Genomic DNA, 144,179 nt, shown 5'->3' with positions numbered 1-144,179 from the left:
TTAACATTACCTTACATGAACTACATGTCTCAGTCAAACATGACCAATCAGATCTCTTATAAAAACATTTACAGAATGCCTGGATCTTCTTGAGCGTCTTCATGATGTAAAGTCACGGATGACGTTACAGGCTATGTGGGCTCATGACTGGTTTAAAAGAAAAACTGAAGCATAAGAAAAGTAAGCATAAGAAAAAGAGATTTTTTTTTTTTACAGATTAAGGCCGTCTTGGCACCTCTTGACCATAATTAATATCATGCTCTCATTATTTGGCAGGTTCCCCTGCATTGGCAGCTCAGGGCCTATAGTTCAGCTGTATGGGTCATCAGCCGGGGACGGTTCACGCTTTAACCCTGGGGCGTGGATAAGACCACGTGTGTCCAATGGTGAGACCAACAATAGGTACAAAATGGAAATGACATTGCTTGAAAAACACATAAAGCTTTGACATGAGTGACAGTAAAATTGTTTGTGTCAAACCTTGATGAGTGTAAAGAGATGGAAAAGAGATGTTTGTTTTGACAGATTTAGGCCTTCTTGCCACCTCTTGACCTTAATATCATGCTCTCATTATTTGGCAGGTTCCCTTGCATTGGCAGCTCAGGGCCTATAGTTCAGCTGTATGGGTCATCAGACTGGGACCCCGGGGACGGTTCACGCTTTAACCCTGGAGCGTCTCCCTTCCACCCCTGCATGATGACACTGATGGCAGCTGTCCTCTACTTGTGAACTGTTTGTGTGCCACCAACCCTCTCAGAACATTATCGCGTCCCACTGATAGCGGTGCGAGCCCCACCTTGCAGCCTGACAGGAAGTTCTGGAGGCTTACATTGGGACTCCGTTCTTCCAGGCCAGACCACCATGTTTCAGACAAGCGTCGTGTCAAGCCCAGCCATTTTCCTGAATTACTGTGGACAGTGGATTTCACACAGTTTCAGTGTCACACAGTTTAACGCCACACCTTGTACTTGCCTGGAAGCTGGCTTTAATCAATCCTTCCTTAGTGAAAAAATAGTACACTTAAGCACAATTTATTCAAATGTAATTTAGTGTAACTAAATGTATTTGTGGCACACTGTAAATCTGTTCAAGTGGATCAACTCATTTTGTACTAAATGCATTTTAGTTGTCCAAAAGCAGTGCTGAAGTTCAGGTTGTATTAATTGTAATGGCTTCATTATTGTGTGCTTCTAATACAATAAAGTGATCTTTAAAAATAATGGCACAGCTTAGGAATTTGCCTTTTACTGGTATTTTATAGACACCCCCTAGTATACCAGTAAAGCTCACTTATCTGGAGACAAGAGAGACATTGGTAACAGATATATGTAAACCCATGGATTCAAACCCGGGTCGCTGCCACACAAGCGCGCTCGGTTTACCAGTTGCACCACCGAGCAGATACACACAATGCAAAACTCAAAATGTTTTGAAACAAAAGCCAAAATATGATTTCATTATTATTATTATGGTAACACTTTACAATAAGGTTCATTAGTAACATTAGTTAACATGAACTAATGATGAACTGCACTTATACAGCATTTATTAATCTTTGTTCATGTTAATTTCAGCATTTGCTAATACATTATTAAAGTGAAGACAATTAAAAAAATAATTAAATAAAACTCACCGAATGATGCTTTCTTTCTGCTCATGATTAATCTGACTAGTGTACCCACAACTAACAATTTCATCAGCAAACATCATTAGAGATTCTGTATCTGCAGCATCTTCAACCTGAAAAATTCAACAGTGGAAGAGATGGTTAATAATCATCTTAAATATGATATAAACCTGACACATTGAGTACAAATGATTGCTTACCCTACAGATGAGAAGAGAAGATTCCAGATCCATTACATCCTCCTTGCTCAGACAACCGAAGTTAACTTCTCCTGCACAGAGAAAGTTGTAGCACCACTCCCTCAGGAATGCAGGAGGAGGACCCCCTTGTGCAAGACTGACTGCAAATATTTCTCCAACTATTCTGTTTGTAAAAGGACAACCAAAAAGGACCAACTGTAAAACTCCATAAGCTTGTCCATCTTTTTCAATGCATTAACATAAATTAACTTTAATAGAGGACTGCATTACCCACCTGAAATTCTCTTCATCAAGGTCAGTTAGAGAGGATTTTTTTCCCTGGCTCCCAGTCCCCTCAAAGAACCGGTTTTCAATCCCTGAAATCATGTCTTAAGCAAAGAGCATTTCTTTCGTTAATGGCTTATTATATCAGATTAAAAATCTAGAAAATAAGTAAAAATAACTCACCAGTCAGAAATTCCTTTCTGAGAGCCCCAGTATCAATGCCCGACTCTCCTATAAAGACCACCTTGAGCAGACTGACAGGAGATACAGATTTTTTTCTCTTCCATTGAATAATGCCTCTCTCTGGAAGGTCTTCTATGTCAACACACAACTTAAACTCTGTTGTTGTGTCAACTTGCTCTTTAAGGAATGTCAAAACATCTTCAAGGCTGTGAAGGACATTATATTACATCAATCACAAATTTCTAGATGTTAATCAGACGTGTATCTGGATTTGTTAAATATGGTTGTTTATTTAATATTAGGGTATGATGCGTTTTCATTAGCAGACTAACTTTTTTTTTTCAATGAAAAGAAGAGGGGGAATGTAATGTGGTCAGTGGACGTGGGAAGAAGGAGGCGGGAACCGGCGAACATTCAACAAAACTTTAATCTCAAAATAAACAAACAAAACGAAAGTAATGCCGGCAGACCCTCGCGGACGTCTGCCGGCCACACAAACATAATAAAACATAAAATAAAGTCCAGGCCTGGTCCTCTCTCTCCTCCACGGTCGTCGCTCCTCCTTTTATGCTCCCGGAGCTCCTACGTGAGAGACTCAAGGCCGGTGCGCCTCCCAGGTGATGCTTGTTATCACTTGCATCACCGGCCTCGCGCCATTCCCTCACGGCTCTCGCCCGCCCTGGTCGCCACAGGGAAATTTACAAAACCTCTTACCTTTTTGGCGTACATGCAGGTGTGTGCGCTGGAAAACCTTCATCAGAGCAAGATGCTGCAGAAGCCACTGTACAAGAACTATAATAAACCAAATGAAAGAATGCATTGGTAAATACAGTTAGACACAAAGACAGACAGGTTATATAAAACACTGCAATGCACATCACCTCTCTCTACAGAGACTTGCATGGATTGTAATATCATCTTTCAGGAATTCTCTGTAGCAAATTGGACAAGCCACCTGAGTGGTTTCCCAAAAAAGGTAGTGTATTACATGACTTGACAGACTTTGAAAAACTTAATTTTTGGTCTTGTGTATTTATGTGTATATATATATATATATATATATATATATATATATATATATATATATATATAAAATTAAAAATATAAAAATACAAATAAAAGAACAGTGCAATAAAGCCATAAACAAAAGTGTGGAAGGCGTCACCTACCTTGGTGGAGAGAGTCAGGGTGTAGGGTGAATTGTGATGAGGGTGAAGTGTGTTGCAGGTGGGAAAAAGTGTAAATGAATGACAAAGATTGTCGGGGCAGAAGCCTTTTATACTCTTTTAGGGCCAACCAATCAGGGAGTTGGAAATTAAGGGGTGTGAAATTGGAACCAGTATTGCATCATATATTTAAAGACACAGTGTTTGTAAATTATATTTCACATTTAATGAATAAAAGTTTTTATGGATTAAAACACTCTAACTGTACTAAGCACACTCAACCAAACAGATTCATCTAGTTTCCAAGTCATTTGAATGCTTAACTGGCATAGAAAAGGCAGTTTCCGCGGAACCCGAAGGCTCATGACCTCAGGGTCAGGCTCGTTCGAGAGGGGACCCCAAACCCTTTCCAACGAGTCCCTCCACGAGCCCCGGGGCCACTCGGTTCGCGAGATATGAATTTTCAAATTTCAACAGGAAAAAAGACCATAACTCTGGAACCCAAAAAGCTACCCTAGCAGCACCAGATTCGTTCGTCTCGTATAATTGAGTTCTATACACAGTTCAAATTTCAGAAAGATCCGACGTGTCTCCGCGGAGATATTTGACCAAAACCATCCGGCGCTTTTCAAAATGGCGGCGCCCATAGAAAAGCGCCATTCTCGGCCAACTTTTGCTCATAACTCGGGAACGCAAAGCCCCAGAATGCTCAAACTTTGGTCAAAAACTCTCCTCTGCCCCACGACCTGAACATATCCGTCGCGGGCCCCGGGGACGCCCCCTGGAAGATCACGGATCCGCCGGGGTCCTGAACTTTCGCGGGCTTTAGCTCCCGAACCCAGGGGCCCCCGACCCCCTTGGTCTTGTTCGACGGGGCACATCGAGCCCTTTCCAGCAACACCGTCCCAGAGCCAAGGGGTCGTTGCGTCCCTGAGATATAAGGCAAAAACACCCAGACTTTGACCGCCAGTAACTCCAGGACCCTGGGGCTCAGGACCTCAGGGGAGGGCGCGTTCGATAGAGGCCCGCAAGACCTTCCTTTGACCTTATTTTCATAATCTTCCTCCACAGTGTTCCCGAGATATAAGCAGAAAACCCAAGCACCTCAGTTCCCATGTATTCAATGGCCCCACACAACAACTCCCAGACAGTGTTTTTAGATGCAATTTAAGATTTGATGTCAATTTTTATGAATTAAAACACCTCTACTGTACTCACCGCACGCAGCCGGGCGCGTTCCGATGATTTTCAAGTCACCCCGAGTGCTTAACTTGCATAGAACGGGCAGTGTCCAGGAACCCAGTATTTGGCGGCCATTACGTAATGGGCAAATGGGATGTTTTTTGTTTCGGTCAATAAAAGCCTTAAATTTGGGGTCAGGACCTAGGGGCGTCGAACACTAGTACGTGGGGCCCTCTGTAATCACGTGTCAAATAGCCGTATTCCTCGGATTTTGGGAAGCGCCTTAAAAAAAATCTGCAAAAATATTCACTGAAAATTAAAGACATGTGCTCGTCACCTTTCTCGGCCTTTCGACCCCCGACGAGGTCGTAGGGCCGCCAAACTTTTCAATTTGTCTGATTTGGGGGCTTGTGGCGAGAAGAAAAATGGCACCCCTTGGCCGATCGGCCCTTTCTGAGCGGCGCCCACTAACCCACTATGGCAAACTCATTCGAATAATGGGCGAGTGGGTTGTGGCTACAAAGGTCCCAGGGGCCCCAAATTTTTGCCCCTCGGGGCCCCCCAAGTGACGTACTGAAATTTGCACGTTGGCCCCTGGGGGCCCCCCGACTGACATACAGAGAGCGCCTGGCTGTAACTCCAAGGGAAAAAAAATTGCATCGTCGTAGAGTTTCGTGCTTCGGGCCCCTGAGTCGGGGGCCCCCGGGGGGTCAGAATCTCAAATCTCTAGGGCCCACGACCTTTCGTCTCCACGCGGGGGCCTCCTGGAAATTTAGTGGGTAATCGGGCAGATAATGTGTTCGTGGGATGGGGGGCGTGGCCTGGAGGTGGTCAGTGGGTCACCTGGTCGTTTGACCACTATAGTGGGTAATTGGGCAAATAATGGGTTCGTAGGACGGGGGCGTGGCCTCCCGGCCCCACCCACGGTCAGACCAATGGAGAGAGGGGCAGATAATTAGCTTTGGGGAAAAATAGTGGGTAATTGGGCAAATAATAGGTCCACAGGATCCATTAAACCCCACTATAAGGATTGCTAATGTGTTGTCATCATGACGTATTCCCAGTGGTGAACACAAAGCATTTTGGGAATCCGCGGCACAAACAGACTTCTTTGCATGGAGGGAAGAACGCAGTGTTCAAGAAGCCGTCTACATGCTGTGTTATAAACTGCAATAGTCGTTCTCACGATAGAAGTGGCATAAAGCTTAAGAATGGAATATCCTTTTATCGTTTTCCAGCGTAGAAAAATAATAGTACAAGCAACAAGACGTTCTTTAGAACTTCCGCAATAATATAAGCCAGCTCGAAAATGTCATTTGCTGGTGTGTTGAGCATCAGTAGTGTAATACTTAGATTATAATCAGAATATAGTCTTTTAAATAGTCAGGCATAGCATTAGTTATTCAAACGTAAGAAATGATAAAAAAATAAAGACATACCTTGTTCCTCCTCGTCTAAATTCAATTCGACCATCAGTTTTCACACTTTCGTGTGAAAAAAGCGTCAAAATTAAATATTTATTGTGCACTTTATTCAGATTCATTGAATAAAATGTGTGTTTTAACAAGTGTGCTGAAATCATTGATCTTGTGCTGCACTGACAGACAGCTGTTAGATCGCGCCCGCGCCTCTCTCTCTCTCACACATACACGCTGGTTTGTTGAATTCTGACTGCATGCAGAAAGGTGTAATCGACCACTGGTCATCGGGGTCGAGGTAATCACAAAACGCCCAACGCCCCTCCTAGCTAATGGAAAAGTGTCAGCCAAATTCGCCCTACGAACCCTTCGAGTCATTGTTTTTTCCACGAACCCATTATATTGACTTCCTCTCTCAACTTCCCAGGGGCTGGCGAGAACGAGTGGATGATGTTTGACATCATAGCGTCCAGCGGCGAGCACTCCTCTGGCTTGTGGATGCGAGCTGCTGTGTGTTTGGGACACACTTCTCAGTGGGCTGCAGCTGCCGGGAGAGCGTGTTAAGAAAGGGGCCACGTGCGGACGGCTCGATGACAATTCCTTTCTGTCCATTAATGCGGCAGCTTCCATGACTTTCCATTCCTTTCTGATCTCTGCGCTTGACATCGGGAGGGCATGGAAAAACCCCTAGCTGTTCAGATTTGTATCTGAACTCAGACAGACGGAAGGAGGAAGAAGCGAAAGTGAGATGGGTGATCGATTGTAAACACCATTGCAGTTGTAATCGATTCCCCAGCTACATAGGGTGATTTATATCTACCCTCTCCTCTTGTTCTTCCACCTCCTGTGTATATATATATATATATATATATATATATATATATATATATATATATATATATATATAATATATCAACATGTTCAGATGCTTCTTATGGTCAGACTGATGGCTGGGCCCATAGTGATTATTTTTGTCAGCCCGCCATTTCTGTTTGATAGTAAGAGGATCTTTTAGGCTTAAAAGAACCTTAGATTCCATCCTTTCATGTAAAAAAATGAGCATTAGGAGTCTTTGGTCTTTGAGGCACAGGAGGGTCTATATTTTATGTGTTTAAAATAAGACCTTATTTTCCTGAATAGTTTTCCGAGCATGTAGTCAGAAAAATTTGTTTTTGTTTTGGGCAAACTGAAGTTGATGGGCTGGCTAGAATATATGTTGTGCAGGCCACAAAATGTCCGCCTCTTAGCCACCTGTTTAGAGTGGCTTCTCATCTGCTGTTTTCTAGAGTAGTTTGAGATGGCACTCGTCACTTCAGTTAATATGTATGTTTAGGTCAGCCCTAATTGGCCGCCTGACATTGTTTGCTTGTGAGCATTACTTTCTTTCTCTTACCCATGAGATTTGGAGGTGAAACCCAGGCTTTACTAGGCTTGTGGCCCTGTAAGAAGGCCCATAGCTTAGTGGCCAGGCTAGAGCTAAGTTAGGTGTGTTATTTACATATAACCCTATGTAACCTATCCCTTGTTAGGTTGTATAGTTCCTAGTTCTGGCCTCCTCCGAAGGGAGTTGTTAGGCCGTATGCCCATTATCCCCTTGTTATGTTGGTGCAATTGTTGAGTTTAACAGCTAGATTGTAGACTGTTTTTAGACTCCCTGATGCCGTTATCTCAGGTGGTAGGCCCTTATCTTCTCGTAGATAAGTCGTGCTGTGTGTGCTAGGCCTCACTTTTGTATGCTATGGAAAATGTGTTTTTTCTTCTGAACTACTTGTTTTTATCAAGTTTGAGTTGACGTTGCTAATGTTTAGCATTCGTCCTCTTTGGCTCAGTACAGATTTGAGAATCTGTAGGGAGAAAATGATTTTTTCCTCTTTGAAAATAGCATATACATCAAAGTGTTGTGTAAAAAAATCTTTAAAGTTCTAGACTTTATGTGAGCTTACCTATGCTGCCACAGATTAGCACCTGTTCTCATAATAGCAGGCTTTTTCATGTAGCTGCTTTTGGAGACATTGGTGACCTAATATTCTCCATTTGTAGGTTTATTGGTGTTACTGAGTGCATCACCTGTTGGATTGCATACTCAGGGTAGTGTAGTATAGAACAACTTTTTGAGAAAAGCTGACCATCATGGCCTGATGGTTGATATGGTCTTGGACTGGCTATTGCCACGTGTTTACTAGGGTAGGCCCTAATAAGGCCACCTTTTAGTTTACATGTTGGCACAGTGTGTGATATGGACAAACGGGCTGAATGCCACTTGTTGCTGAGATTGTAGGCCCCATAGGCCTCTTTTTTAGCTGACATTCTGGCAGGATGCTTGTGAATCCAATACCACCATCGGCCATGCCCCACCTCTGTTGAGTAGGCCTTAAAGCAGGCCTCTCTTGGAGTATGTGGTGTAATATGCCCTCCTTTTAGAAAATAAATCTTTGAATGCATGGCCTAATGGTTGGTATTGTTATGGTCGCCGTGTGCTGACGCCACATGGGCCTCCTGCATAGCATGTTGGAGTTCAGTTATGTACTCCTCTCGCTTTGAGAGTAAAAAGGTGCTTTTTCCGAGTACTGTTCTGAGTGGCTGACCTCTCAGGGTTAGTTCTGGTGGTAAAACCTTACTGAGGTTTGGTTATAACTACATCAGCCTCCTTGAGTCTGGGTGGATTGTCATGTGGGCACTTTACAGTTTAACTACTGTCATTGAGTCATATGTCCTGCTCTTAGCAAGACAGGTGTTTAAGGTGGCCCTCACAGGCCACCATTGAATGTCCTTCCATGATTATGTGCCCACAGTGTGGTCTCTACCTGTTAGTTTTTTTTTTTTGTGTGTGTGTAATAGTGCTTAGCTCCCTAAGCTGATCATGGGTTGTAGGCTTCCACGAGGCCTACTCCTGAGGTTCAGCCCTAGGCTGGTTTGTGCTCCCCTGTATCAGGGTTTCTAGCACACAGTCTGTGTTTTTACTCTACAGTTGCTAAATGCCACTTGTCGCTGAGATTGTAGGCCCCACTAGGCCTCCTTTTTAGTTGATTTGTTGGCAGGATGCTTTGTAAAAAAAAATGACCACCTTACAAAGGCCACGCCCCACCTCGACAGATAGGCCCTAATCAGGCCTGTTCACGTTGGCTGGCAGCGTTCTATGTATTTCTTCTGAGGAAGTTTCAATACTAAATACATAGCTTTTGGGTGGACTGGTTATGGCAGCCACTTGCTGATATGTTTACTAAGGTAGGCCTCTTCTCGGCCTCCGGTGTAGCATTTGGAGCTCAGCTGTGTACTCTTCTCGCTGTGAGAATTTATGGTGTTTTTCCAAGTACTTTGAGTGGCTAGCCGGTGAAACCTTACTGAGGTTTGGTTTAAACTGCACCCGTCTCGAGTCTGATTTTACGCTAGTTGAGCTGATAGCCACCTAGATGTCTAGGGTGGATCTATTGCATGCTCCTAGAGAGTTGGCCAGGGGCCCAGATGATATTTAACCTCCTTTGTGTCAGTTATTTATCGTTCTTTGGTGCCTAAGAACAATGCCACGAGCTGATGCCACATGTCTGTTGAGGTGATAGGCCCGCACAGGCCTTCCTCGACTATGTGTTGCCATATGTTGTACTCCTCTTGCTTGAAAGAGTAAAAAGGTGCTTTTACTGAGTACATTGCTCATTTGATTGTGTTGGGTAGATTATCACGCAGGCGCTTTGCAGCCTCTTATGCTGCCATTGAAGTTGTCTGTCTGCTGCCAGCAAGACAGGTGTTCAGGGTTGCCCCTCCAGGCCACTTTCTGAATATACTTCTGTATCATATTCAGTTACTTTCATGCTCTAGGCCCTCTTGGCCTCCACGAGTATGTGCCCATTCCATGGTCTACCTGTTAGGTGAGCTTTGTAATTCCCTTTCGGGTTATGTACGTAATAGTGCTTAGCTCCCAAAGCTGTTTATGGTGGTAGGCCTTAATTAGGCCTCCTCCTAAGATTCAGCCATAGGCTGGTTTGTGCTCCCCTGAAGCATCAGGTGTTTAGTGCACAGCCTCCTCACTGCATTAATTAAGCACTGAGTAGATCCTAGGATGAGTGGCTCATACTCCCCTCAACATGAGGGTTCATAGCACTCCCTGTCTCTGCACGTGGGTTTGAGTTGCTCCTGCCCCTTTGCAGTCACTTTTACCTGCTCCCTTCTGTGAAGGATGTGTTTTTGAGATACTGTGTTCAGACAGGGATTGGCCAAGACTAAGCTTGTCTTATGATAGACCAGGTCGGCCTCCCTGGTGGCATTGGGGGTGACTTCGTTCCCCTCTAGCGGGGTTCCCTGGCCTCATTCCCTAGAAGAGATCACTTTGTCTGCAGAAAAGTTAGTCTCAGATGCTCTAGTGGCCTTATTAGGCCTTCTCGCTCTATAGAGGAAGGCCTTCTGTAGACTCAGCTTGGGCTGTTGGCCATATGGAATGGTGTCACTGACAGCCTGGTGTGATCAGAGGGTGAGCTGTTAAGCGCTTCCTTCGTTTTCCTTCATTTTCCTTCGTTTGTCAGCCATATTTTTGGCATGCGCTCTCCTCAAGCATGGCGGCATGGGTATATCATTCCCCATTGCATATTCCAATATAGAGTTGAGTTCCCTTTCAAAAGGGAACGTCTCAGGTTACATATGTAACCATGGTTCCCTGAGAACAGGGAACAAGACTCTGTGTTTCCTTGCCATGCTTCGGGTTGCCTGCCTGCAGAACAGTCCCCCAAGACGATAGATGCTCATTGTTTCTTCAGACACTCCTATATACTCCGGGTCGTGCCATATTATGTCATAGGCTGTCGCTAGCCAATAGGGATTGGAGTTGTTGGATAGTTGGGTTTCAGACACCTGGGCTCCCCATTGCGTATTCCAATGCAGAGTCTCATTCCCTGTTCTCAGGGAACCATGGTTACATACGTAACCTGAGACCTTTTACACTGTGATTAACTTTTCATAGAGATTCAACTAAAACCACATCATATATGGTCAGTCTAATCTTAAGGGCTTAGCGATGTTACTTTGCAAAGATCTTGAGTTTTCATTGAAGGGTGTGTCCATGGCGGCCTGACAAAGCCTGATGTTTTGCCATGGAGGAGGAAGCTGTTGTAACTCAGGCATACTATGTCTGATCTGCCCCAAAATTCATGTGTGATAAGAGTCCTTGCCTAAAGACATCTTTATGACAATATATGTAGTGCCACCAGCTGACCACAGGAAATGGCATGTTTCACACTAATTCACTACTAGAAACACATTTCAATATGCCACAAAGTACCAAACCTGTTGGGCTGCGTTCCACTCCAGTTTTAGACATGCACTCGCAAATTTCCATAAACACTTCCCCTCGGGGGAATCCCTGCTGCCATTTTTAAGTGTGTTCCACTTCGTGAAGTGGACGAGGGAACTTTATATGGACAGACCCGATTTGAAAGAGGGAGCGAGTCTATTTCATATAGACACTTCAGGCAGCTCCATAACTCACAATGCAACGTTTATGACGTCACCGCATATCGCGTTTAATTTACCCCACCACAAACAACTCTATGATATAATTATTATTTTTAAAAACATTTAAAACACACATATATACATACAGAATGCGGTATTAAGGGATGGGCCTTTAAAATACGAACTGGAACACAGCCCTAGAAACTTTGAATTTTTTAAAGTCTGCGTGAACCGGAAGTTGCAAACGACTTTTCTCCAGTGTTGTGACGTATTTCCAAGTGAAACGGAATATAAAATAGAGGGCAGAGTTTTACTTTAGCACTCCTCCTTTCCATCTCTCGTGCTCCTTCACTCTGCCTCTTGCTCATAGCAGACTAACAGTTGCAGGGGTGTGGTTTAAGCTGTCAAACTGACGTAATCAGAGAATGAACGCCATTTCAGACCGGAAGCAACTTTTCACATTTTGATTAAAGATTACAGCAACAAACAATTTTTGTCTGTGTTTTAACTTGCACGGATTAATTGTTTACCGCAAGACTAGTAATATGCACTAGTAAAGTTAATAGAGTCAAGATCTCTATTCTAAAATATACAGATTATCCAAAGTCATAAATTCACTGAGCCATTTTGATTACTCTCTGATACATTTTACTGTGTAGCATGCATGTAACAAATCAACATAAAAATAACAAATCATTCAGCCACTGCACACAACCACTTAAAAAAACTGTTCACAAGCTTCTATTGGTTTGATTTTGGTTGTCATTTGTTGATATAAATAAAATAAAAAATATGTTGGTGCCTGTCTGCTGAATGCCCATCCGATTCTCCTCCATGTACATATGGGAAAGTGAATATTTACACCATACCAACAAAGAAATGGATCGACTTCTGTCAGTTTGTTGAACACATTTATTTATTCTGACATTTTCTACCATATGATGGCTGAAGCAGCAGCGCGTGACACTGTTCTCATGGTAACCAGATCAACATTGTAAACAGAGTGAAAACACCAAATTATCATTCAATGGGATAGAATATCTTCTTTTCCCTGCAAATGATACCATAAAGAATGTTAATATATATATTTTTTAAACTTTAATTTTAAAGGGTTTACATTTTTTACATTTAAAACAAAATGAACATAAAGTAACAAACAGATAGACCGAGCAAATCAATGAAACACTATAATGTGAAGCCATAATACAATGAAACATGTTCCCTAGAACATGTTGAATGATATATTTATATATATTTTATAATTATTTTATATTTTATAATATAAATGGCATCTACTTATTAAAGAAAGTTTTCCATTTCTTCCAGTAACTTTCCCCTTTTTCCGAAGCATGCCTTAATGAAAAGGTCAGTTTCTCCATGTTGTATATTTCGTTTGTAATTTCTATCCACTGCGATGAGGTAGGAGGGTCTATGTTCAGCCATTTACGTGTAATGGCCTTCTTGCTTGCTGCTTGTAAGATTTGTAGTAGATATCTGTCTTCCTTTCTTGTCCCATTTGGTATATTTCCAAGGTAAAACACAGAAAAGGTCTCTTCTAGTTGTAGTCCCAATATCATTTTTATATATCTAATAATATCTGTCCAGTAAGGGGTGATCTTAGAACATCCCAAAAGATGTGAAAATGTCCTGCTGATTTCTTTCCACATTTCTTCCAGCAATTGCCATGTTGAGAATTTTTAGTCTGTTGTTCTCTGATCTTTGGAGTAATAAAGTACCTTAATGTATTTTTCCAAATAAATTCTTTCCATAAGTCAGAGCTGGAAGTAGTAACAATGGTTTCACATATATTTAACCAATCATCCTCAGTTATGTTCATTCCAATCTCATTTTCCCATCTTTGTTTAATATACATGGTGGAAAACCTTTTCCCAGATTGTAGAAGAGAATATACTGCGGAGACATGTTTTTTAGTGAGCTTCCCCCTACATATATTTATAAAAAGCATAACTAAGGGGCTGTTCTACATGTTTTTGGACCTGATATCTGCATTAAAATGGTGTCTTAATTGAAGATACCTAAAGAAATCATCTTTCCTCAAGTAATATTTTTCAGATAATTGTTGAAAAGTTTCTAGGCCCTTATCTGTAATTACTTTCCAATATGCCGTAATACCCTTACTACACCAGTTTTTGAATCTTGCATCATTTTTTGCAGGCGTAAAATCCCTGTCATATGCTGGCCAGCGTAAGATCTTTGCAACTCTTTCAACTCTCTTGTCTCTTAATTCCATAAGCCAAATGCTTAATGGTGTTTTTATCCAGAGGGATACTTTAGGTAAAAGTGATTGTAATAGTTGTTTGTCCCCTAAAATGGAGGGGAGAGGAGTGCGGATCTCAGCCTGATCCAATTCTTTCCACTTTGCATCACATGACGGGTCACACCATGCTATCAAAATCTTAAGTTGTGCTGATTTATAATAACTCTGTAAACATGGGAGAGCCCTACCACCTTCCTTTTTGGCTAGTTGCAATGTCTCAAATTTTATTCTAGGCCTATGTTTACACCAAATAAAATTAGAAATTATTTTGTTCCATTCATTAAATTGCTTAGAAGTCACCTCGTTTGGTAATGCTAAGAAAAGATAAAGTAGTTTTGGTAGTATAATCATTTTGACCAGTTCTATTCTGTTGTACATGTTCATTGGGAGTATTAGCCACCGATCCATATCATGTTTTATATTGCATGTTAAGGGGACATAATTGTGTTTATATACTTCTGTCAGTTCTCTAGGAAAATTGACCCCTAAATATCTAATTATGCTATTATTCCAGTTAAATTTTAAATGTTTTTGTATCTGTTTACTTGGTTTATAGTTAAACGTTAAAATTTGGGTTTTATGGAAGTTTAATTTGTATCCTGAATAAGAGCCATATTTTTAAGAAGGGATATTAATGTTGTCAAACTAATATTAGGTTTGATGAGAGTCATCAGAATGTCGTCTGCATACAAACAAATTTTGTATTCTGTATTGTATACAGTGACTATTTTCTGATTCTCTAATGGCTTGTGCCAATGGTTCAATGAACAATACAAATAGCGTTGCGCTCATCGCGCATCCTTGTCTACAGCCCCGTTTTAGGGAAACACCATCTGATAAATCTCCATTAATTTTAATTCTTGCTGTAGGTGATTTGTATAGGGATTTTAGACAATTGATAACCTGGCAATTAAATCCAAATCGTTTTAGAGACATATAAAGACATATTAGAGATTAGAGACATTTTAGAGATATATATAAGACATATAATCTGCATCAAGGCTAAGTACGACAGATTCTGTAGGTTTCATGTGATTTATGATTTTAAACGCTCTTCGTATGTTGTCATGCGTTGTTCTATTTTTAACAAATCCTGTCTGATCTGTATCTATCAAATCTGATAATATGTTTTCAAAACGTTTGGCCATTATTGTGGTAAATATTCTATAATCTATGTTCAATACTGATACCGGTCTATAAGAGCTACATTCAGTTGCATCCTTCCCTGGTTTAGGTATTACTGAGATAAGGGCTTGATTCCAGGATATTGGGATTTCTCCGCCTTCCAAAACCTGATTAAAACAACTTTTCAAAGTTGGTACTATCATTTGCTTGAAGCACTTGTACCATTCGATGGAAACCCATCCAGACCTGGCACTTTATTCCCCTTTAAATTTGATATTGCTTTTCCTATTTCTTCCTCTGTTATTTGTTGTGTGAGTTTTTTATTCTGTTCTGTGCCTATAGACGGTAAATCCAATGAGTCCAAGAAACTTTCCACTATATTTATGTCTGCCGCTGGAGGCTGGGAATATAAATTTGAATAGTAATATACGAAAGACTCTTGTATATCTTCTAGATTATATCGTACCTCATTAGTCTGCGGATTTTTTATTTTATGTATGTAACGACTAGCTTCTTGTTTGCGTGCTCTCCACACAAGTAATCTCCTGGCTTTACGTCCATTCTCATAATAGGTTTGTTTGATAAATTTTGCTTTTTTGGTCACTTGATTTTCATAAAGTTAATTTAAAGTCTTTCGAGCCAAATTTAATTGTTCTAAACTATCTACATTATTATTTCTTTGATGCTCCTCCTCCAAAATCTTAAGTTCCCTAGTCTTATCAGCAATTCTTTTCTCTTTTTCTTTTTTCCTATTTGATTACCACATTATCAATTTACCTCTGAGAACTGCTTTAGCGGCATCCCATAATACACTTGGAGAAATATTTTCTTTATTATTGTGATACATGTAATCTTCAAACTCCTTCTGAATGTATTGTTGAAATGCTGTCTCGTTAAGAAAACTAGAGTTTAACCTCCAGATCCTTTCTTTTCGTTTAATATCTAATTGTATTATTAAATAAACCCCTGCGTGATCCGAGATGTCTCTGACTCCAATTTTACAGTCAATAATCCTATGTCTATCAGAATTGAGCATGAAAAAATAATCTAGTCTAGAAAAAATAGAATGAGAGTGGGAAAAAAAAATGTATAAACCTTTTCATGTTAATGTATGTCTCTCCAAACGTCCATCATGCCTAACTCTTTCATTATTTTTTTAATATGTAGTGCCTCTGATTGTATATTTTTCGCCTTAGATGAAGAGTCCAATGAAGGATGCAAGTGAATATTCCAGTCCCCCCCACATATCACCACCCCAGACATTTCCATACATAATAAGTCAAAAACTTTCTTAGTAAATTGTTTATTATGCCCAGGAGGTCTATAAATGTTCACCAATGTAACCTATTTATGATCAATGAATCCTTATACTAAAATGTATCGTCCATCAGCATCTGCCACCTGTAAGGTAAACTGAAAATTTACATGATTTGAAATGAGTATTGAAACTCCTCTTGCATTGCCATGTTTAAACGAAGAATAATACGAATTTTTAAACCATTTTTTTAAGTTTCTCATGCTCGGTATCTGAAAGGTGCGTTTCTTGCCAAAAAATGACATCCTGCTTTTCTCTCTTCATTTTAGCTATAACTTTACCCCTTTTTACAGGATTGTGTAAGCCATTTACATTAAGAGTAATGAAGTTATATTTCTCTCTAGTCATTTTATTTTTTAGGGAACGTTATTATTATTGAACAGCTTGACTGGCTAAGAAAAAAAGTATAAAATGTCGGTCTATCTAAAATAAAACATAAAAAACAAATGAACAGGAACAAAATCGACTTCCAAAGGTGAAGTGCCATAATCACTTCTAAGCTGAAAGTGGAATCCTCTAAAACCAAGGGAGTCCCTCTCAATGCGAGTTGTATCCTCTGACTTAAATCAGAGCAGCTCGCGTGGTAGAGAAAACAAGCATGCATTTCCCAGCGGCAAGGTCCAGATTACACTTAGAGTTAAGGAAAGCTGTTAAGAAAAATCTCACCGGTGAACATCAAGATATTGACCTTAGCTAGTGGCGTCTATGTTACGGCGAAATTCTTTAAATTTTTCTTGAATGTCTTTAATCCTCTCCCGTTGACGTCGTGAGGTACCCGCCGATTTCACCATCCTTGGTCCAGAAGGGTCCTTGTATTTAGTCACTTGGTTGAAAGTTTCGGTATTAATGACTCCTCTTCCCTTCAGGTCATTCGCGGCTTCTTGAAGATCTCTGTAAATCACTGTACCGGTTTGGAGGTGAACACGGAGACGCGCTGGGTGTAACGTCTGGCAGCGAAGTTTTTTTTCTTTAAGAGCTCTTCTAATGGGTGCATAGGCCTTCCTCTTTGCCAAAATGTCACTGGTGTAGTCTTGTTCGAAGAAAATGCGTTTCCCTTTGTACTGAATATCTTTCCTCTTCCAAGCAGATTGAAGCACCCGTTCTTTGATTTGAAACTCTAGAAAGCATAGGACGATTGATCTCAGGTTAGCCCCTTGAGGAGGTTTAGCAGCAAGTGAGCGATGACACCTATGTATTCCGAGAGGGGTGTCGGGAAGAGCTAGCTCTGTTTTGATAAATCTCTCCACAAAACCCGTTATATCATCTCCTTCGGCTTCCTCTTCTATGCCGTCAGGGTTCCTACGTGGTTTGGAAAAGTATGTAAAATGTATGGAATTTGATTTGAGTTTTTTCCAGGTCTGGAAAAGTATGGAAAAAAGAAATCAGAGTTTGGAAAAATATTTGTGTTTCCAGACTATTGCCTCTATTCAGTTTTTTAATTTATTATACCTGCAAACTAGTCACTTTGTGACGAAATTAGCAGTTTTGAATCAAAATACATCATTTATGTTAATCGTTTACATCCGAAGAGTTATTTTTTTCGGGGTGAGATTCTCATAAGAATTGCAAATGGGCTACTACTTTCCCATAGACTGGAGTTAGTCACGATCTTTCTTGGCGCTCTGTATTATTGTTGCCTCTAGTAATTATGTGTCTGGTTTTTAATTTCCAACCTATTTTGGGTTAAAACAACCCAAACTCAATTTTCAACCCAACTTAGGTTGTTTTTAACCCAGCATTTTTTTAGAGTGTGTACATTAAAAAAACAAACAAACAAAAAAAATAATCATAGTTTGTCTTTTTATTATTAATAAAAATGTAATAACTTATTGTTCATTTAAAATCACTTGCCTTTTCTGTTGATGTCACTGCACGGGCTACTGGATATGATCTAATCCATTCCTAATGGATCATGTACTGTTCTCATTTTTTTTTTCTCATTTAATATCCTGCTTCCCTCTGAAATACTGTTGAAACATAGTCAAATTAAGGAAGTACAATGGGTTGCAAACAGCAATCCACTTAGACTCTAACATAACATAAAATTACACATATACCTCTAACAAAAGGATAATAGAAAGGAATATAGTTTCATAATAAATAAGAATTTGTTAACCTACATTTATAATGTTTGTAGTCCGTGACACAAGATTCTCATAAGAATTGCAAATGGGCTACTACTTTCCCATAGACTGGAGTTAGTCACGATCTTTCTTGGCGCTCTGTGGCGTGACAGATCGCTGTAGCGCTCGTGAACCAGCCATCTCTTTGGCTTTACTAGTTACAACACAAAATGGTTGAGAATCTGAAGGTATGTTGAAAGATACAGTACAACTTACCAAAATCTGTCATGTCACATGCAATCGATTAATCAGCGTTTCAACCGCAGAAAGGCGTCAATAAAACAGCTTGTAAAAATGTCACATTTAGCCTACCTCAGAAAAGCCTTACAATGTCCAATAACTCATCATTTAGCTACAAAAATTAACTTTGAGTGGAGCATTTTGCTAAATATATGCTCTATAGGCTATTACATATTCATTGTATTTGTACTTAACATGTGCTTCTATATTGAATACATAAATCTGTTTTATGACAGTCACCATTTAAATGTTTAGGCCTACATAAAAAGAGTAGAAAAATAATTGTCACTTTGATTATAACGTTATTATAAAAACTTCCTTATGTGTAAGTTAGCCTATATGTAAGTAACTTACGATCAATTTAACCTAATATTATAATGACGTACCAGCTGTGGTTCCCTGTATTGTTTACAGCATTAGTTGAGAGATTTTTTTCTTTGAGGAAATTTGCCATGTACTGTACCTGATAGGCCCAAATTAATCAATACTGAATCAAAGGTAATCAAATCAAAATCAAATCGCAAGCTTCTGAATCAAAATCACATTCAATTATGAAATTTGTCAATGCTCAGCCCCGGTGCCAAAATGTTTTATTTTTTATTTTTTACTTGAAGCAAATGTTGTTTTTTTCCATTTATGTTCTTTTCAGAGTGCACCAGAATGCTTCCTTTACATGTTAAAATCACAAAAATCTTCTCCTGGGGGAGGATGCCCCCAGACCCCCTACAACTATCTACTTTCTACATGTCACCTTTTTCACCTCTCTTCACTTTGCAAATATGTTTATAGAGTTACAAATTTCTAATATATTACGGAAACTGCTTGTGCTACTCATACTCGTAGGCTACTCTATAAAAATACTTTGATACATATAATATATGAAACATATAATGTTTCATATATTATATGTATATATGATATATGATAATATATGATACATATAATGTTGAGAACAGAGCAGATGGATAAATCACAGAAGGATCTCTATAAAGGAAATGTATCGAATTAATAGACAAATTAAATATTCACGCCTATGTAGCGAGTGGTATGGCCGGAAAGGGAAACAAACTAAGTCATGACAACTTGTTAAATGGAATATATTAGTACTTGTAGATTTTATTCCCAACAAAAGTTACACAGGTACGTGGTTTTTAAGAAGAGAAGGGCCTAGGACATGAATACTAAATACAAAACTTTATTTCAACAATCAAACACTAATTTAAAAATCACTAAAAGACTGTAGGACCCGGACTACAAACATGAAGCAGTGACATTTCCTCTCTCAAGATCCATTAATCAGTTCATGTGAGTACAGTTGTTCAATATTAATATTATAAAGAATATTTTTGGAATAAGAATATTTTTGGTGCGCTAAAAAAAATTGAAAAGGAGACCGAGGCTCACCAATGGCAGAAATCGTTTGGAAGGAGGTCTGGAAATTTGAGTATGGAAAAGTATGGAATTTTGAAATGGAAAATGTGTAGGAACCCTGTGCCGTGGATCCGTATATTGTTTCGACGTGAGCGTGCCTCTAAGTCTTCAAGCCGTGTCTGGAGTTGTTCCTGTAGTTCGAGTGAGTGGGATAGTACATCTCTTGCATCCGTGTTAAAGGTACAATATGTAAAATTTTTGCAGTAAAATATCCAAAAACCACTAGGCTAGTGTTATATATTTTGTCCAGCTGATTACTAACAATATCTCTAATGTTTTCAACTACTTGTAAATCATGAGAAAATTCCCATTCTAAACAGTGACACGGGGCAGTGCAGTCGCCTGTCAATGACGTCAGTTACCTTTGTTACCGCCTTTACTGACGTAGAAACCACATGACAACAGTGCCGTGGACAAATGCGGAAGTAGTGTCTAGCGTCCAGCAAACCACTAGCTTGCTTCAAGCAGTTCCTTATTTACTTCTTGCACGTTTTATGGTGGATTGTGTTACTTATTTATGGAACAGAATTACTGTTTACCATCTTCCGCTGGTTCTGTCGACAAGGACAGCTCCCGTAAACTCATGACCGGAAAAGCGGAAGCGGCGCCGGCGACTGTGTCATAATAAAAGTCCCGCTGCTCGTGAGGCGTGTGTTGATCAATCGCTCCAGCTCCTCGTTCAGCTCCACAACACTCGCTCCTGCTCTGCTTCATACTACAGTAACGTTAATAATTGCATCCACGAACATGAGTTCTTTCAGACTCCAATCCCTATGCTTTTGCACCGTCCGTTGAGATGGAGACCACATGTCCCAAGTTTCCGCTCTAAAACTTGGCGTCATCAAACTACGCCTTTGTTTTGAATAGGCTTCTAGCGACCTCTAGCGGAAAAAAAATATCACAAATTGTACCTTTAAAGGCCTCCAAATCATTGATTCTGTCCTCAGCCGCCTCCACTCTAGTCGTTGCGTCTTTTATGTCGGTCTCAATAGCGTTCAGTTTGGTGTTCATTTCTCCTCTAAAATCACCAAGCTCCCTTTTGAGTTGGTCCGTTGCTTCGTTGATCTCATTAGAGATGTCCGTGTGTATTTGTTTTATTTCGGCAATGATGCTGGCCTTCATATCCTCCATGTTATCGGCGCTCGTTAGCTTGTCAGCGCACTCGGTGCTATCCTCGCTGTCACTCGGTGATAAAACGTTCTCTTCTGAATTGACCGAAGTCTTTCCTTTGTTTCTTGATTTCCGTCCCCCTGGCATTATCTCTAGTAACTTTTATATCAATAATATAACGTTCAACCTTGAGGGGGATTCAACCCCGCCGGGAGCTTTAGAATTATGCGACCACTCGCCTCTCCGCCATTACCGGAAGTCCAAGAATGTTAATATTTAAAGTAAAAAACAAATAAAGTAAGCAGGTTCCATATTCATTTCAGTATCAGCAGACACAAAATGCTATTTTAAAAAGTAAAAAAAAAACTATACAAGTTACGTAAACGATAAAAGCTCATTGTGGTTTCTCAGTTTGAAAGATTTGAGCAACCATAACAATGCAAGAAATAGGAATTTTGATATAGTAAAATCACTCCTTGCCCTCCTGCCGCATTTCATGTGCAGCCCTGACATCATGTGCAAACAACCTACAGAGAAGGCATAGAACGTAGCGTAAGCTTTGTGAAGTGTGAGTGTTTCACACTTTTAAAAATTAAGAGGCTGTTGTGTCGACCTCGATTTATTGCAATATTGAGCTGTTCAATTTTATTTTGATTTTAGAAAATAATGAATCAAAGCTTAAGGCTTTTCTCCAATGTGAGTTCTCATGTGGTCTATAAGGTGTCCTCTTTGACTGAAGCTCTTTCCACATTGTTGGCAGGTATAAGGCTTTTCTCCAGTGTGAATTCTCATGTGGACTATAAGCTGTCCTCTTTGACTGAAACTCTTTCCACACTGTTGGCAGGTGTAAGGCTTTTCTCCAGTGTGAACTCTCATGTGGACTTTAAGGTATTCATTTCTAACGAAACTCTTTCCACACAGTTGGCAGGTGAATGGGCTCTCTCCAGTGTGAGTTCTCATGTGGACTATAAGGTGTCCTTTTTGACTGAAACTCTTTCCACACTGTTGGCAGGTGTAAGGCTTTTCTCCAGTGTGAATTCTCATATGTTGCCTGAGGGTTTTTAGCCGTGTGAAGCCATTCCCGCACAGAGTGCAGGTGTAACGCTTCTCTCCAGTGTGAGTGCTCATGTGGGCTGAAAGGTTTTCATTTCTAATGAAACTCTTTCCACACTGTTGGCAGGTATAAGGCTTTTCTCCAGTGTGAATTCTCATGTGGAGTTTAAGGTTTTCATTTCTAATGAAACTCTTTCCACACTCTTGACAGGTATAAGGCTTTTCTCCAGTGTGAATTCTCATGTGGACTTTAAGTTTTTCATTTATAATGAAACTCTTTCCACACTGTTGGCAGGGGAAGGGTTTCTCTCCAGTATGAATTCTCATGTGGACTATAAGGCGTTTTTTATGTATGAAACTCTTTCCACACTCTTGGCAAGTGAAGGCTCTCTCTCTAGTGTGAACTCTCAAGTGGACTTGAAGGTTTCTATGTTGATCAAAAGACTTTCCACACTGTTGGCAGGTGAAATAACTTTTAGTTTCAGTCTTTTGAGCTATTTTTTGTAGGGAAAATTTTGTTGATTTTTCTTCACTCATTAAATTACAATGTTCTTTCTCTTCATCCCTTTCATCAAGTTCATGACTCGCCTCTCTCAGTGCCATCAGATCTAGGGCAAAAATAGACAAAAAAACAATTTAGACATTTAAAGCATCAAAATCAACAACATGTATGATCTATACCCTATCCTATCGTGTGGATCAGGAATGGGCAGCTTTGGTACTAGAGGGCCACTGTTTTGCAGAGTTAAGTTTCATCCCTAATCAAATACACCTGCCTTTAATTTTCAAGCATTCCTGAAGACTTAAGGCTGATTTATACTTCTGCGTCGTGAGTACCCCGTAGGTACTGTGAGTACCCTGCGTGGCCTAGGATGTAGCCTGACGTGCACCCCTTCCAAAATGTTACATGTCTATTCTAAAGTATTGTTTAATGTAAAACATGCTGAAGATTAGCAAACAAGTTATCAATTTATCAAAATGATTAGTTATTTCCCCACAAAAGCTGTTTAATCAGCATAGTGAAGCCTCTCATTCATTGACATCCATTCAAAAAACAGCCTCTGGTCTTCCCCTGTACCGCGGGGGGGCGGAGCATCTCCAGGAACAGGTTTGGTCATTCCTGCTCTAGGTTCAACTCATCAGCTCTGATACTCTAATCTGAGACTGATGGTTATTTCAAATAAATCTACAAAGTGTCCTGTTGAGGTACTCCAGGGCAGTTCAGATTTTTATGCCCTTGCCTAGCTACTTTAACCCTTGTGCAGTACACTCAAGGTGCTCGCACACCGGACACATCTTTGAGTGCATTGTTTTCTATTGTTTCTGAGTCGTAGCTGGGCGCCGCGGACATGCATCGAATGTCGGCGCCGGTGTGTGTACACTCACAGAAAACAATGCGTTCCAATTTTATGTCACAGTTCCCTTGTCTCTCGGACTCCATTTCCCATCATCCTCTTGTCTTCACACCTGCACTCACTTCCCTCGTCTTCTTCCCATCATCACAAATCACCTACACCTGGACTTCCTCATCAGCACTGCCTTTATAATGGACTCACTCCCTGTCCATTCTTGATGTTGCTAATGTAATGTTATGTTGTTGTGGTTAAGTGTGTTACGTTGTTCTATATTCCAGTATTACTATTAAAGCCTATTTTACTGTATTAATTTTTTTTTTTTTTTTTTTTTTTACTTTTATTTGTATTTATTTTAATTACAAAGATAACAATGAAAAAAACAAAAAGCAATATTAACAGAGAGGGAGGAAAGAAAATTATACATATATGAACAGCAAATGTATGTTTCACAACTGTATACATACATATCTGTGCTTATTCCTAGATATCAATGATCATATATGTACATGCACGCCCACATACATATAAATACATACACCCATATAGATATATATAAATACATATATACACGTACACCCCCCCAAAAAAAAAAAAAAACAAAGCCAAACAGGTGGGGTTAACTATTCCATTAACAATTACTGTATACTTAGCTGAGGATATCTTTACGTTCTTTATATTTCAACCACTTTTCCCAGTCACACTTGAAAGCACTTTTTTTCATCTTTAAAATATATGTAAGTTCTTCCATAACCCGGATTTCTTCAATAATTCCAAACCATTGTTTACAATTCAAAGTAGAATCTTTAAGCCAATTCCTAGTTATAGTTTTTTTACAAGCCACAAGGAGAATCTTACATAAGTATCTATCACTTTTAGCTACTATGCCTTTAATATTTCCCATCAATAAAAACAAAGAGGTTCTAGGAATTTTATATCCTAACACTTCAGTCATAACCACCTGCACATCATCCCAAAAGACTTAATTTTCTCACAACTCCAAAAGATGTGTGTATGATCCGCTTCTAACTGTCCACACTGTCTCCAGCAAGTCTGCTGCCTGGAGACTTGCTTGCTTTTGATCTTAGGTGTTATGAAGAAGCGGATAAGGCACTTCCAGCAAAACTCTCTCCATATTTGTGAACTGGTAGTAGTTTGGTGTATTAACCACATCTCATACCAATCCGTTTCTGGTATTTCAGTTTTTAATTCTTTATCCCACTTAAATTTTATATATAATGTGGAGGAGGGACTGCAACTCATCAACACCTCATACAGAGAAGAAATTATTCTTGGTAATACATGGTCATAGGCATCAATCATCATTTTAATAAGGGAATGAATATCGTTTGCTCCAATTCTCCTTTTTTTATTGTAGTAATCCCTTAACTGTAAATATCTAAATAAGTCCTTATTTCTTAGTCCAAATTTTTCCTTTAAATCCTGGAAGCTTCTAATTTCACCATCTGCAATTACACAGAATAATGCTGTTATTCCCTTCTCCTTCCACTGCTGAAATATTGGATCTTTCTTTCCTGGTTTAAATTCCTCATCATAAGTAATCCACCTAAGTATTCCAATTTCTTTCTCCAACTTGAGATGTTTAACAATAGAATGCCAAACCTTCAATGAGAATGTCATTATTGGGTCCAGTTTGTCTTCACTATAGCTATGAAATTCACTCTCCCCTATCAATGACTGAACTTGAATATCTTGTATATTTATTTCTATGTCTTTCCATTTAGCTATGTAGCTGGAAGTGCACCAATAAAAGATGTGATGTAACTGTGCTGCACAGAAATAATTTTTTAGATTTGGAAGAGCCATACCACCTTTTTCTTTAGGTAATTGGAGTGTTGAGTAACGCACTCGAGGTCTTTTACCCCCCCATATGTACCTGGATATTACTTTGTCCCATTCAAAGAATTGCTTTGGTGGGATTTCCACTGGGAGGGACTGAAACAAATAAAGTAAGCGCGGTAGGATATTCATTTTTATTCCTCTTATCCTATCACTAAAGCTAGTGGGGTACGTGGACCACCTCTCAATGTCACTCTTTATATTATTAGTAATTGGATCGTAATTTGCCCTATATAATTTTGTTAAATCTTTAGTTATATTTACACCTAGGTATTTTAGGCATTTTGCATCCCAATTAATTTCAAAGTTTTGTTTGAGTTCCGTGTTTGGTTTACAATTTAACATAAGTATTTGGGTTTTTGTTACGTTCAATTTATATCCGGCACATTCATTAAATTGCTCTAATACTTGCATAAGATTTGTGAAATTTTTTTGGGGTTCAGCTAAATAAATCATAACGTCATCTGCAAAAAGACTAATTTTGTGTTCCATACCGTTAATTTCAACCCCTGGAATCAACGAGTGCTGTCTGATTAATTGAGCCAATGGTTCAATGTAAATGGCGAAAAGAGAGGGACTAAGACAGCAACCCTGTCTAGTTCCTCTTTCCAGGAGGAAACTTTCTGATAGAGACCCATTTATTCTTACTCTAGCTGTTGGATTTTGATATAATGACTTGATACACTGGACAGATTTGTTATTAAATCCCAACTTTTCTAGTGATAGGTAAAGGAAATCCCAGTTAACTCTGTCGAAAGCCTTCTCGGCGTCAAGACTGATTAGAGCGACAGATAGTTTATTTCTATGAATCTTATCTATTATATGAAGAGTTCTTCTTATATTATCATATGTTTGTCGACCTTTAACAAAACCAGTTTGGTCCTCATCTATCAGGTCTGATAAAAATAATTGTATTCTAGATGCTAGAATGGAACTATAGATTTTATAGTCTGTGTTAAGGAGTGATATGGGTCTATAATTTTGACAGTATTCCCTATCTTTTTTCTCCTTAGGGATTACAGAAATTATAGCCTCTTTCCATGATGGAGGAGTTTTTCCTTCTTTTATGACCCAATTGAAGGTGTCCCTTAATAATGGCATCAGTTCTTTATAGAAGGTTCTATACCACTCTGAAGGGAATCCATCACTCCCTGGTGATTTGCCTGATTTAAATTTATGCATAACTTGTTGTAATTCTTCAGTGGTTATTTCTGCAGTTAGACTTTTATTTTGTAAATTACCAATAGATGGCATATCTAATGTATTAAGGAACTCTTGTACTTTTGTTCTATTCATATCAGAGGTCTGTTTGTATAGCTCTTCATAGTATTTCTTAAAAATATTTCCTATATCTTTTGGATCATGTTTTATTTGATTTGTTTTAGGATCACATATTTTAGTGATTAAATTATCAGTTTGTTGCTTTCGCATTCGCCTTGCTAATAATTTAAGCGCTCTTGGTCCTGATTCATAGTAAGTTTGTTTAAGAAATCTAGCCTTTTTCTCAATTTCTAACTGTAATAAGTTGTTAATTTCCTTTCTTATTTCTCCCATTTGAGACATCACCTCTTTATTTGCATTATATTTATGTTTATGCTCCAATTGCTTTAGTTCTGAAATAAGTTTTTCATAATGAGCTTTCTTTTCTTTTTTTAAAGTGCTTGTAATTGCTATTAATTTTCCTCGAATCACTGCCTTAAGTGCATCCCATAGTATAGAGGGGTCCACCTCACCATTGTTATTTTCGTCCAAATATCTTTTTATTTCTATTCGAATTTGCTCAACTATTGATTCATTGTTTAATATTCCTAGATTTAATCTCCACAGCGTGTTTCTTTTCTCCCCACCCAGTGAAATCTTCACATAAATAGCGCTATGGTCTGATACGTCAGCAACCCCAATTCGACAATTCTGTATCAGGTGTCTATTTTCTTCTTGTAAGAGAAAATAATCTATTCTAGAATAAACAGAATGTGTGGCAGAGTAGTGACTATAATCTTTTTCTAATGGGTGTAGTTCCCTCCAGACATCTATTAGGCCCATTTCTATACATATGTGATTCATGAGTTTGGTTATATGATTTTTGTTTCTTTTATGGCTTGTTGTGTCCAAGTCATGGTTTAGCACTATGTTTAGGTCCCCTCCACATATACATACCCCCTCCATTTCCTTTGCCACAATATCAAATAATGCTTTGAAATACTGTTTATTGCTTTCTGGTGGGGCATAAACATTTACCAAGGTTACCACATTACTATTTATTGTTCCTTTAACAATAACATATCTTCCTTCCTTATCCTTTACTTCTTTACAACACTCAAAATTAACACCTTTTGGAATTAAGATAATGACCCCCCTCTTACGACTGGTTGAACATGAACTATAAAAGATGTTTTTAAAACCAAATTTTTTAAGTTTTTCATGTTCCTCATTTGATAAGTGAGTTTCTTGTAAGAAGAAAATATGTTTTTTTTCCTTTTTCAGCTTAGCTATCACTTTAGCCCTTTTGACTGGGTTCCCCAATCCATTTACATTCAAGGACATTATCTCAATGTCTCTCTCCTGCATACAACTCTCACTACAGTAATCTTCGTATAATGATAACCCCACTGGCTAACATTTGAACAAGTATAAACAACTAAACAACTTTTACATGAACCAGAACATATTAAGTGAACTAAAATGGTATCAACTGACCTCCAGATGGAAATGTTCACCCAGAACTTGGGGTTTTGAGTCACTGTCTCCATTGAGAGGGAAAGCCTCTGCTGAACGGAGGGCCCCCTTCTAGATATGAGATGCAGCCTGTTATAGGTTATTGCACTCATACTAGATATATTATTTTCTTCAATGTCCATGTCTCCCGTAAGTCAATGCATATACATAAAATCCCCTTACTGTATTACGGTCGTCAAGCCCGTTGATCCCCCTTAACTATTATGTATTAGACCTTTGTTCACGTCGTCATATATGGGGTCTCTTACAAATTCACCGGGCTCGTCCGCCGAAAATCCTCCAGCCGTTTCCGTGCTCTTCTGCTTGTCTCTGCTCTGCGCTCTCTGCTGACCTGCTGCCATGCTGAATTTTTCCGCGCCTCGAATCGTTCCAGTAAAGTTGTGGGGCCAGCTGCTTCTTCGGAATCCGCCACTTTATATCCTCTGTCGCGCAGATCTTTCTCCACTTCTTTCGCGTCGTTGTACGTTTTGATTCCGTTATCCCAGTGAACCCTCATCTTAGTGAATGGGGTTTGAAAGCGGATCCCCGCTTCTTTCAAGATTTTCTTGGCTTTAACGTACGATTTGCGTTGCTGCACCACAACCGAAGTATAATCGTGATCGAAGAAAATCCTCCGCTCTCCGAGTGTGATTATTCTCTTCTCCCAGGCTCTTTTCAGGACTTTCTCCTTTGTATTATATTGTAAAAAATTTACCACGATTGCCCTCGGGGGTTGATCTGCTTTAGGCTTCGGTGCCAGAGCTCTGTGCGCCCGCTGAATCTGACAATCAGTTTCAATGCCAAGTTCTCTCCTGATAAGTTCTTCAACAAATTGGATAACAGGCCCCTTCTCCGTTTCCTCTGGCACTCCGAAAATCCGCAGGTTGTTCCTTCTGGACCGCGACTCGAGGTCAGTCAGCTTTCCCGTCATCTTTTTGTGTTCTTGTATAAAATCGTGTAGTAGACCATCAGTCTCGGAGCTCCAGCTCTCCATTTCCTCAACACGCGTCAAAGTGGCCTCGACTTTTGCATTTTGTTCCGTTATTTCTTGTGATGTTAACGCGAATTTCTGATTGATGTCCTCTTTAAACTCATCTAGTTCGCGCTTCATCTGAGTTTTAAGCTCATCTTTAAACATCCCGAGCTCTGTTTTCAGCTCGTTGCGATATTCCCGTATCTGCTCACTTATACTGTTTAAACCCGCGCGCAGAGAGTCTGTAGTTTCTCGGTCGCCATCTTCTACTTTTTCTTGCATGCTGTCCGTTTCTTTTCGTTTAGAGCTTTTATCTTGCTTTTCGGGGTTTCTTTTGGTTTTAGATTTAGTCCCTCCGCTCATCTCTCAACACACGAAGGTGTTCAATAAGTAAATATAAAGTTTAGCGGAGTTTTAAAACTGACTTAAGGGAGCTCGCAGTTTAACCTGCCATCTTGTTTCGCTGCCCAACCGGAAGCCCTGTATTAATTTTTTTACTCAACATTTGGAGGATAGTTTTTGGAGGATAGTGGTGCTCTGCAGCCATCTACTGGTAAAAGTGAGTTTTTTTACTTTTAAAACTGCATTTTTCAAAAGATGGGCAAAAATCTTACACTAAACCATCTCAAATTATCCATGTTATCCTCATGAATGAAAGTTAGAAATGTGGGTCTTTTATAAAGTGAATTGTACATAAAAAAACTGTTTGTATATAAACCTACTCAAAAACTGCACAAATCTGAAGTAAACTGACATTGCTCGTAATGATTACTGAGATGGCACAATAGGACGGGACTAAAATCACTGAGAAGATCTGGTAATAATTACTTACCCCACCTCCTCATGTAAAACTAGGCTTCAGTCTGAGCGCTCTGATCAGATTTTGCGTGGTTTATTTGATCAGTCAACTAAACTTTGGAATTTTCAGAATGCTTTTAGCCTGCTGAACTGTGTTTGTAAATCACAGATTGGCTCCGGCCGGTCCAAGAGAGACAGGCACTTTGGAATTTTTGCGACCCTGTCAGAAATTAAACCGAGATCCCCACTTCCTAGCTCTGGAGACTTCAAAAGGATCACCCCCCTGTGGGATAAGGACCATGTGGGCCCAGACAGACCAACCAAATTTTGACACCCACACAAACATGCATTGAAGATTGTAGGTGTAAAATATAACCGCTGTTGTATTTCAAATTGCATATAGTTATTCCCACTGTATAAGCTTAGCTAGGATTGTAGTTGTGCTAGTGTTAGTTTTAATGATGGAATTTGCCTGTTAACTATAACTTCTTTTTATATGCTTTTCTTACATGGCAAGTTTAGTCTCGTTATAAAGCTCTGTAAAATGCATTGTTCTGTTTTTTTTAATTGTACTGTGAAGAAAGTACAATCCAACCTGATACCTCATAAATTATGCAAATCAAGCCACAAGACAAGACAAAGGAAGTTTTGCCCGTTAAACAGGGCACCCTGACCATTTGTTGCTTCAATAAAAGACAAGCACAAACAGTTGTGTTGTGTCTCGATTGTCCTCGAATTATCCATCGCCTTCTCTCATGCACGTCTCTCTCGGCCGCCTCAGGCAACCGTGCTTCCATCACGCGCTTATCTCCTTTCGGGATCACCACCTCCGGCGAGAATTTTCATGTCCTCAGCTCAAATCTTCCCGCGGAAACGGAAGAAGCCAACGAAACTGCAGCAGCACTGAACATCACCTGTATCTTTTGAAACTCAGCGCAAACTAATGCAAGTACCTTTTCTCTATCATTAGATGCGATACCTCTTATAAGATCTAATGAAACCGATTTCTCTTCTGGCTCTCAAGGACTGTTAGTAAGTTTTGCTACTTGTTTTCTCTCTTTCCCTTTCTTTACTTTCACTTCTATATATATGTATATGCCCTGTGTATATTTAGACATATAACCTCTGTATTAGTAGTTTTCATATATTAAATGCATTATATTCATGCTCGATTGTTCTGTTGCTCATTCAGAAAACCCAAGTCACTTTAACATTCGATCCAGCACCATTGCTTTATGCTTTGATTTGAGGTTTATTCTCGTGGCCAGAGAATAACTTTCCTTTTATAATATTCTGTGAAAACTAAGTTTGCTGGACAACCTTGGATAGTTTCTCTAAACAACTATTAAGCTAGAACTGATCATATATGTAATTGATTATAATTTGTTGTCATTGATTTACATATATAGCCTATGCATAATTCCCTCTTGGGTCGATATATGCATCATAATTTGTCATAAGGCTTTATGATTTATTATATTCATATATTTCGCGCAAAGCATTAATAATAGAACTTTATTAACCCTGTAAGACCCAAATATAGAAAAAAAAATTAGCAGTTTTTGTTGTGTACACGAGGCAGCGGCGTGATCACTTGAATTTTCTTATAAAATTGGAAACAACACTAAAATAGGCTACTCAGACATTTATGGTAACACAGATGTAACATCTTTCAAATCTGTGAAGGGTTAAAGATGCAATATGTAATATTTTTGCAGTAAAATATCCAAAAACCACTAGGCCAGTGTTATATATTTTGTTTACTTGAGTACTTATAATATCCCAAATGTTTCCAACTATTTGTAAATCGTGAGAAAATTGCAATTTTAACCAAGGCTCCGGGACGTGTGAGGAGTCGCCTGTCAATGGCATCATACCCGCATTACCTTCGGTTTCCGGATTTATTTTGTAGAAACCATGGAAACACCAAAGACGCTTTAATAAATCACATGTTTTACTACACAAGGGAACAACTTTTTTATATATTCATAGGCAGAAAACGATTTGGTCTTAAATAGCTTAACATGTTTAGTCATATTGTTTAAATCTAATTTTCTTGTTTTTTTGTGAGTACCATGCTTTACCATGCCTCAGAGAAAAACACTATTTTGTGAAGTAGCTAACATAACAATCAGATGCAGCTTTATTTTTAGTAACAGTAATACAGAATTTTCTCATCATACAATACGTTTTAAAATTAATTGTATGTCATTTATCAACACAAGCCATCCAGCATTTAATATGATATTGTAAAATTGATCCATCTTACTGCAGTGTGTAACAGTGTCTCACAGCAGCCGCCGAGCGAATGCATGTTATAACATCATTTTCAACACACTCAAATCAGGGTATATGCAGGAATCCTGAAGTTAATTTCAAGACCTTTTGAAGACCTTCTCAAAATATTTTAAGACCTCATCGCACTTCAAGTTCTAATCAGCAACAAACCTTTAACTTAATAAACAGTTGTAGTTTGCAAATAAATCTTTAGAGCACAACCATACAACCACAGCTCAGATAAGCTCGGAAGAAACAAAGCTCAAAAGAATAAATTAAAGCAAGGTTTATTAAAATGTACATTAACAATCTCATGATGTAACTAGTTTTGTCCTTGCCAGAGGTGAATGTCTTAGCTTTGTCAGAATCCGGAAACATTAACTTGGAAAATATAAGAAATTCCTTTGAGTTCAGTGAGTGGAGATTCACCGCAGTATTGAGACACTGAGCTGATCTCACTGACCGAGAATGCTGGTTTTTTATAGTTATTATGGGGATGAAAATAAATTCAAACTCTTTTGACAAAGCTTGAACAAAATGTAATACCTCATAAAATCGTGATTAAGACTTTTTAATACCTTTTAAGGGCCTTAATTTTCCCAAAATGGGAATTATCAACTTTTTTCAAGACCCTGCGGACACCCTGCAAATGTATCTAATATGATAAACAGAGCTGCATTAACTCATACTAAAGGGTATATTCTCTGCTCATACTCATGACCGGAAGCAGCGCTACTGTTAATAGTAGTAGTATTATCTTCTTTTAATAATAATTACTATTATCTGTTTTTTACATAAACACTGAATGACAAACAATATCTGAAGCCCCACCACCAGTTATGTTTAGTTAAAAGGACAAATATGCATTCATGATTGCCAAGTTTTAGTTCTCGTTAATCCTGTAAAGCCCACTGTTGCAGAATTACAACATCACTTTCAACAACTTTTAAAAAAGGCCTGCAAATGTTTTCTTTTTTTTCTCTCAAGACCACATTTACGTAGTTAATGGGTTTTGTTGTTTGTCCTCACAATGCTATTGGACAGAATAAGTGTTTATAGGTCCGGTCATCTGGGTAGGGTTGCACCAGCCGTTCGTAAGTTCTTTCTTAAATTGGAACGTAAAGTCCACACTAGTGGCTTAGTAACTACTAGCTAGTTTGTAACTTACTCTGTACTTTATTCGGTTGCACCATTTGTTCTTAAGGCAGAACGTAGCTAGTAGCTCGTAAGGTCTCCGTAAAGTAATGCGTAGCCGCATAATATGACGTTTACCTTCAGTTATCCTTCAAATACAGGAGCAGAAGTTGTTGAAATTCCTCGAATTTCAGTTTATGCTTCATTCGGACTTATTTTGCCTCACGTAGCAAACAGTAAAAATAAGTTCCCATTAAATATAATAGCCTACTACTTAATCATAAATGTTTTTATATGTAAATAACATTCAGAAACTGTATTTGAAACGAAATTAATAAGGATCAATAAATAAATACTGAAACAACAACAAAAACATAACATGTAAACATTATGACTGATTTTATTTGACATGCACAACACGGAGTGATAGGACCGATGCACACAGCGGTGCGCTGTTTAACGGGTTCGTGTTGAAGAGTGTCTAACAAAGTAATCTTTTCACATGATGTTCTCTCTCTTAAAATTTAAGAGAGTGTAAATGTCAGCAGCATCATATATGTGTAAAGAATTAAGTCTGTCAGGTAAAGCAAGAGCTTATTGATGCAGTTCAGTCAGTCTACTATTTTATTCCAACCTTTACTCCTGATAGGAGGCTTCCGTAAATATTTAGTGTATACGTAGAGTTACGCTTCAACTAACTTTAATGGTGCAACACAAAAATATTTAGTAGTGCGTAAGTTGTAACTTAGTGCCCATTTACGTCAAAACTAGTCTACGTTGTAACTTGCGCACAGCTGGTGCAACTGGCCCCTGGCCATGAACTCACTCTACCTGCAAACTTCGCGTCAAGCTCATCTCCTTTTTTACATGACTGGATTTGTCAAGATTCAAGTAAGTAAAATTACATATTTTTTTTGTGTTTATTACAATGTCTAGAACACAGATATATTTAGTTAAGTCCATGTTGTAATTCTACAACATTGGGTCAGAGTGGTAGTCAAAATAGCCTGAGCTCCTACACATCACATAAGGACACTGCACTTCTCACATGGTCACAAATTGAAATTTAAACTGTTGGATGATTAATTGTAACTACGTTAGTTTAGCTTATACCATAATTAAACACCGGAATACATTGTATGTGGAATCTGAAACTCCATCTAGAGCAGTATCTGAAACTTTTAGTTTTTAACTTCTAAATGATCCTGAGTGTTGCTCAATTAGCAGTTTATAGCATTAGGAGCTCTGAATGTTTTGGGGGGATGCCTGTTGCATTGTTTAGAGACAGGTGTGAATGGTCTTGAATATGAACCTGTAAATGCTCTGGAGGGGAATGCATGTGCTCTTTTAGTATGATAATTAGAGAGCATAATAGGCCACACAATATTGTTTGAATGTAGTAGAGGAATTTTGATTTAGCATTTGCATGTAAATTATTATACTTAGTAGTGCTTCCCACAGGTTTGATATATACTTGCGGTGGTAGCCGGGTGAAAAATCCTCATTACCCACGGCACAGAAATGGTCTACATGTGACAAATAAAAATACTGTTGAAAATCAGACATTATTTGTTTATTGAAATTAATTTGAATTACATATTATACTATTACATTTAATTACATACTAATATTATGCATTATTATGCATTGTAAATTATGCAAAATTACAGCATTAAAATGGTTCTCCTTTTCCTGTGTTCTCCTTGCTGTCATTTAGTGTCTCTTTCAGTGAATGGGACACATTTTACTAGTAAAATTTATATAATGAATAATGTGTCAAATAATGTTCTTAGTTTTTTCTTCATGTGGGGGAGACTAAAATAATTTACTATGAAATAAATGGAAATCAAAATGGAAGTCATTAAATACAAATTTATTGTGTAACCAAAATACCAATAATTCCCAAAAGAAAAAACTATTGAAAAAAGAAATCGATTGCGGATGGTTTCATTAACTTAGGTGGATATAAAGTATAAAATATAATAATAAAAGCAAAAATGTGTCTCCAAATATACTTGGGCAGCCCGCCCAAGTAAAGTCTATGTGTGGGAAGCACTGCTTTGATGGATAATACTTAGATCTCTACCCTCAACACATGGTTTACCACCCTGTCTATTCTTTCAGTTTATCTACTACAATATAAGAACCAAATGTATTTTTCACTTATTTATTTTTTTATCTTTTTTCGTTTCAGAATGCCAAGATGTCATCGGACCACCCCCCACTGGATGTACATGATTGCTCATTTCCCAGTAAAGAAGAGAGGACGCTGCAATGGATACACAAATACCCTGTATCAAGTGCATGTTCGCCTGTGCTTCTCAGATGAAAAGAACTTAGGGACTATCACTGCAAAACACACACTTCATTCAAACCACATTGAAAGTGATAGAAGAAAAAGTTTCATAAATAATTATTTTTTTCAATATTTTTTTCAATATTAATAAATGCTTATTCATAAAAATATGATTGTTGTGATTATTACTGATGATATATACTGTTATGGGGCAAAGTAAGCAATCAACCCTGTAAATGAATGCTTAAATGCTATGTATCTGTTCAGACAAAGTGAGTACAAATACAGAAATTCTGCTCCCAACTAGGCCCAATGTTGCAATATTACAACATTTCCATAAAAACTTACTAAAATATATATTTTTTTAAATCCTTAATTTCTACATCTGAGATGTCAAAAAAAAAGCTAATTTTTTTTTTCTATATTTGGGTCTTACAGGGTTAATAAAGTTCTATTATTAATGCTTTGATTATCATGATTGTAAAGTATGTGTAATGATATTAGTTATTTAATCAATTTATGAGCGAAATATATGATTGGAGATATTATAAGTACTCAAGTGAACAAAATATATAACACTGGCCTAGTGGTTTTTGGATATTTTACTGCAAAAATATTACATATTGCACCTTTAACCCTTCACAGATTCAAAAGGTGTTACATCTGTGTGACCATAAATGTCTGAGTAGCCTATTTTAGTGTTGTTTCCAATTTTATAAGAAAATTCAAGTGATCACGCCGCTGCCTCGTGTACACAACATATATCAGTTTTAGTAACTTGACATCGCAGCCTGTTAATTGTAAAAATAACATACATTCAACCAAATATATAAAAAGCTAAAGTATGTGTACAATAAAAGTGTTTAAATAATATAGTTTAGCCTCCAAATAGTGAATATGGAAACATTTGGATTTATGCCAAATTATAGGTTATAACGCCGGTTTCTGTTTCAGTTTAGCTTTAAATTAATTTGTTTTGGCTTAACGTTTATGTATTATTTTTATCATAATTAAAATAGTAGTGGTGCCCCCAAAATATACAAATATACCCGTGAGACTTATGACTGATTTTGTGGTCCAGGATCAGATTTAATGGAAACACTGAATTTTAAAGTGATGTAGTTACACATTACTACATTTACTCACTATAGTAATGAGTTAAAAATGCTTAATTACAAGTAACCAAACCCTAACTCTACAGTATGTCCACTTGAAGAAATGAATGAACCGACTGAGTGCATTCTGACATTTTCTGTAAGATTATATTTCTGTATATTCTCTATTTCTGTAGAGCTGGACATTTTAATAATGATCAAATGACTGAGTTCAGCTGTGAATAAAACCAACCTGTTTGTTCCTCAGTTTCTTCATTTTTCACTCTGAATGTTTCTTCAATCTTCATGTCTTCAGTCTCATCTTTAATAAACACAATCTTTATGTCTTCAGTTTCATCTTTAATAGACTCCATCTTTAGATCTTCAGTCTCCTCTTTAATAAACTCAATCTTCATGTCTTCAGTCTCCTCTTTTTTAAACGCCATCTTTAATAAGAGAATAATTAACATTTTTATTGGTCTAACGACCCGGTTAGACAAAAATTCTCCAAAAAACTAACGCTGCAAATGAATAAACTTCATATTTAGGCATTTATAACTGATGAAAACATGATTAGTTAGTTTGTTAGTGTTTGTTGTTCTCGTTCATGTTCATTGTTTGAGCAGCACGAGTCGTGACTCACTGAATCATTTCTCAAAGTCTTTGACTCAATTGAAAAGTTCAGTTTCTCCATCATGACTCTCCAGAGACTGAACTCGTGTTCATGATAAACTGATTTATGATATATAGAGAGAAATGAGACGCAGGTTTACGGTTTCTCATCAGTGGATTTGTTTTACTCACACAAATATCCTTCATTACACTTAGATAAAGAATCACAATGTTACATTAGTAAATAAACTAATTTCAAATTGTTTGAAAAAATATTAAAATCTAGACTGTTTCTATCGAATAAATCAGCTTAAATTCTTAAAACAAACCTTTCTTCAGCAGAATCACAACAGATGCAGGATCTCGACGCAGTCTTATGACGTCACATCGTCACTCCAAAATAAAAGTCCTGTTCAGACGCTGCATTGTCTACAATCACAGAAGTGCATTGAGTGTTTTACCAGTTAATCTTTGTATTAAAATTAAAACAGTGAGAAATATGATACAAACAATCATGGTAAAAAGGTTGTATGAGTTCATAAAGCAGAGTTCTTTCATGTGTCCGAATTGAAACACATTAAAGGTCAAAGTCATATATATTCAATTCAATTCACATTTATTTGTATAGTGCTTTTCACAATACATATTGTTTCAAAGCAGCTTTACACAGAATGCATGTCAACATTACAATTTAAAGAATGCAGTTAGCAAATAATTTAGGCAATTCATTTACAAACACTGTTAGCAGTTTAACTGAAGGTAGAAACAATTAGCTCCTGGAAAAATGAATTACATATTAACAATAATTAGGAGAGAAAGGATATATAGAAAAGAAAGGATATATAGAAATTGTGCAATGTGCATGTTGATCCAGATGATTGCGTCTTCTGAAGTCCTCGCAGGAGTTGGTGCCGTCTCTTCACAGGTGATGGTCATCTGAGGTCTTCTTAAGAGGCTGGATCCAAACTGAAGCTGATGTACTCTCTAGTCACGTGTGTCCCGAGGTAAAACAGAAAAGCAAAAGGAGAATAATTAGCGTAGCTGCTGTTCATAACATTAAGCAAAGATAGTCATGTGCAGTTGATCTGGTATGAGATGCATTATGTGAACGCTTGGCTAAAGAGATGCGCCTTTATTCTAGATTTAAACTGGGTGAGCGAGTCTGAGCCCCGAACATTATCAGGAAGGCTATTCCAGAGTTTCGGAGCCAAATGTGAAAGTGCTCTCCCTCCTTTAGTGGACTTAGATATCCTAGGTACAACCAGAAGTCCAGAGTTTTGTGATCTTAAAGAGCGTGAAGGATTGTAGGGCGATAGAAGATCGGTTAAGTACACAGGAGCTAAACCATTTAGAGCCTTATAGGTCATTAGCAATACTTTATAATCGATACCGAACTTAATGGGTAACCAGTGTAGAGATGATAAAATTGGTGTTATATGATCATATTTTCTTGACCTGGTAAGAACTCTAGCAGCTGCTTTTTGTACTAATTGTAGCTTGTTAGATACACATCTGAAATCTCACCTCGTTCAATTAAGACATAACCAAATGTGTTTGAGAATACTTGCTGAGGGGTATTTTGACTGACATGATGCATGTATGTGACCATCCAAGTGCATTGAGGACACAAAAGAGAAATCAATTTGGAGTTCACTAACTATCTGAAATGCACCTCTCTTTTTTGCGCGAGTGTGGCGTGTGATACCGAATTAAATCCTCTTTTGCCTCTTCAAGCGCTGGAATGGTTTTATATCTGTGTAAACTAGCAAGACAAAACACATGCAAATTACAACCTTTTGCTCTGTTGCATTAAACTTTGATTGATCCATTGATCCGCAAATCACATGCATGCCGAACCGTGGGGCTGGGTCCGTACGGATCAACAATGATCCGTTTAACCACTGATAGATAGATAGATAGATAGATGTCAGAGCTTCAAGCACAACTGTATATCCAGAATTATGACAGGTGTCCAAATGAAGTCTTTAGCAATGCATATCCACTCACAAAAATACATTTTTAATATATTTATAGTATATCTTCATGGCACATGATCTTTACTTAATATCCTAATGATTTTTGGCCTAAAAGAAAAATAGCTAATTTTGACCCATACATAGTAGTGCTAGTTGTGTTCCTGGTTAATTTGTAAATGCAACATGGTCAGTCTTTGTGTATTTTACCTCAGATCACCCACCCGTTTGTTTCAACATACAGCTGGTATTATAATTGTCTGAATGTGATCCACAGGCAAACAGCACTAAATACAGAGATGAATTGAGTTTAGTGAAGCAACAATCCCTAAAAAGCAGTGGTTAGAACAGCTAAGGGTGACGTTAAGCATAGCAAGAAGCAGAGTTACTGCATGTACCTGGAAACATTTCATGAAAGAAACAAGCAGCAGCAAAAAAAAACAAAAATTCCTAAATAATTATTTTGCCAAGCAACATAAAAAGTTGCAGTGGCGCACATATACCTGCGATACTGAATTTAATAAGGTCACAGATAAAGGTTTAAAGAGTATTTTCACAATCTTCCAATGCCAATCAAAATCAAGGATTAAAATATCTGTAAGTGTAGTTTTAAAAGACTTGTGATCAGATTATATTAATACTTTGTGTTAAAAGGACCTTTGAAGTAAATTGGAGATTTACATAGTAAATCCTGAAAAGCCAAAGAAATAAACTTACAGTTCACAGTGATCAACATGCTCTTGTATCTCTGGTAATGGATCAGTCTTGCTGCAATACAAACAGACCACTGGCGGCCCATTTCCAGATACTTGTCCTACAGCAACCTGCCAAAAACATTCACAACTTACAAAGGCTTCAGTACTACAAAACTGCAGTGACAGTGTTAAAGGGACTATTCAGCCAAAAATGATAATTCATCATTTACTTCCTCTCTTGCTGTCTGTGGCCTAAAGGATACAATTGTTCCCTACGCCCCAAAATAATATTATCATTTATAATATTGCCCACAGATGCACCGATGTATCGACCTCTAAAATGACACCTTTTGATCAATTTTAAACCATATAAGCTAAAAGTGAAATGTCAATACATGAGACCAGAGGTAATCATTGAGTTGCCCATGCCTTTACCAGTGGTCCGTATACTGGTAGTTGACCAGGAAGCAAGTCACATTGAATAGCTCCTTCCACACACAGAAAGTGGTATGTGTCTGTCAAAAAGTTTGTTCTCTTTCACCCTCCTGATCCCACATGGACCCTTAGACGTGCATTGAGTCTGCCTGACATCCTCTCTACTCATTTGGGTGTTTCTTAAGAGAAAGGCAGGCCGGTAAACCTTGCATGGAGCCAGATTGTCCACAAGGAACCCTTTGTCCACCATGATTGCCATGTCCAGTGTGAGTAGGTTTGCGATGCCAGACAGCTTGAAGATCTCATAGTCACTCATGGATCCAGCATAGACCAGACACAAATGTAAAGGCACCATGGGGTGCCATGCCGATCATGGCCGTGAATGTAGCATGAGATTTGTACGTGGAAAATACCTCACTCTGCAACAGGAGAGAGGATGGAGTCTGGCAGAATATTTCAGTGCAGTCAAGCACCTCTTGTGTATCAGGAAAAGCTGAAAACTCTGGTGGAAGATGAGTTTTGACAGTTTCTCGTGGGATCCTCAGACGTTGGCTTCTAAGCAGGTTGAATAGGAAGTGAGTCCAGCTGGCAATAATCCTGTTGGCTGTGGTACGGTGAATGTCAAACCGTTCTGCTAGATCCCTGAGAGGCAGACCCACTGACAGATGCATGAGGGACAACATGAGCTCATCTATGTGTTGAAGTTTCTGTGAAAAAAGAGAAAAAAAACGTTAGGCCTAGATACTGTTATACACAGTGGTGGGATGTAACTATTACACTACTGTTTTTTACTATTTGAACATTTACTCAAGTACTATTTCATGGTTCACAAATGTGTGGATTTGCTGCTATTCCCACATTGAGTACTTTTAATACATAAAGTAAAATTTTCTGATCATACTTATATACTTTTATTTACAGGTTTGAAACGACATGAGGGTGAGTAATTAATGACAGAAATTTAATTTGAGTGAACTAACCCTTTAAAAAAACATACTGAATGCAGAAAGAGTATGGTGGTATTAGTACTTTTACTTAAAGTCTCTGAATACTTCCTCCACCACTAGTGTTTCTACACTGTAGTTTTACTACATTCATTAAAGTAAAATATACTTTTAAAGTGCTTCTTCAAACAATGATAATGCATTAAAATTGTTGTACACGTGCACACCATTGTTGGTTGAGAAAACTCAGAGCTGCTGGCAAAGGCTGCCTAAGTGTTGGTGACCTGCACCATCTTGGTGTTGACTGCAGGCTCCACTAGTTTCCAAAAGACCTGGAAATGTTTGTATGAGGCAAACCTAAGAATATACAGTAATGACGCCATCTTGTGCACCTAGTCCATTGTTTTAGCTGTTTCATACACGTTGACATTAATATGCACAATTATAAATTGAACACTAGGCTTACCCATTTTGTAAAAATATAAGTTCTAAAAAATTTCAATAATCTAAAAGTTAAATAATCTAATGAATTGCTACATCATTTGAATTTAATATATTGTTCTAATTTAACAAATGAAAACTAATTTCAATTTAGTTAAACAAGTTTTTGAAATAAAGCACATTAATAAAACAAGTTTTTTTAAACTAACCTACACCATACAATCAAAAAACTTGCAGTTAAGTACATTTCTGTGAAATTATGGACAAAGAAACAGATATGAATTTCAATTTCATTTATTAGCATCCACGAAAAAATAGCCTTTTGAATCCAGCAAACAATCAAGATATAGAAAACAAGTTTAGTCAAATTTAAACAAACTCGAATACATCTTATATAAATTTAGTTATTTATATTTAGTTAAACTTTAGCTTACTTTTTTTCAGAACACTCGACTTTCATCATTGCAATGACGGAGTCACTTGCATTTGAAATGTATGAGACTCTGAGTCAAGAAAGTGTTCTTCGACATCTTCAGAATCTTGTAATAGATGCACCACGCCTTCGGATTCAAGATACCTCTTTAAGACCGAATAGGACACAGTGACATTCCACTCTTCGGCACCTGTGAAGACGCAGAAACTGGCTGATGCAGTTTGTTCGTAAGCAGACAATCTTTGGAGCATGTTGCATCTCTCGCAGCGATGGTTCTTGGACTTGTCTTTAAAGCTCTGTTGCCAACATTTGCAATGACCACATTTCCACAAGATATTTACTTCGACCCTTTTCACCGTCCCGGACAGGGCATCAACGCGATGTTCGACTAGGATGAGTGCACTCAAGCCTTACAAAACGGCCACTTCTTGCACCTCATTCTGCCTGGTGTTGATGTAAAAATCACCCCTGAACTCCTGGTAGAAAGATTTGAGAGCCTGTACATCTTACCCAGTTGAATGGGACCGATATGGGTATCCCACAATTGTGCTTTAATTTTTCCAGTTGCATCTTCCAGATAGCACGTCTGCATTTCTAAAATGTTTCCGTTATAAGATACGGATTCTGGAGTTGCGCTTATGAACGCAGCACATGCTACCAAGACGCAACCTGAAAGGTATAAAGAAGCACAAAAGAGTCCATTAGGTCGTTGCCATTGAACAATTTACTGAAAGTACCAAAAAAAAAAAAAGGCTTATGGGATTCTTTGAGCCCATTTGAAGAATTTAAGCCACAGTTTTTGGGGATCTCGATGGTGGTGCTTTTCGTGGGAAATCAATCTTTTCCACAACCAGGACGTTTGTGTATCGGTTGCACCGGACATCGTATCCTTCACTTCCTCAAGCTTTTTTTGTTAAATAGCCTACGTTGGCGAGGCTACTCTACATTCTTTTTGTGGTCAAAACCTAATTTAGTGCTTTATAGGCCTAGATCGATACAATACAAACATAAAATATTTTATCTATTAGGCTACACCTTCAATGAAATCCTGCACTATGCACAGCTAAAATATCAGAAAATGAAAATTGTTTATTTTTCCGTTTGTGTGGATGGAGACGTCTCCTCGCTGCCCGATCCGCAGCCAGGTTGAACCACCTAATTGCATGCTTGGTGACCTCTGCATCTGTGGCTGACTGTGTCTCTGTGTTTTTCCTCACAGCACCTTCAATCAAAAAGACAGATATGTTTATGTTTATGGTATGTAGCATCCAAAGCCATGTATGCTGACACAATACAACATATGAAATATATTGCATATTTGTTATTGTATACCCCACAAAATAATGCTGTGGTGAGACAACAACCAATAAAACACAGATCTGCAACACACTCATTACAGACACATGAATATTAAAATATGACCATGGAAAAAGAAAAAGTTGAGTTGAGGGCCCCTAAAGCATTTTTGTTGTTTTATATAACAAACTGCCAAAATGAGAAAAACGTGGAAGAACATTAATCTGTCTAGGGATATTTTCAGTACATTTAAGAGCACTACAGTCTCTGAACAAACGACACAAACAAGTTTAACACAGAAACAATAAAGCAGGTTAATTTTTGCCCATTCTTCTTTGAATTGTCTATTTATTAACTCACATCGTCTTCTGTGTAGCAGAATAACCCATCGTGTCATCGCGGTCGTGATCAGACGTACAGTTCAGTGTCCTTTGCATAACGTTACATTTCATTTGAAGAAGATGTGATGAAATATGTGCGCATACACGCTGCTGGTTCATGTTTAGTGCACTAGAGTATATGAAATAGGTCCATAAAAAACTTAAACACGCTCGCTCCGGTCTAAATAATATGATCCATGTGGAGAAAGTTGTTAATCTCATCACGGCGCTCCGCGCAGAAAACGCTCTATCTCGCGCGCCGCGTGTAGTTTGAATTCTCTGCTGTAATCAAGGGCTGAATCCGAAATCGCCCCCTATAACCTCAAATAGGGCATTATTTGAGGCGACAGCCATTTGTGGTGGTGTCCGAAACCATAGTGGACGTTATTGAGTGCACTCATTCAATCTCACATTGCACCGCAATAACAAGTGTACAGCTGATTTTCGGTGAACTGACCTTTTAGTCAGTTCATTAGCATGTTCATTGTATTTTTCTCATTATAGACGTGGAGACTATGCTAAGACTGCTTTTTGAGGAGGTGGTCTTCAATCCTGGCCCATACCACGAGCTGATTAATTTGCTGAAGGTTCCAGACCACTTGTGTGCTGCCTTCGACAGGCCCGACCTCAAGGAATCTGGAGCCAGACCCTGGTGATGTTTTTCTCAGATGGAGCGGGAGCCGTTTTAGATAGATTGATAGTGTGTATGTGTCGGTGTCATTTTGGTGTAAAAAGTTATCTTCAAAATTTAGTAAATGAATAATCAAGTGGTATTAGTCATTTGTCATTATTTATTAAATTTAGTATTACCTACATATGATTTGTGGATTTACCATAGGCTGTGATGCAATCTCAGCTGTGCTTTCACAACAGCGCAACAGTGAAACGCGCTGACACATACCGGTATTGCGGTAATCATCAAAATTCATATCATAACAAAAATAAATACCAGTATTCGAATCATCATACCAGCCAGCACTACTCTTAATAGACTATTTCTGACATTTGAGCACTGGGTAAACTTAATTTACTTACGTTTATTCTCCACTACAGCCCTGGTTAATATTAGATTGTCATTTAGGTGCTTTTATCCAAAGCGACTTAACATTCCAGCTACATGTTGTAGAAGAGACCATGTGTTAGTGTTAAGTTAATAGGGTTGCCAACTTCAGGAAAGGAAAATAAGGGACAATCATGGTTCTTTATAGGGAAATAAGGGACAGAATAATGGACACTCAAAATATTTGTATTATATTTTGTAGAGGGGGGGGCAGAATTACGATTTTCACCTGAGATTTGGAGTCAGATTACGGGGGGTAAAATGACTTTAGAACAATATATTTTACACAGAGATTGGTAGGACTGTTAGTTAAATCTGTTGACGTTAGCAATCTTTGTTGCATTATATGCCAACAGTTCAAAAATGGCAAAAAGCACTTCTTGTGTTTTTCGCCCAAAGTTTGCATTTCTGTAACTCATATTACAGATATCCTTTTAGATTATAATTCTTAACAAACTTTTCTTTTCTTAATTTTTAAGTCCCAATATGATTAATTTCCAGAGAAAGGGATCTCAGTTCACATCCAATAGTGAAAATTGGTCCACATTTTTTTCTGTAGAACAAATAATGTTGAAACTATAAATGTATCTCGTTTTTTTTGTCTATCAACACAATTGGACATTCCTGTCTGAGTGCCATAAATAGTATTTTTACAAAGTTTGTGTGCCTGTAATTCTAAAAGTATTAAAGATAGGCTTTTGTATTGAAGATCTCAATATCCATCTATATTCTCATTCTTAATAAACTTTTCTAGGCCCTATATGTTTCAGTCCTTTTTGTTGAATTTGACCCATTTTCTATATAGCCAATGGATATTAAACATCAACCTCTATTCAAAATCATAAACCATAAAAAACAACAACAACAAAAAAATGTCAGCAAGATAGGCCTACATAGATGGCATAAAATTTGGAAGCATAATAACTGAACATCTTTAAAATTTCAGCAAATAAAGCATTTAAAAAAAAATGGTACTTAAAAGTTTGAACTAAATGTTGTTGCAACCATGTATGAATAAATAAAAATGAATATTTTTAAATTAAAGAGAAGTAGAGAATTATGGGCTGCTTTTGGTGTTTGAGACTTTATTATTTTGTGTTTCAATAATGAGGTCCAATAGGCTACTTAAATGAACGTAACATGTTTTTTTCTCTATTTAACAACATTAGCAATAGTGAAAGACGACTTCCCTTTTTGATCACGTCTTCCCTCAGGGAGATTGCATGTTTTCTTGCGTGGCTGAATGCTGAAATCAAACCGCGAACAGTGAAAGGGATTTGCCGTTACCGCGAGACCCGCTCGCTGTGAAGCCGACAGAGAAGTCTGCTTGGTCTTAAAGCCTTCCGCGAACGGCTATGTTGTCAAATTTGTCACAAAAGAATGATTAATTCTCAAATTAAAACGCATGCCTGAGAATACGGGACAAACTGGAAAACTTATTTATAAAGGCATCAAAGAAGCGTTCCGTATGAAAGGCTTACGGAACGCTTCTTTGATGCCTTAAATACGGGACGATTCCGTATTATACGGAACGGTTGGCAACCCTATAAGTTAACCATTCCAAAAGCAACACTAAATTAAAATACAACTCACACAAAACTGCATTCTATCAGTGTGTATTATTATTTTTATTATTATGGAAGCTATCGCAACTAGGCAGCCAATAGAAGTATGTTTAGTTTGATAACATGATGGGCCTGTTACCCACACCTTGGGTGCGTTTCTCTTGACATGACAATCCACTGTGATTCCAATCCCCAAACTTCGACCATAGTTGCACTCTCACACACGAGTGCAGGTACGCCACTGTTTCACCTAAGATTGTGCCGGAAGTTGGCATCTCCACTTTCTAGAAGTGCACCCATGGTCAATGTCATCTACAGTGCCAGCAACAATCTGAAGGAATCAAAAGGAGGGAGGCTCACAGCAGAGGGGATCCCACAACAATTTCAAAGATTTAATGCATGTCAGAAAGGTAGACTTTTTATTATTATCATTATTGCATGTGTCTGATAGTTATCAGTGAAAACCTGACACAGTCACTTATTTAGTAGGAAAAATAGGCTACTAAAAATATTCCTGATGCACTAACTATTGCATTGTGTTAAACATAGACTCGGCAGGTGGATTCCGGGGCGGGGATCTGGATGGCCTGTAGCTGCCGATGGTAACTCTCCGTCTGCGGGGGGCTCGCACGAGTACTCCACAGTCCGTGGGGAAGATACGGGCTCTGGGTCTGGCTGTGCTCTGGATCGGGGACGAACACTCTCCAGACACCTGATGATATATTCCATCCAGTTGAGTCCAGAGGTGTCTGGTAGGTCCACGGGACGATGGTAGTTGGCCCCGATCCAGAACAACGACTTCAGGATTTTGTCGTCATAGGGGCAGGCGAGTGCAACACTGATTAATTTTTTAGTGAACAAACAAAAATCGTGGCTCGGGCGCGAACATGTCGCTATTGGTCCGGTATTCTGTTACAGTTTTTCTCCAAGGAAGATGAAGAAGGCACGTTCAAAGAAGATAACTTAGTTTAATCTCACAAAGTAGTCAGGATACATGGAACACACGTAACATACAACAATAACAGACGCTAGACTGAAGACAGAGAGGAACTTAAATGCACAATACTAATGACAAACAGCTGAGGGAATAATCAGTGTCTATGGTGAATGATAAGTGGCGGGAACAGAACACAAAGGAGCACGTGAAAGTCAATGACAACCTGGACGTGAAGGTGAACGCAACATTATAGGCCTACCTGCTTGAAAATTTGCATATGCAAAGTAGCCATCAGCTGCTCAGGGAGTCATGGTCCTACTATGTTTGAGTTTTTAAAAAAAAACATCAAACGTCAAAAACAGTCTATGGTATAGTAGCCAGTCTAAACAAGGCTACATGGTCATATTGGTATGATGGTTGCTACGATTTTTAAGGCTGCCCCAACATTTACGAACTATTGACTTTGAACGTATTTAATATTACTTTGAATTATATACTTACTGAAAAGCAAGGTCTTCATTGCCATCCTACTGAAGGGCTTTTTGTTATTAACACCCTTCCAGTTTATCTGATGAGACACCTCATCTGTGAAGAGCCTGCCCAGGATGTTCAAAGAAGAAGAAATCTAAAGGGCAAAGACATCTTTTTTAAATAGACAGCAAGGTAAACATTTCCAATCTTAAGCTGCATTTAAAAGTGCATTTAAAATGTTTTTGTTCCTGTTTGAAAGCATCCAGATGAAGAAAAAGATTTTGTTCTCTTGGATTTTTTTTTTTCTAAACATGTACTTGGTTCACACCCTCATGGACTTGTGCCACCTTTACACACAATGTCAAACCAGGGAGATTGTTGCTCACTGACAGAATCTTACCACTGGGAAAAGGCATTTCAGGACAGGCCTGTTCAGGGCTGCTTCAATAGAATATTTGCAATAATCATGTACAATCAATAAACCTAATGGCACCATTCATATTAAGTAAGAAAACTCACCACTCTCTGTTCTTTTAAAAACATTTCAGATGCTTCCACTGCCTCCAATTGTTCCAGGGGAAAATGGATATTGTCGGGCATCTCAACATCTGGCCCCAGGGTGCTGTTCAGCCTGCTGCTGAGGTAGTTCACCTTTGCCACAAGCTGGTCTTGTTGCTGTTTAATAGTTTCCAGCAGGCTAAGGATGAGGACCTCAGTTGACACACATGAAATATAGCTAAATTATAATGTATTAAATATATCACGTTACAGTGTTTATCTTCAGTGATATTACTCATAATACTGACACTAGTTATTGACATTAGTTAATGACAAAAGTTATTGACAAAGTTTTGTTGTGGCACAGAATGACCCTCCAGTATTTGTCAAGTCAAGTCAAGTCAAATTTATTTATATAGCGCTTTTACAATTGGTAATTGTTTCAAAGCAGCTTTACATATTAGAAGCACAGAAAAAAAAAGGGAAGTGGTTAAAACTGTACAAACAAGCGTGGTAATATGTAACATATACAAGATGGTGCTACATTAAGCCAATGTCGGCTGACTTCCAGGGGTGGAAAAAAACCCCTAGGAGAAAAACCCAGCGTGCTAGCACTGGGAAAAAAAGTCCTAGGAGGGAAAAAACCCCTTGGAAGATATATATATGTAAATGTATATGGAGATCAAAATCTGAATTGTACATTTTTATTATAGAGTTTAAAAATCGATTATATATAAATATATGTAAGCGGATACGGGGATCCTGGGCTACGTTGTAGTCAGGTCCAGACGCAGGTTCTCCATCTGACCTGGATACGGCCTGGATCCAGCACCCGGCAAACCTCAGGATAAGCAGAGAGACAGATATTAGCGTAGATGCCATTCTTGTTCTGTTGTACAGGTATATCTAGTGTTATAGGAAATGTTCTCGGTTCCGGCCGACCTAATTATTGCAGCGTAACAATCCTTTAACGGATTTGAAAAATGTTAATGTATTGATAATGTGTTATGTGTATGCAAGAGCAAAGAGATGTGTTTTTAGTCTAGATTTAAACTGACAGAGTGTGTCTGCTTCCCGAACAATGCTAGGAAGATTGTTCCAGAGTTTAGGTGCTAAATAGGAAAATGATCTGCCGCCTTCAGTTGATTTTGATATTCTGGGTATTATCAACTGGCCTAAATTCTGAGATCGCAATAAACGTGAAGGACTATAATGCATTAAGAGCTCACTTAGGTACTGGGGAGCTAAACCATTTAGAGCTTTATAAGTAAGTAGCAAGATTTTAAAATCTATACGATGTTTAATAGGGAGCCAATGTAATGTTGACAGAACTGGGCTAATATGGTCATACTTTCTGGTTCTAGTAAGAACTCTAGCTGCCGCATTTTGAACCAACTGTAGTTTGTTTAAAAGCCGAGCAGAACAACCACCCAGTAGAGCGTTACTGAGCGTTATTGCTCACCAGAGCAGGGAATGGTATCGGTCATTCTTCCCCCTCGCCATGTTGGTCTGTAGGTCAGGCTTGAACAGGGCTCCTCAGTTTGCCGCATGTTGAGGGCTGGTGGAAGGGAGTTGTGGAGGGCCTGCAGTTCCTGGCCCATAGTGAGGTGGGCGGTGTGCGAGAGGGTGAATTTTTTTAATTAAATGGTAGTCGTCTGTTAACCATGACCGATAATAAACATGGGGCCTTTCTATTCACTAATATTTCAGAAATCAGTGCCTACCTTGAGTAACTCTCCGCATGTTAAATGTGGGTGCAGGGAGTTGAGGTGGTGAAGGGTGTTGCTGTCCTGTATGGGATCAGATTCCCGCCAATAGTATTGCGGTCACAGATCAAAAAATAATAAGCATAATTCAAAAAATCAAAAGCATATTTAAAAAATAAGCATGAATCAAAACTTTTTAAACACATTAAAAATGATATTGAACAAATCTTAAACTTGTGTTTATGCGTTCTTTATGAATTGTTTTTTCCTTTAATCTTTTCCTTCTGCTCTCTTACATTTTCTGCTAATATTTTACTCTTTTGTGCGCTTGTGCTGTTTTTCTCTTTGCTCTTCTTTCTACGTTTTGCTCTTGCGTCTCCAAATGTTGCAGTTCGAGTTTCATGTAAATTAGGCCGGGCTTAAGCGCCACCATTGGTCCACTAGTTCTAGATTGACATCTCCTCTAGCCAATCAATCGAAGAGGGAATTTGACGTCACTCCAGTGCATCAAAATGCATTTTGTCCACGTTTATGTTGCAGTCTTGTGGTGAAATTGGTTACATATATGCTCAGTACACTATTATGATGAATTGATAATAGGTTTGACGTTTTTTGCAAATGTATGGAATGTAAAACCCTGAAATATCACCTTACCACAAGTAGATCTTTCAGTGGCATGTCTAAATGTGCCAAAATGTATGTTGTCATTGTGGTTTGAGTGGACTTGGTGGAGAATTTTTGTTTGTATTACCATACAATGAGAACATCATAAAAAGTGAAGTGTTTTTTCTGAATGCACAATATTAAGGTTTTCTCATTATTTCTTTCATAAATTCTAATGTTAACTTTGTGTTTAGCATGGAGAGTACCCAGATGTGGTTAGTGCAGCACAGAGCCTCATCTCTGCGCTAACACAAGCTCTTAATCAGAGTCATGTAACACCATGTTCACAAGTTCAAGTGCAGGGTCAGGGGCAGCAGACAGCGGTACAAGAACAAAGACAGACTAATACCACCATTGATCTGGAAATGGCCAGGTGCATGTTGCTGGCTATCCAGAGCATGGAAACCCTTAACAATATTTTTAAAGCTTTCATTTTCAGGCACTCTGTCATGTACATAGTCAAACCCCCATTCAATTAAAATTTGTTACCAAGATAAACAAACAAAATGTATATGTATATGACTATGTACATACCTACTAACATTAATTTTATGTTGAAAAAATAAATAAATTATTAAATAAAATAATTTTCCTTTGTAGGTCCTTTCCTAGCATTTTCCGAAGACATGCAATATGCGGGAAATAAAGAATAAATGTAGCATCCAGAATACTTGCCAAGACTTCAACAGTGTTTAAACCTTTTGATTAAAATGTATACCTTCTGGATAACCATTGTGAGACTACCCCTTCACCAGCACACAAACTCAAGCTTGTTCTAGCAGGGCTTGGAAAATTACAATGGACATGACACATTCAATGTAAATTTAAATACAGAAATGCATTGCCATTTTGCATATTACAAATTGAATATTGCTACTCATATGCTTCCATAGTCAGGCTTTTATTTGTGCATAATGGATAAAACAACGGAATTGCGCACTAAGGTTTGGCTGCTCTAAATTTTACCCTCCACAAGATGGCGCTGTTTTCGACACTCTTGATGCTTTGAAACCTTTCCCTACACATTTAGAGAAAAGATTTAAAGGATTAGTCCACTTTTAAATAAACTTTTCCTGATAATTTACTCACCCCCATGTCATCCAAGATGTCAATGTCTTTCTTTCTTCAGTCGAAAAGAAATTAAAGTTTTTGATGAAAACATTCCAGGATTATTCTCCTTATAGTGAATTTCAATGGGCACCAAACTGTTGAAGATCAAAATTTGGATTGTTCAACACGATCCCAGATGAGAAATAAGGGTCTTGTTGTCTTATTGATGTGACAAAGTGCCTAATGGTTGGAATGTTGGAACAGAAGCTACTGTTCTTTCCTGCATTTAAGATGAGGTCCATCCGAAACAATGAAAAAGTGAGCTAGTGTGGCAAGGATTGTTGGGAGATCCACAATGATATGGAAAGGCCATCTAATGAGGCTAGAGCTGCCAGCCTCATTGGTGACGTATGTTTGGAACTTGAGCAGCGCAATCTGTCTTACTCAAGACATTCAGAAAAATATTTGAAACATGGCATGCCGTGGCTGTCTCATGTGCTCGGAAGGCTGCTGCAAAACTTGGGTTACAATTCTGTCTTGACGGTGGCTACGTTTGTGACATCCATTGCCATGCTTGAAAATGGCGACTTTGTCAACTTCCAGGAGCTCGCCAGTGTTATTCAGGATCTTCCCCTGAGCCAGGTCAGACTGCAGAGTTTGCAGATTTTGTCTAGGTTTCTACTCAAGCACTTTTGGGGTGTGAGTTTAATTTGCGAAGATATAGTTTTCTCTGAAGGGTGTGTCCGTGACGGCCTGACAAACTTTGATGTTTCACCATGAAACCTCGGTCAAAATCGAGGGAGCAAGGGTCTGTCCGTATAAACTTCCCTCGTCCACTTAACAAAGTGGAACGCACTTCAAAATGGCGGCATTTATTCCCCCGAGGGGAAGTGTTTAGGGAAGTTCGTGAGTGCGTATCTAAAACTGGAGTGGAATGCAGTCCTGGCCTAAAGACATTTCTTCTTTATGATAATATTCAGTTAGTCATAGCGCCACCTGCTGGCAACAGGAAATGGCATGCTTTACATGTTAATTCACCACCAGAAACACATTTCAATATGCCATGAAGTACCAAACATGTGAGACACGTTAAATCATGCAGCTTTTTTCTAAGTGCTAATGTATACAATTAACGCCATGAAACAGGAAGTTGTTGTAACTCAGGCATACAATGTCCGATCTGCTCCAAACGTCACACGTTTGATAATATTTCTGGCCTGATCACATCTATATCACAATATTCGGTTATGTTCAAATGCCAATTGTTGGCAGCAGGAAGAGTGCCACTTTGAAATGACTTTGCCATAATTCTCCTGTATTTACTCGATTACATGCATGTCGCCCACTATTCACTCTTTTCCTAAGGCCATTGGGTGGCGGTTAGCCCGGGTGCGAGGGCTAGGGTGCTTGCAGTTTAATTAACATTACATTTGCGAGTATGACTCTCACTCGGCTTGTGAATGAGTATAACTTGCACACAGCCACTTAAAAACTATTCACAAGCTTCTATGGGTTTGATTTTGGTTGTCATTTGTTGAAATAAATACAAAAAAATACAGTGTGTCGATGTCTGTCCGCTGAATGGCCATCCGATTCTCCTTCATGGCCATATGGGAAAGTGAATATTTACACCCTACCAACAAAGAAATGGATCGACTTCTGTCAGTTTGTTGAACACATTTATTTATTCTGACATTTTCTACCATATGATGGCTGAAGCAGCAGCGCGTGACACAGTTCTCATGGTAACCAGATCAACATTCTAAAAAACTGAAGTGAAAACACCAAATTATCATTCAATGGGATAGAATATCTTCTCTTTCCTGCAAATGATACCATGAAAAATGTGAATATTTAACCAAGTCAAAAACAATAAAGTAAGCAGGTTCCATATTCATTTCAGTATCAGCAGACACAAAACGCTATAAAAGGTGACAACTTTTAAAGTTAAAAAAAGAGATACAAGTTATGTAAATGATAAAAGCTCATTGTGGTTTCTCAGTTTGATAGATTTGATCAACCCTAAACGATGCAAAATATAGGAATTTTGAGTTTGTAATAGAAGCGTAAGCTTTGTAAACTGTTGTGTCAACCTCGATTTATTGCAATATTGAGCTGTTCAATTTTATTTTGATATTAGAAAATAATGAATCAAAGCTTGAGGCTTTTCTCCAGTGTGAGTTGTCATATGACCTTTAAGGTTTCCTTTTTGACTGAAACTCTTTCCACACTGTTGGCAGGCATAAGGCTTTTCTCCAGTGTGAATTCTCATGTGGACTATAAGGTTTACATTTCTAATGAAACTCTTTCCACACAGTTTGCAGGTGAATGGGCTCTTTCCAGAGTGAATTATCATGTGTTGCCTGAGGCTTTGCTCCCGTTTGAAGCCATTCCCACACAAAGTGCAGGTGTAAGGCTTTTCTCCAGTGTGAATCATCATGTGGTCCTTAAGGTTACCTTTTCGACTGAAACTCTTTCCACACTGTTGGCAGGTGAAATAACTTTTAGTTCCTGTCTTTTGAGCTCCTTTTTGTAAGGAAACCTTTGTTGATTTTTCTTCACTCATTAAATTATAATGTTCTTTCTCTTCTTCCCTTTCATTAAGTTCATGACTCGCTTCTTTCAATGCCATCAGGTCTAGGACAAAAATAGACAAAACAATTTAGACATTTAAAGCATCAAAACCAACAACATGTTTGTATCCTATGGATCAGGGATGGGCAGCTTTGGTACTAGAGGGCCACTGTTTTGCAGAGTTAAGTTTCACACCTGCCTGTAATTTTCAAGCATTCCTGAAGACTTAAGACTGATTTATACTTCTGTGTCACGCGTACACCGTAGGTACGCAATAGGCTGCAGCCTGCCGTGCACCTCTTCAAAAATGTTACACATATATTCTAAAGTATTGTTTAGTGTAAAACATGCTGAAGATCAACAAACAGGCTGTAGATAAATTAAATGATTAACTATTTCCCCACAAAAGCTGTTTAATCAGCATAGTGAAGCCTCTCATCCATTGACATCCATTCAAAAAACAGCCTCTGGTCTTCTTCCCTGCGTACCTCTGGGACGGAGCGTTAGCATTAGCCGTTATGCTTTTTTGGCTAAAGGTTGCAGGCTTGCCTTCCAGTGGCTTTGGATCTACATTTCCAGCAGAGTTCAGCTCCAGCTCTGATCAAACACACCTGAAGCAATGACTAAGATCTTCAGGGGCAGGTGTGTTTGATCAGCCCTTCCCTTGCTAACTTCCCTCCATATTAAAGACTCAGATGTACATCATTGTTTACACTGAACCAACACTGGCAGAATCTGTCTAGCTACTTTAACCCTTGTGCAGTCTTTGTTTGGGAATATAAGGGTTAAATGTACCTCTCTAAGCTCATTATTGCTTAGAATATGCTATGGAGCTGATTTGCAGATGCACTTATGAAAATACTGTAACTATAAAATGATCATTTTAAAGGCTTGACTATGTGCCACACTTATTGCTGCTAGCTGGTGGCACGATAACCATTTCAGGGTTCCCACTCTTTTTCAGCGATCATTTTCTAGGACTTTTTAAATTTTACTATGGCAGGAATAAAAGACAAGGATCACACTCTAAAGTAATTTGCTCTCTAAGTCTTTAAAAGGCGTACAGTTTATTGCCATGATTTATTGCCCTGACTATAAAATCAGTTTTTAATATGAGCTCTTAATCATACATTATGACTATGGAAGCTTGTTTCCGCTAAGAATTTAAAAAAAAGTTGCAATTACCTTTTTTGTATCTCATTATTCTGACTTTTTTCCTCGCAATTGACCCTTCGCAAAGACCCGCCCCCCTTAGTTGCTGTTGCTTTGTCCGACAAGCCATGGCGCTGTCACGCCACACACAGTGAAAAATACATTGCAGAGTTGTCAATATACACAATTTTTCAAGTTTAACTCCACCAAAGTTAATCTTCTAACTCGTGACTGCTTTGTCGGACAAAATGGCGGATTCTGCGTTCTGATTGGTTAGATCGCGTGTCAATCAAACTCCCATTGAAGGGTCAAGTTTATCAAAATTATGAATTGCACAACTGTGAGTTTATATATAATAAATAATTATGTAAGCTCTGAATTTTTTTTTAATTTTGAGATAAAAAGTTGCAATTACCTTTTTTATTTTTTATTTAGAAGCAGACACTTCCATAGTTTATTGCCATGACTTAACTATTAAATCAGTTTTTAATATGAGCTCTTAATCATATATTATGACAAACTGTTCTCGTTACTAGTAAAGCAAAAAATATTGGAACTATTTTAATGTTTTGTTTAAGTCAAAGACAAAGTCGATGAACAACAAAGAAACCCATAACACGTAATTGAATATGTGGCAGGTCTATTAGTTATTTCTGTCCCGTCCAATGCTGGTTATCATCGTGTTGATCTATATAATTTTCAAACTTCAAGTTCTGCACTGTTGTGTAAACTCCTGTAATAAACAATGAAGCTGGCTACACTGCACAATGAATCTCTTACTTACCTTATATCGCGTCAAAATTATTAGTTAGCAAGTTACTGAATTAGGTAGCTGCTTACTAATTTACTAACATTTTCTGCAACTTGCGCGGGTATATTTTTATATTTGTACCCGCAGTTTTGTGGTCCAGGATCAGATTTAGTGTGCGTTCACGTTTGGTTCTATTAAAACGAACCTTGGTGCGATTGCTCAGTTAGTGAGGTTCATTTGAAGATATGTGAACGCTGCTATCCGAACCCTGGTGCGCACCAAACAAGCGGGCCGAGACCGCTGAAAAGAACGAACTCTGGTGCGGTTCGAATGATATATGAACGCAACACGGACCAAAGACATGTAAACAAACCGAAAACAGGAAGACGAGACCCTAAAAAGAACAGAATCCTCACGCATGACGGTTTTTCTTGTCATAGTCGCGAGTTTGCCCATGACAGCCATCAGATGAGCACACGTACGTCTGCAAGACGTCTGTTAAAGATCACTTCATCTGGAAAGCATCTGCTGTTTACAAACATCTAATAGACGTCTTTAAGATGTCAGTTTTACATACATTCTAAATCATAAACATCTTAAATACGTCTTCTAAACGTCTATTTGACATCTGACAGGATACGTCCTATAGACGTATTCCAGATGAGCAAACACCCTAAATAATACGTCTTCCAGACGTAAACACGCACATCAAATAGACGTCTCCGAGATGTACGTCTCCACGCAGCAGATCGTTTGTGTGTGTAACGGATGGATTCACGCCGCTGTTTTGACTCTTTTACACATTTAATAAGCTCTTCACGAGTTCCCAGCTGGCCAAAATACCATCACACGCAGGCTACGCACACACAGCGAGCGCATTTACCTCAGCAAACAGCATTGTTTTGGATGTTCGGTAAGTTCCGTCTCAAAATAGGCAATGCGTCATAAAATCCGATTTTTGATCTTTGGTCTGGACCAAATGAACCAAACGAACCAAACTACAAGTGTGAACGCACCCTTAATGGAAACACTGAATTTAAAGTGATATAGTTACACATTACTACATTTACTCACTATTGTAATGAGTTAATAATGCTTAATTACAAGTAACCAAACCCTAACTCTACAGTAAGTGCACTTGAAGAAGAGATATGAGTGAATTAGGACACTTTTCTGTAAAATTATACTTCTGTATTTCTAGCCTATATCTGTAGAGCTGAACATTTTTATAAGGATCAAATGACTGAGTTCAGCTGTGAGAATAAAACCAACCTGTTTGTTCCTCAGTTTCTTCATGTTTCACTCTGAAAGTTTCATCAATCTTTATGTCTTCAGTCTCCTCTTTAATAAACTCAATCTTTATGTCTTCACTCTCCTCCTCTTTAATAAACACCATCTTTATATCTTCACTCTCCTCCTCTTTTTTAATCTCCATCTTCATGTCTTCAGTCTCATCTTTAATAAACTCCATCTTTATATCTTCACTCTTCTCCTCTGTTTTAAACGCCATCTTTAAGAGAATAATTAACAGAGTTAATGGTCTTAAATTACCTGGTTAGACAAAATCTCTAAAAACTAACGCTGCAAATTAATAAACTTAATATTTAGCCATTTATGACTGATGAAAACATGTTTAGTTAGATTGTTAGTGTTTGTTGTTCTCGTTCATGTTCACTGTTTGAGCAGCACGTGATTCATTGAATCATTTCTCAAAGTATTTGATTCAATTGACTCGGAGTTGAAAAGTTCAGTTTCTCCATCATTACTCTCCAGAGACTGAACTCGTGTTCATGATAAACTGATTTATGATTTATAGAGAGAGAGCAATGAGACGCAGGTTTACTGTTTCTCATCAGTGGATGAGCTTTACTCACACAAATATCCTTCATTACACTTAGATAAACAATCACAATGTTACATTAGATAGTAAATAAACTCATATCACTTGTTTAAAACAAAACACACAACTATTAATCATTGTACCGTTTCTGTCGATTAAAACAGCTCAAGTTCTTAAAACAAACCTTTCTTCAGCAGAATCACAGCAGATGCAGGATCGCGGCGCAGTCTTATAACGTCATGCCGCCGCTCCAAAATAAAAGTCCTGCTCAGACGCTGCATGGTCTACAATCACAGAAATGCACAGACTGTTTTACCAGTTAATCTTTGTATTAAATGTGATACGAACAAACATGGTAAAAAGGTTGTATGAGTTCATTAAGCAGAGTTCATTCATGGGTCATTCCTGGTATGCAGTAACATTTTGGCTTCATAAGTGTTGGAAAAAAAGGTACATGATTTTTGTGTTTTTTTGCATTCTACCAAAATAGTGACGTTTAACTATTAGGAATACATATTGGTCAAGCTCGGCGACACAAAAAATAATAATTATAGGTAGATTGTTCAGACACTGGCCATGAAAATATTCCACCCTGTTAGGGACATATGCATAGTCATCACAACATGTTAATAATGTAAATGTTAAACAATAATGAGCTTTTCTTGGATAGTATGTGTCCCTTATGCCATCTTATTTTTTTTTATTTTCAAAACAATTATTGATGAATATAATATGTCTTGATTATTAAGAATAGGTACTTTTTTGTGGCCATTTTTGCCAATAGGGTGGTAAACAATACAAATATTTTGTTCAAAAACATATATATGCTGTTAGTCCTCCTCACCTCACAAAATAAGACAAAAGTATGCCAAAAAAAATATTATTTAAAATGACTTGTCTAACAGGGTGGAACGGAGGGTGGAACACCAGGGTTAACAGGTTCTAACAGTGGATGAGCTTTCCGTCATTGTCCTGCAGTGTGTCCCATCTGTAATTTGTGGAACTGCACCTATATAATATTGTTTCAAAACAAAAAAATCCGGATTTCCATTGGGGGAGGCACACAAAAAATAGCTATGTGGTTCCTTATCACAATCAATCACGGTGGCAAAACAACTCTGTTCAGATGACCAGAGAAATAATTACAAATTAGAGAGGACAGACATAATACCATTTTTTTTTATTTATATTTGATTAAAAATAAAGATGTTATAATTCATTGGGATTAACTAGATTAACAAACAAACTTAAAAACCATCGCAAGAAGGAACAGTAATGGACTTTGATGCCATTTTTTGTGTGGTTTGGCTACATTTGTTCTTAGGTACTTGCATGTTTCTTGATCTACCTGTAAAGACCTTTTATTGAGGGCCTGCAGTTCTTTGATCAGGCACACTATCTGATTGTCACCATACCAGCTAATGTCTTTTCTTGGGCCTGGCCAGAAGAATATATTGATGCCATTGCGATGCATGCAGTTGACCTGTATGTTCTCATCGTCTACATTCATGATGATGCCAGGGTAGTGGTCGTCATCATATTTCACCATACACCACCTGCCAACATGGTCAATGGTAATGACCTCTGGTCGCCATGAAGTTGTTGGGACCTTTGATTTTAAAATCTGATGCAAAAACTTGAGATCCAGGCAGTAGATAAAGTTGATGAAAAATTATTTATTCCTTACAATTAAATTTAGCCTCACACGCAAACTTTAATCAATAATGAAAATACTTAATAAAACCAAAAGGTAAAATAACCATCATAAAGTATTAGTGAATAGTTAATAATAAAATTTAGAGTATTGTAAAATCCAGAGTATTGTATCTAATAGATGAAGATCAAAAAGAGCAATAATTAAGACATTTGCAGATAAGAGACAAGAAGTAGAAGCCAAGGAGAGCAAAGGAGGGAAAAAGCTGAATTATCAATGACTTGGTCAGCTTTATACCATGAGAATATAGGGAAATTTACATCCCACACAAACGGATGTTTTTATATTAAAAGAAAAGGTTAAATGGTTTTACCCAGTGTCAAAAATAGATATAAAAGTTGTTTTGACCCTCTTTGGGAATTTTGCAAATCTTACCTTTTTAAATGTCATCAGGAAAAATAACAGACATATTTTGATCAGATTTCAAATTCAAATGGTTAATTCTGCAGGCATCCAATGTTTAACCACAAACGTGTCAGCATGTCACACTGGAACACTTGAAGAACAACTGAACATACATACATACTTTTAGATATAAAAAATATAAAAATAACCATAAGGGTACAATAACAAGTAAATACTTGAAAATATGCTAAGAATTAATATATAAAGTAGAAGTACATAAATATATGAAAGCAAAAGTAGAACTGATAAATCATAAGCCATAAATGATTAAAAATAAATATGAATAAAAATGCATGAATATGAATATTGACCATTTCGGATCCACCAAAATCAATCCCACATCAGCGTGAAGGGTTGCCTCCTTGAGATTGAAGCATGGACAGTCCATAACTCCCTGCTCTCTTTGGCAGAGACAGGTTATGTCTCTGTACTGGATTTTCCCTGGTAAGGTACTGATCACCTGATGGATTTTCATGGTTCCATTCACGGCAGTTAAGGGAGGCACCTTCAAAAAAAAGAAAAATCATTTGTTGTTCATGTATTTTCTCAGGTGAGTATTATACTTAAATTTGTTTCAGGTAATTGTGGAATTCCTTTTATTCGGTTTTCTGTGGTGTTTTCTTAAGTTTGTATTAAATTAATTTTCAATGTTTCATCAGATTTGCTTTTTTTTATTTTCAGGTGAGTGTAGTTTTTTGACACATTTTTGTAATACTTAGTTGAAATTAAAGACACAATTACCACGATAAAATTACACTTACCAACAGCATTTCCTTCACCTTTTCCTCCACACTGTTCTCACTGACAAAGAACAGCTCCACAACTGATTCCTGGAGCTTAAGCTTGTTAAAGAGCACCTCTGCATCAGGGATGTCCTCTCCTAAACACACTAGCCTGTCAGCTGACCATCCGGTGCCCCTTTGCCATGATTGGCCTCAAAGCCTCTTTTGAAGGGCTCAGTGGAAAGAAGAAGAAAGTTTCCCTTCTGTCTGTACTGAGTTTCCGGCCCATCAGAAGAAGTGGAGCTGAGTCACCTGGGGAAACTTTGACTGGACCATATCCAGGACTGGATCCAGGTGTGCCCAGATTGCCGGTGGATCATGTCTCCATGAAGGGGAAATGGAGCAGAATGCTATAGGATTCTGTGCTGATGTATATAATACCCCAGTGTGCAGGGTTGCCTGCTGATGGGATCCCCCAAAATGGACAGACTGCACTTCATTTGCATATTTGCACAAATAGTTTTCACTGAAGTCCACATGAATTAAACATTCATGGTCCTTGAGATCTTCTCTAACTTGCCTGTAGGCCTTATACTGCCAACGTATGTTGAATAGATGTTGCTTGAATTTGACCATTTTATCCTGGAATTGATCAACAACTTCCTCCTCCGTCTTGGTCAGTTCTTTTTTGACAGTTATTATCGCCGCCTTCTCCTTATCAGATGTGGATGTCTCGGTTGACCACTGATTGAGTAAAATGGCATTGTTGGAGGCAGGTCTCACCATGGTCACGGCAGTGAGGTAACTTGCACAGGCTTTTGAGTAGGGGTTGCACACTGTCACATCAGCCATCTCTTCAAGGTTTTTGGAGGATAAAAGCCCACATTTAAACAGGGTACTGGCCATTAAACCAATATTTTCATGGGTTTTACATAGACAGGTTTTCCTGTCATTTTCAGTTGGTGTTACAACCCAAAAAAACCCTTGGCCAGGACTCCCTGGAAGAAGAGATTTCTTTTTATCTCAATGGGACCTTCCTGGAAAAATAAAGGATAAATAAAAATTAAAAAAAATGGCCTAAGGGTACAGAAAAGCGAATATGACACCTGGTCACTACTTTCAGATTGGAACTTCCTGTGTAGGTTTTTTATTGTGTCAGTCAGCAGCCTCTTCTGCATCTTTTTTCTTTTCTTTTGGGTGACTGTTTCTTTTTTACCCGTTTTCATTCGGCGGACATCATCCCTCAAGAAGAATGATACCACTTTCTCTCTTGCAGTGCTCTGTACCTTGCTGTCCACTGAAACAAGGAGATGTCACCCTGCAGTCTTGCTCTCTTCTGAGAAAATCCAAGGGTCTTCTGAGCAAGCCTCTGTAACCTATATTTTTTTATTATCTTGCCTGTGGTGGCCTGTGCAATCATCTGCTTCTCTCTTTCTCTTTTTGTATTCTTGTATTTGTTCTTTAGTTCTTCAATGATAGAGGCCTGTAACAGAAGTTTTCTGTGTGTGCTAGGACCAACAGAATGTGACAAAATTTTGGCAAGTTGTGCACGAGGGGATTGGCCCTCACCATCAGCCTTGTCTGACTCCGTTGCCACCTCTTCCTGTATTTCTCTTTTTTTGCTTTTGCTTTTACAAGGGCCATTTTAAGCTTTTCAATTTCTCTTTGGAGTCTTTTTTTATTTCTGCTTTTCTGACGTTGACCTTGCTGTCTTTGCCTAAAGCACAACAATACAACACAATGTGGAATTAATGTCTTATGAGCATAAACAATGGAACTTACTCTAAATGTTTACCAATAATCCCTATTCAGATTTCCTGACCTTGAGTGCTCTGCCACTGGTTCTAATTCAGGAGGTAAAGTAGAGGTTGCTGGGGGAGAGGGTATTGCTGCCCTGGCTTTTTTTCTGGCTTTCACCTCTCTTTTCTTTTCCCTCCATTTTTTTTGTTGGGCACGCTTTTCGCGCTCGCTGAGGTCTGCCACTCGTTACTTTTTATGAATGAAGGCCATACTAATACTGCTACTGATGTTTCCATGAAAAAAATTAAATAGATTTTTTTTTTTAAACATTATTCACATTCACATTACAGTGTAACTGTGATCAATTTCAACATTTATCAGGCTTTGAAAAATAACTTTTAAGTTAAGAAAAACGGTTCTAAACGGTACCAAATTAGGGTCTTTGGCTTGTAACAATAGCAGAAACCTTTTTGGTGCTGAATACTCTATGAAGAACTGTGCTTTGTAGTTCTATAAAGGACCTAGTGTTATAAATACCCTTTTTAATAACAGTTTATTTTCATTAATCAGTTTCTTTATATTATTACAATTTGAAAGTTAAAATTAACAAATTAAGAAATAAATAATTTACCTATTGAGAGTATGTTGACAGTCTGTCTTGAGCTCCAGAAAACCAGTAATGATGTGGCTTTGACAGTTACAGATTTGAAAACCAAAAAGGCGGGAAAAACTTTAAACTATAATGCAAAGAACCATCTCAGCATATAAGCTACATTTAAAGAACCTTTAAAAGAACCATCTTTGACACTGAGTGTAGGAAAATATTTATTTAAATATGTATAATATAATATAATATAGTATAATATAATATAAATATTTAAATTATATATATATATTATATAAAAAACCTGTAAGTCGAAGACATGTCAACCGGATTACGGAACCCATCCACATTCAAGTCGGCGTTCTTCATCAAGAACTCATAAAACTACTGGTTCTGGAGGGTTCCACCGCTGACGTGATTCTAGGGCGCCCGTGGTTGCAGCTTCACGATCCCATCCTCTCTTGGAACACTGGGGAAGTCCTGAAGTGGGGCGACCATTGCTTCTCCGAGTGTTTCTCCAACCTGCCTGTTCCAAAGTCTCTGTTCAAAGTCAATCCATTTCCAGTCCGTGCAACGTCCATCAAGAGCCCGCTCGAGAAGCGATCTGTGGACATTCCGACCTGTTACGCCCCCTTCAGAGACGTATTCTGCCCCAAGAGAGCCTCCAAGCTGCCTCCACACCAGCCATGGGACTGCGCCATCGACCTGCTTCCGGGTGAGTCAGTGCCACGGGGTAAAATTTACCCCTTATCCATCCCGGAGGAGAAGGCCATGGTGGAGTACATTGAGGAGGCTTTGGCTCAAGGATATATCCGACCATCCAATTCCCCTGCTGCTTCCAGCTTTTTCTTCGTGGCCAAAAAGGCCACTTGCGGCCCTGCATTGATTACCGTGCTCTAAACTCCATCACTGTCAAGTTCCGTTATCCCCTTCCTCTCGTCCCTGCAGCCTTGGAACACCTCCGCGGAGCCACTGTGTTCACCAAGTTAGACCTCCGCAGCGCCTACAACCTGATCCGAATACGTGAGGGGGACGAATGGAAGACCGCCTTCGTCACGCCCACTGGCCACTACGAGTACCTGGTCATGCCGTATGGCCTGGCCAACGCCCCCTCCGTATTCCAGGACTTCATCCACGAGGTGCTCCGGGAGTTCCTCCATAAGTTTGTGCTGGTTTATATCGACGATATCCTGATATACTCCCGGAGTATGGCCGAACACCAACGCCACGTTGCGGAGGTCCTGCAACACCTGAGGGCTTTCCAACTCTATCTCAAAGCCGAGAAATGCACCTTCCATCAGCCCTCAGTGCAGTTCCTTGGATACAACATCGATCACAGTGGCATCCGGATGGACGAGGGGAAGGTGGAAGCCATCAGAATCTGGCCAACACCCACCACGATCAAAGAACTTCAACGTTTCCTTGGATTCTCCAATTTCTACCGAAGGTTTATTCACAACACTACAGCTCAATAACCAGTCCACTCACCAGTCTTCTCCGCCATAATCCCAAGTCTCTCTCCTGGACCCCAGCTGCCACCGAAGCTTGAGACACTCAAGCAAGCCTTCACGACCGCTCCACTCCTCATAGTTTTTATGTGTTCTGAAAATAAAAAGGAAGCGGTGAAAGAAGAAGGGAAAAGAGCTTGAGGTAAGCAGTTTTCAGTTTTATGTGATTTCATGTCGCATTTTTTTGGCTGGTCAGTAGATGTAGGTCGTAGCAACAAACACACTGTGTGTTGATCATGCTGAATTTATGACACTGTCAGAAAATGATCGTAGGCTAGGTGTCTTTCATATTATTTATTTTCCCTTAGAGGAAATATCATGATCTCACTTTAAGATATTTTTGCTATGGTATTTATTTTTATTGACAAAGTTATAAATAGAAATACAAACATGTTAAGAAAGAATTATGTCTTCATTCAAATGGCTACACTCATTTTTGGAGTTCAGATAGATGTAGGGAAGCTCCAAATTGTTGTTCCGCTCCTCAATGAGATCCGACAACTCCCTCAGATCCTTCTGAAACTCTTCAATGAGCTTGCAGGGGACATACAGATTATCATCATACAGATTTTCTGGGAAATGCCCCAGAGGGTACTACGGACAGGGTAACAAGATTGTAATCGTAAATAACATGTTGATAATAAACATATTTATATCAATGTTTAATGCTGTGTATGACAGAACACTAACATTCTGCAACACTATGCTCACAGATTGCTAAATGTCCTTTGTAATGTAACAGTCAGGTAATGCAAACCAGAGGAATGAAAGCAGTGTATGACGTTGACATCCAGATAGTGTTAATTTCGTCAGACGAGACGAGACAAAATATATTCGTCAATGACCTTTTTTTTCATGACTAAGACAAAACGATGACAAGACTGCACCACTGTCCAAAAACGCTGACTAAGACTAAATTAACATGCATTATTGCTGACGAAAAAAGACGAGACGAAAATGTTTTGTATAAAATAAAAACTAAGATAAAATCTCTCTTCATTTTTGTCTACAATCGTCTCTGCTTTTTCATCAGCTGTTACGCCTTTAAAATAATCAGAACGAGTTCGCGGCTTCGCGCTGTTGCTCAAGTTAAGCCTCGTTGAAGCCTTGTTTACACTGCATGCATGTGCGGCTCGTTACGGCTCCGGCAAGGTGTTGTTCCGTCCTCTGCGCGATGTCAACTCAAAGAAATTTCAAGTTTTTCAACTTCGAATCTCTTGTCGTCAGTTTCTAGTGATGTAAAATATACACAGGGTGATTATTTTGACTTTGTTTTGTATTTGAGCTGCGCGTCTTGGAGGTGAGGCGCCTATCTTTAGCAAAGCGGTGCGTCCAGCCGCTTCTCAAATGCACCGCGGCACGGCTGGTGTAAACACAAGCATTGACTAGAGTGGCCGTGTATCAGCTCCGGTAGCCGTGTCGCAGCCGTAACGAGCCGCACACGCGTGCAGTGTAAACGAGGCTTTACAGGTTTTATACGCCTGTGCAACATGAAACTGCTGAACACACAACACCCAAAGCGAACACGAGCGACGACGACATACTAGCTTTTGAATTGTGTTGGTTAAAATAAAATACTCTTCAGAACAGGTTAATCATTTGTGAATGTGTCTCCTAAATCAGAAATTGAAAACCAGACACGTTTAACATTTGCATTCAACAAAAATCTTTCAACAAGTGTATTTTGTCAGGTAATTATGACATTTAACCAATGTTTGAGATATGTGAAAAACTTTTTTTACTGAAATGTTTAATAATCTCAGTAATGTGTTATTTTTTAAAAAAAGACTACAATTTTTTGACTAAAACTAGACTAAAATTAAAAGACTTTTAGTCGACTAAAACTTGACTAAGATACCTTGAGTTTTCTTTTGACTAAAACTAGACTAAAATGACGAGACGTTTAGTCGACTAAAACTTGACTAACAAAAAAAGATATGTGAATGACTAAATATGACTAAAACTAACAAGGACATTTGGCACAAGACTAAGACTGAGACTAAATAAAAATAGGTGACGAAATTAAAACTACATCCAGAGTAATATCATGCCATACACAAGAATTTTCTCACAGAATTGCACTCTTTTAACATGTGCTCTGATGATGTACAAACTCACATGGTCTGCAGAATCCTTGCTCAGCAGTCTCAGGACAGCCATCCCATTCACCGTCGTGCTCACATCAGGAAGGGTCTCCAGGATCGTGTCTTCAGTGGTCTGGCCTTTCTCCTTGGGAGGGGGCTTTCTGAGGGCAGTGGGGAAGTTAGGCATCCAGCCGCCAAAGTCAAACTGGGTGGAAAGAATTGGTGAAAAATTATGACATGTAAGCCAAATATTCACAAAGAATATTAAGAACACATAATTAACATCACTTAGGCCATGAAAAGTGGATATGGACAGGTTTTTCTTATTGATGTGGAATACTTGCTCTAGGGGCTTGAAGTATCTTGAGGTAATGTTAATAACAGACAACAGTTAAAAGGCAGAGTCCACAAATCTGTTGAGCTCAATAGCCAATCAACTGAAACCCCTCCCCTTCATGCTCCTGAAGCTTGATTGGCTGGCATTGTTTATGTTTGTTACTGATTCACAGAGCCAGGATAACAGAGGAACTTGGACACTGAACAGACAGCTAGAGGAATGTATGGAGCAATACGTTGGATTTGAGAAAAGGCGTATGGGATTAGGATCAGGGACTGCAGCTTTAATGGCTCTGTGTGACTGGAAGTGAATTGACTTGTACTAACTCACCTGTCCATTGTTTACAGTGGCATGTTGGGCTGATGCAGTGAAGATCACCATGGTGACAAACTTGACAAGCTCTGTCACAGTCTGAAGAGAGGATGGTATTCCTGTGAAGAAGAATGAAACGCTGTTTCTGTGAGGAACTCAATTTAGGACGTTTATACATGTGTACGAGCACACAATGAAATGGAGAGTTGAGCCATAAACTACAAACTACTTTTGACTATTGAGCTGGTTCAATTCTAGTCCATGAAACAGTAACTACACTGGGGTTTACCAAAGTGGTTGTGCCTCAAAGCAAATATGTCTATGCTATGCATTGCAAATACTGAGATGATCACAAAAAAGAAAAGGAAACCTTTGTTGGATTAAATGTCCTGTTATGGCAACAGTTCCTTTGGGAATGCATACTCATTGGTGTAGCCCATTTCATTTCATGTTAATCATAATTCTGCCTATTCTAGCTTATGCTACTCTAAGCAATGTCTGAAAGCTGTATTGTAAACACTCCTTGAGTCTATATCTAATCGCTTGTTGTATTCGTCACTTTGGATAGAAGCGTCTGCCAAATGAATAAATGTAAAGGTAAATGATAACACACCTGAGCCATCTCTCCCCAGGAAGCCATTGGTGAATATCTCACTGATCCTGTCCTTCTGCACGTGTGCATCAAATTGATAGTAATGTGACAAGAAAGCCAAAACAAACCTGTAAGCAACACAGTCAGATGTTTTCCTGGTTTACATATTAACAGCTTTACTTTTTTTGTAGATTTGCTTTGCATTTATTTCTTAAGCTGGAATTTATTCCAAGTGACTTGCAACACAACAACATGTGCTTACTGACAATTAAACGCATGAACCTGTATAACTGACACTGTATTTGTTGAAATATGAATCAGAAGGTGCACCCCTATTAGTTCAGCCCTAAAAACTAGTTGGAGAGTAGAAAAGCATAAAGCCTATTTAAAAACACTAGATTAACTCCACTGGTAGTCATACTTGTTGATGATGTTCCACAGTTTCATTCCATCATCTCTGTAGTAGTAGTGGGGTACATTCTCCAGGCCTCTCTCAGAGATGTTATCAGGAAGACAGAGGGTGCTGTAGGTCAGGGAGGCGGTAGCACGCTTCAGCAATATTGCCAATGACTCTCCACCTACTCCTGCATACTAAGAGTTAATGGAGAAAAGACACATGACATAAAGTTAGGTTAAAGTCTATAAACAAAGTTCTGGCACCACAAATCCCATCCTTGGATATCAGCCGATTCCGGGCCATGATGTTGATCTTGAGCGTGTATCGGATATGGGGAAACAGGAGCTACAGACGGAAAAGTAAGTAAGAGATTTGCATTCACTGAAGTCATATTCTTTAAAGATAAAAAATATATTAATGAAAAATTAATTTTAATTTTTTGTGTGTGAGTGTGTGTATCTGTGCCCGCAAGCCTTCTATTGTAGATGACTCCCTTCATTACATTCTTTCAAGTTATTTTTACATAAATTATAGAATTTGAAGAATGATTCCATTTTTTGAGAAAAGTTACAGGAAGTTGAATGGGTTTGAGTAAGACATTAGTGACCCCTTGTGTACCCAATGTTCTGTGTATGCTGTGTTCACAGGCTATAGTGAACTAAATAGTGAAGGGGAGCAACACCTCTGAGGTAAAATAGACAACTGCAACCACAGACTACAACTGCACTTGCACTTGAACTTTAATGACATCCCATTCTTAATCCGTAGGGTTTAATATGGAGTTGGCCCACCCTTTACAGCTATAACAGCTTCAACTCTTCTGGGAAGGCTTTCCACAAGGTTTAGGGGTGTGTTAATGGGAATTTTTGACCATTCTTCTAGAAGCACATTTGTGAGGTCAGGCAGTGATGTTGGCGAGAAGGCCTGGCTCACAGTCTCCACTCTAATTCATCCCAAACGTGTTCAATCGGGTTGAGGTCAGGACTCTGTGCTGGTCAGTCAAGTTCCTCCACACCAAACTCACTCATCCATGTCTTTATGGACCTTGCTTTGTGCACTGGTGCGGAGTCATGTTGGAACAGGAAGGGGCCATCCCCAAACTGTTCCCACAAAGTTGTGAGCATGAAATTGTCCAAAATGTCTTGATATGCTGAAACATTAAGAGTTCCTTTTACTGGAACTAAGGGTTCAAGCCCAACCTTTGCAAAACAAACATTTTTTCACAAATGTTTGTAGAAGCAGTCTGCATGCTTAGGTGTTTGATTTTATACACCTGTGACCATGGAATTGATTGGAACACCTGAATTCAATGATTTGTAGGAGTGTCCCAATACTTTTGGCAATATAGTGTATATTAATTAACTTGCTATCATTCTCTTTCTGTGGATGTGGCATGTCTGGAACATACCCATTTTGCTAAGAGCCCTCACTGTTCACACATCAAATCAACTCATGCGTGACAGATTCAATACCTTGTAGAGAGGGTGTGGAGGTGGAAGATTGCGCAACGTTGCCATGGTGAACACCTCTGCCAGCAGGTGAGTTCTCAGCAGGTGAAAGTCGACCTCGTGAACGCCAAACTCTGCATTTCGGACAAAGATCTTGGCCAGTTTCCAGTCTGCCTTTGAATCCGTTGGGAGGAAGATGGGATTCTCTTTGCTGCGCTTTTGCCTTAACTGTGTAGAGTGAATTTGAACATGCATGAAAAACCTAGGTTATTTCGCCTAGTCATCAGTTGCACATCACCTTTCTTTTGTTTCTTACGACTGTATTTACGTGAGATACTCCACACTATGGACATTTTGACAACAATGTGTGTGTGCATGACCATTCAGGCATGAGGAGAACCAATCGCACTCTGTCTGAGAGAACTGGGATTGTGCACAAGAAAGAGAGTGCACGTGCGAGAGAGAGCGCGCTTGACGGCCTATCCAGCCCTCACTAATAGATAACGAAAGCATGTAGTTTGCAAAGTGTGTGTTGTCGTCATTAATTTTGAAGTATTTCCTCAACTCTGAGGCTGACGTTGTTTCTGCTGCTGCCGGTGTCTCTATGCATGGATAATTCTGTCACATACGTCACGTGAGGTATCGGTCTTTGATATCAGTGATATTTTTATGAGTACGAGTACAAGTACATGAGCTTGGTATTGACCCGATAATGATACTAGTATTGGTATTGGTGCATCCCTAGTAGATTGTTACCTCATCTTTCAAGATTTATTCATCTGAATTTAATTTTTAATAATACCCCCTGACATTTGTCGCCTAGGTCCCCTAGGTCCTCTTTCGGTCGAAGCACTTCGACGTCACCCTGTATGGGATATCGCTTCTTGAGCATTTCCCAGCTGAAGCAAATTCTAATCCCACTATGGCTGTTTCAGTCAGCTTTAAAGTCGTCCCCCTGCAGCTGGCCCTAAATCTAGATAAAATCTACCCCAGCTCTTTCCTCCTCAGCCAGAGGCAGAAGCTTCTCAGATATCGTTATGGTGATAAAATACGATTAATCGTGCAGCCCTAATTTAATTTAATTTGACTTGACATTTGATATTCAATAGTATCCTTGACATTAATTCAACAGTGCCTTTGATCTGCCTGCATTGACACTATTCTTTAAAAGGAAAAATTATATACCAATTATCAATGTAAAGCTGCTTTGACACAATCTGCATTGTAAAAAGCGCTATATAAATGAAGGTGACTTGACTTGACTTCTCTGCCTCCTCAGCATGGTCTATAGGGGCCTTCCTCTGCCTTACTCCTGCTACCCCCATGCCTCTCAGGAAACAAGCTGCTGATGCACCAATGAAGCCACAACACCCTACCTGTACTGGATCTAATTTTCAGTCCCTAGTGGTACGGTCTCCCCTTTTGGCCACACTCAGGGTGGGGAATGCATTGCCTGCTCCTTCTCCAAGAGACTGAGTGTGGCAATCTGATGGGGAGGTATGACACCTGCACATCTCCATTCTGTGCCTCTTCAACATCTCTGCCAGTCTACCCAGGACCTGTGCCATAAATCTCCCATACAGGTTCTCCAATCTCTGAGGGAGAACACAAGATGTCCCCCCGTCTGCCTCAGTGCTCACGATTGTTGAAGTGCAGGACAGAGGCAGAACCGGTGGTGTGTACCAGCTTTAAAGCCAACTGACATCAGTACGCTGTTACTTCACAGTAGGATTAGAATTGGCTTCAGCAGAGACATGCTCAAGGAGCGATATCTCATACAAGTAATTCCAAATCATGCCAGTAGCGAGTAGTGTACCTTCATGTCCTGCTCCAAGCTGCTCCCTCTTAGGGAGTCTTTGACCATGTCGTCTGTGACGGGGAAATTCTCGGGCAGCTTTGAGCAGCGCTGGATCATCATGGGATTTAGGCCATTCAGAAACTGGTAGCCAAAGAACTTGTCCTCATCCCAGTGCTCCTGAATGTATTCTGCAAAGCATGCCATTTCAGAACATATGCTGCAGTACAGACTGTACTTGTAATACAGTCATTTTGAACAGTTCAGTTGGTTTAAAATCATTACCAATGGTTTTCACTTTTTCACAAAGAATTACTTCCAGTTGGCTGAGGTTTTCCCATGATCTTCTGCTGTTAGCTAATCCAGTTAGCTTCAGAGCAGCTAACCTACACACACAGAATACACAGGGACACAGTTAAAACATTAATAGCGGAATTAACCTTCTTATACAACCTATGATTTACAGCTTTAGTTGTGAGCATTTTCGTAGTTACTATTAGATAAATTATTGCTGTCTTCAATAAGGCAAAGCTATTTTGCGAATACCATCCACTTACATGCAAAATACACTGAATATAAATGGATGTTGTTTTTAAATCACCACAGTTAAAGGAACTCAAAAATGAACAGAGTTTCGATATTTTTCCTATTTAAAACTTGACTCTTCTGTAGTTACATCGTGTACTAAGAAAATGAAAAGTTGATGAAAAGCAGGAAAATACCAAAATGGGCGAAATTCATTCCCTTTAATGTGGAAGTACAGTAATTGAGTAACTCATAGCCAGTGAATAACAACATCAGTAATCTTAAGGCTTCTAGAGTGTGTAACAAAGAGATGAACACTACAGGAGGGTAGGGTTGCACGGTGTACCAGTACTATGGTAGTATCGCAACACAACAGCTTCAAAATATGAAGTATTTTTTAAACGGTAGTATCGTCAGTACCGCAAGGAATGTTGTATGTGCGGCAGGTACACTTCAATTGAACATGCGTGCCTGCAAAAACATTACAAGAGACTGCCGTTGACTCTCTGCTGTGCCCTGTGTAGTAAATGCTCTGTAGAATTAGCGCCTTGTTGTTTCCTGATGCTTCAGTTAATTTTGCAATGAGATGAAGTTGCACTTACACATTGTTGTTCGCAGTGCATTTTATCTGGAGAAAGGGTCTGAAATTCACTTAAAGTCCCTGTAAAGAGTTTGTCACACCACAGAAAAATGTGTCATTAACCACCCAGCCAAATTTGAATGATTAAAAAAATCTGCAACTAAATGAAATAAGTTATCAAAATCTCGAAAAAATAGGCAGCACTCTCTGCTCTCAAACACTGTCCGCGTGTCCGCTGTCGGCGCTGAAACCACACCCACTTGCGAGACATGGCGTCTCAACTTACTTGTCTAATGAGTCAAACATACTGATGCATATAAACAAAAGAATCACTTTAGAGGGTTGCACATTTTAGTAGAGTTACTGTGGACAACCTACTAATTATAACATAAGCACACAAGACAACTTACACTCATTGGTGGGCACTTACTGCCGGACTGTTGTCGAGTCGACAAATGACGGTGCCACGAGACGGGAGGATGAAGGCCGGGACGGGAGAGACTTTTGTCCGGCCCCATATATCATCGGTTATCGTCGGGACGGTAAGAAAGTTTGTAAAATTATCCGTTGTAGAACGATCACTTTAGAATCCTTCATATCATCGTAAATGAAATTTAAATAAGGTGAAATTTAAATAAGGAGACCGAGCATATTGTATATTATAACAACCATGTAATATGCATTTGCCAAAATTGACTTTACAGGGACTTTAATTAACATCATAAAATCTTTATATAAGAATGAATTCTCACTGTTTTTCCGGAAAATATTAAATAGTTTGTTTCTAGAAACATCTTTGCGGACACGATTCAGACAAAGCGCTGTTTTTGTTTCGTTTCTAAATGAATCTGTTTTTGAACAACTTGGGCGAGTCACTGACTCAGTAATCCATTCAGTCATTTGCTTCATTCCTGAATGAATCAGCCATTTTGAACAAATCGGTTGAATGATTCATTGACTTAATCATTAACACTAGCTGCCACCTACTGGCAACTTTAGTCTCCCATCTAAAAGTAGGCCTATTCTATCATTTTTTACCATCTAAAAGTAGGTCTAATCTATCATTTTTTTCCGCCAACATTTTTATTTCTATATTCAAATTTTTATATTTGAAACATTAATATCATAACATTATTTATGCAATTGTAACTGAAGTGTAAATGCATAAATGCTACATCGTAATGTCAGTTCATACAGCTTCTGTACAGTGCTAAGATGGTAATTAAAGCTATTATTCATTCTCATTAATGAAGTATTCAGAGAAAAATCTGGTCTGTTTTCATGTTTTTATGAAAGTTTGTTTCTTTTTGTATACTGCATGGTATCGCGATACTACTTGGTATTGTGATACTTCAGCTGGTATAGTATCGTAAGACATTTTTATGGTATCGTGACAACCCTACAGGAGGGTCACTTACTGCTTTCCAGCACTGAACTTAAACTCGGTTTCCTTTGCGAAAGAGAATCGGACTTCAGCTGGCAGAGCAAGGGCAGTGTCGTAATCGATAACTTGGGGCATGCCCTCAGCATACACGCGCCACCTGGGAGTGGAAAATTAAAATGTGTTTCAATGGAAGGAATTTAATTTTACTGAATTTATTTCAATATAACACAGACACCTGTGTTGGTGTGCTGCCCACAAACCTAAATAACTTTTGTTGCTCTTCTAGCTGCCTCGTCCTTTGTCTTTGGGCTATTGGGTTGATGTCCTGGAACACGAGTGAAGCTGGAATGCAAATGCCAACATTAATTCACAAGCTGATTCTGTTTGTTTGCAAAACAAATGTTGACTATATTTTGTATGTATCATTACTTGATCATAGGATGATGACTTGTCTCAAAAACATGCGTTTATGAGAACACAAATATGTATAACGACATTGGTATTACACTGGTATTACGACGTAAACATTTCATGAGTCCTCATATTTGAAATATCTTTAAAAATATACTGAACAATGTTGTATTAAATGCACAGAGTTTCCTGTGAGGGGTAGGTTTAGGAGTACTGTAGGGGGAGAGAATGTACAGTGTGTACAGTATGAAAAACATTTGATAGCAAAACAAACCTGTGTGTATGTGTTTCAAGTACACTGGTAAATTAGAATTTTGCCCATGACCTGAATTGGAATTGCCTACCTTTAGCAGGTCTTAAAACGAGTCTCTCGTTGCTGTCAAGCCAGCTGTAGCACGGAAACAAAATCTCGTCACCTCCGGGCGTCTTGATCAAGATCTTATCGCAGAACCACTGGTTGTGAAGAAGACCCATAAATGGCTTGGAGTAGATCTCGACAGATACGAGCTCTCCCAGGGACGCCTTACAATGTATCTTAAATGTTCGCTCCTGCACAGACATATTTACAAAGGCTTATTAGGGCCAATCTAGGTAAAATAATAATAATAACAATAATAATAAAAATACAGAGTTGGGGGAGCCATGTGGTTCCTTGACACTATTTTCCCGAGGTTTTTTTTTTCTTTTTTTTCTTACAAATGTGTGGCCCTAATGCGGCATTGTACATTTTGGAAGATCAAACACATCGCTTTGCTTTAGAAGGCCTTCATTAATCCCCAGAGCCATGTGGAATATGTTTATGATGGATGGAGGATGGATGTGGGTGGAAGCACTTTATTCAGCTCATACTCAAGACCCCTGTTCACTGCCATTATAAAGCTTTTGGATGTGTCAGGAGGATATTTATTAATATAACTCCGACTGTGTTCATCAGAAAGAAGAAACACCTAGAATGGCTTGAGCGTGATTAAAGTTGGGGACAATTTTCATTTGAAAGTGAACTAATCTTTTAACAGTGATGGGAATGTCTGTGTGTGTTCACCTATCAACCACATACTCACACATACACACCCTATTAACCACATACACAACTGCATGCCAAGAGCCAAGCAAGCATCCAGAATCTTCAAACAAAACTTTAGCAAACACCGAGAACATTTTTCTATTCTGGCCTAACTGACCAAACAATTTAAAACAAGACTTTAAGTTGTCTTTATGATGAGCCAGCATAAATTTGTCTTTCAAACTATTCAATCTAGTAATTGTTTTTTCTTGATTGCTAACACACCATCCATAACACAATTCAAAATTTTCTCTTAACGATAAACACAATCTCAAAATTATACATCAACTTGCACAAACCTCAAACTTCCAGGTCAAAATAAAATGTTCTAGTCAAAAACGTATTCTCTTCTGACATAATCAAATGCACCAGAATACAGTAGCCTATACTGTTAATTACAGTACAGTAAAAAAAGTAAATTCAGCATCCTCTGCACATTTGGACAAATTTAATTACAGTATATACAGTACTATAGCAGTGTATTGGTCTTCTGACACAAGACTATATCCCAGTCATTTCTTAGTTCTACAAAGATACAGTACACATAAAAAATGGCTACAAAGAAAGCTGACAATCACAAGTTTGTTACAACTTGTGCTCCAGTTTATTGTACATAGAATAGTGAAATTTCCCTCATCTAAAGTACTGGTACTGTAATTATACTGTATGTATAAGTTTAAAACACTCGTAAATAATTATTTCAGTTCTCTCTCAGACTTTGACTGGTGTGTCATGAGTTTTACTATCTAATGTTGTCATTTTAAACGTTTTGAGAAATGTGTCTTTGATTTGAGAACTGATGGTTTGGGAAACTGGGCCAACTGAATCATTAAATGTGTTAGCAATTGAGAAAAACAAATACATTTAGATTCTAACCTAACTCTGCTATTAGTTTCTGTGATCGGGGACTTCTTATTGATTTCATGTTATTGTTTTGTCACATGACAAAAAGACCTTTATCCATGATGAAAGTGGAGCAGGCGATTGGTGAATCAGCTCGCCAAAAAATTACAAAATTAATCTCAGACATATTTGGATGGGATTACATTTCTCACAGAACTTCTGAGTTAGCCGAGAAGCAGTAATTTTCCATTTCACGAACAAATGGAAAAAAACAATTCATAAGTGAACTTGGCTGCGCTGTGTTTTTGTGTTTCATAAGAGTCATTTGTTAATGAAGCTGACTACAATGCAGTTTATTGAAAATGTTGAAGTGTTTTCTTGCCGTTATGTTGCGTTACGCTGTCTTTTTTAGGTCATCACATTGAAGCGCCACTGCAGTACTTGAAACACTGCTAACATTTATATTTATTCTGTGATATTTCTGGGGTGGCAAAGCATTTCTTAGGGTGGCAGTTGCCACCCCGGTAGATCCGCCCCTGGTCTCAAAGCTTCAGATGTTTTCTTTGGAGCCCCGCACATGAAAAAATGTAAATTGTGTGCACGCTTTACATAGTTATTCCCTCAATTTATAAATCCTGCACACGATTTAGCCTATTTTTTTTCCTGCATGTCATGGGCAAGGCTCTGTAGTTTTCAGCACGTGTGAAAGCACAGATTGTGTCAGTTAATTATAATCATTATTATTCAGCCCTACTTTTCCCATCTCACACTTCACATATCTGCATTCATAAGTGAAAATATTGTATTTATGGACTCTTTTTTTCCATCCATTTATAAAAATAGATGCAAACAACAAAAGGAGGATGTAACACTCACCTCAAACAATATTTGAAGACTTCTTTTTTCTCTTCTGAACTGTCATGTTGAACAGCAGCTCTGAAATTGTTCACTTTATGTGAAATATAGGAAGTGAAACCGCTTTTCAAGGGTCAGTGACAGTCAGACGTCAGCAAACACACTAACTCTTCTCTGAAATGTGTGTTCTCACTAAACTGAATTGTTTATAGTAGTTTTTTCAAGTTTGTTAATACAATCCGCATTCCGGAAATGTTGGGACATTTTTAAAATTTGAATAAAATGAAAACTAAAAGAATTTCAAATCACTTGAGCCAATATTTTATTCACAATAGAACATAGATAACATAAACGTTTAAACTGTGAAATTTTACAATTTTATTCACAAAATGAGCTCATTTCAAATTTGATGCCTGCTACAGGTCACAAAATAGTTTTTTGGAATTTGGTCCCATTCTTGTCTGATATAGGTTTCCAGCTGCTTAAGAGTTTGCAGTCCATATCTTTGTAGGTGAAAGATCTTGACTGCAGGCAGGCCAATTCAGCACCCGGACTCTTTTTTTTTGACGAAGCCATGCTGTTGTAATAGCTGCAGTATGTGGTTTTGCAATGTCCTGGTGAAATACACAAGGCCTTCCCTTAAATAGACATCGTCTGGAGGGGAGCATATGTTGCTCTAAAACCTTTATATACCTTTCAGCATTCATAGTGCCTTCAAAAACATGCAAGCTGCACTTATGCACCACTATACCATCAGAGATGCTGGCTTTTGAACTGAACGCTGATAACACGCTGGAAGGTCTCCCTCCTCTTTGGCCCGGAGGACATGACATCCGTGATTTCCAACAAGAATGTCAAATTTGGACTTGTCTGACCATAGAACACTTTCCACTTTGAAACAGTCAATTTTAAATGAGCCATGGCCCACAGGACACGATGGCGCTTTGGACCATGTTCACATATGGCTTCCTTTTTGCATGATAGAGCTTTAGTTGGCATCTGCAGATGGCACGGCGGATTGTGTTTACCGACAGTGGTTTCTGGAAGCATTTCTGGGCCCATTTAGTAATGTCATTGACACAATCATGCAGATGAGTCATACAGTGTCTTCTAAGGGCCCGAAGACCACAAGCATCCAATAAAGATCTTCGGCCTTATCCCTTACACACAGAGATGTCTCCAGTTTCTCTGAATCTTTTGATGATGTTATGCACTGTAGATGATTAGATTTGCAATTTGACGTTGAGGAACATTATTTTTAAAGTATTTCACAATCTTTTTACACACTCTTTCACAGCTCTGCCCATCTTTTTTTTTTTTATAAATATGTTTTTATTATTTTTTTACAATTTTACAATATCAAAACTGTGGTACAGGTGTCTTATGGCAGTATATACAGTCATTCATTATACAATGGTAGTTCAATGGTCGAGTGGAGGGTTATAGCACCAAACTAGACAAGAATCAAGAAATGTAGACAATCAACCTACATTCTCAAGGAAATTCCAAAGATGGGACCAAACACGCCAAAAATCATTAGACATCTGGTGTAAGTCACAGGTTAATTTTTCTAAAGGTAGGGAAGTAGCAATTTGAGTCAACCACATATTGACAGAAGGAACCTGAGGAGTGGACCACAAAAAATTTTTTTGCCAAAAAGGTACAAAGATGTAGCACACATTCTAGATCATGGCAGAGGTGTAATTCAGCTTTACAATTCAAGAGATAGACCCTCGGGGATAGAGCAAAAGATTTACGAATGACCCTCTGTACAACTTTATGTATCTCTTTCCAGTAGGTCTTGATCATGTCACAGTCCCAAAATACATGCATAACCGTGCCAATATTAGACTTACATTTAAAGCACAATTAAGAAACATTAGGAAAAATCTTGTGGAGGCGAACTGGTGTTAAATAAGTTCTATAAATAAACTTAAAATTTTGCTCATGACTCGATATTTATGCGCCTCTAAAGTAGACGCTGGAGCATGCCGAAAGCCAGTCCTTGTCACTGAGATTCATTCCAAAGTCTTTTTTCCCATACCAATTTCAGCGGGTCAAAGGAGGAGAAGCCAACATTACATAGCATAGTATAAAAAACAGAGATCTTCCTTTTGAGAGAAAGTGAAGAGTACAATTGTTTTTCTATATCAGAAAGATCCAAGCGTATTCTCTTGTCCTTTAGAAGTGATTCCAGAAAATGTCGTAATTGCAAAAATTTATAGAAATCATTATTGGGTAAATTCTTGTTTTAACAGCTGAAATGGTTTCAAGCTGCCTTTGTCAAGTAACTGGTCCAGCTCCTGAAGTCCCCTCAGTCTCCATGATCGAAGACCAATGTTCTGAATAGCAGGGGGTAAGTCAGGGTTGAACAAAATAGGAGACTTCAAAGATAGGATGCATGGAATATTCAAATACCTCAAAATATCTTTTCATGCCAGGAGAGTGTTTGATACTGTAAAAATATTGGACACTGATTAAATTTTATGTACACTGTAAATAAATGGTAACGTACACAACAAATTTGGGAAACAGCTCAAGGCCTCAATCCCTGCCCACCGAGAATCTTTTCTATTTAGAAACCAGTTTATCATATTTTTAATCTGGGCAGACCAAAAATATAACTGGAAGTTAGTAGTTGGAAGTTGGGAGTCTAGGCTTTTTTTTTTTATTCCAGATGAATTTTGATGTGATGGAATTTAACTTTTTTTAAACAGCAGCAGTCAAGTAACAGGGTAAACTTTGAAATAAAAAGTTTAACCTGGGTAGGATGTTCATCCTAATTACGTTAATCTTGCCCAGAAACGAAATGGGAAGATTTGACCAATCCGACAAGTCCTGACTGATTTTGGTAACTAATGGGGTGTTATTAGCTTTGAATAAATCACACAAATTGGGTGTGACATTTATTCCCAAATATTGAAAACCTGAGGGAGCTAAACGAAACGGACAGACCAAAGCAGCTTCGGGGGGAGCATACAAGTATAAGGCCTGAGATTTATTTAGATTGATCTTATACCCGAAAAATATACTATATTCTCCAATAATTGAAAGGATTGTGTCAACAGAAGTCTCTGGATATTTGAAATATATTAACACATCGTCGGCATATAGAGAGATACGATGCTCATCTGAGACAATTCTAATACCCTGTATAATTGTATTGGCCCTCATTGCCACAGCCAGAGGTTCAATGACCAACGAAAATAAAAGGGGTGAGAGTGGACAGCCCTGGCGGCAGCCTCTACCAACAGGAAATCTACTAGACATTAGCCGGTTTGTATTAACTGCCGCCATAGGCTGGGAAGATACAAGTTTAATCATATTAATAAAATTGTGCCCTAAATGTATCTTCTCTAATACGGCGAAAAGGAAAGGCCACTCCACCCTGTCAAACGCCTTTTCAGCGTCAAGTGAAACAATTAATGTGGGATCTTTGGTCATATGTACATAATCTAGAATATTCAATAATCTACGAATGTTATCAAAGCCATATCTAGATTTTACAAACCCGGTCTGATCTGGCGAGACGATAAAAGGAAGAATGGATTCAAGTCGACAGGACATTGCTTTAGCCACGATTTTGTAATCAACATTCAATAAACTGATGGGGCGATAGGAGGAGCAATCCAAAGGAACTTTGTCTTTTTTCAAAATGAGGCTGATAACAGCAGAGGACCAAGAATCAGGCATTGAATTTAGCTCAAAGAGATCATTAATCGCAGGCATTAAGATTGGGCTAATATCCTTCCAAAATTGCTTGTAAAATTCGAGTGAAAACCCATCTGGGCCTGGGGCTTTGCCTGATGGCATGGATTGAATAGCTTGCCAGATTTCCTTTTTAGTAAAGGGGGCATTCAGAAAAGTTAGAGAAATTTTACGCAAATAGTCTGATAAGTCCCCCTTCAAACTACAGCCCTCAGATTTGTATAAAGTCCTATAAAAATTGGAAAGAGTATCGTTGATTATCTGGGGATCAAAAGAGACCCTGCCCTCTGGAGTCCTGATTGCTTTTATAACTCTTTCTTATTGTGCTTTTTTGAGTTGATATGCAAGTAGACGACTAGCTTTATTTCCAAATTCATAATATTTTTGCTTACTAAAAAAACAGTAATTTCTTAATATGCTCTGTGTGGTCTAAATTTAGTTTTGCTCTGGCTCTGTTCAGCTGAATCCAATTGATCTGATTTGGTATTTTGTTTGTGTTGATTTTCTAAATGAATCATTTCGGTTTCTAATTCTCTCCTTTTTTTGCTCTCGAATGGTGTGAAAAAATAATCCAACCTGGAATAAGAATTATGAGGGTGAGAATAAAATGTGCAATTTCTGTCTTTCGGGTGTAGCTCCCTCCAAATATCTGCTAGGCCTAAATCTTTACAGACATAAATACGTAAAATACAAGAGGATTTGTGGCCTGGATTTATCCAAATTATTATCAACTATACAATTAAAATCACCACCCAAGAACCCCAGGTTTAGGCAAAACCGGTTAAACTGCAAAACTGTCTGAAACTGGGGCAGTCAATATTTCGGGCATATACATTTACAATAGTAAGATGTACCCCAAAAATATAGCCAGAGATTAATACAAATCTCCCCTCAGAGTCAGATTCTACTCTAATCCTCTGAGAAATAGAGTACCTTACATTGTAGATAAAGATAATAGAGAGAGAGAAAAAAGTTATCTGTCCAGTGAGTCTAAAAAAGCTTTAGCCGAGTTCGGATCAAACAAGCAAATCTTTCCCAGGTGTAAGCATCTGAGCCGGGCAGGATAGGCGAATCCGCGATATAAGCCATGAAGACACCATGATCTTGACAACTGAGGTGAATTTGCGACGTTTCTGCAGGACAATGGAGGATAAGTCTGAATAAAACCGAAGCTCCGCACCTTCGTGAGTAATTGACTTCTTCAGCGCTGCTCTCAGAACAGTTTCTTTTTCTGTAAACCGCAAAAAGCGAACCAGAACACTCCTCGGGGGTGAATTCGTATTGCTAGGCGCAAAAGAAGGAGATCTGTGGGCCCGTTCAATATCCAGGGTGAGAGATTCTGCAGGCAGGTCTAGCCATTTCGGAATGGATGAATGGCGAAACGACGCAATCGGACCGGAGCCTTCTGCTCCTTCTATTAGGCCAACTATTCTCAAATTTTTTCGTCGATCTCTGTTCTCCAAGTCGTCCACTTTTGACTGAAGTTGTTCCACTTTAGTCAGTAAGTTAGCAAGCTGGCCTTCGGACACTGCCGCCGAGTCTTCCGCTGATGAAATTCTCCCTTCAGCCTCCGTAAGACGGGTCTCAATGCCCTCAATCCTTTCGGTGAGAGCCGCGAACGAATTTTGTAGAGAGGCAATGGATCCAGCTATTCCCTCCAGCCGATTAGTTATTCCTTCAAGACGAGAGCCGTTGGCTTTTATCTCAGAAAGGATCAGCGCCATGTCTGATTGGGCCTCTGTTGCATTGGTATTAGCTTCTGGTAGCGGCGAGGGATGAGCTGTCTTCTTTTTGTCTTTTTCTTTGGATTTCTGCGAGCGTGTTGATCAGAAAATCGGAAAATCTTTGTCCGAAGTGGAATCAGACATGATTGAAAGTCTGTAAAGTTAATTAGAACAAAAGATTTGGAGGGAAAAATGCAAAATAAATGAATATTAGAGCGGAGCCGAAAACTCAAGCTGCCATCTCGCTCTGGGTCACGTGACCACCCCCCTAAAGTTACTCTTTTGTACAAGTTGTACTAATACTACACAAAGAAACGAGTAGCCTATTGTCAACTTCTGAAAACACAGTTATGTAACTGGGCAGCTGTGATAAAATGTACATATTCTTTCAAGAAAAAGAAAAAGAACATTACAACTTTAAGTAAAACAGCTTGTTCTTAAAGTTTTGTGCAAATACTTAAAAAAAAAAAAAAAAAACACTTTACCAATAAAAAAATAAAAGTATCTCTTCTTTGTAATAAAGTTTAAGGAACGCTACTTTGAAAAACATACAAGTGACCTGTAAGAAAAATATCCACTTTATGGAAGAGAGTGGGGATGAGACTGCCGTTTTGGGTGAGACACGGGTGTGGCACTTGGAGCAGGGGGGCCAAACTGAACCTCAGAAGGAGTGAGATAGCTAGGGTACGGGCTATAATTGAATGGTGTGGTGGAAGGAAAGGCTGTTGGCCTAAGGCACTGAAATAACTGCATAATCAATTCTCTGTTCTCTCTCGAATGCCTCTCCTCAGCCTCCATCCTTCTCATTTCAAAATCGAGGCGACACCTCTCAAAATCCATCCGGTTCCTCTCAGCTTCCTTCTCCCATTCCAGTCGGTCCCTCTCGTACCGCATGTAGTCCACACCTGAAGCAGCTTCATGCTGAAAAATGTGGTCAAGGCCCTTTTCCACAGCTTCCATGACTTGTGTTTTCTTCCCTTTAAGTTTACGTCCCCCTGCCAAAAAACAATAAGATTGGTTGACAAGGATACACATGATTCTTTGAGAAGAGTGATATATTGAAAGAATTAAATTTTAAAATATATACAGAATTAGTTTAAATGAAGTGCTACCGTTGCTTGGTGTTGGATCTGGCCCTGGTGATGGTTGTGGACATCTTGCTGGAATTGTGCTGGGTCCTGCAACATCCTCTTGATTGTCATGTAAAGATTCTGTTGTGCTCGATGTAGAATCTTGCTCAAGATAGTCGGAAGGAGTGCTAGGCGCTGTGAAGACAAGAAAATATATTTGCAATTATTTATCTCTAAACAAGAGTAGCAGACAACTACAACTGTCTTTTTTATAGACCTTAAGTAGAACAATGACCATTTGTTTATATTTAACTATACTTATTGTTTATACTATAACTATACAGCTTCCTACCTTCCTACCTTTTAACCCATATGCAAAAAATATTTTTTTTTTGCAAAGTATATGCTGTAACAGTGAAGCTCAATGAAATATGTAAATACATTATGAAATATATTTTGGTATATGAAGGTTGAAAATGCACATTTTATTTATATATTATATACCATTGTTTTGATGTATGGGTAATTTGGCCAATTATTGAAATCATCAATACCAACAGCATATACCGGTCGATAGAAATTAGACAACATAAATAACTAAATGGTACGCCTTACCTACGAGTTCAGACTGGTGCTCATCCTCCGAATTTCGATTATCCATATGATCCTCGCCCGGATCTGTTATTGGTCGGCAACCTAAAGGAGAGAAACGTTTACTCAGATAATGTTGTAGGAAGCTAATGGCTACCAGAGAAATTAACTGATAAATTATTCTTACCCAATACCAATACTGCATTCATTTCTTCAAAATTTCCATTTCTTCTTTGGATCACTGCCAGTCCGTCTGTTGTGCTTAATGCACTCTCTATACCTTTTTTTCAGGTAGTCGATTCTATCCTTCAGTTTTCCCCACTCTCCAAAATCTTCCTCAACTTTGGGACATTTACTTACAACTTCTCGATAAATCTGTTCCCAAATAGTGTGATTATGCACCATGGTCTCAAACTGCCTCTGAAACCAACGTTCTCCCCAAACCGAGATTAAACATAGCGTTTCCTCCCTGCTCCAGTTTCGCGTTTTTCTTGTTGGCGCCATGTTGTCTGTTTGCGCACGTGATAACAGGAAGCAATGTCATACGCACATGACGACAAGGAGGTTACTGTGGTGCGTAAAGTGAGTTACCCCTCCCACTTCTGCTAGTTTTACTAAGATGTCTTGTCCCATGCGAACTGGTCAATTAATATTACAGACGTCCTGAGATAAAATTGCATTTCTCCACATCCCCATGTAAAACTAATCCCGTCCGAATAGGGCTTTATTGTGTATAGATGTGTTTGTGTATTTCACTGAGTATTATTTGTCTTGTGCTCTGTCTGTCTCCCTGACTCTGCTCTTTTACAGTGGTAGCTCTGCAGCACACTCCTAATGAGCAACAGGTGTGGCTAGTTAACTGCAAAGCAAGCAGAGTGAACACTGAGTGTAAAACCAATGTGTTGGCTTTTGGTCTGATGGTCTACTTTGCACACCCTGAGGTTGTTGTGTGCTCTAGTGATAAAACAGTGTTGCTATCGTTACCAGGAAGTGGTTTTTCTTTTCTTTTTCTATCATTGTTTTTGTAACTAAAAGGTATTGTTTTTTTTCTTATTAAATATTGTGATGTTAAAGGAAGTTGTAGGGAGGGGGTGCCAATTTTTCTTTTGTTATGTTTATGCCCGTTTTTGGTTAGCCAGGGAGTGGAGGGAAGCCTATGTTTCTTTTCTTTTACCTGCATAAGTCATTTAGTTCTCCTTCTAACAGTTAGTAATTCTTTTGTTTGTTTTGGCTAGCCCCTCTCCTAAAGACTGTTTGCTTCCATTTTCCCTGCATAATTAAAATTTGTTTTATGTCATTGAGTGGCTCATTCACATTTCTGGGGCAGAGGACTAAAGGGAACCCTCCATGTTCTTTGGTTTTGTTTCTCTTTCTAATTTAATGTGACCTTTTTTACTGTCTCCCAACCATAGACTGGGAGAGCTTGTAACACTAAAAATATAAAACACAACCCTGACTCTTTGTTAAATGTCAGTTTTAATGGTCAATAATAGCCAAATAGCCATTATGAAAGTACAAGCAGCTATAATAAAAAATAAAGCAAACGATACAGTCAAACATACAAAGTCGATGCTCTAGTAGGCCACAACAGTAAACTATAACGCCTAACTATATAAAGTTATGAGATTTCACTTTTAGTTCAAATTATAGATTCATGAGCCCAAAGGTCACCTGTTAGAATTACAAAATATTATATCTCATGTTTAACCACTACAGAAACATCAGAACCAGTGGCAAATGTCAGACGTATTAGCCGAGGTTAGGCTGTTCTCTGCGGGGTACATGAGCATCCAAACTCCAAATAGGCACTATTATCAATAAACCACAAATTTAAGCTTTAAATCAGTATATTCTTACCTGGAAAAACTCTTTAAACTACATATGACATAACTGTAGTATGTTTGAATTACACAGGTTTTCTGCTTTACTATTGACGCTTGCTGGTTAGTGTGCAATGCATTCTGGGATACCTGGCTGTCTCAAGTCCGCACAAGTCACCTCTCAATGCATCCTCAATAAAAGGGGCGGATCGAGAACACATTTGGGGATTTGAACTATACTTTGGTAGATGTGAACTTTGAATTGGGACAGACTTGGGCAGAGACTGATGACGTTTCACACAAGTATAGACAAGAACGCATATTGAGAAACTGTTAACTATGAATAAATGAATGAATGAGGCATGTCGGGGTCTCTCCTCATCCACAATCTGGATAATTCAACAGCAGCCACAGAGCAACAGCGCCAGCTATATGTGGAGAGGAGAGATTTGTCTACCTTTCACAGAATAGGCATTGTTGTTCAGCACATAAAGATGAACTACTTATGATTTCAGACTGTGGTGATGTGGTTTCTCCACTGCATGGATCTTCATGTGTATCTTCAGCTGATTTTTAAAAGAGAAACTCTTTCCACACTGATCACACGTGTGCCGCTTCTTTCTGCTGTGGATCCTCTCATGTGATTTCAGAGATGAAGACTTTTTGAATCTCTTGTCACACTGTGAACACTTTTATGGTTTTTCTCAAGTGTGGATCCTCCCATGTCTTTTCAGATCTGATGACCGACTGAATCGCTTGTCACAGTGTGAACACTTGTAAGGTTTTTCTCCAGTGTGGATCTTCTCATGTGTTTTCAGATATGATGACCGACTGAATCGCTTGTCACACTGTGAACACTTGTAAGGTTTTTCTCCAGTGTGGATCTTCTCATGTGTTTTCAGATATGATGACAGACTGAATCGCTTGTCACAGTGTGAACACTTGTAAGGTTTCTCTCCAGTGTGGATCCTCTCATGTGTTTTCAGATGTGATAACTGACTGAATCTCTTGTCACAGTGTGAACACTTGAAAGGTTTTTCTCCAGTGTGGATCCTCTCATGTGTTTTCAGATATGATAACTGACTGAATCTCTTGTCACAGTGTGAACACTTGAAAGGTTTTTCTCCATTATGAATTCTCTGGTGCCGTTTTAAACCATTTGCTCTAGTAAAAGTCTTCTCACACTCAAAGCACATGTACACTCTCTCACCAGTGTGTGTTTTCTCATGTTTATGTAAATAATACAGCCGTGAAAAACTCTTTCCACACACAGAACATGAATGTGTCTTCTCCTTTGTATGAACTGTCAGGTGTTTCTTGAAGGCTGATACCCAACTAAATGTTTTGCCACATTTATCACATGTGAATGGTCTCTCTCCAGTGTGGATCCTCGTGTGTTCTTTAAGGGTTGATGATTGACTGTAGCTGTTCCCACATTGATCACATGTGAATGGTCTCTCTCCTGTATGAACTCTCATGTGATCCTTAAGAAGTCCTTTTTGTATGAAACTCTTCCCACATTGATCACATGTGAACAGCTTCTCTCCTGTATGAACTCTCATGTGAAGCTCAAGACTCTGTTTGGTTGAGAAACTCTTTCCACACTGAGTGCAGGTTGTAGATTTCTTGACTCTTTTCTTTAAAAATGTCTTTTTAGTCTTTGAGCGAGTTTTTTCTCCAGGTTTGTCATGATGATCCTCCTCCACTTCACTCAGTTCTTCACTCTCCTCCTTCACTTCCATCAGCTCTGAAATGAAAGAAAAAGTCATTTAAATTTTCAGTACATCAAAATAATTTAAATAGAAATATGAAGTGAAAGGTCATAAAAGACTTGCTGTGATAGACAACTGCTATAAAATATTCAGATCATTTGGATGCAGAATCCAGAATGAATCAAGTTTAACATTTTATTTGACAGGTAAAAAAAGTATCATGCCAATTACAAAATTAGACATTTAGAAGACAATTTAAAAATAAGAATTACATAACATCAATTTCTCAAAGCTTAAATATAAGCATAAGGCCTGTTTCACACTGCAAGCGTAAGCAGCATGTGAGCAGTGCATATTTTTTTCAGCGCCCATGTTAACCAACGGATGCATTCACACATGCAACAGGAGCAGCGCGTAAGCGTAAAGCAGGAGTGCCGCGTAAGCATCAGTGAAGTAAGTCTATTTTTGCTGCGCTGCTGACGCTCAAAGTGAAAGCACACTTTTGATGGACAAAATACATATAATTTCACACAAAAAGTGTTCAAAATGCACAGAAAACGCAAGTCTAATGTGTTTTAAGAAGAATTTGAGTATGACAAAAGAAAATTAAGAACCAAAAATAATTATAGAAGACTAACCCAAAGTGAATAATTAAAAACAAGTTTATATGGGTAAAAGTATGGTGTTTTATAAAAAAAAAATAAAGTAAACCAGCCAGAAAATATGATAAACATTATTTTAGTTATTACACAGAGATATAGGCTGCAGCATACCCAAATCAAACCCGAGTTTGCTGGCTTTTTTCGCAAAGTTTGCTGTCTTGTAAACGTGCACGCGGCAGATGATGTCAAACACAAAGCTTACCTCATTCGTGTGCAGCAATGGATGACACGAGGCTTTTATTTTTATTTTATTTTTTATTATTTATTCATTACGTCTATATGAGGATGTTGTACACCTCCCCATGTTAACAAACTTTTAAGACTCTCAAGTTTATAAATGACCAACTTATAAAAACAAATTTATAGCTGTCTTTGTAAAGAAATGCTCACGTTATATGCAGCTTCGAGCCGCTGCTGTGACGCTGTACAAACGCTTGCAGTGTGAATACAGTGTGACTACACCAGTGACGGTGTAGTTATGCTCACGCGCTGCTCACGCTTGCAGTGTGAAACGGGCATAAGAAATGTATACCTGACTGAGGTATATTTTTTATGTAAAATACTTATTTTTATGTTATATTACTTTACTTAAAGGTGCCCTAGAATCAAAAATTTTATTTACCTTGGTATAGTTGAAAAACAAGAGTTCAGTAAATGGAAATGACATACAGTGAGTTTCAAACTCCATTGTTTCCTCCTTATGTAAATCTCCGGAAAACGTGTGAATCTCAACATAGCACCGACTGTTACGTAACAGTCGGGATCATTAATATGTATGACCCCAATATTTGCATATGCCAGCCCCTGTTCAAGGCACTAGACAAGCCAGTATTACCCTCTGGATCTGCACAGCTGAATCATCACTTTATGCAGGTAAGCAAGCAAGAACAGCAGCGAAAAATGGCAGATAGAGCAATAATAACTGACATGATCCATGATGTGCAGGGAGGCACGGTCCTGATATTGCGGAGTTAGATGCGTTCCTGGGTCAACATATTCTGGTCTGAAAATTTTGTCTTAACCCTATTCCTACCCCTAAACCTAACCCTACCCATAAGTTATCCCAAAAATCAGAGGGAAATGATAGATGAATAACACAGATGTAGAAGCACCAATTCATGATTTTAAGCCTAAACTTGACATAATCTGTAAACTTGTTGACCCAGGAACATGTTGAACTCAATATCAGGTTATGCTGCAGGGAGCGCAAGATTTAAAGGGGCCGCAGCCTGAATCGATGCATAGTTAATGATGCCCCAAAATAGGCAGCTAAAAAAAATTATTTAAAAAAAAAAATCTATGGGGTATTTTGAGCTGAAACTTCACAGACACATTCAGGGGACAACTTAGACTTATATTACATCTTGCAAAAGAACATTCTAGGGCACCTTTATCTAAAAAAAAAAAAAAATCATTCCAGCAAGTTCAGGCAGCCAAAACCTAAAATTGTGGTAATTTGGCTGACATATGTTTTGAGACCAGCGGAGATAACAGTGCAGAATAAAGCCGCTCATTCCAGACGCATGTTGATGCGATGACGATGTCATGTTGAAAATAAGACCACAACTATATTGCAAACCCCTCTATGTTGTAGATGTTGTAGCTGTTTTTGGCTTATGCCTACCAATGCAAAGTGGTTGAAAGATCATTAAAGCAAACAATTGTTCTAAGATTTAATGGTAACACTGTATTTTAAAGTGATGTAGTTACACATTATAGTAATGAGTAGGGGTGGGACAAAATATCGATATGGCGATAGATCGTCATCCTTCTCTGTGGATACGAGAATCGTATCGCTGCGGCAAATATCGATATTTTAATTTAAAAAAATAAAGCGCTATATATAGATTTCTTTGCTCAAAGCGTCCTACTTCAAGGCAGCGCTCAACACATGAATGAGGGAAACGTGAACTTAAGCTAACCCTCTGGAGTCTGAGGCTGATTTGGGGCTTGGAGAAGTTTTGACATGCCCTGACATTTGTGCTTTTTTCAGTTGTTCATAAACATATAAATGACAAAAGTGTCATTACACTGTATTCAGCACAAACTAGGCTACAATAATATGTGAGGAACATGTATGTACATGTTTGTGTTTTTGAAGGAATAACATTTATGCGTGGTTATTGAAAAAACAAAAAAACTTAAGTCACTGAAATAAGGCCAAAAAAGTATAGTTAAATCTGTGTTCACAAGACTTCTGGGTATTGGAGGTTGTAGACTAGAGTTTTTGCTTCAAAATTATGTTAAAATTATGCTGCCTATTCCTTCATATAAAGCAATATATTCATTTAGTTTTTGTAAGACACTTTTTGCCAAGAAACACAGTATGCGAGGAGGCATGAATCACCACTGAAAATGGGCCATTCTCACCTGAGAAGACAAAAGAATTGGATAGTAATGAGCTGAAATGACTTGCATATTAATGAGGCATTTCAGTCAGGTAGGCTGTGAAAAAAACCTTCTGTGATGTCTCAAGCTCATTATGATATATGAAACATACAGAAAAATATTATTACAATATAAAGTAATGGTTTTATATTATACTTTAAAATATAATGTATTTCTGTGATGTAAAGGGTCTGAATATAGGCTTTTAGTTTAAAAGCATGCACATTTGGAGAAATATTGGATTCTCATATGCTTATGTCAATTTTCTAGAGTTATTTTTATTTAATATTCACTGTCATTACTATGAGCGCTGGTGTTTTCAATTCATCCTTGAAGTCGGAGGGCGCTCTGTGCATTTTTAGTCCACAAATTCATCTAAAAGAAGAAGAGGCTATTCCATGAATGGAGTTTCCAATACATACTGCAGCCGGAGGGCGCTAAAGAAACAAAAACCCATCTAAACTTCATCTGTAGAAGAAAAGAAAACAGGAAGTAACTGCATGTCTTCTAGAGATCGCTAACCATGACTTTTACATCCAGATAAACACTTTTCAAGACAATAAATACACGATTGAGATGATGAATGCATGTATTGCCTCTGAATTTGCGTCTGAATAGCGCTGGCTCCGTGGGCGTGGCCGCATTAGCGGATAATGAGCTGAATCACAGACTTCTGACATGGCTCTCTTTTCATACATATTACATAAACACAGAAGGTTTGTTTTTGTTCATCTTAACGTTTTTTTAGACATAAGTTTAATTTTTCTGTGATTAGTATTCACTAAGTTACAGTTCATTTTCTGAGAACTATCAGATTAGACTTCGTTCGGAGGGAGAGGAGAGATCACGCATCATGTTAGTTTTCTTTATTTTACAAAAAGCACAACATTTTGTTTTTACTCTGAGTGTATACAAATAAAAGAAGATATTCTAGTTTCAATTGATATATTACTTATGTCTCTATGACAAAAAAATGACGGAGTATTTTAAGTCTGTTTTGCTGCAATGTGAAAAAAAACCCTGCAAAACGCGCCGGCGCGTTTTCAGACCTCAGAGTGTTAACTAGCCTAAGAAAAAGAGGTTATTAACAGGATGGCAGACAGCAGTGTGAGTGAAATAGATGCCCCAGCCACGTTTAAGTTCAAAGTCTTGACGCACTTTTATACCATTGATGTGACAGTCGTTGACATCTTTGACGTTCTTCACCGAGCGCTTAGATATACACGGGAGCATTTGAAAGCATATATTAGGGATCCTCTGATAGACGCCTGCTTTCGAACGCTCCCGTGTATATCTAAGCGCTTGAAGAACGTCAAAGGGTCTGTTTGCACCTGGTGACTTCATGCATTTTCTCTGATCGGATAGCTATCTGATCGTGAAAAGACCAGGTCTAAATGCTTAAATGTCTAAAAACGCATTTGAGACGGATTTAAATTGCTCAAACCACTTCAGGAGATGGTCTGGGACGCATTCCAGTCAAAACTGTCTATGCTCAGTCTAAATGCATCTGGTTGTTGAAACTACATATGTAAATTTTACTTCTCCCAAAAATACTAAAACTGAAACATGTGACAGTCAGATATGACAACGCTACTGCATCACACATCGCCGCAGATCTCAGCAAGCTGACGCGCAAACTGCCGCATATGAAAGTGAAAGTAAGTCGCAGACGCATAACACACAATTATTAGTAATGAGACCTTATACCAGTGCTGTTGCCGCTCTCTCCTATTGCAGTCTTTGATTTTGAAATTAACTGATGGTCAATAAAATGCACCTCATATTTCTTGCTTTCGGTGACGTGAACTCTATTAAATGTACATATAAGATAGTATTTATCCGTTAACCTGCAGTAACCTTTTCACGTGCATTTTGTTTTCATATTAAGACCAATATCGCGATGTATCATTATAGGATTGTCTAGCGATATATCGATTATCGCAGAATTGCTGACTCGCGATATTATCGTGATCGTATCGTATCGTGAGGTACCCTCCGATTCCCACCTCTAGTAATGAGTTAATAATGCTTAATTGCGAAATTATACCAAACCTCAACCCTAGCTCTATAGTAAATAAATGTAGTTAAAATTATCAGGAAAATTTAATTCTGAAGTGAACTAATCCCTTAAAATTACTTGGTTCTTCTTTGAGTGATTACAATGTATGTATGTCATCTTAAAATAAAGTAACCGATTAAATTGCCGTTTGTGTTTGACCAGTAGGTGGCACTGTCAGTTAATTGATGTGGTCAGTGTGGCATAATAATGACACAGAGTTTGGTGTCAATATGCAAAATCATTGCAGAGTCACGGCTTTAGATAATTTTTGGTAATTTTGCAGTGTCGTTTTTGTTTCACAAGGTACAATGGTACTGTAGAAAAAGCAAATTTCATGTTTTGTTCAATTATAGCACCCTCAAAGTGCCGCAGTCTCACCACTTTTTTATTTTACCAGACTGGTTGCGTTTACATGCACCCAAATAATCCATTTGTAATCGGATTGACGGCTCAATCGGATTCAAAAACGTTCATGTAAGCACCTTAATCAAACCGATTGAGCTCGATCCGAATGAAATTTCGATCGGATTGGAAGGGGAAGTTTATTCCTTTTCTAATCCAATCCAACAGCAAAAAATGACCATGTAAACGCTTGAATCCGACTACCTCCTCAATTGTATTCAGAAGTCTCTGGAACACATGCGCAGGGCACTGTTAACACGCATTATGCAGTGCACAAATTCAAGTTCACGTCTTTAGTTATAAAGATGTATGCCAAAAGACAGTGGCATACGGGACACCCCCGCGGTGCATGGGGGCCGCCACAGTTATATAACTGGATAACTGTTGGACTCATGCTCAAAATTGCTACCATAACCATAACACGGGACAAAAATATGCAATAATAAAAATAATAAATCATACGCTTCTCGCGTGAACATTCCTATACCCGAGCAACCGATTTTATTAGATCGCACTAAGCTATGTTGTTTTCTGTTCAGTTGATGGATGCTTTGCCAATGCAATTAATCAAAACACAGCGTTAGTGATCTTATGTTCATTATAAAACTAGCGGGACAGATTACATGGCGGGTCACCACTGTAATAAAATAGTTCGCATACATTTGATATAGACTGCAATAAAGCAGATCAATTTAAAAAGGCTATTATTCACCTGTAAGTGCTTGAAGTCTTCGGCACAGACAGCGTTTTAATAATTTGTTTATAAATTAAGCGTAACCTTTACTAATCGATTCGTGCAGTCGATCTCTCCTCTCCCTCTGAACGAGGTCCAATCTGATAGTTCTCAGAAAATGAACTGTAACTTAGTGAATACTAATCACAGAAAAATTAAACTTATGTCTAAAAAAACGTTAAGATGTCAGGTTTTAAATCATGTAAGTCAAATCGAAAACAAACCTTCTGTGTTTATGTAATCTGTATGAAAAGAGAGCCATGTCAGAAGTCCGTGATTCAGCTCATTATCCGCTAATGCGGCCACGCCCACGGAGCCAGCGCTATTCAGATGCAAATTCAGAGGCAATACATGCATTCATCATCTCAATCGTGTATTTATTGTCTTAAAGTGTTTATCTGGATGTAAAAGTCATGGTTAGGGAGCTCTAGAAGACATGCAGTTAGTGCCTGGTTCTTCTTCTATAGATGAATTTTAGATGGAATTTTAGCGCCCTCCGGCTGCAGTATGAATTGGAAACTCCATTCATGGAATAGCCTCTTCTTTTAGATGAATTTGTGGACTAAAAATGCACAGAGCGCCCTCCGACTTCAAGGATGAATTGAAAACACCAGCGCTCATAGTAATGACAATGAATATTAAATATATATATCTCCTCTGTATAGAAAATTGACATAAGCATATGAGAATCCAATATTTCTCCAAATGTGCATGCTTTTAAACTAAAAGCCTATATTCAGACTATTTGCATCACAGAAATACATTATATTTTAAAGTATAATATAAAACCATTACTTTATATTGTAATAATATTTTTCTGTATGTTTATATATATATATATATATATATATATATATATATATATATATATATATATATATATATATATATATATATATATATATCATAATGAGCTTGAGACATCACAGAAGGTTTTTTTCACAGCCTACCTGACTGAAATGCCTCATTAATATGCAAGTCATTTCAGCTCATTACTATCCAATTCTTTTGTCTTCTCAGGTGAGAATGGCCCATTATTCAGTGGTGATTCATGCCTCCTCGCATACTGCGTTTCTTGGCAAAAAGTGTCTTACAAAAACTAAATCAATATATTGTTTTATATGAAGGAGCAAGCAGCATAATGTTTACATAATTTTGAAGCAAAAACTAGTTTACAACCTCCAATACCCAAAAGTCTTGTAAACACAGATTTAATATACTTTTTTTGGCCTTATTTCAGTGACTTAAGTTTTTTGTTTTTTCAATAACCACGCATAAATGTTATTCCTTCAAAAACACAAACATGTACATGCATGTTCCTCACATATTATTTGTAGCCTAGTTTGTGCTGAATACAGTGTAATGACACTTTTTCCATTAATATGTTTATGAACAACTGAAAAAAGCACAAATGTCAGGGCATGTCAAAACTTCCCCAAGCCCCAAATCAGCCTCAGACTCCAGAGGGTTAACTACTGGAAAAGCTACACTGTTTTAAAAGTAGCTGAACTACATACAAGCTACTGAAAATTGTAGTTAAACTAGTAGCGCCGCTACACGTAGTTAACTACTCCCCAACACTGACTACTTTATAGCCTTTGCTTTTTTTTTTTTTTTAGAACTGAACTCAATTGACTAAAGATGAAAATAAAGCATCCAACTGAAGTCCAAAAATGCAAGCAGAAGATCATAGAAAATAGTGCTAAATTACCACAAAAGGGGGAAAAAAATTCATCACTGTTGTTTCCATCGCCGTTTGTAAGGTAGCCAAGACAACAGCAAGCTTTGACACGCTGTGTTACTGTTAGCGGACGTGTGCTGAGACAAAAAAATATGTCCGGTCTTTGCTGAGACATTATTATTGTTATTTATATTATTATATATTGCCCAAACATATTTACCCCATCGCCAGCTCTGCTAATGGTCAGCTACCGGAATGTCTGAAGTTCTTTTCCAAATGTAGCCTATAGCCAATAAGTCTAGTTATTTATTTATTCTTTTACTGTAACTACATCAATTTAGGCCTACATCATTGATGCACCGATCGAAATTACTGAAAATTCGCGGCCGAAACAGCATTTTACGCGCTTGTCTAGAAGGGAACCTTATATAGTCTATATGCAAATTTGTTCTATATGCAATTTCTACAAAACGAAATTCACTTTAAAGAAAGACTTACTATAAAACAAAACTTAATGAAGTGGTCGAACTCATGTCTGACCCGCTGCATTCGTCTCCCAACATTGCGCATCCGTCATGCTATTCACTTTTCATAATTGTGAGATTCTAGAAACATCCTGTGCCCTGTCTCTTTCCATCATGTGATCTTTCTCTGGTCACCCTAAAAGGATTCAGGCCTCACGTCACAGTTATAAGTGAACTTATAGTCCTTATATGTACTTCAGTTACTGAACTGTTAGTTTCACTTCTTATTTTCTAATTATATAAATGTACCCCTGGACAATAAACTGTGTGCCATGATTGAACTGCACTTTATGTGTCTGTCTAGTCATTGGTACCCAGGTATACCTGCTTTTCTGTGATAGATCGCTCAACCTGAAAAGATTTTCTCGAAATACTTGATCTCCAAATTATTAACAGTCTGGGGGCTCGTCCGCGAAACGGGTGAACCTGTTGACTGTCTCCCTGTGAACTGGGAAAAGAGAAAAGCGCGCCGGGGATTGGAGGACTTACGGAAAAGGGGGTAAGTGTTTTTGGATATTTCTTGAAGGAAGTATGCACTTAACCCTGTAGGATCCTATTATAAGATCTCGTGGAAATACGAGAGGTTTTTTGTAATCACTAGTAGCTAGTGGAATATATCCATTGTTATACTACGGCTGGCAACAGTAGTTTTAATAAACTATTAACGTGAGGATTGGGTTGAATCACCAATTGTTAGTGGAATTTATTTTCCATTGTTGTGACACTACGGCTGGCAACACAAGCTTTGATTAGCTATTAACTAGGGTGGTTGGAAGTGCAGTACTGATCACACTGTACTTCGGATCACGCAGCGTATACTAATTTGCGGAAAAAAATATTTTAATATTTGATGAAAATAATTTCAATTGTTATTGCATGTTGATATATTGTGACATAAAAGAAAGTAATCTGGGGGCGACCCGAATTCAGTTTGGCGAGAGCTGGACTAATTTGGCGAGAGCCCAAAATTAGCTGAAAACACCCAAACAAAAGAAGGTGATATAGAGGCGATCAGGACGAAAAGTTTTGTGTGAGCCTAACATAGGACCATCACCCACGTCACAATACGATACATGTACGGCAATTGAGGTTGGGCAATGGAGTACAGAAAAATTTGCATACGCTACTAACACTGAAATCAATTACTAACACACTGAAGTGGAAGATTGGGGGTTCACTACCTAACGAAATGCTGGATGAATTCATGTTTAGAAATAATCATAAAACCCTCTGCGCTGTCTGTGACGAAATCTAAAATATTTCAAAAGTTGTAAAAAAATAAAATAAAAAAGTGAACTGAGGCATCAAGCCTGAATGCAATGGTGTGGCTAAAAGCTGGAAATGCGATATCTGTGAAACCACAAAAAATGTTTGACAGAGTCAATATGGAAAAGCCTGCCTTCTCCTCCGAACCCTGGTAAATTTGTGACTGTTCTGCAAACGCATACAAAATATGCTCACCTTACAGGGGCAGATTACAGAGCAGTTCTGTTAAGAATGTTGGAAGGAGATGTCACTGAGGCATTGTTAATCAATGAATGTCCAACGTTGAAATGTGAAAATGATAAACCAACAGGCTCAGTCACAGCTGCCTCGCCCCATGTTTATTACTGGGAAGAGCCTGAAAACCGTAATACCTTTTTTAAGGAACTGAGAGCTTTCTTAGTCAAACGCATCGGTGCAAAACAGACACCTCAAGGGAAAGTGCATGACCAAAAAGCAGAAGTAAAACCACCCTTGACCCAGCAAAGAAACTCAGCAGTAGTCTGCTATTACTGTAGGCAAGAAGGTCATATATGCCGTGATTGTAGGAAATTAAAAGGTCACCAAAGGAGGAAGCAATGGGTGAAGCCACAGCAGCAGAGAAATAAACCACCAGTAGCCACGTATCCCACTACAGAGCATAATAACCAACAATAGGGGAGCCAGAGTTCCCCAGCCAGAGTCAGTTCCGACTTATCAATGATGACCCTAACTTTTTCAAACCATAGTGAAGATTTACCTTATATTACATTGATGGTGCATGGTCAGCCACAAACGTTCCTTTTGGATTCTGGAGCAGATATGACATCAATGACGTCCACACATTATGACGGTCCAATGTCTAATCAAGTAGTTAACTCTGTGGGTATATCAGGAACTGACATTGCATGTCCCGTAACACCTCTTGTAGAAGTAAGAGCTCCTGGATTTAAACCATTTTTTCATAAATTTACAATTACCTGTCTCACCACAGCCTGGCACACCTCGGATGGTTCATCATATGATTAACCCATCATTGTGGTCCCAATACAAGGACGACACACGTTTCATAGACATGAAATCTTATAAATCTAAATTGAAGACTAACAAACCAGTCTATATTAAACAATATCCTTTGTCTAAAGATAAGGAACTTGGTATCAAACCATTAATTGATAATTTCGTCCAGCAGGGTGTCCTCGTACCAATACATTCGCCATACAACACGCCTGCGAACGCAGTGGTCAAGGCCGATGGAAAAACATGGCGCTTGACCCAGGACTTAAGAGGTATAAATCAGTTGATAACACCATTGGCACCAATTGTCCCTGACGTTCCAACTGTTGTTAACTCTATACCGTGTACGCACAAATATTTCATGGTTATTGATCTTTACGCAGCATTCTTCTCTATACTTGTACATCCAGACACTCAGCCCATTTTAGCTTTTAGGTTTCAGGGAAAACAGATGTGGACACGCCTTGCTCAGGGCTTCATTGATTCGCCCGCCGTTTTCTCGGCAGCAGTGCAAAGAACATTTGCTAAAAATGACTGATTTGCCTTCTACAGTCTGTGTGCTTCAATACGCAGATGACATCCTGGTTTCCGGAGAACAAAAGAGGACTGTGAAAAGGCCTCCATCATCGTCTGCAATCTGCAAGCTAGATTGAAGGCCTCGAGAGACAAGCTTCAGTGGGTCCAGTCTAAAGTGACATACTTGGGACACATCATAATGCCAGGTTTGAGAGCGATCTCATATGATAGGGTCCAGATGATCAGAAAAATCAAGTCCCCTCGAACTATACAGCATCTTCAAAGTTTTCTGGGGTTAGTGAACTACAGTAGATCCTGGATCCTGGATGATAGGCACCTGCAAAACCTGATTGACCACAAAGCTCCCCCAAGTACTCTTTTAAAATGGACAGAAGAGGCAGAGCTACATTTCACTGCCTTGAAACAAGCCATCACTATGGCACCCATGTTGGGCCTTCCCGATTATTCCTGAGATTTCCACTTGCATGTCCACGAGGCGGAAGGGGTGGCTCTTGGCGTCCTGTTGCAACAGCATGGCTCCACGTATAGACCATTAGCATACCTATCTAAGAAACTAGATAATATAGCTTCAGGTATGCCAGCATGTCTTCGTGCTGTAGCTGCGGCTGCTCTGGTTGTACAGATGGCAGAAAGAATGGTTGTGTCGCATTCGCCGATCCTTTATACCTCTCATCAGGTAGGAGCTATCCTACACATGCAAACACAGCATATGACAGCGCAACGACGCTCAGGCAATCCTGCTGGCTACCAAAAACCTCACTATTAAGCCAACAGCATCCATCAACCCTGCGCTATTAGGCATTCTAGGTATGTCTGACATGGTAGATAATGCGACAGATCATGACTGTATCATTTAATTGACCTCGTGTTCTTCCAGGGCTGATCTTTTGGATACGCCCCTGGATGGGGGAGAATATTTATATTGATGGGTCATGTTCAAAACCTTCTGATGGCGTCTACCTTTGCGGCTATGCTGTGGTGTCAGACACTGGAGAGGTGATAGAGGCTTTCGCCTTTGATTATAATTCGGCCCAAGCTGCTGAATTAGTAGCATTAATTCGAGCATGTGAACTGATGGCAGAAAAACGTGTAACTATTTACACTGATTCAGAGTATGCATGGGGGGTGGTTCATCATTTTGCTAAAACATGGGAAGCTAGAGACTTTAAAACAGCAGATGGCAAACCCATAGCTCACTCTAACCTAATAGGACAATTGACTAAGACAGTACAGTTACCCTCCGAAGTGGCCATAGTAAAGGTAAAAGGTCACGCAGTAGGGGATAACGAACAATCTGTGGGAAACAGAAATGCAGATGAAGCCGCCAAAGAAGCAGCAAAGACCAAAATCAAATCGAAATTTGTTGTGGGTAATCAGAGTCAGGTAACTATGACTACGCATAGAACTAATATACCTGACATTGACGTTAAGATCCTGCAGAGTCAACCAACATTGGCTGACTTGGAGCATTGGGGAAAACATGGATGTGCCCCAGATAAAAGATTAGATTTTAAGAGATGAAAAGGGAAGAATAGCGCTTCTGAAGTTAGGATTAATAATCCTCATCAGACACTACCATGGCTTGTCACATACAAGCTGTGTAAAAGTAGTACAGGTAATCAATCAATTATATTGTATTGCAGATGTACACAAAACTGCGAAGCTCATTTTAGATGCATGTCTTACATGTGCAAAAGTAAATCCGCACAGACCAGTTAAACATGACACACTGCCGCATCCGCAAGCACCATTTCAGAATCTGCAGATTGACTTTGCACACATGCCGCCAATAGGTAATTTGAAATACCTTTTGGTAATTGTGGATAGATTTTCAAAGTGGCCAGAAGCATTCCTATGTCCGAAAGAGGATGCTAAGTCTGTGGTAAAGATCCTAACCAAAAAGAAATAATTCCTCGATTTGGCATACCTACCACTATTGAAAGTGATAATGGGAGCAGCTCTTGGCCAAAGCATTGTCGATTGATTGGCATTTCAACACACCCTTCCACATTGTCAGTCATTGTCTAATGTGGAACAACTTAACCAAAACCCTCAAGAGAAGGCTCACAAAAGCCTCCATAGATACTGGAAAGAAATGGCTAGATTTGCTACCCAAGGTATTGATAGAAATAAGAATGACTCCATCTTCCACTACTAAATTATCGCTGTTTGAAATACTAATGGGTAGGCCTTTCCTGACCCCATGGGTCAAAGGCCGTGCAGGCATTACTTCGCTAGGTGATCTGGAGCTGATACAGGAGGACTACGTAACTTCCCTCATCAAGAAACTGAATTCTGTATATGCTGATGTTCCTCTGTGTCTTCCTCTTCCCTTAGAAAAGCCTACTTACCCCTTTGTTCCAGGATAGAGTATGCTGAACAAAAGCCTGAAACTGACGAAGGTGGGAGAACCAAAGTATCTTTGACCAGCTACGGTGATCGCCGAAACGAGGACAGGAGTTCTGACAGATTACCAACCACAGTGGATACACCATGCTTCGAGAATAAAGGACTGTCCTACAGAAGACCAGGCAAGCTCCAATTCAGAATAGAATCTCAAATGGGGATTCACCTTACTGCATAACAGGGAGGAGCAAAATACTGATTAAGCTGAGGAAGGAACTACCTCTAATAGCGAGGTGGGGGTTATCTAAAGCCAGAAGATAGATGGCCCATTGAGCCAGACAGTGTTAACTCCTTACACACCCCTGTATGCACTAAGGGCCAAATATTATTAATGGATATACCACCTCTAGAGTTTTACAGTATTCAGTCGCAGAAGCTGTCAAAGCATTCAGCGAAAATATTGATCAATTAGCTAAGCGCTCCCTAGAAGAAGAACAAAGGTTGGAAGAAATAATTCTTCAGAGACCATATTCAAACAGAATCGTGTTTTTCCTGTTCACAACAAATACGGAACCTTCAAAGTGTTTAAAAAGGATATATGTATATGTGTGTGTACAGAGATGTATAGTAACGAAGTAGTTACTACTTCACTACTGTACTTAAGTACTAAAAGGCAGTATCTGTACTTTACTAAAGTATTATTTTTTTCTCCTACTTCCTCTTTTACTTCAGTATATATTTTCGATGAGTTTAATACTTCTACTCCGATATTTTTTTTTTATGTGCTGCATCATTACTCGTTACAATTATAAAAATGTTACGAATCATTCCATTCCAAACCCACATTACCACTGCCAGAACGCATGATGGCAGGTTTGATGAAGCTGGCACATCATCATCGAGCGAATCAAGCGATTAAGAAGACTGCGGGTGCTGCTCCCGTTCTGCCTTTTGATCAACTAAAAAGATGGACGAACCAAAAACACCACCTTCCACCCCTTCAACTTCAAGTGATCGTGGCTGTGAGAGTGAGGAAGTAGACCACCCCTGACCCTACTTAGAGTCCATGTTCTCATATGTCGGAGTGAAAGATAATGCATATAGAATGAAGTGCCAACTCTGCCGCCCGAAAGGTTGTGAAATAATGGCCTTCAAAAATTCACCGTCGAATTTGAAGAAACATATCAAGGTAAGTTAAAAATATCAATCACAAATCACACAGTTTTAGCTATCAGTAAGCCCTTTTGCTAACTAACGACATGTTGCGGTGTTCACTTAACCTTAACTAGCTGGCTATCATAAAGGCTGTCACGCCGAAGCCTTATTTGTTCGGTGAATGATGTAAAATAGAATGACTGCTGCGCTTGTCAGGGCGCATCTAAGAACGAGCAGCGCACGCGCGAGAGAGGGCGCGTGCATTCACCTTCTTAAAACAACACGAGCGCTGTCTTGCTTTCAAATTGCTCTCTATTCGTTTACATAGTTAATGTCCACTGTGGAGTAACACACAAACAATGAACAGCTGCATTTTTATTAACTAAGATTAACAAAGATTAATACAGTAACAATAAATGTATTGATCATGGTTAGTTTATGTTGGTTATTAGTCTAATGTAATGTAATGTTAACAAATCAAACCATAATATAAAGTGTTACAAACAAATCATTTACTCAAACACCTCTTGAAATCAGAATATAAGTGTGCTTACCCTATTTGTTTTTGTAAGAGTGGTGTAACAAGTTAAACTTTTCTCTCTTTAAGTCTGCTTGTTATCACGGGGTTCTATTAGGTTAGTGTGGGTCAGTATATCTTAACATTATCAATTTAATAAAACATATACAAAGCACAAGACATTCACTGTTCAATGCATGAATTAACAAACTTCCTTCCAAATACATACACCTCTCATAACTCCAAGGATAACATGAATTGTGTCCTTAAATCAAAAAAGGCCTTAAACATAACCTACAAAGTCCCATAGAACACCAACAATCAGAGTTCAAAAAGCAGTAAAAAAAAAAAAAACAATCCAAAAAAAGCAATTAAAAAAAGTAGTCCAAAAAAGCAGTCCAAAAAAGCAGGATAATACAAGCAAAAAAGGAAATTTGTATGAAGCAGAAAAAGTAAAAAAACAAACCCCAACGGTCTCACCCACGTTAGCTTCTCAGGGATTCTCTGGGCTCCTAAGGCAATACCTCTGAGGAAGAGGAAAACAGTCCCCCAATGATCCCAAAAGGAGAAAAAGGAGATAATCCACTGGGAAAAAAACCCCTCAAAAACCCCAGGCACTCCTTTGTTAGCCTGTCTTCCATGCATGCTGCCTCATGAGCAACCACAGACTTCAAAATGGCCACCTCTCTTACACATAGGCCTTTCACAATAAGAGTCCTTCCTTTTCCCATCACATTCCCTGCCCCACAGATAATGTCAAATAGTTAGACAAATAGTTTACCAAAAAAATATAAACAAATAAATAATCATCAAAACATGAAAAACATTAATTGGGAAATGTTTTCTCTTTTATGGAGGTTTCACAGTGGCTAGTAAAATTTAATCTTAATGAACTACAGTATTTTCAGGTTATTTATATGACAATGTGTAGAAAAATTACCTAATTTAGACTGGAGTGAGGTGAAAACAGAAAAAATGTGCAAAGCAAGTTGTTGCTAGCTATCTGTTAATTTTATTCAATTGTATATGGTAGAAAATTAGTCAAAATAAACTTTTTGGTAATGAAATCAAAGTGCTGACAACAAACAAAGCATCTCAAATTGTCTGCATCTCAAGTGGTCTTCGCGCACTCCCGTTTCTCATGATGCATGGTTTGTTGTATCAAGTTAGGTCTACAGGGTTTTGCAAGTAATTGCAGAGAAGTACTAAAGCAGAATCCATGAAGGATCTGGTTATGGGGTTTCTTGTTTCTAGTTTTTTTATATAGAATTATGGTGGATAACTGACTTTAATTGAATTAATTTTGCTTTTATAAATAGTGTCACAGCAGTTATTACACAATACACTTACCTATAATGTTGCTCACATTATAATTCTGTGAAGGTAAAACTATATATTTTTTTGCCTCTTTTCAGAGCAAGCATGACAGCCACTTGAGTAGATACGAGGAACTCACATCTGCAAAGCGAAAGAAGAAGACTGTGATTCCCTCCCCTTCCATCAAGCAGGCTACATGAATGGGTAGCTGGGCCACGATGCCCCAGAGATCCATCGACAAGGCAATCATGAAGTATGTTGTCAGAGGACTTCAGCCTTTCAACATTGTAGAGCAAGAAGCTTTCCGTGATTTTGTGTTAGACCTGGTGCCAAATAGCAAAATAATGACAAGAATCACGCTCACATCTATGATTGATGATGCTGCAAAACAGATGAAGATCAAAATTATTGAGGCCATGAAAACTATTGACCACATCGCAACAACCACTGACTGCTGGTCAGCCAGGCGTCGTAGTTTCATTGGGGTCACGGCTCACTGGCTGGACCCAGAAAGTTTAAAAAGGTGCACAGTGGTCCTGGCCTGTTAAAGGTTAAGAGGCTCTCACACTTTCGACCTTCTGGCAAATGCACTTAATGATATCCATGCTGAGTATGACATTTGGGGGGTAGATAGTAAGAACAACCACGGACAATGGCTCCAACTTCATTAAAGCCTTCAAAGTCTTTGGTGAAGATGGAAATAACAATGCTGATGCTCTAGTTCAGGAGGAAGAGGAGGAGGAAGAAGAAGCAGACAAAGATGAGGAGGAGGTAGAGTTTGTCGATGTATCTTCACTTTTGGATGAGGATGATGGTTTTGAGTTCCAGCTCCCGAAGCACCAGCGTTGTGCATGCCACATTCTTAACCTAATAGCCACTGCCGATGTCCAATGACGCTTACAAGAAATTATACTACTCAACATTTGGCAAGTGCAATGCACTTTGGAATAAGTGTTCAAGATCCTCAACAGCAGCTGAAACTGTGGAAGATGCTTGCTCCCTCCAGCTTGTGCGACCAAATGCAACAAGATGGAACTATGTGTTCATGGCTGTGGAGAGACTGCTCAGGATAGTGAAAGAAAAGGGAGAGGCAACAATGAGAGTTTTCTGCACAGATTTGAAGGTTCCAATGTAAGTTTAAAAATGTTTCATATGGTACTCTTTCTGTTCAAACTCAATTCTGGTCCATATTGTCTACTTGTACAACATTGAATTGAATGATTAACATTGAACGATGTACCAATTCATTTAGGGCTGGGGGATATATCGCATGCGATTGTCACACGCATTTTGTCAGTAAAGCCGGTTCCCTGATTACCACTAAATCGCCATCACCTGCTTTCAAATGGAGCGGCATTTAATAGACAGAGCCGTAGTTCACTGACAAGCCACGCAATATCGCATTCATATCGCAGATGAATCGCCTTCGATAATGAACGCGATATTGCGATTTAGCGGGAATTCAGGGAAACAGCTTTATTGATGAAATGTTTGTGACAATCGCATGCGATATATCGCCCAGCCCTAAATTCATTGCATGATAATCATCCAATCATGTAGCGATGCTGTTTTTTTGTCTCCGATTGTTTATATGTTCTTGTCTTCTTCACAGGTTTAATCCAGCTAAAATTGCATTCCTGTCAGAGTATTCTGCTGTCATGACTCCAGTCGCCCAAGCAACTAACATTTTGCAAGCTGAAACCAACGTCCAGATGGGGTGGCTGCTCCCAACTGTCAAGCTCCTGAAAATCAAGCTGAACAGGATCAAGCTGCCGCTGAAGTACTGCAAGCCACTTGTGGATGCCTTGCAGGTGGGCATTGAGAATCGCTTTGGCCCTATGATGGAAGACCCAGAGCTGGTGGCTGCTGCTATTCTGCTTCCAAAATTTAAGACAAATTGGACACAGGAAGATAAGACAATCAAAATAGGTAAGAAATATAGTGTATGGGTGCATTATTTGTGTATTTGACCAAATTGCAATCATGAGTCACACATACAGTACCGCTCAAAAATTGGGGATTACTTTGAATTTTTTTTTTTTTTTTTTATATATGGAAACACACATGAGCTGGTCCTGCATAGAAGATATTGCAAACATACCTATAAACAGAGCATTATGATGTTAGAGTGAGAAATGATGTGGTATGGGAGCCTTCCTCTTTAATCTAGTAGTATGGCAGGCAAGCCTTCCTGTCTAAGGTCTGCCAGGCTGTAAATGCTGCAAAAGGCTTTTTGTTTAAGGGAATTATTTGAAGTATAAAGTAATCATTTCCATTAAAATCATTTACTAACAATGTCACCATGTCAAATCTGTGGTTACTGTCATGATGGGTTGAAACTACTATTATTGTTTATAACACACTCTTATATTTCAGGAATGGACGTTGCAGTCCAGTGAGGTCAACAGGTCCAGTTCATCAGATGAAGACAACTTCTTCTCTGGCATGCAGGGTTCGAAGGCACAAGACAGCGCCAAACAGCTAGATGTGTACTTGTCATGTTCAGCAGATAACATGGACTTGCTCACGTATTTTCCAGCTGTGTGCAAGTTGTCTGTTAAGTTAAACACACCCCTTCCAGCATCAGCAGCCTGCGAGAGGCTTTTTAGTATTGCAGGATTAGTCTTTAGCCCTAGAAGAGCGAGACTAAATACGCTCAATTTTGAAAACCAACTACTTTTGAGGATAAACCAAAGATTTCTAACTTCCTAAATATGACTGCTTTATGCATACCAGGGAATAAGCTGTGGAGGGGAAAAAAGCACAAGCAGGGAAGAGAGGGTAGGGATGCTTTAAAGGGGAAGGGGCATATTTGATCTGTTTTTGTTTATTTAAGCTCAGTGTTTTTAGGTGCTCTAATCACTTGTTGTTTTGTTTTTACATAAGAAATAGTTGAATGTGGCCTACTGGCCTTTGAGATCTTTTAGTTGCCCTAACAAGTTGAGGGTGAAAAGAAAATGTGTTAACTTCTAAAAATGACTAAAGCAGTCATTTTTGGAAGTTAACACATTTTCTTTTCACCCTCAACTTGTATACTAGCAAACTATGCATACTAGTTTAAGAAGGTAATAAGCTGTGGAGGAAAAAAAAAACAAGCAGGGAAGAGAAGGGGAAGGGACATACTTAATCTGTTTTTGTTTACAAAAAGTTACAGCCAAAGGAATTGTGATTGTCCTTTAGGTTAATCATTTGAAATAATAAAAACAATTTGATGTTCAAACTTTTGACTACATTCTTTAATTACTACATAACACAATACTTGTACTTTTACTTGCAATACTTAAGTACAAAAAATGTTGAATACTTTAGTACTTCTACTTAAGTGTGGTGCTTAAAGAACACTTCAACTTCTACTCAAGTCACTTTTTTGATATAGCACTTGTACTTTTACTCAAGTCTCAGTCTCTAGTACTTTATACATCTCTGTGTGTGTATGTCTACAATAATCAGATCCTGTGCTGCACTTTATGTGTCTGTCTAGTCATTGGTACCCAGGTATACCTGCTTTTCTGTGCTAGATCGCTCAACCTGAAAAGATTTTCTCGAAATACTTGATCTCCAAATTATTTTATCTAACAATAATCAACATAGGTGACATTTAAAAAAAAAAAAAAATAGCCCAATATTTAAATATAAATTTCTGATGGATTTTCTCCTCATGACACAACTTAAAACAGGCCTTCCGTCATTTTTGGCGAAAGCCTACAGATTGATGCAAGACTACAAATGGTCTCATTTTATTTTATATTTACACTCACAATAACAACAACACCCTGTAGACTACCTTTGTAAAATAGAATAAATAAAAACGGTACGCTTCAGCTGTCTCTCTGCGCGAATCTTTCTGAAACGTCTCAGAAATTAATTTAAACTCTGCGAATAACTGTACCTAATAGAAAGAAACATCTCCATTTGATAAGAAATGTGTAGGTCTGTGTTAAATAAGAGGCGATCTATCCACTGGAATGTGTTGTTTCTGAAATCATGGCCAGTACTCGTTGCAGCTGTTATCCGTTCTCTTGGCGCTCCTTTGGTTTTAATGAATAAATTAGCCTAAATATTTATTCCTGCCGGTATTTTAGTCTGCGATCCCTTCGTCACAATATTAACAATCTTTCCGTTTTAAAAAAGTAGGGGAACCAATGGATATCACACAAGTGTTATGCCGGTGAAAAAGTCTCAACCTCGGTCAGTTTTCAAAGTGAAATTAAAAAGTGACGGAGCTGCCTGACGCTGCATTAACAGACCATATTCTCTCAGAGACGAATTTCAACATAAAATGCTAATAACGGTATATTCTGTCTTAATTTATTCCATTATTTCTCTTGTGGCAGTACATATAGGCTAGTGAAACAAATGAGTTGACTGCAGTGTTAGGAAATATTATAGATATAGGCCTATATTAATTATAGGCCTATAATTCATTGTATAATAGACCTAATAAAAGTTTAAACATTTTCAAAAGATAGCTAATAGCCTAATTTTTATTATTCTCACAGCATGTAGTATATTAATTTAATAATAACAGAAGCCGAACCTAATAGTAATAATAATGGACTAGAAGAATGTAACAGGCCTACATTAATGGGAAATGCCAAATCTTCTTAATATTGGCAAGATTTGATGCTTTTGACAATATCTCTGACTATTATCGATACATGATCATCGTCTGTTGACACAACCCGGGTTACCGCAAGTGTGATTGATATGACGTCACACATGACTTGTACAAGTTCTTCTGTTGAACACAAATTTTGGAGAATGTTGGTAATCAGACAGCTGATGGTTTCCATTGACCTCCATAGTACTTTTCTTCTACTGAGGAAGTCAATGTTTGGTCAAGATTCTTCAAAATATCTTCTTTAATTTAATGAAATATCTTCAGCATAAGTAAGAAACTCATACGAGTATGGGACAACAGAATTTTCATTTTTGGGTCAACTTTCCCTTTAATGTTTATTCACACAAATCCAGTGCTGCTAATTTAATTTGTTAGTTTAATAAAGACCTTTTGAACTTATTTCAGTTTGAATCAGACTTTTACAGAACATTAACAAAAACATGTAAATGTCAACTATGATAATTTTGTCACATGTAATTTTCATGTAATTATTGATTTCTAACCTACACCTGAACCTCAAATGACAAGGTGAATATTTTCACTGGTTTCATCAAATATTAGCAGTTCACTCTGTTCAAAATGTTTTACACACTTGCCCTGCTGACTTTCCTCCATATGACACACACATTAAATTATTTATTTTTCTTGCCTGATTTAATGTTCAATTAATGCTGTTTATGTTCAGGTATGTTAAAATGTTAAGTAAAGCACTTTTAAGCATTAAGATGCTAAAAGATTTTTTTCATTGTTCTCTATTCAGAAGTAGATGTTGGGTTTAATGTTGCAAAACATATTCTTTATTTCTGTAGAGCTGGACATTTTATAATCAATAAAACGATGAGAATAAAACCAACCTGTTTGTTCCTCAATATCTTCAATCTTCATGTCTTCACTCTCATCTTTAATAATGATCTTCATATCTTCAGTCTCCTCTTTAATAAACTCAATCTTCATATCTTCAGTCTCCTCTTTAATAAACGCCATCTTTAAGAAGAGAATAAAAGTTAATAGTCTTCAATGACCTGTTAAAAACACTCAAAACTAACGCTGCATATTAATAAACACTTCATATTCAGGCATTTATGATCTACATTTTAGTATTTAGTGAAATATAGATATTTAAATGATTACACTTTGATGAAAACATGATTAGTTAGTTTGTTAGCGTTTGTTGTTCTCGTTCATGTTCACTGTTTGAGCAGCACGTGTCGCGATTCACTGAATCATTTCTCAAAGTGTTTGATTCAATTGACTCGGGAGTTGAAAAGTAAAGTTTCTCCATCATTACTCGACAGAGACTGAACTCGAGTTCATGATAAACTGATTTATGATAGAGAGAAATGAGACGCAGGTTTACAGTTTCTCATCAGTGGATATGAGCTTTACTCACACAAATATCCTTCATTACAGTTAGATAAAGAATCACAATGTTGCATTAAATAGTAAATAAATTCATTTCACATCGCTTTAAAAACGGTAACAACTATAAATCATTGAACTGTTCCTATCGGTTAAAACAGCTTAAATTCTTAAAACTAACCTTTCTTCAGCAGAATCTCAGCAGATGCAGGAGCGCGGCGCAGTCTTATGACGACATGTCGTCACTCCAAAATAAAGGTCCTGTTCACACGCTGCATTGTCTACAATCACAGAAATGCATAGACTGTTTTACAAGATAATCTTTGTATTGAAATATAAACCGTGACAAATAAGATACAAAGAAACATGTTTAAAAAAAGTTGTATGAGTTCATTCATGTGTCCGTCCAAACTGAAACACAATTTATCTTTCAAGAATCAGTAATCAAGTAAAATAAGCAGAATTTCAAGTATAAATGTAGTTTATTCAATACCAAAAAATATTGCTTAAAGGTTCAGTAAAATTAAAAATGAAATCTTTCACATATTTGTAATTAAATCAACAAGTAAAGTCTTGAAGGGTCATTAGTTGCTGCCTATTTAGCAAATAAAATTGTGATGTTGACGCTCTTAAAAGAGACTTTCTGGTTCTCTGATGTCGAGTCTAGAGCGATCAAACACACAGTTGTAAACGTCAAACTTCACAGCATGCAGACTCCTGGGGCCCGTTTCAATAAGGAGGTTCAACCAACTCTGAGTTGACTTACTCTGAGATGGGAAACTCTGAGTTTTCAGTTTCAGAACAGCTGAATTGAGTTAGTTCAGTCGACTCTGAGTAGATTGACTCTGAGTTAAGCGCGTGCACCACGACTATGACAAGACATCATCAATGGAGCTCTGATATTACGATTCACCATGGCAACAGCACGTGACAAAAGGACATCCGCATACTTCTGAGTCAATGCAAGTTTAGTTCTTATCACTGTTATAATATCAAAGGTGAAAACTGGAAGAACTGTAAGTTATTGAAATAATATTAATGTTCATGGTATCCCACATGGAAAAAAAGAAGAAGAAAAAAATAATGTAGGATGCAATAATAAGAGTGTAAATGATTTTATCGTTATTAAACACTCGTTAAGCAATTTACTTCCACTTTTAGAAAATTTTGATTCAAATTGATTTGATATGTGATGGGAAAAGAGAAAATAGCGAGCTCAGCAAAAGGTGGATTCAAACCCAGTCAATCACATCACAAGTTAATTCTCTGCACACAACACACTACTGCCTGCACCACTGCAGCCACTACAACATGTGTTAACTTTAACCTGGTGTGACACTGGTGGGCAGAACTACTGTAAATTTGCACTTAGTAACACCCAGGAGAAAAAAAAGTATTGAGTGCATTAAAAAATACTTAAATACAAGCAAGTACATTTGTAGTAGGCTACATTCTTTATTTTGGTGCTAAATAAAAGTGTCAAAGTTATACACTATAAATACACTAATTCAATTTATATACTTCAGTAGTATTTCACTGCAGTTGGAAAAGTATACTAAATACCACTACTACTTAAATTGATTTTTTGTGCAATGAAATAAAGTATACTACCACAAAAATATACAGAGGAGTTTTATTAGTGTATTTGTTAAAAGTGTGCTTTCAATGGTTTAAAATTAGTTAAATCTTAGTAGACTTTTATATAATAATCCTAAGTTTAAATGACATTGATTTTCTTACAAATATATTACTAATGTACTATTTATAAGTGCATTTTCCCCCAGGTGAAAAAAAAGTGCAGTAAAATACACTTTATTTTAGTACACAGTACACTTCCATAATGTACTTAAAGTGCTCTATTTCTGTGCACTTATTTTATACTTAATATACTAAAAGCTGTACTTCAGTACTTCTTAATATAATCTTAGGAACATCTAAGTGTACTCAACTGTGCTATTTTGAGGCACCATGAATTTGAACTAAAATGTGCTTTTAACATAATATCTCTGTATTTAAAAAAATACAGTACACTTGAACCCATCTTTCATACACCTTTAAATGTACTCAGACTTAGGAAATACACTTATGAATTATTTAAAATATAAGAATAATATATGATAAATATATGCAAAATGTATTCGTAATGTTGTGGGCAATAAATTATAAATACATTTTGTATATATTCATTATATATCAATCTTATATTTGAAATACATCATAAGTCTGTTTTAAAAGTGTATGAAAGATGGGTTCAAGTGTACTACAAGTGGTAACTAAATACTAAATTAGATCCCTCCAGGAAACAAGACTAAATATATTATATCATTATATATTATATATTAAATGACTAAATACTAAATATATTATATCATTGTCTTATATAGAAAATCCATCTTGATTTAAGAATTTTTAGATATTTGTACTTGAAATTGGATGAATGAATGAACTATTTAAACATCACTTACATTTTTAAAAGGGGGAGGAGACCGAAGAAAACTCTAGGTTTACCAAAGAAAACCTGCTCCCGACCAGGTTAGGTTCACAGAGTAAGTTACCATGGTAACTGACTCTGAGTAGAAGTTACCTCTCTTTCAGAAACGGGCTTGACTTAACCTGCTTTCTCGGGTTTGACATACCTCCCATTCTGAAACAGAAAACCCAGAGTTTCCCTCATTTCAGGGTTAACATACTCAGAGTTTTCACTTAACCTCCTTTCTGAAACGGGCCTGGATTGCCGACTTGTGGGGTCTGCCCACATACACACATACATACCAAGTTTTTATATGTTAATGGGGCCCAAGGTCACTATCTGCAGCTGCTGACACCAGCCTTTATTATTACTCCCAGTTTCCTTATTTTGGACTAAAATAGTTATTTTTGTAATGAGTAATTATTTATATATGTGAAACTTTCCATCTGCCTTTACAGATTACAAGACATACTGCTTCAAAGACAGTTTTATGACAAAACTGAAATGACCAATTTTATTGTAATGACACAGTTTATGCCACACAGTTGTCAATAAACTTTTTATGAAATGATTAAAACAAATTATTAATTTAATGTCTAGAGGTCTGTACAATCTGCACTCAATGTTTGAACATCAGCCTGAACTTTTATGTAAACCCAACAGGCCCTAAAATAAATAAAAAAAATGTATTAAAATAAATAAGAATATATCAATATCCATCCAACATCCATCCATATATCCAACATCTGTTCAACATCCATCCATCCATCCATCCATATATCCAACATCTGTTCAACATCCATCCATCCATCCATATATCCAACATCTGGTCAACATCCATCCATCCATCCATATATCCAACATCTGGTCAACATCCATCCATCCATCCAACATCTGGTCAACATCCATCCATCCATATATCCAACATCTGTTCAACATCCATCCATCCATATATCCAAAATCTATTCAAGATCCATCCATCCATCCATATATCCAACATCTATTCAAGATCCATCCATATATCCAACATCTGGTCAACATCCATCCATCCAGCCATCATCTACCCTACATCCATCCAACATCCATCCATCCAACATCTACCCTACATCCATCCAGCCATCATCTACCCTACATCCATCCAACATTCATTCATCAAACATCTACCCTACATCCATCAAACATCCATCATCTATCCTACATCCATCCATCCATCTCTTGAACATCCATCCAACATCCATCCATCCATCTATCAAACATCTATTCAATATCCATCCAACATCCACACATCCAACATCCATCCTACATCCATCAAATTAAAAATAAAATTAAATAAGAACTGTGAAATGTGTATATTTGTAGGCCACTGGACAGCCATAAAACCTTAGCAAACCCCTACAACAACAACAAAAAGGTTACAACAGAACACAACCAAAGACAAAACATTTTAGGATCCTACCTCTAATGTTTTGGTTTTACCTCAGTTCCATTAGGTGCTTTCACACTAGACTTTTCTTCTCAGGGCTGTAATGCGATTTTTAACATAATATTTAACTGCTTACCAGTCTCTGTTTCTGAGAGCTTGAGGTTCTGCAGTAATACAGCGCTGACACTCTTCTTTACCAGGAATTTGATTCATTACAATAAATCTCCTCAAATGTGTGTCCACTGCAGCAGACTCGCCTGGGGTCCAGCTTCTTATGACGGCCGTTTGTTTTCCTATGTAGGCAAAAACACAAAACATTGTAGGTTTTCTTTTATAAAGAAATTTTAATCTTACTTAACCCTGTAAGACCCATTGTTTCAGAATTACAACAATTGTGGTTATTCCCCAATACCCCTTTTGTCTTTTTTTTATTGTTTGTTTGTTTATACAACCACATCAATATGATCTGTGGGTCCTACATTTTATTCCCACCATGTAATTGGATCCAGGATTTGTATACAAAGCCCACAACAAATTATACATGATTTAAACATTATACCCTTTAGCTTTATATCAGATAACATATTCTATACTGTATTAGAGACTAAAGTTGAAAGATATATTGCCATATCTAAACATTATAATTTGCTATCACATTCTGCAGGACTTTCTAACAAAGAAATTCTGTTTGTGCAAATCTGCCCTTTCTTAGTCTATGTAACAAAGCGGGACTGAGGCAGAGATCCATTTGCAAGCTTTATTAAGAATATCGTAGTCGTATAGGCAGGGTCAATCAGGATCAGACAGGAACAGCAAGGAACAGGCAGAGTCGTGGTCAGAGTACAGGCTGTAGATCGAGGACAGGCGGATATCATTCACAGAACAGTATACAAAGCAAGGGTCAGGACAGGCCGCAACGGGTCAATAAACAGGAACAGACAGGACCGGTAACAGGGCAGACAGGGACATAACGCTCAGAATTGTCACAAGGAATCACGACTTCACGGTGAGGTGGTGTGTGTATGAGTCCTTTATAGTCCAGGTAATGCGTATCAGCTGGGTGTGGTGATTAGTGTGGAGTGTGCATGGCTGTATGTGGCAACAGGTGATTGGTGGAGTGAGTGCATGTGATTGACGGGAGGATGATGGGAAATGTAGTCCGGGAACTGACAGGATTGTAACAGGAACAGATGATGATCGTCTACTGATAAACAAAATGTTCTTATCAATTTATAGTCAAAGTGCTTATTATCATTAGGCCTATAACCTTTATTTAACCAGGTCTGTCCCATTGAGATCCAAGATCTCTTTTGCAAGAGACACCTGGCCACACCTGGCCAATCCTCCAAGTTGTGCGGGATGCTCCTGGTGCTTTGTTCTGGCACAGGTGTAAATGTTCATCACTGTTAGATTTTGTTGTAAACTGGACGCTGAATGCATTCCTGTAAGGATTACAATCACAGTCTACTATAGGTGAGCCATAAGGTATAGTGTTACCGGTCAGATGTGTGAATAGGCTGCTTCAGTCCAAAGTGTGAACACGTCATAATGAGGCATGTGTGCTAGTTGTATATACAATGTACATTTGTTTCAATTTTATCTTTTTCATTTCAGAATGCCACCAGCAAGGAGAAATCCTCGGTACAATGTGCACAATGTAATTGCCATCATCCAAAAAGGAGAAAGTGATGTGGACATAGATTTTGACGACACTGATGCAAGTGATGAAGAATCAGATATTGATGTCTCTGTGGACAAAGAAAACCAAGAACCTACCGATTGTCCACCTAATGTGAATATTGAGCCCGGGCAATCAAAGAAATACATCATGCCACATGACAGACGTCACAGATTTTTCTGGTCAAGCTCTCACAGATGATGTCACCTCCCTCCACAAACCACTGCAATACTTCCAAAAGTTTGTGTCAGAAGATTTGGTTCAAGCTCTGGCAACAAAAACAAATGAGTACAGCATTCAAAATGACGAAAGATCAGTCAACACTAATACAAAAGAAATACAGGCAGCATTGGGCATGTACCTGAGGATGGAACATTACATTTTGTAAACAATTTAACTGTGCCAGAGACTGAAAAGAGGGACAAACTCTGGAAACTCAGACCACGGCTTAATTCACTCAGAGAAAAATGCCTGCAGGTGGTACCAGAAGAGCACATTTCATGGACAAGATGATGATACCCTTCAACGGGAAGTTCAGCAGCATCAAGAAGTATATGCAAGGTAATCTACGCTCATGGGGCTTTAAAGTATGGGTGAAAGCTAGAATCTCTAGCATGATGCTTGACTTTGATGTTTACCAAGGGAGCAACAATGAAGTACGAGTCAAATCTGAACTTGGATTGTCAGGTGATGTTGTAATGAGGCTTGCCTCCACATTTCCAAAGGGTCAACACAAGGCAGACAACTACTTAACCTCCGTTCCACTGGTAGTGAAGCTCCTTGAGCAAGGAATCCATTATGTGGGAACAGCCAGGCAAGTGCATCTACCCAACTGTAATTTTTACATGTGAAGAGCTTGAAGAAAAAGGGCAGAGGAAGCTTTGACCACAGAGTGGAGGGGAAACAACATCTGTGCTGTCAAATGGTATGACAACAGGGCGGTGACACTTGTGTCATCCTTCGCTGGACCAGAACCTGTTCAGGAGATTCAACACTGGGACAAAGCCGCCAAAACCTACATTGACGTTAGAAAGGCTTCCATTGTGGGCATCTACAATAAATACATGGGAGGTGTGAATTTGTTGGACTCATTTACAGCAAAACACAAGTATGCACTGAGATCCTGGCGGTGGTACATGTACATCTTCTGGCACACAGTCACCGTTGCTGTGGTCAACGCCTGGCTCCTCTACAAGCAGCACAGCCTATGCTCTCAGGATGCCAAAGAAGGAGATACTGAACATGAGAAAGTTCCAAGCACAGCTGGCTTCCTCTCTCATTACGGTAATGATCTATTTGTGCTATTTACCTTGTTTGTGATAAATCAGACTGGATGTTTGGGTCTCATTGCTGAAAGAGTGCATGAAGCGGTGGAAAAACCCCAGCCCCCCTGTGCTGCCAGCTTCTCCAAGCCCCGTGCTCCCTCTTTTGCCAAAACCACCATGAGAACGACCGACAACTGGCTGAAGGAAGAGCTGCAACGGGTGAACGAAAGGCAGAAAGCAATGGAGGAGTGCCTGCTCAGACGCATTCCGTTTAGTTTTGCTTTTTAACTTTATTTATAGTTAACTGTTTTGATTGCATTCTTTTTTCTTTGTGTGTTGTATTTATTAAACTGAGTGGTTTGCAGTGGCTCATTGTACTTCTGACGGCATTACATTATAATTCTGGAAAAGAAACTGCAACAGGATGCTTTTACCCTACACTCGAGTATAAACACACACTCTCTCACTTAAAGCAATTTTATTCTTTCTTGCATTTCACAAAATAATAATAATAATAATAATAATAATAAAAACAATAATAATGATAATATTTTCTATTTATAAGGCACTTTTAAAAGGTAATTTAATAAAGTCAGCTGCATGTGGAGGCTTAATGAGACTTGGATGAAGGAACACTAGCAGTTAGGAGGTATTATATATGAGTTTTTCAGCTGGTCACTTAAAAGCCCTTAAAAATAAATGAGCAGCTCTGGCCCAAAAGAGAGTGCAAGCCCCAAAGCTTACCTCTCTTTTTTGCAGACACACTCCGGTTTTGGACTTGTGATGTGGAGGAACATTCTTGCAGGGATGACATGCTGACCTCATCTTCTGACCCCTCCTCTCTTGGCATACTGACATCTGGACAAAGAGATAACTTTATTGTAGTATACACTACATGAAATATGTAATAGCCGTCAGTACAGTGGTTGTGTTATTTTATAAAATAATTTAGTATATTCAATTCAATTTTCAATTCAGTTTATTTATATAGCACCGATTCACAACAGATGTCATCTCAAGGCACTTAACAAGAAGTCAGTATATGGGATTTGTGTCTCTTAAAGAGAGACACAGTTTATTTCATCCCATCTCCTATCGTCCTAAATTCTTTTCAAGTGACTAGTGACGTGAAAATATTAGTTGTCATGTTCACTCCAGTCCTCAAGGGCCACTATTCTGCAGGTCTGAGATGTTTCCCTGCTTCAACACACCTGATTCAAATTAAATAGATCAAACAGCTTGTTGCCAAGCTCTGCACAATGAATCAGGTGTGTTGCAGCAGGGAAACATCTAAGACCTAAAGGATAGTGGCCCTCAAGCAGTATATTTCCTCATATAGTGTACGGACGACAGACCGTCCCACGCAGTCCACTAGTGCTGAAGTAGCTGTGCGCCAAAAAGATTGTATGTTGGACAATATAAGATGAACTGATTTCATCAGACAGAAAGCGACTGTTGTTACTGACATTACAAGTAGCATTAACGTTTAGGTTAGTGTGCCCTCACCTACTGTTTATAGGTTGCTCCAATCTCACGGCGCAGACTTCACGCAGGGATTGCACGGCTACTCAAACATTTTTCCTCATCAACTGTGTACGAGTACACAGTTACAGCGAGTCGAGTATGAGTACACAGATGAGGAGGAAACATGTCAAGACGACAAGGCTGTACGAGTTTATTTGATGTCATCTAACCCGATGGCATATGCGTTTGAGCCAGTGATGAGGAGGAGGGTTGAGAGACCCGTTTTTGCGGAAGTTGAGGGAGCTGCAGCGGCTCCGGACGGAGATGACAGTGAGGAGAGGGTCGGCAACCCTTTGCAGTGCAAGTGCGGTCACTGCTCAGCAATGCGGACAACCGTGGAGTCTGTTTGCTGCCAGGAAGCAAACTTGGATAATATGCTCAGGGAATTGTCCTGCATCATCTTATCGCGCACATTCCAGATGTTCTGTAGTGACAGGGACGTGTTGGAGTAGCTGTGCTATCCCTGTATGAAGTCTGTGCCGAGAGATTAGAGCAACCTATAAGCAATAGGTGGGTTCACGCTAACCTCAAAGTTAATGCTACTTGTAATTTCAGGCAGTACTGACGCAGTGTTCAGTTTTAAAACTGGGGTTGTGTTTGACGGATTGTGCAGCCTCTGCATCAGACAGGTCTCCTGACAGAGTTGCAGGAGAAAGAGGTGGGTGGGACAAAGGAGGGAGGTGGAGTTGCTTACCGGTTGCAGACACTCCCTGGTTTTGACTTTGTGATGTGGAGGTACATTCTTGCGTGGATGACATGCCGACCTCATCGTCTGACCCATCATCTCCTAGCATACTGACATCTGGAGAGGGAAATAACTTAAGAATACAATACACAAAATATCTAAAACAGATCATTTAGAATCAATTTAGGAACATCGTATACACATACCTTTAATGTCCTCTGCTAAAGGTCCCTCCATGTCAATAGTCTCTAAAATGATAATTGATCAAAAATTGAGTTTGGAAAGCTGAAACTATGGGCAATCTGCAAGAGTATACAACAGTAGTATTATCTCTCATCCCGTCACCATTACTGCCCTATGTTTTACATGATAAATAGTTGTTTTCTGAATGCGGAAGACTAAACGTCATATATTGTGCCTTCAAGAATATAAAGTTAATTACCATTCACATCGACTTGTATTTCATCGAGGTTCTTTCCTTTGTAATCTCCTAGGCGTCCTTGTTCCATTGCCAGGAGGACTTTACTTACTTTGGCTAATTGGAGGGTGCTTTCTGGGAGCCTGTAGTGTTTCCTGTGAACAGCGATATTATGACCAAGGAAGTCTGCCAACTGGTCGAGCTCGGTGGTTCTGAGGTTCAGAACAGTAGACAGGGTAGCAATATGTTTCCTCAGTTGAATTGATGTTAGCGCTTGAGGATTTTTTATGTCAGCACATTCACTGACAAATTGCCTCATGCAGTCACAAGCCCTGAGGTAATGGGAAGATTGTGGCAATGCAAACAGATATTCATTGTCCTTCAGCACCCCACATTCTTCTCTGCTCTCAGTAAGAGCATCAAGTGATTCTCTCATTGATGGGGTTAGAAGAACAGGAACCTTCCTTCCTCTTTTTCCAACAATTGCTATTCGCACAAAATGCCTGCAGAGCTTCTGCTCAAGCGCTGTGAGGGCTAAATTTACATCTCCCTGTTCCTCTCATGTGTCCTTCGATAAGTATGCAGACAGGCGCATTCGGGACACTTCACCTGCTCTCCGCCGATTAAAAAGCATTACTTGAGTCAGCGTTACTTTTGCAAGTTCCTTCCAATTTGTGGATGAACGATGTTCTTTTAAATCTTTGAGATGTTGCTGCAGTTTTTCTTCTCGATAGCAATGTAGCCTTTGGATATCTTGTGTAAGAGGTAAAAGTTGTGGTGCATTCCATTTGGCCCGGTTAAGCTGGGTTAATGCCTGGCCTGCAATATCAAACCTCCAACTCTCTAAATACAACTGTGCAAACTCCTCAGCATCTTTAATGGTTTCTTTATCTTTCTTTTTCAGTCCTTCGGACTTGATAAACATAGCCAACGAATGCAGACTGTGTCCTACCTTGTGTGCAAGAGAGGGACATTGACAACCTGGGAGTACTGTTCAGGTTTGATGAGTTCTTGAATGGTCTTCACATGTGTGATTTTTTTTAGCTTCCAATAAAAGCCTGCCAAGTTCTCTCAGTTTTTGGCGTATATACTGGTGTTGACTGACTATCTTCTCATTCTTTTTGAACAACCTGAACCCATAATTGAGGATGCAGTTGTCTCCTTTAATTGCAACTGCAATCTTGTCCTGAATCATTACACTCAAGAACTTCCAATACGCGTCTGTATATTCCGATGGAGAAGGTTCAGCGAAAGCACACAATGCCTGAACTCTATTTTTACCTGGTTTAGTACTTTCAGGTTTGAAGCTGCAGACCTTGAAATGCCGCCACATCACACTTCTTGAGAACAACCCATAGCAGTGAATGCAATGTGCAAATTTATGTCCCTCTGATTTTTTTCCCGGTTGTTTACATGGGATTAGTTTTTCTTTTTGTGTTTCCAAAACATGACTGTTGTGCTCGAAGTTTCCCTTATTTCGTATGTAGTCCAATAGTTTTCTTTCCTTTGAGTTTTTTGGAAAACTGAATGCTTTCGCAACATCCAATTCATCTTGGTGTTTATGCCACAAGTGTCTTGACATTTTCTGGACAAACTTCCTGCAATAAAAGCAGAAATGTTTCTTGTTATAGCTTCTGGATCCATCATCTTTCTTTAAAGTTGGACTGACAATGATATACTGGTCTTCTTCCAGGGGCACTGAAACATTGTTTTCAGAATATGTTGCGATTTCCTTTTCATTCCCATCAACTCTGCAATTTGGAAATCTTTGTGTGGGATCATGACATCTTTCCAAAAGTCTTCTCTGGCTAAAGTCAAATTGGCTATGACTAGAGGATTCACTTCCACTTTCCCTGGGCTTAGACTTGCTCTGTCTGGAGGACTCGCTTCCACTCTCTCGGGAGGATCTACTTCCAATCTCCCTGGGCTTAGACTTGCTCTGTCTGGAGGACTCACTTCCACTCTCTCGGGAGGATCTACTTCTTCTCTCTCTGGGCTTAAACTTGCTCTGACTGGATGATGCACCTTTGTTCTTTTTTTCCTTTTCCAGGGTTAATTCCATACTGCTATCACTTTCTGTGCTTTCATCCATGGGATTTGGAATATACTCCTCTTCGCTAAATAAGTTTGAGTCATCCGATTCCATGAGATTCATCTGAATCTTTAAAAACAAACACACATCTGTTAATAACTATTTTTGCAACATTAAATATAAAAAACCTGAGTATACTGATTGAACAGGCTCAGGATACTAAATGAAGAAAAATCTGTATGGACCATTTTCAGTACAAGTAAATTTACAAATTAGAAGAATCCCCATCAGACTCACTAGCAAGAGCAACAGACATTTTCACAATCATGAAAACACAAAAGAAGGTGTTGCCATAGTGCATTAAAAACAATTACAGTAAGAACTGGACGGAAGGGCCCCACATGGGTCAGACTACAGACATATGAGTGTGTAAAGGAGAGACTAGAGAAACAAATGAATTTGGAAGATGGAAGGACCCCATAAAAACATGACTGGAAACATGCCAGTGTGACATTACCTGGCCTTTAACAGCCAATATAAAGCCACATAAGCATTGGTCCACTTTAGTAATAGAACACCACCACATACATGTCAGCATAGATGAATGTGTTTGAATGTACTTTTACCTGTGTGCAGGTCAGATCTGGGTTTGGTCCATCATTTAGCATCTGAGGAACAGGGCTGGTCTCATTCTCTACTGCTGCTGTTATGATATAGACACGGAGGCAGAGATAAAAGCAATCCAGGTGAGTTTATTTGAATAATATGAGAACACAGAGAGGTTATGACTGTTATCAGGTACTTGAGAGATGAATTGAGAGTAATACTGTCCTTGTATGGCTTGTTTATCCAGGAGCTGAGATGAGTTGAAGAGAGACGTTGGAGACACTCACACACACAGAAGGGTGAGCACATGAAGGGACCAGGAGACGAAGGAGATGAAGGAGATCGCTGGAGCAGGTAAGTCAGATGAAGGGGAGTCCTTAAGGTAAGCATTAACACAAGGTATTGCAAACGAGACCGGACAGTGAGTGTGTGTGAGTGTGGTGGTTTTGAAGTGCTGGTGATTGCAGAGTGAATGAGATGCAGGTGGCGGTGATTAGTATACTGGTGATTGGGTGCGTGGGTACTGTGGTGAGGTGGAGCCTGGCGTGTCTGTGACAGCTGCGGCTGGAGCTTGGGTTTTTTTCAACTGGATTGCAGATAAAGAAGAACTCATTTTAACACACATCACAGATCAAAGATTAAATGCATTTCCATTGACAGTCAAGAGTAATATTGGAAAAATGGTTAATATTGGAAAAATACAAAATTTGCTTTTGCAACAAAAAAATTAAAAAAAGAAATCACTATACTTAATCTAACCAACTCACCTTACTGCGCCAAGGCCATTTTGAATCACCATAGTTGTAATCAATTTCATCTCCTATTTCTATTTTCTTCAGAGAAAAAAGGCACAAATGTGGTTTGTTGTCAACTATGATTTTTTTCATAATGCAATTTGGATTTTTGTGGTTGTCATTTACCAATCTTCCGAGAGATCCATCTTCTTCAGATGCATCCATGCTGAAAAGTATCAGAAAAATGGTAATAGTTTTACATCTTTTTAAAAGTTTTATTGAAAGAGTTATTTTCAAAAGAATTTAAGAGTATTTGTGCTTAATTCATTCATCAAGTATTAAACCCTTGTTTCAGGGTTAACTCGTAATTTCTCTAAATCAATACAAAACATCCATCTTTCAATGTTTACCATAAGTGATGATTCTGCCACTGAAAGTCAAAGAGAAATGTGCTTTCAATCTCTGAGTATTTTCTTGACTTGCATTCCTCCTGTGTGAGGAGTTTACCCCTGTACTCCAACACGAAGTGCCCGGGTTCAATGGGGTGTGTGGCAAACACTCCTCTTCCTACAATAATATATAATAATTAAACATTTCAATCTGGGACTCAAAAAGAGATACTACAGTATTTTCAAAGTGAGGTTGAGGTTCTTGCGTCTAGTCAGTGTATTACCTGCAGACAATGCTCAGCACTCTCCCAGTTGTGATACACACTCTACAGGTAAAATGCTTTTTTGATCAGACTTTATGTGGCCAAAAAATGTTTTTGATGCAGACCCATCCACATCAATGCATCACTGAGGTCCTGTCTATGCTCTGTTCGGTTCCCTTAAAGGAGTCATGACCTGTAATTTTCACTTTTCCACGAGAATCAATGTATGTTATGATTGCCTAACGATTATACACTGGCCGGGAAGCCGATATTTAAAAGTGAAGTGTTTGTTTACCCCTGGGTTCGTAAACCAGCCCTTGTGCATGCGCACTCAAATACGAGATTTTAATTTTTGATTTTAGGCCATAATCGTCCAGCCCAAATGCAACTCAGACTTTTGACATAAACAGACAGACAGATGTACTATATTGATCCAAAACTGGAAAATTACATTGTAGCCGCAGCAAGGCATGAAACTAAATATTAAATAGCAATATAAAAAACAGAAAGTATTCCTGATTTACAAAATAAATATAGGACACAGAAAAGCAATATAACAAACGTATATACAACAAATAGAGAGACTAGTTAAATAATGTATTGTGCAAATGAGCTTTAAAGACCCACTCCGATGAAAATCATGTTTTTCGTGTTCTTAAAATGTTCTTGTGTCATTTTTCTAAAGCTAGAGGACATATCTTTAGAAAATTAAGCTCAAAATTGCATTTTTTTGTATTTCTGCATTCAAATGGCTGTGAACCAATGGCAGTCACTAAAAGGCAGCCTAAAACAGACTGGAGTTGTGATGTAAAAACTCTGGGGGGGCCACAAGCTCCTGCCCCACTCCGCTCAAGTTCTGAGGAGTAGAGAAGACGATGGCGGATCAACACCTGTGTGCTGTAGTGGGTTGCAGTGCTAAGAAGAGAGATATTGGTATTAGCTTTCATAATTTACCGCAGCGCTGGCTCCGCCCACAACGCAGAGGCTAATTGCTAATGAGCTACTGCCGCTCTGCAGAAGCAAAGTCCTGGAAAAGAGCACATGTTTTTTGATTTGGGCTAAAAACTGCATAATCATAATTTAAAAGACCACTGAGAACGCTTTAAAATAGCTCAAAAGATGATCGGAGTGAGACTTTAAGTTGCAGTGAACGAAAGGTGCATTGAAATTCTGATTCTCAAGTGCGATAACTTTATTAATTACAAATTTGTAATAATTGGGGTATGACACCCAGAGACTGTGAGGAAAAAACTGTATGCTGAAGCAGAAACAGAGAAGAAGAAAGTGCTACTTCATGCTGCATCATTTTAAAAATCAAAACGAATGCTTTTTAAAAACCTTAGGAGCTCAGTAAATGAAAAATAAGACCCAACAGGCCAAGGGAAACAAGAAAAGAACTGAAATTCATACATGTGAATGATGACATCTACTTTTAATGATTTATAATGCAGATGTTTTATCCCTATTAACTTTGCCCTTTCCTTTCCATGTCACTTATTTGGGATCAATCAAGATGAAAATTTGCCTTAAACTCTAAACTGCAGCTAGTCTACCACAGCAATAGGCTGTACTTCTCTGGACACTTCAGTAGAATATTCTGACAAAGCACTCTGACAATCTTGCCTGGGCTGTAAAGACAGTGACTCACTTCGATCACTGTCTGTCTTTGACAAAGGCAAAAAAATAAAAAATAAAATAGGAATATATAACCTGAAAACACACAAAAACTGTACCCTGCCATTACATCAACAATAATACTTTTTTGCTTTTGAAATGCACAAGTTGTGTCAAGGAATATATTGTCTTATAATTATATTGCTTAATATGTGAATAACTCAAAACTGAATGTGTCCTTTTCTAATTCCTTATTTATTTAGCATTTTATTAACTTTTTTGTGTGGTAGTCCCAAATATTGTCCACCGGTGTGACAACATTTTTTATGTTAATATTTAATTCAGAGATTGTGTAACAGATAAGACAAATATGCACAATTCTTATCAATTTGTCCTAATTACATTCCCACATCAAAAGTAACCAATCATGTTATTATCCCACTTTAAGATGTACACATAGGGACTTTATCCAAACGTCTGGATTATATTCATTATAATTAGTATAAAACCTAATGAAGCTTCTTTCCATCCTTATATGTGCATAGTGATGATATCATTATTATACTATTCAACACCTTTTACATAAATTTGTGCATTCAAATGCCTTTTCCACTTATAATTCAGTTTGTCACACCACAGGACATTTCGTCACACCATTGGACAACAAAAAGTATCGGTGTGCCCCTGTTTTGGAGTGTGAGTAGGAGGTGTCCATGAGCTAGGAGCAGGAGAAACTTTTGCTAAGTATTCTGATTAATTATTTTGTCATTTTGCCTCCACGTCCCCCCGATTGCCCGCGAGCTTCTCCTCCTGTCCATACGGTAATCTCTCTACTGTGCGACAGAGAGTCGCGTGGTTATGACGCAATCGTTAGCCTATTTTTACAAAAACTGCTTCTACGGGGCCATAACGTAAGATACAAGGTAATGGAGCCTTTTATACATTTTCGTGTTTCTTTAGAAATAAATAATGGACAAATGGAGTCTTTAAACGCCTCAGATGTAAAGTTATTCGCTGTCAAAGTGACGCCAAAATGAATGGGAGTCAATGGAACGCTAACAGCAGGTGGGGGTCTGCTAATCAATGGCGGCGCCCGGGAGAAGCTTCAAGATTTCCTCCTGCTTTAAACAGCTAACTGAGCTAGTGATGACTCTCCTCTTCCTGATTCGCGTCAGTTATGAAATCAGCGTGATATGATTCGTTTCTAAAGCTGTCAATCATCTCACGTGAACCAACCAGACCATAAGGCTGTTCTAATGCAGTGACACTGTCTGTGTATAGTTCCTCATTCTGAGCTACAAACAAATCTCTTCCATCTGATTCAAATATATCTGGTTTGTGTGTGTTTGATTTCTGTCCGATTTTGGTTATTTTATAGGAACAAAGAATGTTTACATCCACTGGTGTGAGAGCCATTTCCACCAGTGTGACGCAGATTTCATGTCACACTATAGGACATTTTCAAGATCAAGGCCAGTTTGCGGCCTAGCTATATAAGAGACAATATATACAATCATGACTAACAGTGTTAAGGTTTACATTATTTTCAATAATCATTCAATATAAATTGATGAAAATTTTCAGATCAATACTTAGATTATGTCACACCAAAAGACTGCATAATGGATCCCATTTCCAACAGTGCACGGAAATAGCAATATTATGAAAATATTTGAAACAGAACTCACCTTGTGGGCAGTCCATGTTCTCAAGTGAGGTCTACTGTACCTCCTGGATGAAGAAGGGCCCCTCTCAGTAATAGGGTGCCCAAATTAATGCCCATTTTATATCTACAGAATGGCGTCACACCAGGTGGACACCAGTTTTGCGGACAAAATGTAATACGTCACAATTATTTTAAATGGGGACCTTATGACTTATAACCTTTAGTTTCATTAAGTTAACACCGCTATAACATCTATTCAAGTATTTGAAAGTATTTAGACTTATTTTTCATTTAATTACAGTAGTTTTAAGGTAAGCAACACTACCCCGGACAGTCACGCCAGTGGACAAATGTCATGTTTAAAACTAAATATATACAGATTTGAATTATAATACTCATTAATTACAGATGTATTAGTTCTGGAAGATTAAACTGTATATAACAACAGATATTTTAATTAAATATTATACATTTTTATTTATATTTGTCACCATGAACACAAAAATGTAGCGTCACGTCAACCAGCCATACGCGCATGGATGGTTATGGGGGGGTCCAGGGTAGGCCGGTACCACCCAGACAAAAAGCTTGGTGAAAACTTCCCTTAGAAGTATTGAGTCTAAACAAGCAAAGGTTTCAAATCTTGCTACATTTGTTGATCAGTTGATCAGTCACAGTGATGCTCTGAAATTTAAGAATGTGTTTTTATTTGTTAAAAATGTGTATATATTATATATATATATATATATATAAAAATGAATTATATATATATATAAAATGAAGTTGAGATAAGATGCTAAAATGGCAAGCATCACTTCACATTGTCACAGACATGGACAACTGAGAGCAGGAAAGATTTTTCACTAAATACTTTGCATTTTGCAAATTTTATTGAAAAATGATGTGACCAAAACATCCACAACTGAATTGCTACAGCTATATTGCTGTAATTGCAAAGTAAATTTGGAAAAACTTGAAGGCGGTCTTTTCTATTATTTTCTCTCAACTGTCCTGCTCTGGGTCATTCTTCATTTGTGGTGGCATAAATGCATCTCTCAGGGGAAAGTAAGTTTAATAAGTTAAATAAGTTTGTGGATATATGTTGTATTCACAGAAGATTTTCTGGGTTTTTTTATTCTCTTTTGAAACAGATCACACATTATGATTACATCACAATCCATTGTGCAGTCTATTTTTTGTTAAAGGGACACAATTTTTTTTGTTCACCCAAAATGAAAGTTCTATCATTATTTATATTACTAGAATGGCTGTTTATTAGTACTAATGAAGCACATATGAATGCCTTATTTTGCATGACCATATTCTACATTCTTAATCCTACCCAATACCTAAATTTAACAACGACTTTATAACTAACTGTATGTGTTTCCTATACTGAAGTGTTACCAAATTTCTTTGTTCTGTTGTACACAAAGTAAGATATTTGGAAGAATGTAACCAAACAGATCTTGCCCCCCCATTGACTGTCATATTTTTTCGCTACTAGTCAATGGGGGGTGAGATCTGCTGGGTTACAAACATTTGTCCAAATATCTTCCTTTGTGTACAACAGAACAAAGAAATGTAGCCTATACATGTTTGGAACAATGTGAGGGGGAGTATGATGACAGAATTTGCATTTTTGGTTCAACTGGCCCTGTTATCTTTGCCCAGGTATGGAAAGCCGTTCAACATGTATTTGGAATCAACATCTGCTGCCAGAAAAAATTTGATTCCAAATTTATCTGGCTTGTTGGGCATGTACTGTGTGAATCTGCATCTTGCCTTTGTGGGGAACAGTTGCTCATCAACAGTAATGTCTGGCCCTGGTCGGTAGCATGCAGTGCAGTTCTGGGTGGATTTCTGCCACACCTCAGCCATGAGTGCCAGCTTGTCGGTGGTCAAACGGCATCGCCAGGGTTCCTTCCGATCAAAGCGCAGGTAGCGCATGATTTCCCTAAACCGGTTCCTTGACATTGTGGAAATGAAGAACATGTTGCCCCATTCCTCAGATCAAAAACTTTCAATGTCAATGTTTTACATACAGTGCATTACTGAAGGATTTCGGCATGTTCATACCTCCAGTTTGGCAGACTTCTTTGACAAGTTGAAAGAGAAGCTTTTAGAACTGAAAATTCCACAAACTAAGATAGATTAAATAATTCATAGTCTTAGTAAAGAGGATCTCATCACTCTATACAATGAAGGACCACTGAGATCAGACAAAACAAGAAAAACATTCTACAAGCAGCATTTTGATTACACTGAGCCAATACAGATTTATCTGGGAACTGATACTGCTGGCAAAGAGCGCTTTTGTCTGTATGTGCCTATCAAGGAGACATTGCAAACCCTTCTCAGACAATCCAGTGTTAAAGTACAGTGCAGCCAAGCAAGATGTCACAACAATGATGACATGGTTTTGGAGGATATGTTGGGTGGAAGAGGTGAAAGAAAATTCTCTCTTAAAAAGCACTTCTTCACTGTCTCTCATCCTTTACCAGGATTCATTTGAAGTTACAAATCCACTTGGTTCAGGGAAAAAAAACAGATCTTAGCAGTGTATATGAGTCTTGGTGAGTTACAGCCACACAACCGCTCCCTTGTAGATCCGATGCAGTTGGTCCTTCTGTGCAGAGAGAATGACTTGAAGACTTTTGGGCCTGAGAAGGTGTTTTCAAGTATTATCACAGACCTCAAAGATTTGGAAGATGCGGGTATTGATACAGATGATGGCATTAAAAAAGCATCTTTAGGACTTCCGGTGTGGAGCTAATGTAGATGGCTGCTTGAAAGAACCTCTCTTAATCGGTTGACTCAAATCCCCTCAGAAATTACCATTAGAAAGCTCAATTAACACAGAGAGTAAACATGGAAGGGGAGAAACAAAAAAGGGGTAAAAGCAAAATAGGGAGAAATATCCGAAGATATCGACGGCGGTGAAGAGGGCCATGGAAAAGATGGCGAGCAAGGGACAGCTAACGAAAAAGTAGCTGACATAACGGCCTTCCGAGACGAGATTAGAGCGTTCAGAGTGGATCTTAAGAGAGACATGGACGAATTTCGTCTTGCTCTTCGGGAAGATATGCGGAAGGAGTTGAACGAGTTCAGGGAAGAAATTAACCAGAAAATGAAAGAATTTTCAGGCGACCTTCAAGCTACCACAGTCAGAGTGACAGAAATGGAACAACGTATCGCTGATACCGAGGAATGGAATGGAGCGGCGGGTGATGCACTTCTGAACGTATTGGAGAAACAAAGAGAGATGCAGGCAAAGTTAACCGATTTGGAAGCTCGCTCCAGACGGAACAACCTCTGCATATATGGAATCCAAGAGGGAACTGAGGGGAGTAATCTGGTGGAGTTTGTGGCGGGCCTTATAAAATCGGAGTTGGGACTGCCGCTAACGGTTATGGAGCTCGGTATACAGCGCTGTCATAGAGCGCTCGCTCCAAAGCCTCCCCGCGACGCACCACCTAGATCATTGGTGCTTTGTTTTTTAGAGCACAGAGTGAAAGAGCAGGTGCTGTTTACAGCATGGAGGAAAAAGGAAGTGCGATTAGAAGGAAAGAGGATTTATTTTGACCATGACTACCCATCTGAGATTTTAAAGAGAAGAAAGGCATATGTGGGGATACTGAAGGAGCTCAAATCTAAGCAGATTCGCTTCCAAACGCCTCATACAGCTAGGCTAAAAATGTTCTTCGAAAACGGCAATTTTACAATTAATTCTTCTTGTTTAATTTTGTGATTTATATAACTTTTGTGATGTTCTGTGTTAGAAATCTAGATGTGATACTGGATTCATCCTAAATTGCCTTAACCAAAAACATTGTAAAGCCTAAACTGATCATAAGTCCATTGGTGGCAATGGTTTTACAATCAACATAGGCTTACAATGCTTTTGGGAAACGCAACCCAAAGCACTACCACAGTGATTACTTTCTTAGTAATTTGTAAAGTAATTTAAAAGTTTGTTAGCAGGTCCTCAACCCAAGCACAAGTGCAACAATTCACCACAATGGTAACCCTAAAACTATTAATTAACAGAAACTTTCAAATACCAACATAATAGAACAGTAAACATTAAAAAGTCTTTCCATTTTCTCATCTTCCTAAAAACTGCTTAAAATAACACTTTACTTTAGCATTTACACTCCTAGTTTAGCCCCTTTGCAAAGCATGATGGGAAGTGAAAATCCTGTTTGATTGAGTCCTGGTTGGGTTTACTTGATTTAAACATGTTATTCCAATATGAAAACATCAAGTTAAGTCAAAGAGTAATCATTTCAAGTCAATTTAACATGAATCAATCACATTTAAACCAGAAACCTGATACAATGGTGTTGAATCAAAATAAATTGTTTAAATAAACTGAACAGCATCAAAAAAATCCTTCATCCTAAACAATAGAACAGTAGAAACATTGATCACTCGACAATAGAAGGTAGCTATCACAGTAATTTAGGTAAAGGGTATATATTTAGTTTAATTGAACAAATTGGACTGAATTGGATAACTAAAGTTTGGTTAAGGCTATTAATATTACTCCTATTGCTTGAGCCTATCAAAGTTGAGACTTGAAACCAATTGAACGGGAATAGGTTAGAATCTGCTAGTGCATTATACATCTGAGATTGTTTTGTTTTGCACTGAAGAGAGGCCCTTAACGAATGCAAGGATTTCCTCTCAATTCAAAGGTTTTATGTTAAACCTTGGACTTGGAAGTCACTTTTGTTATGTGTTTTTCTGTTGTTGTTAAGAATGTTGGTATTTGGTTCATGATGTTTAACGGGTCGACATGGGAAATGTTACAAAATGCTAGCTTTGAAATTGATATATGCATAGGGAATATAAGTTAATAACACATAATGTCAATGGTTTACATAATCTGATAAAGAGGAGTAAAATTATTGGTAAAATGAAACAAGAAAAAATGCAGATAATTTATTGGCAAGAGACCCATCTACCCTCATCAGAGCATGATAAATTGAAGAACTTGGGGTTCCAAAATACTTATTACTCATCTCACAAATCTGGTCGCAGAAGAGGAGTGGCTATATTAATTTCTAATACGTTGAATTTTGAATTTATATCTGAAGTTAAAGACAAAGAGGGTAGATATATTTTAGTAAGGGGCAAAATAGATAATAAAGAAGTAACACTGTTAAATGTATATGCTCCTCCAGGAAGCACTAAAAGTTTCTTCAAGATAATATTCAACCTAATTGCTACAGAATCACATGGAATTCTCATATGTGGGGGTGACTTAAATGTCCAACTTCAACCCAGGCTAGATACAACTAGCCCCCCCAAAACGAAGAATTCAAATGCTAAAGCGGTCCAAAGGATGCTTAAAGAATTGGGTATGTTCGATACATGGAGAGAGCTTCACCCAAAGGAAAAACACTTTCTACTCAGCCTGCCATTCTATGTATTCAAGAATTGACTACATATTTATGAATAACTCAGACAGACACAGGATTAAAAACTGTTACATAGGAATTAGGGATGTATCTGACCATGCTGGGGTATACCTCACCCTACACTTAGAAAATCCAAAGAAAGACACACTTTGGAAACTCAACACAACTATATTGAATGATCTAACAGTTGAAGTTCACAATGAGACTGTGAAACAGCTTTCCACCACTGGCCAAGATGTAGTACAAGGAGTCAAGTTTGACTCACCTTTCAATTCATTGAAACATTTTCATGTTTCTACTGGGCTACCTCCATGTTTGGGCCATGATCTTTTTGAAGGAGTCGTTTCCTATGACTTGGCATTGTATATTGATCATATTGTAAGAGGGGCTGTAGATCATATGAGGAAACTCCAGTCTCTTTAGAATGGGTCCGTCGAAATAACGCAGGCATACACTTTATGTGGAACTTTACTGACTTTTATTTGTCAGCCTTCAAGCATGAAATCAACTCACAGCTCGCGTTGCACACTTCTACACACTCCTGTGTATCCCTCTCTCTCTCTCTTTCTCGACTGCGCATGTCATCGCGCCAATCCACCGTGCATTACGTCACATACATAAACAAACCAGATTATACCCCTTATATAACAACTGAATACATACTACAAAACAATAAAAAATAAATCTCACATTTTCCCCCCCTTAGCAAAAGAAATGTCCTCATTTCAAATATAATAAAAAACAAATAAATCTCACATTCGGAAATGTCACAGTTAACATGAGAGGCATAACACAATATCAAACAGTTTATAACCATTGTACAAAAATAAATGTTATCATCAACTTATGTTTGTTTTTTTCTGTAAATCCTCAGTATGACAGATCTTTGGGCAGTATAGAAAATAATTTAAATAAAGTGAAAATGCAAGTGTTTTTACATTGTAAAACAGCAAAACTGCAAAACAATAACAAAAGTACAAGTTATGCCCAATATATATATATTTTTTTTTTAATCAGAAAACTTTCTAGGCCTTTTAATAACACACCCTGAACGAGTGACCACACATTTGGATGGATGTTTCCCACCCACTGAGGAGGTATGTTCAATCAATCGAGGTGTCTGCCGCACCGCATGAGGAAGTTGCACGATGCGACCTGAAGGCCTACGTACATGAGGAACAGAAGAGAGTACAGGAACCTCATTTTCACCAACCCACGGCCCTCCTGATGACAAAGGAAGAGACCCAGATAAAGCTGTGTATAGTGGTCTCAACTCATGAACACTTTTGTCCTTATCTTGACCAGCACATGTGGAAGTAAGTGCTGGTTCTGTCCACTTAGACCTGTAGGGCTTCAAACGTTCATAGTGAACTACTTTAGGTTCTGCCTTTACATTTCTCAAATTCAACACAGTGTAAATAATACCAGCCATGTCCACCGTAACCACTCGATATGGTCCTTTCCATTTTGGCTCAAGTTTCTTTCTTTGTGTAGTTGGATCATTCATCCACACCAGGTCACCCACTTTAAAAGGTCTGAATTTCTCATACCTATTAAAGTAGTACTCACGCTTAAGTCTCTGATCTGTACTAGTGTTAAGCACTTCTTGAAACACAGTTTCCATACGATTGACTAGAGCTGAACCATAAGTCTGCGGAGTGTCTACAGCTCCATCTGATGGAGAATCAAGGTATATGTGTGCCGGTAAACGAGGTTCACGACCATGGGCCAAGAAGAATGGCGAGTACCCAGTGCTAGAATGAGGTGTAGCATTAAAGGACAGTACAACTGCAGATAAGTACTGGTCCCATTCGCCACCACTATGAAAGAGAACCTTCGCCAACTGATCCTTCAATGTTCTACCATTCCATTACCACGAGGATGGTACGGTGAAGTTCTCTTTTTACTGATGTTTAATCTCTTACAGATGTCCTGCAAAATCTCTGACTCATACTGACGTCCCTGATCAGAGAACAATTCCTCTGGAACACCGTGTTCAGGTATGTACTGTTCACACAACAACCGTGCCACTGTACTGGCTGTTTGGTCCACCATAGGATATGCGTTGACATATTTAGTAAAGTGATCTTGCATGACCAACACATACCTATTACCGCTGGACGTGACAGGCAGTTCTGTGATATCAGTACACACAAACTGAAAAGGTCGCACAGCACTAATAGACTGGAGAGGTGCCCTTCGCTGAGGAACAGGCTTCTTTCGAGATTCACAAGCTTCACATGACTCACAATGCTGTTCAATGGCGCTTCTCATTCCTGGCCAAAAACACAAACTCTGAGCTCTCTTCAATGTACGTTCAGCACTGTAGTGTCCAGAGCAGGGATCACCATGCAAATAATGTAACATGTCCTGAATGAGAACATCAGGAATGACCACCTGATAAGTTTGGGGTTTACCTGGAGCACTACAGGCTGTATGACACAAGACTCCACTCTTCAATACCATGCGGGGAACCTGCCACCAAAGTTGTCTCAATCTCCCCTTTACTTGTCTAAGATTGGGTCTCTTTTGATTTTCAACCCAACTACAGACCTGTGAGAGCAAAGCATCTGTTTTCTGATAGTATGCAATGTCTTTTCCGTCATCACCCAAAGAGGTACACAGCATCTGTACAGTAGACTCAGAAAAACCCTCATCGATTTCACATTTGGTCAGACAAATCTGTGATTCCACCTTAGGCTGACATTCTGTACTATTGCCACTAACAAAAACAGCAGTCTGAGTAGTTAGAGGCAAGTTATCTGTTTGAATGGATACGGTCTGCGTGAGAGGCGTCGGAGTCGTAGATGAATCTACAGGAATACGAGACATAGCATCCGCATTAGTATGTCTCTTGCCATCTTTGTGAACGATCACCCATTCATACGGATCAAGCTCCATAGCCCACCGACCTCTACGTCCTGTGGGATCAACATCAAAGTTCAATTTTCTCAGGCCAACAAGAGGTTTGTGATCGGTGACAATTGTAAAAGTGCAGTTACTCAAGTAGTGACGAAAATGTCTGAATGACCGAACTATTGCCCACAGTTCTTTGTCGTAAGTGGACCATTTTCGTTCAGTCGAGGTAAGTACATGACTAGCCTATGCAACAACTCGCTCTTTGCCATCTTGAATTTGAGACAGGACAGAACCAATAGCTGTATTAGACGCATCTGTACTTAATGTAAACGGCTGATCAAAATGAGGGAATGCCATGACAAGCGGAGATGTCAGAGCGTCTTTTAGTTGCTGAAAGGCTGCTGAACACTCATCGGTCCATTCAAAACGAACGTCTTTGTGGGTTAGTCTGTGTAGGGGTTGAGCCTTAAAGGCATAGTCTCGAACAAAATGCCTATAATAGCTACACAAGCCCAAAAATGCTCGCACCTCAGTAGCTGATTTTGGAGTTGGCCAATCTCGTACCTTCTCGCTATGAGCTGGATCAAGAGACAGCCCATCCTTTGAGACAACATGACCCATGTACGTTACAGATGCCTTGCAAAAATGACACTTCGCAGGGTTAAGCTTGAGACCTGCTTCCCTGAACCTGGTCAAAATGTCTGTGAGGTTTTTCATGTGATCCACAAAATGTTTACCCATACAAATGATGTCGTCCAAATAAATGACACACTTTGTCCAATGCAACCCTCTAAGGACCAACTCCATTAGCCTTTGAAATGTGGGCGGACTATTTTTAAGGCCCATAAGCATCACTTTGAAATGATACAGGCCATCCCCTGTGGTAAAGGCAGTCTTTTTCCTGTCATTTTGATCTAATTCTACCTGCCAATAACCCGAAGACATGTCCATGGTAGAAAAATACTGAGACCCTGACAAAGCATCAAGACTATCATCTATTCGAGGTAGTGGGTGTGCATCAGTAATGGTTACAGCATTCAATTTGCGATAGTCAATGCAAAATCTGTAGGTATTGTCTTTCTTTCTCACCATTACTACTGGACTTGACCAAGGACTATCACTATCCTCTAGTATATCTTGTGCTTTGAGTTTTTCTACCTGACGGTGAATTTCTGCCTTGAGAGTAGGAGACGTCCTATACGCTCGCTGGGAAATGGGAGTGTCATCTATGGTCCTGATTTGTGGGTAACCAAGCTGGTTCTACCGTAGTCCTGATCATGCTGACTGAAAACATCAGAAAAAGAGATTAGCAAATCTGTCAGACTCTTTTGCTGTGTCACCGATAGCTCAGTATTAGAGAGATCTGGCAGTACAGGAGACTTGGGCATTAACACTTGACTTGACACAAACACATTTTGAGCATTTACATTGTTCACACTTTTCTCAATTATCACAAAACCATCCTGATTGCTCTCAGAAATGGAATGAAAAGTACCAATTGGAGTACCACAGTGCAGAGAAATGTCATCTGATGAGGGATTGACCACCTTCACATAAATTGAACCCTTATCTGCTTCTGTCACAGTCCATGCAAATCCTATCTTAGAGCCTTCATGATAGTAGGGCTCAAAACACCTGTGTAGCCATTTGGCTGCAAACCTGTGTGGAGTGATGCAAGTTTTGCAGTGATTACAGCCTCTGACAGAGCAGGAACAACGTAGTGGTACACACTGTCACATCCACAAGTTTAAGGGAATGCTGATCCACACCCACAAAGGATATAGAGTCCTCACCTAGCTGAAAAGACATGTTCTGCATGTTAATCACAATTTTGTGCATAGACAAAAAGTCCCAACCAAGTACAAGTGCTTTTGAGCAATTTCTGATCACTTGAAATGAATGTGACACTGTACGCTTTCCCAGAGTGACATTAGCTGACAATGTACCCACTGAATCTAAAGTGTCACCAGAAATGGTTGTCAGAGGTATAAACTGTTTTACCAAGGGTCTTTGACGTAGACATTCTGAATTCCTCACTGATAAGAGAAACATCAGCACCAGTATCAATGAATGCATGAACTACTGTGTCTTCAATGACAAGTGACACATTTTGTGTCACAACCTGACCAGTGTCTGAAGTCACATGATGTTCAACAACATTACCGATGGGCCCGGTGTCAGTAGAAGTTGGCAATTGGCCCTCATTATCAACTACTGATAGTTTCCCTGGCGCTGATGAACACGTGAAGGAGACTGGAAACGCACGTGACCAGGACTTGGAGACCGATGACTCCGCCGCTTTGAATAGCCGTCCGATGACCTGTCGTCCCGATCACTGTCCGAACATGAAGCACGATCCTGCGAGTCCCGACCTGTAATGTGCTGTTCACGTTCCGGTGACATCCTAGGACTTTGATCACGGTAGCCATCATGTCTTCGTGCTTTGTGATAGTCCCTATCACCACTCATGTCTCTGTATGATGGTCTACGTTGTTCATAGAAAGAGTCACAGTCAGTATATGAATTTCTGTCATACCTGCGACGTTCTGATGTGCGCCCACGTGATTCGTCTAGGGTAAGACTGCGACTCTGTCGATTCGGTGAAGAAGTGTGTCTGTTGGCATACCTCTGTCTGTTGACCTCAAGCTGAAGTTGATCCACTCTCTCTGTCAAACTTTCCAGGGTCCGTTGAAGTTTCACGATGTCCCCTGATGAAGCTGAGTGAACTGCAGGAAGTACTGTAGACACTGTGGAGCAGGGAGAGGTAGGTACAGTCTGTGGAAGAACATTGAGAGTAGATCCAGGAAAAAATCCTGCTGCTGAAGAAGTAGTCCACTGTTGCGGGTGAGATGGCAGCAGTACCTTGCTGGCTTGGTGTGCCTGTTCAATCTGCAGAGCCAATGCACCAGTGGAGAAAATCTTCTTTCCCGTCGCCCAAAAAGATGGGCGGAAAATGTCCATTAAAGCGCTGCACTGCATGTGAACTACTCGCACCAGGCAAATCGTGTGCTGAGTCTGCTTCACTCATTATCATTCACAGTTTAGACTCACAGTATCCCACGATAATAAAATGTCCCAAAAGTCAATTTAATTAAATCAGAATTACCATATGATGGTCGTGTCGTCCTGTGTCTTTAAAGTTAACGGTCAAACCGAAGCTGTAATCCCCCGTGATCAAACACTGCTGTGAAAACGCATGAACAAATATGTCCACGGTTGAAACACAAAACAAAGTAGACGTCACGGATAAATGAAGGCTGAAACCTCGTACTCGATATCAGTTTCCACCGTCGTGATGCCACATCCATCGCATTTAATACCCGCCGAAGAGAAAGTTCACTCACGCGCCGTGCACGTCGTCCAAACCCCCTGCCACCAGAAATTTAAGAGGGGCTGTAGATCATATGAGGAAACTCCAGTCTCTTTAGAATGGGTCCGTCGAAATAACGCAGGCATACACTTTATGTGGAACTTTACTGACTTTTATTTGTCAGCCTTCAAGCATGAAATCAACTCACAGCTCGCGTTGCACACTTCTACACACTTCTACACACTTCTACACACTCATATGTATCACTGTAAAATGTAATTGCTGAGCTTACTAAAATGATTAAGTAAACTTAACTTATTTTATTAAGTTTGTTGACATTACTTAGTTTAACTAAGTAATTCCAACTTTTTCCCCACACAAAGTGCTTAAACTCAACTTGTTCATTTAGCTCAACTTAAAAGTTTAAGTATTGTGAATGCACCATATATACAGTAGGTGGCGGTAATACTCCAAAGGAGTGAGAGCTCATTAATTGGACGAAGAAGAAGACTGCACATGCGTAGTTACTTGGTTCAAAAAGCAGGTTCATTAATTTGCATGTGGCTGGATAAGAGCATGATAAGGTAAGTCTCTTTTTTTTTATAGTTTAACTGCTACATTTTCATTTCAAACTAATATCAAATCAAAGTTTATAAAAAGTCGTGTTTTGTTAATATATTGATATAGAAACGATGGATGACGTTGGATTGCTTTTAGCAATCTAATAATTGGTAATCGCCTCGCTTTTAAGATAAACATGTTTTAGGTCAACAGACAAGTTACAGAGGTGGTTAGAGTAACAAAAACTTACTGAAGTAAAATACAAGTAATTGTGTAAATGATTAGTTGAAGTTATAGTCTTAATTACTTGAGTAAAAGGAAAAGGTATGCAATTGAAAAGTAACCAGTTTATAATTAGTGTTGATGTCCTTTATATATCAATATAAAAACAACTGTTTTCAGATTAGTGACGGACGAGTGAAGCTCTTTACACGTGAAACTCATACCCGCAATTTAACATTTGAGCATAGTAACGTTATGCAGGATTTTTGCCTTCTTTTCTAAAATACAATAATGTGTAAGGTTATATATTCTGCAAGCACGTGTGTCTAAGCGACACTGTTTTTTTCTTAAGACTAAAAACTCATTCTGATTTTAAACACCTCACGTGCCTTCCCAGCTAACACACGACGTAACAGTTACGTAATGTATTCGTACTTTTTGGTAATGTCATGACTTACTAACTGACAACGTAACTACGACGTCGCATGCCAGTAATTTCATTACCTTCAGATTACCATCTCACAACGTCGTCAGTACGTTCTCCTAACGTTATAAGATTACCAAGAACGTTCCAGATACGTCCTCTATTCGTAATATATTGGTAATTCCATGACTTACTAGTAACGTAACTACAACGTTGTATGCCCGTAATAATATTACCATCACATTACCATATCACAACGTCGTCAGTACGTTCTCCTAACGTTACAAGATTACCAAGGACGTTCCAGATACGTCCTCTATACGTAATATAATGGTCATTCCATGACTTACTGGCAACGTAACAGCAACGTCATGTGCTCGTAATTTCATTACCATCATTTACACATTCTTATTATTACCAGAATTTGCAATATAAAACGTGTAATTAAATGTCAGACACAAGACTGAAATGTCCCCTTAAGAAAAAAAAATGTTTTTCACCAAATCAGAGTATGGATGACTGCTTTTTATATATAGTGACGTGACATACAGCGCGCGCCTCCACAAATGTAGTGCCCACAGTATGTTGATAAGAGTGTAAAGTTAATTTTTCTGAGAGAAGAATTTATTTTTCCGAGGTGACAACGAATAAATGGCTTTTATAAAAATGTATAAAGTTAACTTTGGAAAGACGCAAAACCTTTTTTTATTGTTATGTTTACGTTAGTGCAGGTGGCCGTTAGAGTTGCCATGGCAACCGGGAAAACATTCAAGCGGCTGGAGAGGACAGCGTCGACGTTTCTCCGTGTTTCTCGTCAGTTTTATAGCAATAAAGTTCAACAACTGCGTCAGATTGGTTAAGTAACATTACCCACAGTCTACCATAAGTACTTTTGTTAATATTTTTACCTCTGTGATTTCCTTGATCGTCTGAAATATATGTTAGCAAAATGTTACGTTAGCATATGTTTTTAATGATACTGAGCGCAAAACGTCTTGAATGCTTTTATTTTATGTTTCGCTGTAGGCTATATGTTTTTATTTATAGTTTGAGTGTATTGTATTATTTTTATTTGGAGTTTTGTTTATGTTCTGTGTGTTTTTCAAAATAAATGAACTGAATTCATTTCGAGTCTGCATTCATCGTTCACAGCTGTTGGAATAGCCTTTACATTAGTTTGGGCAAATGAGGACATAAATTAGGTTAAACTACTGCATGTCCACCCATAGAAAAATAAATAAATATAAGAATTACCAACTGATGACCAACACACAACTATTGATACACAACGTTGCCACGACGTCGCAGTTACTAACTGGCAACGTCACAAAGTTACGTTGTGGCGACGTATAGGCACCTTTCACTTTTCCGGTTGCCACGACGTAACTAGTTACGTCGCCACGACGAAAGTTTGGTCACCAAATTACGTTGCAGTTACGTAACAGTCACGTATTTTGGTTAGCTGGGTTCAGACCATACTGGATAAATTAGTGATTCGTGAGCCAATTTAGATCGTCTTTCTCTGTTGTGTTTCCAGTTATCGGCAAAGAATCGATTCAAACGAATCGACCCGAAAAACCATTAATTCAATGCCTTAAAATAGGGCTGGGCGGTTTTTCCGATTTTTTCGATTAATTCGAATTTTTGTTTTGCCTGGATTTTATTATTTTCTGAATCGAGAAATCGCGATTTTGAATAAAAATGTTAGCAAGCGTTCAATTAGACATGTTGACAATACAGCAATGATAACCGCATTAGGAGAAGAAAATGATCCGACCTCAGGATGGCGCCGGCGCGCCTGAATAACCGCTCTCATGTGACGCTCCATGAACGCAGAACCATAGACTGAACACATCACTGTTCTTAAGCGGCTGTTCATTCACAAATCCGTTATTGCGCTATAAAAATGAGACGCAGTCAGTGGAATGAGAAAAAGAAGCAAAGTTATAACGCGAGTTGAGCTTTTTTTCTTTCTTTTTCTTTTCTTTTTTTTTTTTTTTTACTTGACCGCCGTGCTTTTACAAAGCCGTTTCATGGGTGAGACGCTGCAAAAGACACGAGAGAAGTGCAACACCTAAACATGTCCGCCAAACATAACGGTAGGACAAATGGAATGCAAAAACCTGTAAACCCGTTTGATATTTCATGTTTGCATGATGGTGACAGGCTGAAAGCTGCTGTTGTTTTCTGTTTTTACAACGCATTTGATGTTAATACTAGTCTATTACTTACTGGTGTTATTTATTGCTGTTTTTGGCTACGAAATATTTAGCAGTTTCTTATTTCATATTATTTCTGAGTATATAGGATGTTTAAGACAAATTTGTACAACATTTGTATTCTTTAATTCAATTGTCTTCTTGTTCTTGTTAATTCAATGAAAAGAGGGAGCCAAGATTCTCCAAGAAATGTCAAGAAAGCCAAACGATTCGAGATCAATTTTCTACCCAATATGCCTTCTGGTGAAAATGAAAGCAGCATGGAATCAAAACGATTAGAAATTGTGGAGGAAATGAAGAAACGACATCCAAGTTCTACACTGATAGCACAGTACATGGACATAACTTTTTCGCTAAGAAGAAAAGAGTTGGTTGAAAAGGAGCCTTCATTAAAAGAGACTTTACAAAGATGGCCAGCACTCTTCAGGGAAAGTCAGGTAATTAAGACACATTTTATCTAGGGCATGTAAAAATATTTTAAGTCTTAATGTGTTGTTTCTTTTGTTCTCCTTTTCGTAGATTATTGCTGAGTTCAACCGGATCACAAGCAAAAACCTCAAGCAAGAATTCTTCTCAGCCCTTGATAAACATACTTCTTGTTTTCTGGAAATTTTCGAATCAAAGAAAGGCACAGCTGGAAAAAAGCTCTTGGAGCTTCTAATGCAAATGAAGTCTGCAGTAAGTGTTTTTTTTTTTTTTTTTTTACAATAGTGTAAGTCCATTTGTCAACTTTAAAGTGATCTGTTTTCACTGTTGATCTTGATGTTTTATGTATTATTTGTTAGAACATCACTCGCCGTGGTCTTGCTGTCCTTCTTGGGGAAGACACTACAGACTTCTTCAAAACATGCTTTGTAAGTCTATTCTTCTAATTTAATATCTGTAAAAAGTGCTACAAGAAAGATGTCCCAATTTCTGTGTCAGCATTACGTTTACTTAACAGATCTTATATAAAGTACATAGAAGACATAACATTTGATCAAATAAATCTTAAAATGTGGATGAAACTGTTTTCAAACTATAAAAATCTCATATAGAATAGTGTCGTGAATTTTTCCAATTCAATTTCAATCCATCACTGTTAAAAATTGTCCTGTTAAAAAACAGTAAGTAACTGGCAGCACGGTTGCCAGCAAGTTACTGTTAAATTAACAGTGTCTTGCTGTTGTTGAAATTTACAGTTTGTTACTGTTTTTGTAAATACAGCATAAAGCTGTTATTTTCTACATTAACAGTAAATTACTGTCAAAAGTATTAACAGTTAATTAATGTTTATTTGCACTTTTTAACTGTAAGCTACAAATGTTATTATATTGAGAAATGGACTGCTAAGAAAAAAAGGTGTAACTATTTTTCTAGATATTTCTTTGATTTTATTAATTACCCCTTAGAAGTCTTGCTTTAAAACCATAATACAATGTACAAATATATCCTTTGAAACATTAAAAATTTAACACAATGCAGAGTAACTTCAAAATGTGCTTTATTAAAACTTTGAAAAACTTGAAAAATAAAGCCACTTTAAATCACAAAATATTCTCAAAATTACTTACCCCCATGCCGTTCCACACCCGTAAGACCTTCATTCATCTTCAGAACACAAATTAAGATATTTTAGTTGAAATCCAATGACTTAAAGAGGTCTACATAGGGAGCAATGACATTTCCTCTCTCAAGATCCATTAATGTACTAAAAACATATTTAAATCAGTTCATGTGAGTACAGTGGTTCAATATTAATATTATAAAGCGATGAGA

The 144,179-nt window shown here is 38.5% G+C and overlaps 4 protein-coding genes and 1 pseudogene across 6 annotated transcripts; 1 reads left to right on the top strand and 4 right to left on the bottom strand.

The window, feature by feature from the left end:
- Positions 1-18,383: 18,383 nt before the first annotated feature.
- On the bottom strand, positions 18,384-37,647 carry LOC137006863 (zinc finger protein OZF-like). Of its 2 annotated transcripts, XM_067368001.1 has the most exons (4): positions 37,595-37,647; positions 36,995-37,099; positions 36,907-36,958; positions 18,384-22,762 (listed from the first exon to the last, which is right to left on the bottom strand). In XM_067368001.1, exons 2-4 carry the CDS (start codon positions 37,097-37,099, stop codon positions 21,780-21,782), a joined length of 1,140 nt encoding a protein of 379 aa, XP_067224102.1. In that variant the 5' UTR covers positions 37,595-37,647; the 3' UTR covers positions 18,384-21,779. The 2 variants fall into 2 exon arrangements, with proteins under 2 accessions (XP_067224102.1, XP_067224094.1); XM_067367993.1 differs by having other exon boundaries at positions 36,907-37,099.
- Positions 37,648-53,537: 15,890 nt separating this feature from the next.
- On the bottom strand, positions 53,538-58,313 carry LOC137007363 (zinc finger protein 260-like). Of its 2 annotated transcripts, XM_067368758.1 has the most exons (3): positions 58,273-58,313; positions 57,562-57,799; positions 53,538-54,449 (listed from the first exon to the last, which is right to left on the bottom strand). In XM_067368758.1, exons 2-3 carry the CDS (start codon positions 57,797-57,799, stop codon positions 53,938-53,940), a joined length of 750 nt encoding a protein of 249 aa, XP_067224859.1. In that variant the 5' UTR covers positions 58,273-58,313; the 3' UTR covers positions 53,538-53,937. The 2 variants fall into 2 exon arrangements, with proteins under 2 accessions (XP_067224859.1, XP_067224851.1); XM_067368750.1 differs by lacking the exon at positions 58,273-58,313 and having other exon boundaries at positions 57,562-58,131.
- A 6,902-nt stretch (positions 58,314-65,215) lies between these two features.
- Positions 65,216-75,248, bottom strand: LOC137005416 (hydroperoxide isomerase ALOXE3-like). Its single transcript, XM_067366310.1, has 14 exons — positions 75,032-75,248; positions 74,537-74,618; positions 74,311-74,433; positions 72,073-72,173; positions 71,809-71,978; positions 71,404-71,587; positions 71,246-71,334; positions 70,017-70,220; positions 68,808-68,889; positions 68,569-68,731; positions 68,169-68,275; positions 67,574-67,674; positions 66,941-67,111; positions 65,216-65,416 (listed from the first exon to the last, which is right to left on the bottom strand). The coding sequence occupies exons 1-14, from the start codon at positions 75,246-75,248 to the stop codon at positions 65,216-65,218; spliced, it is 1,995 nt and encodes a 664-aa protein (XP_067222411.1).
- Positions 75,249-83,445: 8,197 nt separating this feature from the next.
- On the bottom strand, positions 83,446-110,474 carry LOC137006877 (zinc finger protein 98-like). The gene is made up of 5 exons (XM_067368014.1): positions 110,406-110,474; positions 110,129-110,258; positions 84,566-88,108; positions 83,993-84,145; positions 83,446-83,875 (listed from the first exon to the last, which is right to left on the bottom strand). Exons 2-3 carry the CDS (start codon positions 110,256-110,258, stop codon positions 87,066-87,068), a joined length of 1,173 nt encoding a protein of 390 aa, XP_067224115.1. The 5' UTR covers positions 110,406-110,474; the 3' UTR covers positions 83,446-83,875; positions 83,993-84,145; positions 84,566-87,065.
- On the top strand, positions 102,632-107,365 carry LOC137014409 (zinc finger BED domain-containing protein 4-like; annotated as a pseudogene).
- Positions 110,475-144,179: the final 33,705 nt, after the last annotated feature.

The sequence above is a fragment of the Chanodichthys erythropterus genome, chromosome 3, assembly GCF_024489055.1.
Source record: "Chanodichthys erythropterus isolate Z2021 chromosome 3, ASM2448905v1, whole genome shotgun sequence".
Taxonomy (NCBI): domain Eukaryota; kingdom Metazoa; phylum Chordata; class Actinopteri; order Cypriniformes; family Xenocyprididae; genus Chanodichthys; species Chanodichthys erythropterus.
This window is presented reverse-complemented; position numbering and strand designations above follow the sequence as displayed.

Bases quoted from the DNA above. Each gene is read 5' to 3' on its own strand.
- LOC137005416 (XM_067366310.1), bottom strand. From the start codon at position 75,248: ATGTCTGTGCAGGAGCGAACATTTAAGATACATTGTAAGGCGTCCCTG. The intron at 74,434-74,536 runs GTTTGTGGGCAG...TTCCACTCCCAG, and splicing joins GAGCAACAAAAGTTATTTAG to GTGGCGCGTGTATGCTGAGG. The intron at 70,221-71,245 runs GTCACCTTCATT...CACTCTACACAG, and splicing joins AGGCAGAGAAGTCAAGTCAA to TTAAGGCAAAAGCGCAGCAA.
- LOC137006863 (XM_067367993.1), bottom strand. From the start codon at position 37,099: ATGGCGTTTAAAAAAGAGGAGACTGAAGACATGAAGATTGAGTTTATT. The intron at 22,763-36,906 runs GTTGGTTTTATT...TTTTTGCCCTAG, and splicing joins AGAAACTGAGGAACAAACAG to ATCTGATGGCACTGAGAGAG.
- LOC137007363 (XM_067368758.1), bottom strand. From the start codon at position 57,799: ATGGCGTTTAAAACAGAGGAGAAGAGTGAAGATATAAAGATGGAGTTT. The intron at 54,450-57,561 runs GTTGGTTTTATT...TTTTTGTCCTAG, and splicing joins AGAAACTGAGGAACAAACAG to ACCTGATGGCATTGAAAGAA.
- LOC137006877 (XM_067368014.1), bottom strand. From the start codon at position 110,258: ATGGCGTTTATTAAAGAGGAGACTGAAGATATGAAGATTGAGTTTATT. The intron at 88,109-110,128 runs GTTGGTTTTATT...CTTTCATTTCAG, and splicing joins AGATATTGAGGAACAAACAG to AGCTGATGGAAGTGAAGGAG.